Below are 125,770 nucleotides of genomic sequence, written 5' to 3' on the forward strand. Positions count from 1 at the left end.
AATGTTTTTTTTATGTCCGAGATATACCTAAGTTACTAAATAGTCGGTATCAGATTTTCCACGTTCGGTTTCCGTTTCGCCTTTTGGCAACAACCTTTAAAAAATATATATCAATATAGCTGTTTTAAAGAAAATAATTTCTCTCGCCGGTGCTGCAACTTCCCGTGTCGCTATAACAACTCTCTCTCTCTCTCTCTCTCTCTCTCTCTCTCTCTCTCTCTCTCTCTCTCTCTCTCTCTCTCTCTCTGATCATAGGCTAGTTTTTGACAAAAAGGATTGCAGCCAATTTGAAATTAAATAGAAAGAAGTTTAAATTAAATATATTTTTTAAATGATTATTATTTAAAACCACGGTTGAACTAATCTTACAGTTTGCATGACTTAAAGAGAGGGAAAAAGAAAGTGTCTGGGGTATTTTTCTTCGTTCATTAATTGACTTATTGTCACTTAACCCCCGGTTACATTTCCAAAAACGACCAACGGCCGACGGGCTTTGAAGCAAAAATGAGATTCTTTGGGTGGCAGTTCGACAGTTGTCTTGGCCGATTTTGACCTATTTTTGTCGGCCGACCAATTTTGTGTCCATCGGTCCAAGTTATAATTTTTCATGCGTCGATGCCAATTTCTTCAACTGCAGTTATCCGTCGACCAACCTTTGATCATCGTCCGACCATCAGCGGTCAGTTTATTGAGTCGGTCGTCCGTCGTTGGACAATAAGGGCGTTGAAAATTTCGGCCGATGGTTAAAATCAAACTGTAGCTCAGAGCTCGATGATAGGGCGACGATTGGCCGACTTCGGAATATTTAACCTATAAAGGATACATAGCACAAAAAAAATTTTGATACATGGATTCATATAATTTTTTTGAACGGAAAAAACATAAATAATTGATCCGTAAGATGTAACAAAATCTTCAGTATTCTTTGCTGCTTAGATATGCACCATTTGTCGTTTTTATGCAATTCCAAACAAATTTTGCACACATTTTCAACATTGGGGCACAATTTTATAAGAGACTGCAACTTTGCCTTGCAAACATTACTCACGTCACCTATATCTGAATATACATCTATTTAAAAATATTGATGATTTCTAAAGAAAAAGATTTTTTTATCCAAGTCATCGGCGTCCCTAGGGTATAATGTTACTGCTCCGTGTCGCCTGATACTGTGTCGACCGATCCTGTTCTTTCAACCGACAAGACCGGAAAAATTAGGTCGCCCGACCATCGGCTTCAATTTGACCTAGGCATAAGAAACACTCCGAATAATTTTTTTATAATGGGCTAACATATTGTCCAAGGAGGTTTTGTCAGTGTAAAGACGAATAATGACTCCCATCGAATTATAACAGGGGGTGAATTTTCAACGACAAAAATCAACCCCTAACCAAACGGTCATTATGTGGTCATATTTGAGTTCTTTAGATAATTGAACCCCGTTGAAAAATGACCCCCTTTAGAGTAATAAAAAATACACATGAAAAGGGAAAATATACTGCATACTATGATAATTGTTATTCCTTTGAAGTAACAGACGAACGGTCGTACAGACAGACGGACGGAAACCTCTATCCTCAATACCCTCCCACTTTCCTGTCAGATCAAAACGTGTAATAGGAGGTGCACAATGACATTTTGTAATAAAGCATCTGTGTCATTAGATTTTATTCAGTGCTATAGGAGGAGTTTTGATAAGAGATGGCTACTCTTTAATATTATAGAAAGAATGGCAATGTCTGTTTTGCCATGGGAAATGTAAATGTTGTGCCCGTTCAAAAAGTAAAAATAAAGATGCACAATGGCTCTAGGTATCAAAGATTCTGTGAAAGTTTCATCAAACTTCACTTAGTGGTATAAGAGGAGTTGTGGATAGGAGATGGTTACAAAAAAAGTAACAGACGGACGTACAGCTAAACAGACGGGTGGATGGACATTCCGATCACAATATACCCTCTCGCTTTTCAAACTATGGGTATTATTATATGTTATTTTGCTGCAATTTTCTGTCACTATGATGAATTTCCACCATCGGAAACCAAGGTTCAGCTGACTCTTTGGGCTTGATAAATCTTTTACTCCTTTGGATTCAGAATCATCGCATTGACAACAAAATAGATACAATTGTATAATTTAATGAGATTAACATATCATCAATTTATTTCCAATTAAGCTTCAGATGAACATTTTGGCGAAGGACCCTCTTCATTTTTTTTATTTTTAACCCCCCCCCAAAAAAAAAAATCAACTTAAATTCAAAAGGGGTACGCAAGTGAAAGCACGAAATCTCTGAATAGCAACCGTTGCGGTTGGGGAACATCACTCATTATTCCTTCGTCATAGAATAGAATCCGAAGCTTCACTTTTCTTTCTAGAAATGTTCTTATCTACAAAATTATTATATTTCTTTGTTTTTAATCTGAATAAATCAATGACCTAGTACGTGTATCGGTTTAGATAACTTAAGCCCCTCTAGGCCTTGATATGAGTAAAAATAGGGCGGGGGATATATTAATTCAGGGAAACAAAAGTCTAGTCCTTACTCTTTGTCATGTATTCTATATTTACTGGCAATATATTATCAAGGGAGCCATCCAACCACTCTCTAACCTCCCTGCAACCTGCCGAATCTTTCAACAATAGTTTTAAATAATTTAACTCTGGTTGTAACGCTGTAATTGATTGGATGAAAAATTTACTTTATATCGTATAAAATGGGTTGCCTACGTCACATTGATTTTAGTCAAAAATATATCAATCCGCCTGACGTTACATTCACATTTTGTACAAACTGAAGTCATTTTGTTAGAACAGTCATCTTTTATTATTACATCGAATGAATGAAAATTGAATTATAAGTAATGAATTTAATAGTTACCCATTTTATACGGCATAACTGTCCTAACTCAGTTGACACCATATAAAATGAGAAACAAATAAATTCATTTCTTACATCAATGTATTTATAATTCTTATAATTATTCCCATTTTAGCAATATTAATTTTAACATATTTTAATCATTATGCTTTTCAAAACTTTATCAGAGATTGTTTGTAATATTTCTTTCTACGTATTTAAATATCATATATTTGTCTGATGCAATAAGCATCCACTTTATTTTTGATAACACAGTTGTTTGTTCACGTCTTGAAACTCTTCCTTGTAATGCGTATTTTAGCACATTTTGGGGATGTCGAATTAAAGAGAAAAACTAGGTTTTTATGGAAAATGATGGTATCTCTTTCGTACATGGAAAATTTGGCAAGATATGTTTTAATTTTCTATTTGACTTTAATACATTTTTATCTTTTTCATGAGAGTCCTCAAAGGTAAGATTTGATGCTTTTGTTCATGTACAGTTTAAAGTATCTAAAGACACGTATTTCAATTTAAACTTCATTGTCTAGTTAAAAAGGCTTTATTGTACAAATGTATTTGACCATAAAAGAAGTTTAAAACATGTATTTGAGCACAAATATAATATATATATTCCTCATTTTAAGGAAAAATACAACTGTTAATGCGGCAGTTATTAAAGGTAAGTAACAAATTAAAATCTGACAATATAATGTAAAATGTCCGATTTTGTATATGATTGTACATGTAACATTTCTGGATATCATACGTTCATGTAAATTAGTTGAATCGGATTGGTCGAGAATTTTTTTTTTTAAAACTATTACCCGCTGAATAATGAAGCCATACCCTCCAGCGTAACAACAGTCAATAGTGCTTGACGATGGGTGATATTCCAAAAAAAAAAGCGATTTCGCAAAATTTATGCGCGCACAGTTCACTGGTATATGTTTTTGTATAAAACTTTCAGTATAATATAATAAATCTTGCATGTGCATGTAGTTGAGTGTAACATTGAAAATTTTCACTACTCGAAAAGCATTGTCAACCTCGGCTGTGTCTCGATTGACAATGGTTGTCAATTTCTTGATGTGAAAATTTTGAATGTTACCCTCAACTACGTGAAAGATTTATACATAATCTTCTGATTTATAAACTGCTTTCAGATTGTTTTAAAGGCAAAAAACACCAAACACTGTAATATTGACGATTCCCATATACTATAATGCCAGGTTATATTAGAAATACAAGTATTCTAGTAACTTTTACAAATATCTTGTAAGATACATTTTAAAGAAGCAATACTTCAATCACACGTTCGAAAAAAAAAACTTGGTAATATTGAGAAACTTTTCGAATGGCTTTTCTTGTAACCAGAAAAAATAATCCTCGCTCGCCAAATATCTGTGCTCGGAAGGTCGCTGCTTCGAACGATTCCCGCGACTGACCTGTTCTAAGCCCAGTGCTCATCACTATGATATGGAAGTTGTGGGTTCTTTATTTGAAACCTTAAATCGGAGGTCCCTTGTCACGTCCAATACAGTATTACCGATAAAGATCCCTTAAATGCTCGATTAGCTGCAGAACTGTAGCTCTCTGCTTGAAAAATTCGGACCGAAAAAACAGAGAGCTACAGATCCAGATCTTTGCAAAAACCTTCGATTTACGCCGTCGATTTTTTGTCACTTTCTTTTGGTATTTTTCTTGTATTTTCTATTTTCCTCAGCTTTAAAAATGGTACATAATAATTCATCATATATTTAACATCAATTCCTATAATTTATTTACCCTTCAACGCTAACAAGTGGTTGTTTCTGGTTAATTACGGACGTTTCGATGGAATTCTTTTGAAACAGACGTTACAGAACTATTCACATGACTGTTTCGGACCGTTAAAAGATAAATATAAAGTATCAAAAATAAGAGTTAGATATATGATTAGTTATAGGATACAACTCTAAAAACCACAGAAAGCTTAAACTACACGAAATAAATAGCTAAAGCAATGACAAAATATCGTAGGCGTAAATCGAAGGTTTTTACAACGCTTGGATCTCTCTGCTTTATCTGTCCGAATTTTCTCAAGCAGAGAACTACAGTTCAGCAATTACTGCTCGATAACATTGGTGCAAAACTAAAGATCAAATTTCAAGCACTCCATCGGCATGTGGTGGAATCTCTTTGCAAGATTGATTTATTTATTTATGTTGCTCTACGTGCCATTCGAGAATTTTTCACTCATGAAGCGATATCACAATATACCAGTGAAGGGCTACAATTTTTATCTTTACTCGGCACTAAGGTCCATTGAGTAGTGAGGTTTCTTAATCGTGCCAACGCCTGCCGTGACACGGGACCTCGGTTTTTAAGGTCGCATCCCAAGGACTCGCAACTTTCACCTCAAGTGGCGAGCGCATGGCGAAGGAACAGTTCCTATCTATTTTTTATCGACTTGGGCTGTTCGCGAATTCACGTCCTCCCGATCACGCAGCGAGCGCTCTACCGACTGAGCCACCGTGAATAGTTCTCTTTGTGTTAGAAAAACTCTTTAATGGAAACTAAAACAGCGAACAATTGCAATCTCTCTATCAATTACTCGTCATGCATGCCATTCTTTTAAGGCTCTCTTAACCATATTATTTTATTATTTTACATTGTGTGTAGTAATTACTATTTTTCAATTATTATTTTTTAGATTGTGGCCCTGGTTATACAGGACTAGATTGTGAACTCCCTTGTCGTTATCCAGGGTTTGGAAAAGGATGCCAGGAAACGTGTAATTGTGTGAAGGAATATTGTGATAAAGAAAACGGATGCCAAGGCATGTCTGTACAACAATACGTAATCCAAAATCATGAAATTTTGAACCTTTTTCAAAATGCTTTCTTTTTCCCACTAAAATCCATCCAAGTACAACTACAAAGCACCTATTTCAATTTTGAACATCCATGGGACCTCAATTTAAATTAAGCAGAGTAATGTAACTGTATTTCAAAAGATAAACAAATAACGCAATATATAGCTAAAAAGGATCATTATATTTTTTTTAAGTTTGGCTTGTAATTTAGAAATGAAACAGTAAAATGTTTATAGTCTCATTTTATCGATATATAGTTTATATACGTCAAACTCTGGCAAAAGGATTAAGGTAGGATTCTTCTCTGGTTTCTGACAAGATAGCATATTCAAAGTATATTTGCTTACATGGTTTATAATTATATTTAGGTGAAAGAGATTTAAAAGACCATATGTTTCCTTCCTTATCACAAGTTTACAAATTTAAATAAAAAAAGGTTATCTGCGTTTGAAAACTACCATGGCCTTTTTTTTTAGGGGAATGGTTGTGTATGAAAATATCTTCTCGGTGTCTCAAAATTGTTATAGAACAATGAATATAGTTATAATTTTTACACAATTAACGACTTGAAAGAATTTTCAAGAGTAAGATATATAAATCGATAATAAGGAACTAATGTTTCAAGATAGATCAAATAAATATGATTTTTCAAACAAATTAGAGCTATGTTAGGTTTTAAAAGCTTTCAACATAAGTATAGATTTGAGCCAAAAATTCGTAAAAAGTTTTTTCTCTCTCTTAGTAAATGATCAAAAGTTTTTGCTTTTGTATTATATTGCATCTTCTTGTTACAACTTTACCATATGTGAAAATAAGAAAAATTTAAATATAGAAAGCATAAAAAGGTAACTATTAAATACTAAAAATTTAAGAAAAGTAGAGAAAATTCGAATAAGTCAATATCCATGATTTAAGTTGAATCATTTTTGTCAATTTGGCAATATCACCTTATATGCACTGTATCGTAGTATCTTTTTATGAAAAAAGAAGAAAAAACATTTAATCTTTTGAAATATTAGTAAGGATCGCAAAATCGGTAACAATATTTTTTTATTCTTAATATTCAGGGAAAAGGCCATGCTTTTGACCTGACCTTACCTCAATTATATAAAACGGTCAACTTTAATCTCACTGATACCATCACTCAGTGACATTGTCTCTCCTTGATTCTGTGAAAATTTCGTAAATTTTTAGATACAAGAAATATGAGAAGAATCCTATCTTACAGTTAGATTTTAGTTATGATTTTGAGACTTTTGAGGGGAAAATGAGAATGGAAAGATGTTTTGGAAAGTCAAGAAAACGTTTTTAAGGCTGATATCAACACAATTATTTGTGGTCTTATTAATACTGTTGGTCATTGACGACAAACTTCACTTGAATTTTGCAACAAAGGGATCTTAAAATATAAAAAAAACGTATTAAAAATATTGAATAAATGTTTAATTTACTTTGTTGTATTTTTATCTATTAATCACTATTTTGTAGATGGTTCTCAAACTCTTTACCCGACAGCAATTACAGGCACCAGTAAGCTATATTTCAAAACAAGGAACATTTCTTAAAATATAAAACACATAAGACCTTAAGATATAAAACACGTATCAAAAATATTGAAGAAATGGTTAATTTACATGTTTTGTGAACTTTGTTCTAATTTTATTTATTGATTACTGTTTTGTAGATGGTTCTCAAACTCTTTCTCCGACATCAATATCAGGCACCAGTAAGCTGTATTTCAAAACAAGGAATATTCATTTATAAACAGTCATTCACTTTTTAAAAAAAATTGTTTCTATAAATTTCAAGTAATACTTTTTTAAACCCGATTTTAAGATATGCTTTAAAGTATTAAAAGCTTTACGATAACAAGCAATGACAAAGTTGAAAATATTACCACTTCATTTTAATCAAAAGATTATACATGTACTTAAATATTTAGAACTTGTAAACAAAATATGTCTGACATCATAACAAATGTCACTTTTTCCTCTAATAAGAAGGTCCTGGTAGAACACTAATAGTTTATGCCTGTTTTTTTTTTCAAGTATGTCAAACTGGGTTCTTTGGAATCAAATGTGAAAATAAATGTCGATACCCAAGTTATGGCCACAATTGTCAACAACATTGTATGTGTAGAGAGGACCTGTGCAATCATGTCTCTGGATGTCTAACAAATGGTAAGTACATATAATTTCACATTAGAAACACTTAAATGTTACTATCTTATGTGTACTTAAACATGAGTATTAGCAGAACATCCTCCTCCGATGCTGGTTCACGCAGCTGGTTCTTCGACTAAGCACAAGCTATCAAAATGTTACAATGAAAATCACATGAATCATATAAACAAAAACTTTGATATGCTACATGAAACGATAATGTAAATCACACAAAACTGACCTATCATAATCAACCTTTTTGTCTGAAATTCGATGTGTTTATATTTTTAAGATTTTAAATAAAATTGGAAGAATGTGGATTAGGTTATAAAATGAATTGATTCTTAAAAGTTTCATATGCTATTGCTAATGACCTGAATGATTCATGTTTATATTGCCATATCAGTAAACTTTTCTTTCACAACGTTACGTCGTTTGCTTAGTAATGTAAATGTTGGAGATAACAGTGATCGATCTTGTATAAAAATCTGTAAACAAAACAGAATTCTGTAATAATTTATACGTATATGGCTGTCCAGTAAAGCATTAGAGATGAGGTTTCAGTCAAATGATAAATATGAAGGTATACGTGTAATTACATGTACGTATATCCAAGATAATGATACTAAAGGAATGCTTTAACGTGATTTATAAAAAAAAATGCATTCAAGATTTGTTCTACTTAAGGATATGAAAAGTGGGGGTTAATTGAATTCACATAAAACGTAGATGATACCGTGTATTACCTAATAAATATACAGTTACCTCATCCAAGACGCTTCAAAATTTTAAAACAGTTACATGTCACATAATATGAGTAAAACCCAGTTTGTTGAAAACATGCAAAACATGTAGATAAAGAAAATAGATAGATCTCATTTCATACCTAAACAAATCCTTCATGTGAAGAGGTCTTAAAAACCGATCCCTGGAAATTCCGTATGTGCAATAAGGTCAATTGGACCAGAAAGTATCCCCCAATGACCGACACATCCGCCGTTAGCACTATCTTTTGATCATCTAAATGGAACTTTTCGAAACTAATTTTGTATGAAACTTTTACATAATTAATTAAAAGATATGTCAGTGTCATTTACAAACAGAAAAACTATAAAGGGGCATGTCCTTTTGACAATAGTATATGTTATCATACCTCTTTGAATTTATTCTATATAAAAATAAGACGAATAAACATGCTATCTTTTTCAAACAGTCCCTACCGTGAAATACTTTTTGTGTTATCTGCCCTTGGTAATATAGTCATCAGACTATTCACCGGGGGTATTCTGTTTCCCTCGCTTTTCATCTCTGAAAACTTCTGATATACGGATTTTGACGAATATATTATGAAGTAACAAAAGTAAAGTCAGCATCGGTATAATAAAACACCTATTTACAGACTATTCGGACAATAGCAAGTTTATCGTCCCCCTCGACAGCAAACTATTTCCCTCGGCTGCGCCTCGGGAAATAGTTTGCTGTCTTAGGGGACGATAAACTTTTGTCCTCATAGCGAGTAAATAGATAATATTTAACTTTAAGTATTACATGTACATATAAAGACAAGTATGTATATATCGATATCTCATAATTTATCGATAAAAAGAACATTCTTCATGATGTATATTTTTAAATGCACAATTAACCTTTATTTATGAATAACTTCTCCCACCTCGACCAAATATACCAAAACTTAAATTTATATTCATAAGTGGTCCCCCGGGCATAAATAATACTTTCAGTCGAAATAATATCAAAATGACTCAAAGTTCTTCATATTTTTAGAGCCATTTGAAACAACACAGAAACACACTTCGTAATCGTTGACAACTTTATCACCTCTAAAAAGTCATTTTGATATAAAGCTGAATAATAATGGATTATTGAACTTATATTGGTAAATATTTGCACGAGTTGGCTGTTTAAATGCACGAGCTTGCGAGTGAATTTGAACAGCCAGTGAGTGCCAATATTGGCCAAACCCCAGATTAATGATTTTTAGTATCGGTATTCATTATTCATTATTATCTGTCTATAAGCGTTGAATATCGCATCATTCCGATGACCCTACCGAGTGATTTGATTTGCTTATTTATGCTTTAATGGGTCTAATACGTACTTGATTTAAAGAAATAATTTTATTTCTTTTTTAGATAAACACATCTTACCTAGATGCCACTTCCTTTCTTTAATTTACTTCAAATTTTTGTTTTTGTTTTTGAGAATTTCACCAGACGACTTTTTTTTGTTTACACCGGGTGTTCGATATTATTCGGAATGTTTCGGGCATACTCATATACGTAATACAAACTCAGCGTTCAATTAAACGTTAAGATATTGAATGCTAAAATTCTCAAGATTTTTAGTAGTATTTTATTAGAGACTATATAATATCTATATGATAAAACTGATTATGTGACGTCTACTTTGTTTGAAGGATTAATAAAGAAAAATACTGTTTTAACTTAACGTTTTACTAATGCACACGCTTATCCTTATGGAGGTAAAACTACTACAGCACCTTATATCAGAAAAAGTTTGGCTTTTTTTTCTTTTCTTTTTTTTTTTTTTTTTTTTTTTTTTTTTTTGTTTTTTTTTTTTTTTTTTTTTTTTTTTTTTTTGATTTTTTTTTTTTTGAGTTTGCACAGTTTTAAAATAAATAGACTTAATGACTTTTATCTGGTTTGTAACAATACTTGCTATGTACGAAGAAAAGAAACATTGATATACACTATGTATAATTTTGTGTTTATTGATACGATATCACTAATGAACGACTCCTTTTCTTTTTTTTATTCTTAATTTACTATAATCGAGATTTCTTTACCCAGTGTTTAACTAAAAAATACATAAAAAACTTCCAATTTTATTTGTTTTAGCATTGGAGATCAGATATGACGAATCTTTAACAGCGTCTTGTACTATAATGATTTTCACATTATTCCTTACTAAATTCTCTATATATTTTAAAGCAAAGAATAGATCTGAATGGAAAATAACTCTCGCGTTTGCCTTTCAGCCTTTCACCAAAGTCTAGGAAGTAATAAAATCTTCTTTAATAATTTCTAATCCAAAATTGTACATACAAACACCATAAATTACATATATAATCCAATTAATACTTATTTATTATGTTAAGGTTTATTGGACACAAAATTGTAAAGACAGTAAGTACTTCTCTTCAAAAATGTCGCAAAAAGGTGACACTCACTTCGTTTTTTCTAGTGCAAAACTATCTAACCACGGCGTAAATGTAAGAATAAGATCAATTTCCATTCTAGTTGCAAAAAAATGACTAGGGACCATGACTTGAGATATATATATATGACATATAAAACACACTTGAATGCAAGTACATTACGTACATGTACACATTTATTTATAATAGATACAGAATCATAGATTCAAAGAACGCTTTACATTTCTATAAAAAAATCTGTGAAATTGAACCTGAAGTATAATGGGAATACATTTACTTATTCGAGGTGCTGCCCTATCCATCTCATAATGGTTCACATAGACCAACGAGTTTCTTGCAACTCAGTACAACTCAGTGACGACGTCTCTCTTTCTCTGTTTCAAAAAGCATTTTCACCGATTTCTTGTATTCAAAGTCGCAGTGGAAATGTTTGAATCTGTATCACTTATCTTACATGTACATGGAGTTTCAAACTGTGTTCCCCTCTGTGTACGTAATACCTAACAGAAATGTAAATATTCAAACAAAAGTTTCCCTTTGCATTATCGCCTAATTTCCACGGAATTTGTGTAGAAAACTACAAATATATTCCTCATAAACAGGAAAAAATAAAATCTACTAGTATTTCCAATGATTTCAATATAATTATTTTTTTTGATATATTTTTATTGTTTTATCATAAAAAAAAAATTAAGGCTTTACTTGTGATACATGTGTTGCCTTCATAAGAATCTTTATTACATTTTTACGCGTGAAATACTGTAATTTATTCATTGAAGAAAAAGGATATTCTGTCACAGCGTTAAAGGATTTCAAAATGATATCCTGTCACAGTGTGACGAATATCACAAGTGCAGGAAAACTCTCGATTTCCCTTCCCATAACGAAGATTGCTGTTAAAAAATCTTCCTTGACTTAATATAAGATAGATGGAAATAAATAAACGATTCTGACAGCGAATAAAACTGTCAAAATTACCAAAAATATGTTGCAAAAATATGTTTCAAAAATCATGTTTAAAGTGTTTTCACCTCTCTTAACTACGACGTCTCAACAGCCCATCTATGACGTAACGAGCCTATGACTGTATTACAAAAAGACAGAGGCAAAGGAAAATTTTTTAAAAATGTAATAAACAGAAAATTGAATGTTTTGTAGTTGAATATGGAATTTATTTCACTCGTGAGACAGGATTTTTTTTTATATTTTCACTCGTGCTTCGCACTCGTGAAAATATCAAAAAATCCCATCCCACTCGTGAAATAAATTCCATATTCAACCACAAAACATTGAATATCCTCTATGTATTTTTTTATGTGTAAAATGGTAACGATAATATTTAGATTAATTGTTCCTAAGTACATGTAGAAATGACACAGATTCGACAAAGATTTCTAAAACAATGCGAGCAATCGGAGCCCTGAGCTAATGACTAACTCTTCTTTACAAATATGTCATTTAAAAAAAAATAAATCTGTTTCAAGTATCAAAAGAATCAGTTTGTTTTACATTGCGTTCATTAACAATTTCATTGTACATGTAAAACGTCAAATGACGTCACAGTGCATTTTGAGTGTTTTACTCGTAACAGATATTCAACAGCAAATATATCTGTAACTGATGAATGTACCTTTTAACGTCCATCATAAAAAATGTAGGGAAATACCTAGCTATCGGATTATAGAATTTATTTTAATTTTATTTTAAGTTTCTATTAAGATTAAGCCAACAGAAAATACAATGTAGCACAAAATCAGTCATTTATGCGTAATTTTATCAACTTCCTGGTAGGATATGCAATATTCAATTCAAGTTGACGATAATTTCTTAACATCACATAGAAAAATTTTATGTAGCAAAAATGTTCAACTTCTTCTCTAGTTTAAGAAAATATCAATTGTTTTATTGTATTTTAATTATATATGTATGTACAAAACGCCAACAGTTTTAAATTTGTGATGGTGAAAGTACGTCCAAATGCGTCTCCGGGGATTAAAGATTAATGATTTAAGTCATTGAGATATTTACAATTAGAACTTTTTTCAGTTTAAATTGTACCTCACATGTTAAACACCTTCAATAAAATTGATTATGTTAATCTATAATTAATATATATATGAGATCTGCATATTATTTTTTCAATATTTAAGATGTACATGAAATTAAGTGCACTGTTGCTGCCAACTGGTATTTGAAGATGTTTATCTTTTTTTTATTTTTAGCTTCCAGTACAGTAGAGATTGTAAGCTGTGATGGCAAAACGAGATTAGGATCTGTGATCTACTTTAATTACCAGAAAATGGAAATGGACTGCAACTGTTTGATTAAACCTCAATTTTCGGGGACATTACAATTTGCATTGGATGCTATTAAATTCAACTGCCATATGAAAGTCGATATTTTCGACCACAAAAGGGCCAATCATTTGGTAAATCTCCATTGTGGAAATGGTAGAACATCAGTAACTTTCAATGTTACTGACGACGATATATTTCAGCTGATATCCAAACCTGTCAACTTGACAACTGGACCTTTTCTTCAACCTATCTACGTTTTTGAAGGTTTTTAAATTTTAAATGTCGATAATTGTTTAAAAGAACCGTAGTGAAATTTCTTTGTTTTCCGCATTCATTTCAAAATCTTTCAAATTTAAAGTAATCTTTTCATTTATTCTTTCAGAGGCCACCTTTAACGGAACTATTTCTGTGTCTTGTGGAATTCAAAAATCGTCCACAAGCATAGCAGTTTTGGAGGATGCCCCTATCAAATCTTCAACTACTATCAATTCAACAAATCATAGATGCATTTATTCCCGTACGTACATGTATATGCGGCAAAAGCAGTAACTAATACTTCCAAGAATTCATTTTTCATAATAATTAAGTAAACATTGACTGAAAAAAAATTCTCTCAACATATGTCACGCAGCTATTTAGCATTTCATCAGAATTCTTTAGGTTTCAAGTCGGTTTAAATTCCTTAATGTAGCCTTTGAACATAAATATTTCAGACAAATTGCACATAAATGTTATCTATCTTAATTCATATTCACGTATATGTTTGACACCAAAGCCCGACGGTTACGCTAAAGTCCGATAGTTTGCGCCAAACTTCGATGGTTTGACACGATGGTGCGAAAAATAATCAACGTTAATGCTGTCATGTTATTACGGCGGCAATATGCGATGCCGCGCCATGGAAAGGTCGTACTGTCCTTAATAGATAAAAACAAGAAATATTAAATGCAATACTATCCTCATCCCTTGAATAGCTGCCAGTCTAACCATAATCAGGCGAAGACATGTCTTACAAGTATCAATCGAGTGGTGTGCGAGGACCTCCTCTAATTTTTCTGATGGGTACACGATATAAACAAACTCAGTAAAATTGTATGGAAGGACAAATACTAATTAATGTCTTTTGAATGAAGGACAATGGCATCAAAGACTGACGTCGGACTATTGAGACGTTATAAACGTTGATTGTCCTTCGCCCCATCGTACCTCGGCGAATAAGAGATTCGAACCTTAGCGTAACGCTTCTCGTTGTGAACGAACCATCGGATATTGGCGTAAACCACCGGACTAAGGCGAATCGTCGGTGTTTGCTCAGGTCATATATTGCACTTTGGCAACTCCATTGCACTTTCGTCTTACGTGCTTTAATAGTTTTCTTTTGTAAAATTTTTATGACCGATTCTTTAAGAACTTCAGTACATCATAGCGTCAAAAGCATACTTTCAAGACGCAAATTAACATATCAGTTGGAAAATCATTTAAATTATCAATTATATAAAACTGTAATTAAATAATGCAACCTATAATTTCTTAATTTTATTGAATTGAATTAATTAGGTGAAAAAAGTTAATTTTAAGTAGTAGCAACGCTTCATTTTACTAAAATGCGCAAATTATTTAACAATGGAATGCCCAGTCGGCCCCTTAAATAAGTATTTTGAGAATAAATTGCGGATATTAGTCTCTCGGTTTGATATTTTGCAATCTATTTCAGGTAAAGATTTTACTTCGAGTCTATATTTAGTGATTCCATTGGCAGTTCTGGCTACGGTATCTGTTTTGTCAATAGTGCTGAATATAACTCTCATTTACAGACTACAAAAAAGGTAGGAAAATTAACCTTAACTAAAATTAATTTCAACCCAGACACATGATTTCCTCCTGTAAGTTGAAAATTGAAGTCGATATGTTATTAATCAAATTTAAAATTTAGACGATGTATGAATTAGGAGTATATAAATTATTGAAGGCAATTTAAAAAAAAAAGACATTTTAACTTTTATGATATTGTGACAAAACAAATCATTTCTCATGCATATATTTTCATGAATTTTAGTAAAAGTGACCTCAAGAGAACTACACAGATGTATTCAAACCTGAATACAAGCAGTCAGTCACAAGGGCATCACGGATACGATTCATTGCAAAATCAAAATTATCTAACTCTGTTTTGACGCAATTTTACTACCCTTTTCCTCTTTATTCCGTTTTCGTAAAATAAGTATGAAAATGAATTATTTATATATTAAGTACATATTTGACCATTTATTTCTTGTTTTATTTTTGAAAATCTTATACAAAAGAAAAAGAAAAAAGTTTATTAATGTTATTTTTTCTGTCATTGAAATAGTTTTTCACAATTTAACAATAAACATTCTGACATCAAAGTTGCAGCTCATATTACCTGAAATGGTCTCTTTTGTAATATTCAAGAACATTGTTCATTGAACTGTTTATCTTATTTCATTATATCTGCTTTTCAATAGAGACTATTTGAACTTTCGACAGCATTGTTGAAATATTAGAATCGCTTTTATTGCGTAAATGACGAATGATCTAGCCTCTTATGATTACAAAGTGAAATTGAAGACTAGTTCGATTATGGATTTAGTCTAACAGATTTTGATTCACCAGAAGTAAATTCAAACAAATTCACTGATACTGTCTCCATTGCTTGTGATAATTTCACTGAAAAAGCTGAGAACTGGACATTAACTTGCCTTTGCCCGAGAGGGAATGTATGTTTCAATGAAAAATAAAACATTTTCACAATTTATGAATTCAAATGGATTATCAGCTGCATCCTTATCCTGAAGATAAGGACATTGACATTTTCTTGCAATATCTTTGGAAGGAAAAACCCTTCTCTGAAGATGGAATTTATGAGAGAATCCATCAAATATTTGGGGGGGGGGGAATGAAAAAAACTAGGCTTAATAATGAATTAAGGGAAATCAGACAGGAGGATTTCAAAAAATCGGAGCAGGTACTTTCTCTTTGGGCTTTTCCATAATAGAGCTGAAAACTCAGATGAATGTAAATAAAGAAAAAACATGACAAGGAAACGTTGCAATTGTGCACTTTATTCAGGACCAAACAGAAACAGGGGGCTGAAAAACACAAATCCAGTACCGGTTTCTCAAATAGAGGAGGTAAATTCAAAGGACATAAAATGAGAAAATTTTTGCCTTATTAAGTGACTAAACTGTTCATTCACATTGTATTAAAATTTAAGTTTATCACTCATGCGCGACTGAACTGATGATAGTGTCCTAAAGTGACTCCATTTTCCTATTGTTATAATGTGAGTGTATCACTCTTAACACAAACAAACTAATCCCTATGGGAATAACGATACTTACTGATTACCACATATTACATTGTAATAAAGAAAAATACCGTTTTAAATCCATATAGAGGTAAAGCTACTTCAGCACCTTATATCAGAAAAGGTCCGGGTTTTTTTACTTTAATTTGCACATTTGTAAAATAAATATAGACTTAACGGATGATCATTAATTTCTTTTTATTTAATTTATGTGTTGATTATCTTTATATATATATATATATATATATATATATATATATATATATATATATATATATATATATATATATATATATATATATATATATATATATCGTTTAAAAAATTGAAGAAAATTTTTATTTTGTAGACCTTGATTGCATAAACAGAGCGTTTCGCATGAGTAGAATGACTGTCCTTTTTAAAATAACTATAGGAATGATTAGTGTTGCTTGTATGTTTTTCAGTCTTTATCTTATTTGTGACAACACATGTGTATGTGCGAAGAAAAGATACATTGATATACATCATGTATAATTTTGTGCTTACTGATACGATATCACTAATAAACGATTCCTTTTCTGTTTTCATTCTTAATTTACTAATGAATATGAAATTTTTACCCAGTGTTTTAATAAAAAAAATACATAAAAAAAATCTTTCAATTTTGTTATTTGTTTTAGTATTGAAGAAATGACGAATCTTTAACAGCGTCTTGTACTATAATGATTTTCACATTATTCATTTCTAAAATCTGTACAAGTTTTTAAAAATGCATATTGGTTATTATTTCTCGGCTTTTAAAAATACCATTTTCAAAATGAATATATATTTTATTATCTAGTCAAATTATCAAATTTTACATCAAAATGTGAACTAATTGCAACAGTTTCAAAACTTAGTTTTAATCAATCTATGATATGATCTGAATATATAACAAAAAGTTTAGAAAAATTTAAACATGGGAAAAGTGAAAAATTGAGGTGATTATTGGAACGTATTGTGTTCACTCTGATTAATAATTGTTAAACGAACAATGTAAAGTAGAAACTTCTATACTGGTTTAAAAAACGTGTAAGTAGGGAAATAAACTTAACTGAATAAACTGAATGGGAAAAATATTTCATTTTGGTTACAACAAGTGTATATGTGTTGGTTGCCATGGAAACAGTATAAATTGAGAATATCACCTACTTTTGAACAATGAACCTTTACAAACTCGAATACAGTCACTACGTTAGTTTACACGCATACTCAAAATGCATTCTTTTGCCATAAATGCTCCAAAGAAATTATTTAGAAGATTTATGTAAATAGGTAGCAACCATGAATACATTATAAATGAATTTTACATGAAAAGTTTTGGTATTCAGCAATGCTAAGTATAGCACGAATATACTCAATCACCAAAAGTTAAGAAACAATAAAAATGTTTTAATTAATATGAAAGGTAATATCCGAAAATAATTAGGAGCAGATTTAGAGGGGTCAGGGGACATCGCCCTTTAAGAATTTTTTATGAAAAAGTAGCAGAAAATGCCCCCCCCCCCCAAAAAAAAAAAAAATAAAAAAAAAAAAATAAATCACTCCTGTAACTGAAAGATTTTCCCCGTATATGAAGAAAATTGTGGGAAGATCTCATAGAACTCCATTCCTCCCCAAAATAGATTTATATGTTTTTATTCTGGATTAGGTAGGTTGTTATTTTTTTTTTGTCAAAAAATATTCTGAAATCTGATTTTTTTTACGCACAGCAAAGCTGTTCCCCATAGGTTACATTGTAGTTGTGTTATCCACCCTTCAGAAAATTTTCTTTCAACATGTGACACCCAGTTTTGAGTCCCTGCAATATGATTGGTTGGTAACTTATATAAAATGCTCAGAAATAAAAAAAAGAAATACTCTGTTTACATCAGTATCATAAAATGCTTGTAGACAATAATGAATATGATGGTTTTTGCTTGATCAGAACTTGAACCCACCCCACACCCGGGTACCCCACAGGGTATTTCTTGTCATGAGTTTATTAAAAATGCTATCTTACTCATATCAAGTGTATCAATGTATTTTTTTACCCTCCATAAAATGAAACCACGCCCTCCGGTGTGATAATGTTGCCTCATGGATGGTGATATTCCAAAAAATATTTCAAGATTTTTTTCAGTGTAACCCTCAACTACATTCAATAATATGAAGAAAAGACACATTTTAGGATAAAATCTGAAATTGTTATCCCTTGAAAATGATCATTGTTGACCAAGATGTAGCTGAATCAACAGTAATTAAATTGCATTGAGAACAAAATATCGTGAAATGTGCGCGCAAAGATTCTGCGCAGTTAATAATAATTTTATTGTTACCCTTCTTGAATCTTAATGTATTTCAAACCGTTGCTGTTATGTTACTTGAAAAGGGCGGGGGCAATTGAAAGCACACAGTAGATTATTTTATTCTTATTGATAAAAAAATCTAAAGTCAAATTAAAGCACTTACACAAATGGAATGAAGTAAAAGAGAGCAAGCCAAGTATTTGTTTCAAGGAAAATTTAATCATTAAACTCTTGGTAGATACTGGTTATCAATTTCTACTTCCTAAAATTCATATGTAAAAGTATTATTAATGTTTCTTATATTTTCCCCAAATATTTTTATCCTAACAGTTATAGAAATTATAAGACTTTGGCTTTAATCTAGGAATTCACCCGCATGGTGCAGTGATTAGAGCATCTGCTCTAGAGTTGCGAAGTAAGGAGTCGATCCTTACGTCGTGGGTTCGAATCCCACTTTGGAATGTGGAGGCAGACCGGTCGGATAAGACCGTATAAACCAAGGTCCCGTGTCGCAGTAGGCGCGAAAAAGATCCCTCACTGCTTAATGGCCCTAAGTGCTGAGTATAGAACAAAATGTGCAGCTCTCCACTGGCAAGTGGTGGCGCCTCCATATGCATGAAAAATTCTCGAGAGGGACGTTAAACAATATACAATTATACTAGAAAGATTTACGTCCTTTTACTTTTCTTTTTTCAATGTTGCTCTTATTAAGAAGTGACTTTGAAAGCTAGTGTTCCAGATTGTTCACATTCTAAAGCATGCTCATGGAAACGCCGTTATCACCAGTCCCCATAAAATGGAGCTTCTATAAGTGCCGCATCAGGCATTTTACTGTTGCAAAAATGACGATATGACCTACAAGGAGAAGTTAAGTTTTTAAAAATGGGTTTAAGATATTTTGTTAAAAAGTTACATTAAGAATTTTAAAAAAGAGCACTTAAGGATATAATTCTGTCTAAACGATTCCATTTGAATTACTGTAGAAGTACTTTTTTCCGCGTGGTATTTATTTACGCTATGTACGCGGTTACAAATTTTCCGCAGAAATTTGTCCAAGCGTTCTTGATATAAATGTAATGCATAAAGTGACAGTTCTTGAAATCCGCGTAATTTTCTACCCGCGGATTTTACAGAAATTGAGATTCCGCGGAATTATTACCCCGTGTAAAAAAAGTACGTCTACAGTATTTCCATTACTATAAACATAATGCAGCTTTTGTACATGTATAGATGCATGGTGCAGTCTTTATAGAGAAAAGGGTCAATATCAATTGGCTTTTTATATAAGGTTCGCTACTTTTTACAAAAGCAATAAGCAGTAAATTTGGAGAGCAAAAAAAAAAATGTTTGAATCACACAGTTCAAATTTAAGTTCCGGAGATGCCTGAATGGAATTAAATATTTGATTTTTTTTAACTTGGAGACCTTCAGATCAAATCTTGTACATGTGATGCCAAAAATTCTGTACTCTTTATTTCAAAATGATGAATTTCTATATATATTCTAGATATTTAATCAAAATATACTCTGTGATGATGCAATTGTAACAACTCTGATATACATTGTACATGTACTTGTCTGAGAAGCTTCCTTGCAGAATTCTTTTTAAAAAAGGCTGCTTTGACTTATTTTGTATACAAACTGTGTTCCATACATTTTCTGTCTCATGAAAACTGCTGGGGTATAAATGTCCATCAGATGTTTACAAATAAAATATAAATAAACACACTTCACATTTAGAAATTTCACATACATGTATATTGTGAATAAAAACAACGTTCCATACTTTTTTGTTTACATGAATGGTAATTGCTACCATTATATATGTTTAGATGATATTTGGCCGGTGTGGAAGTCAAAACTTCACTTATTTGAAAATCAAAACATATAATTTTTTTATTTAGTTTTGATTGCATAACAAACTACAGGCTAAAACAACAATTTTAAATGCTAATTGGCTATTGTTTACAGGCTGTCTGTCAAAGACAGCTCATATAGAAAAAGTACGGTGTGCAAAAGGGTAATTCTAAATTCATATATATCCCCAATTTTAATCTTTCGATTTCCCAACTTTCCCCTGAGTGAATTTTTCTAAACTTTTTATATGTGAGTTACTAATAGCTTATCTACAAATCTGCATTAAAATAGATACTGTTGCAATTAGTTCTCATTTTTCAGTATAATGACTAGACTATTATGGAAATAAACAGATTTGAATAGGAGAAAAACTCTCGCGTTTGCCTTCCGGCCTTCCGCTAAAGTCTAGGAAGTATAAAAAATCTTCCTTAATCATTTCTAATGCAAAATTGTGCATCCAAACACCATAAATTACATATATAATCCAATTTATTCTTATTTATTATGTTAAGGTTTATTTGACACAAAATGTAAAAATGTAAACAGAGTAAGGACATTTCTTGCACCTTTGACGTCAAAGTAATGACGGTTTAGAATAGGCAACGAATAAAATGAATTTGAAGAATTTACATTTTGAACATTTATGATCATTTTTCTTCTACCCCGTTTCAGCTACCGATGGATAGCATATTCACTGATGTACTTGTTATAAACTTTTTTTCAAATTCTCCCGGTAAATCCAGGGGTCCCTACAGCTCGCTTGTTTTAGATTACTGCGTTTGAGATAAAAAAAATTATAATAATGGTTTCTATGTCTGAGATGAACCTAGGGTTAGTGAATAACTTGATTTCAGATTTTCCTTGTTCAGTTTCCGTTCCACGTTTTAGCAAAACCCATTTTTTAAAATATCAATACATCTGTTTTCACGAAAAAAAAATTTTAACGTCTCGCCGGTGCTGCAACTTCCCGTTTCCCTATAACAACATACACGAACATACACGAACATTCTCTCTCTCTCTCTCTCTCTCTCTCTCTCTCTCTCTCATCATCGGCTAGTTCTTGACAATGTAAAGAAGTATTGCAGCCAATTTAAAATTAAACAGAAGGAAATTTAAATTAGATATCTTCTTTAAATGATTGTTATTTAAAAGCACGGTTGAACGAATCTTACAGTTTGCATGACTTAAAAAGAGGGAAAAAGAAAAACAAAATGTTTGTCTGGGGTATTTTTCTTCGTTCATTAATTGACTTCTTGTCACTAAGAGACGCTTGTGAATAAAATGGTTATAATGGGTTAACCTATTGTCCAAGGATGCTTTGACGGTGTAAAGACGAATAATGACTTCGATCGAATTATAACAGGGGGTGAATTTTCACTGACAAAAATCAACCCCAGCCCAAATGGTTATTATGTGGTCATATGTGAGTCCTTTAAATAATTGAACCCCGTTGAAAGATGACCCCCTTTAGATTAATACAAAATACACATGAAAGGGAAAAATATACTGCATATTATGATAATTGTTATTCCTTTAAAGTAACAGACGAACGGTCGAACAGACAGACGGACGGAAACCTCGATCATCAATAACCTCCCACTTTCCTGTCAGATCAAAACGTGTAATAGGAGGTGCACAATGACATTTTGTAATAAAGCATCAGTGAAAGTATCAGATTTTATATGGTATATACCGTATAAGTGGAAATTTTAGCGAGACGCAAATTTAGCGATTCCTACCTAAAAACTGGTATTTTATTTTTAGCGAGAAGTAATTCTAGCGATTTTAAAATGCTACTTAAAGAAACTTTTACAAATAATAGGCTGTTAATCTTTAGCGATATTCAATCTTAGCGATGTCAGCACCCTCGCTAATGATGCCAAAATTTAATCCTCGGTAAAAATTCTACTAATACGGTATATATATATAGGAGGAGTGGCTACTCTTCAGTATTATAGAAAGAATGTCTATGTTTTGCCCTGGGCAATGCAAATGTTGTGCCCGTTCAAAAAGGTAATTAAAAGATGCACAATCTCACTAGGTAACAAAGATTCTTTGAAAGATTCATCAAAGTACTATTTGTGAAAAGAGCCGACTTTGGCCCCCTTAAAATCAACCTTTAAGAATGATACTCAGATATGTTTATTTTGTATTTATTTTGTACATGTAGAAGAGATTGTGTTAGAAATATTTCCAATATATTTTTCACATTTATATGTGAAATATCCTTTTTAGCTCACCTGAGCCAAAGGCTCAAGTGAGCTTTTCTGATGAAAATTTGTCCGTTGTCTGTCGTCGTTGTCCTTGTCGTCGTTGGCGTCGTTGTCGTTGTCGTAAACTTTTCACATTTTCATCTTCTTCTCAAGAACCACTGGGCCAATTTCAACCAAACTTGCTACAAAGTATCCTTGGGTAAAGGGGATTTAAGTTTGTTCAAATGAAGGGCCACGCCCTTTCCAAAGGGAGATAATTATGAAATATAGAAAAATAAATGCAATTTTTAAAAAATCTTCTCAAGAAGCACTAGTCCCGGAAAGATGAAACTCATGTGGAATCATCCTCAGGTAGTGTAGATTCAAGTTTGTTCAAATCATGACCCCTGGGGGTAGGGTGGGGCCAAAATGGCCGATCAAAGTTTTACATAGGAATATATAGGAAAAATCTTTAAAGAACCACTGGTCCAGGAAAGATGAAACTCATATAGAATCATCCTCAGGTAGTGTAGATTCAAGTTTGTTCAAATCATGACCCCTGGGGGTAGGGTGGGGCCAAAATGGCCGATCAAAGTATTACATAGCAATATATAGGAAAAATCTATATAAATCTTCTTCTCAAGAACCACTGGGCCAGGCAAGATGAAACTCATGTGGAATCATCCTCAGGTAGTGTAGATTCAAGTTTGTTCAAATCATGACCCCTGGGGGTAGGGTGGGGCCAAAATGGCCGATCAAAGTTTTACATAGGAATATATAGGAAAAATCTTTATAAATCTTCTTCTCAAGAACCACTGGGCCAGGAAAGATGAAACTCATATGGAATCATCCTCAGGTAGTGTAGATTCAAGTTTGTTCATATCATGACCCCTGGGGTTAGGGTGGGGCCAAAATGGCCGATCAAAATTTTACAGAGCAATATATAGGAAAAATCTTAAAAAATCTTCTTCTCAAGAACCACTGGACCAGGAAAGATGAAACTCATATGGAATCATCCTGAGGTAGTGTAGATTCAAATTTGTTCATATCATGACCCCTGGGGTTAGGGTGGGGCCAAAATGGCCGATAAAAGTTTTACAGAGCAATAAATAGGAAAAATCTTCTTCTCAAGAACCACTGGACCAGGAAAGATGAAACTCATGTGGAATCATCCTCAGGTTAGTGTAGACTCAATTTTGTTCAAATCATGACCCCCGGGGGTAGGGTGGGGCCAAAATGGCCGATCAATGTTTTACATAGGAATATACAGGAAAAATCTTCTCAAGAACCATTGAGACAGGAAAGATGAAACTTCTGTGGAATCATCCCTAGGTAGTGTAGATTCAAGTTTGTTGAAATCATGACCTCCGGCGGTAGCGTGGGGCCATAATGGCCGATAAAAGTTTTACATAGGAATATCTAGGGAAAACTTTTAAAATCTTCTTTTCAAGTACTTTAAAGCCATGCTTAGTAATATTTATAGGGAATCATCCTCAGGTAGTGTAGATTGAAGTTTGTTCTAATCATGACCCCCCGGGGGGTTAAAATTCAAGCCCCCCCCCCCACCCTTGGTAAACTTTCAGTTCTGATCTGAAGTGTGCTTTTTCTTAGCCAATTGCTCAGGTGAGCGATGTGGCCCCTGGGCCTCTTGTTTTCTTAATGTTTTTTTTTTCTTATGGGAAAAATAGAGCGCAGTGTAGAACATACATAATTTTTCTGTCAGTGATTAGTAGTGGATGGATACATCTTTGCTTAAAATATAAAGTTTGTTCTATTCTGCGCTCAATATTTTCTAGAAAAAAACTGCTTGAAAATAAGCAGTTTTATACAAAATATGCTAAATTCGCGGGAAAATGTGAATTTTATGGTGTCATATTTTGAATTAGTGGCATTTTGATCAAATTGAAAATTGCCAATAAAAATCACACGTATTGACGTGCAAATTAACACTTTATATAAAGTAAAAGTAAGATATTCATTTTAAGGGGCCATTTGAGACGCTTATCATATATAATAGCTCTTTCAGTTAGTAGTATGAGAGGAGTTGCGGATAAGAGATGGTTACCAAAAGGTAACAGACAGACGTACAGCTAAACGGACGGATGGATGAACATCCCGATAACTATATACCCTCCCGCTTTACAAACTGGGGTATTATTATATATAATTTTGCTGCATTTGTCTGTCCTGGTGATGATTTTCCAAGGTTGAGTTGCTCCTTTGGGCTCGATAAATCTTTTACTAATTTAGATTCAGAATCATCACTTTCACATCAAAATAGATATGATTGTATAATTTCCATGAGATAAACATACATGTACATGTATAATCTATTTTTTTCTAATTTATCTCAGCAGATAATTTTGGCAAATGAGTCTTTTCATTTATTTTTATTTTTATCCCTTCACCCCCAAAAATTTAAACTTTAATTCACAAGGGGTCATTATTCTACGAGGGTCATTTTTCTTCACGTTGGCTATGCAAAGTTTTAGAATGGTGACACTTTTTCTATGAGCACAAGGGTCATTTGTCGACGTCAAATAATGCTCCCCGGTTATTATTCTATTGGGAGTAACTATTCAATTTTACAATGGCCGTTGTAAAACTTACCTGAGATTTATACACAAGTGAAAGCACAAAATCTCTGAATAGAAAACGTTGTGGTCGGGGAACAACACTCATTATTTCTTCATCATAGAATAGAATCCTAAGCTTCACTTTTCTTTCTAGAAATGGTCTTATCTACAAAAATATTATATTTCTGTGTTTTTAAACTGAATACATCAATGACCTAATACATCAGTTTAGATAACTTAAACCCCTCTATAGGCACTGTTATGAGTAAAAATAGGGAGGGGGGATATTAAGTCAGAGGAACAAACATCTGGTACTTATTCTTTGTCATGTAATCTATATTTACTGGCAAATATATCATAAAGGGAACAACGTGCACCCACCCACCTCCCGGTAACCTGCCAAATCTTTCGACAATAATTTCAAATCAATGTATTTATAATTATCATAATTATTCTCATTTTTACAATGTTAAGTTTAACATAATTAAATCATTATGCTTTTCAAAACTAATCATTTTATAAGAGATGTTTTTGTAAAATTTCCTTCTACATATCTAAATATCATATATTTGTCTGATGCACTAGGCATCCACTTTGATTTTGATAACCCACAGCTGTATGTTCACTTCTTTAAACTCTTCCTTGTAATGCGTATTTTCGCGCAATTTGAGGATGTCGAATTAAAAAGAGAAAAGAATAGGTTTTTATGGAAAATGACGATATCTCTTTCGTACATGGAAAATTTGGCAAGATATGTTTTAATTTACCATTTGACTTTGATATATTTCTATCTTTTTCATGAGATTACTCAAAGGTAAGATTTGATGCTTTTGTCCATGTACAGTTTAAAGGCCGGGGGCGACCTAGATTTTTTGCCACCTGGTAAAATAGGCGGTGCTTATCTCCATCACTGTCAGTGCTGCTGATAAGAACTGCACTGAGCTGAGTCAGCTTTGTTTACAAATAACCAACAGTGGGAATTCCATTTCATTTTGTGTGTAAATATAAATAAAGAAGTAAAATCTGCGTGTACTGCAAATCTCTAATTCAAGTTTAATTAAGTATACAACATTTACTTATTAACACATAAATGCAGTGTATAAACAGTTAAGATTTTGCAGATAATCAGGACAAAAGTTTCAAACTAATTACATGTAAATAATGGAGTTTGATTTAAAGTTCTTACAATTTGGGATATTTACACATGTCTCCTTCAAATAAAATCAATAACATCAGTTTCCTCTTTTAGCTTTGAAGACACTCTTCACATATCGTGTCCAAATATTTTTCCTAAATGAGAAAGTTAATTTTTTGTAGTTCTTTTTACCCTTAGCACTTCTTGGCATTCGGTGGTTTGGTCTCCAAACAGATGTATAATCTCTGTCCACGTTTTCATTCCAATGACATACGGCCAAATTGGATCTTGCTCTGTACATGTCATCAGAAAATGATATTCTTTTGTCCTGGTATACATTCATGACATTGTTGAAGCTTTCAACATAAAATGTATCATGACATAAAATGTAATCCTGTGGATGCTTATAAACAATAGAATTTTTTACGACTCCTAGCAACAACTTCTCGGCACACGGGTTAGAAATAACTTTCCGAGATATTTCATAGTTAGGATCCATTTTGCACCTGGAGGACGAATGACAATTTGAGTGATTGTTCTTGTAATGTTCTACTATGTTCAATAGATGTGCTTGAAGTTTTGTGGTATCTTCATCACAGTTTCTAATGGCCCAGTGAAAGTGAGTGCACACTGGCTCCACTTTGTCATCAAGTTGAGATGACCAGGTTTTTCCCTCAAGATATGCTGGCCCAGAAGATACTTTTTTCAAAGAGGACTTAACTGATTTGACTGCATGCCAGGTGTCATTTTGATTTGTAGACTCACATTCCTCACGGATATATTTATTAATCGACAGATTCCTGTCATGAGTATGAATTCCTACAGCTACATTTTGATCTTTCAAATGTTGGTATATTCTTTCCGTTCCGAGTTTTTCATGCCGTTGTGACACTTGATCATCAGATTTTGTTATGTGTTGACATGATAAAACTTTGTGCGTATTGTCCCCAATAGCCACTACACTGGAATCTTTGGCATTTTTGCGCCAGCCATGTCGTGCATCAGTCATTATATTTATACTTTCGAGATCTTCATATGATGCCACTTCCTCCAGAGTTGCTGTGTAGATGGAGTCTTCATACTCCTTTTGAATGTGTTTTTTAGATTGATTAAAAAACTTTTGCCTATCCTGTTTTGATATTTTTCCAATACCTGCTCCATCGGCAAATCTAGTGTAGTGTGATGGAAGCATCCCGCTGCATAATAAAGAATGGGTGACACGGTTATTTACCAAATATTCATTATTGGGCAAATAAGGAGATGATGACCACAGAAACGTACAGTACCGACCAGACCCAACCTGACACCCAAGCAGTCCCAGAAAGCAGTCCCCGGGACTGCTTTGGGACCGCTCTGGGACTGCTGTGGGACCGCTGTGGGACTGCTATGGGACTGCTCTGGGACTGCTCTAAAAAGCAGACCCAGCAGTCCCAGCAGTCCCAGCTGTCCCTGGGACTGCTTTCTGGGACTGCTTTGTTCACTCATGTGTGAAAAAAGGTTCTGAGTGACATGATAGCTCCGCCCCCTTGTGTATTCTGAATTTGCAGGCCCCCTGTTGTTTTGTTTACTTGCAGCAGAGATGAGTTTAATCTGTTTAAAAAGCAAGGATTTATTACAATCTTTTAATAAGTAGAGATTATTATAGTTAATTAATATTTACCTAGACTGTATATTTACACAAATGTGGTTTAGAAAATTTTTTTTTAAAAATAAAGTTGTAAAATAAGGAATTTAGGAGAATATTAATTTTTTTTCTCCTAAATATAAGATAAGGTTTAGGAGAAAAAATATCAACATGTAGGCCTTTTTATTACGGGGGTATTTAATGTAAAATTAAATACTAAAAATTTTGAATTGCTACTATTTAAAAATAATTATTACACTTAAATAAAAGATTTTTAATTGAAAAAGGAACATGTTTTTAACCCTCAAATAGAAAACCTCACAATTTATTAAATGACCATAAAATAAAATTAATAAATTAATGCTACCATTCTTCCGTAACATAAACAATGTGGATAATCACTGGGGAAATTATTTCTGAATTACTGGTAGTTTTTAATTTATAAACAAGTTATTAAAAGAGTACATTAATTTTAAAAATAAACAGTTGAAAATACCGGGAATTGTGATTTATTTCTTTTTTGTTTTGCTTCTGTTTACCTGGCCGATTAATGTGTATAAAAATGGTATCAACACTCGCGGTTTTAATCGCCTTTGGGCAGAAAATCAATTCATGTTATTTGTGTATATATATCAGTGTTTCACATCATTGAACCTGCTGGTCAACAATGACCCTAATTTCAATCTATGTAAAGCAGAAATAAAATTGAGAAATGAAATGTGTATGAATTTCTTTCAGGATTAATTAATTTTGAACATAATCTGAGGGTTCCATTCTGGTGATTTACAGATATACACTCTAACATTTACAAATAATAAAGCACTTAAAACTTAAAGCACAGTATTATAGAGATAGAGAAATTTAAAATAATTAAATTGACATGAAAGTAAAAATAATCATGACTGAAAAATAATACTGGGCAAAATTAACAAAGATTTTTTTTAAAAGCCCCAATACTTAAGAAAATTTATTAGAGTATCCCGATAGTATGGAAATCGGCCATATAACGATAAGATCTATTTAAAGCTTGTTCTGGTGGAAAATAAATAATTCACGTTTAATTTTCTGTAGAAAAAATTAATATGGGAAACAGTATCAATCAAAGAAAATAAAGAAATGGAATTATTTATATACCAGATAATTTTGATTAATTTTAATTAATAGATAATAAATTTTAATTTTAATGAATTTTAATTTGGGACTGCTCTGGTGTAATATTCATGTTCAGTTTAATTTTATACATGTAGGTGTGAAAGCCTTCTTCCTTTGATAAATATTATTTCAAATTGGTTCTCTGCGCGTACTGTTAATAAATGACCTTCGCATTCATGTAAGGATTCCTGGCATACTACCCAGAATCAATTTCAACTGCCTTTTATAATCCCATTGTTTATTGGAAATCTCATTTCTGAGTTAGCTCCGCCCATTACATTAATAAACCCCGCCCTCTGGGACTGCTTTCTGGGACTGCTGGGACTGCTCTCTGGGACCGCTGGGACTGCTGGGACCGCTCTGGGACTGCTGTGGGACTGCTGTGGGACTGCTGTGGGACTGCTTTAGCAGTCCCAGAAAGCAGTCCCCGGGACTGCTCTGGGACTGCTTTGTGTCAGGTTGGGTCTGGTCGGTACTGTATGCCTACACCCCTCTTCCTCGCATTGAAATTTGGTTGACATTACATGTCCTCTTTGTTGCACTTTCTTCATTTTTAAATTCCTTGAACAATTTTGACCATGGTATTCCGCAATTTCCACCAGTCTCCTCAAAGATTCTTCAGCACACAAGAAGAGTTTTTGATTTACATCCTTTTTCTGAACTTTTATGTAAGGACTAGGAGCTGGAGATTTTTCTTGGGCAGACTGTGCAACATCACCTTGGATGTCGTGTTCCTCATTTCTTTTCTCACTCCAAAGAGAAAAGAGATATTCAATGACTTGTAGATTTCCAACATGTTTGTTCAGTTTGCCCTCTAATTCACTCCTTAGTTTTTGCAAATTTTCCAAAACACTGGTTTTCTTACTTTCATCTCCCGATAATTCAGTTCTGAAACTTGGTGTTCTCTTTCGTTTTTTCGGTGGACTAGACATATTCACTTTCATTCGCTATCTTTGTTTTGAGGTTTTTGGTTTTTACAAATAAATGTACAAGATACTAATTCTTGGAATATACTATTATTCTTTATAAAGGGGCGTTGGTTTACAAACATGCATAATTTTTTTCTTTAACTCAACAAATGATGCTGAATTGCATATATGAACACTTTATAAAAAGCCTGTATTTTTTTTTTGAACATTTTAAAAAAAAACAACTTAATTTTTAGATATCTACATCCAAGAAGCTATGTATATGCAATCTTGACACCCCTCACATAAAAATGGTCAGACTTGACACCTAATCCTATCTGTAGTTAGCACTTCCCCGCCAAAATCCTGATCTAGCATCTGACAATGACATAATCTGACCTTTCACTGCAGAGATGCAGAGGCACATTAGGGTTTCCTAATAAAGTTCTTTTTAAAATTTATCTATCTTAAAACATTTTAATTAAAAAATAATGATAATGAAGAGTATGTTAAACATTATAATACATTTGTGCAGCTCTATGCACACATATGTGGTTTGTTTCTCTTTCTGCATGTAAGTATTAAATGTATCCCGTATGGTCCTTTTGAAATGGTTGGGCTTTCCAGTGTTACATGTGTAAATGTGTAGCCATCTTGGAATTTGCTGAGTACAACATGGAGGAAACAGAAGAGAAATCTATTTTAGCTATTGAAGTAACAGAAACTCAGGGAGAAACAATACGCCATCTATTTGCACACCATGAGTGGGAATTCAATGAGGTTCCAATTGAGGACAATGTAAACCAGGTCCAAGAGGAGCAGAACAATGATGATGTTGCTGATTTTGTTATAAATCAGAACGATGAAGAAGAGGAATGTATCCATTGTCTATGCCGTCCATGCATAACATCGGAAACCTACCGACAAATGTGGTGGTTAGAGGATCCGGAGGCACCAAACAGAAGTAATTCTCAGAGGAGAAAGGACAAATACAAAAGATTCTGGACTATGTTGTTCCATAGAAATGTATGGAAGGATCCGAGATATATTCAGAGGAAAAGAAATGCCCTACAACAGGATCCGCGGAGAAAAAATTACATTTATCACAGGAGGGACCTTATGCCAAAATGTGTTGTGACCGTTGTGAGACATTGGCTACCTAATCCCAATGATCAGCCATACATGGGACATATGTGGGAGTGATTAGGAACTCAAACCTGTGTTAAAATATTTCTTTTGACTTGTGAATATTTTATTTTCATATAATTAAGTGACTGGAATATACTTAAATATATTAGTTGAGCTATCTTATCACTTGTTCACCTAAGGTTTGTATGAAAAAATATTAATACAGTAACTGTACATGTGTGTTTATTTTTCAAAACCTGTGTATTTACTATTCATTGACAAAATAAAATGTTTTTCAGTCATTTTTTCTCTATAAATTATAAAAATCACTAGTGAAAACTATTTATAGTATAGTAATACCACGCAGAGCATGTGCTGCAGCACATGGCTACAGCCACTTCCTGTGTAAACAAAACACTGGTTATCTCCGCCTACTTTGTCAATCACTGAGAAGAAATTCAAAATTCAGTGCAGCTTCAGAACTTTATTCCTAAATTACTCAAGATATAATTTTTTTTCAACTATGAAAGATGGACACTTTATTCACAATCAAGGTGGCTGCTTCCATGCCAAAAATTAGAATTTAATATGATCAAAAAGAGCATATTTTCTCAAAAATGCTTCTCAAATCTGAAAGCTGCATAGAAAGTTGAATTTCCCCAACATTTTTCGATTGGCTGCCTTTTATATCCGGGCCCCGGCCTTTAAATTACATGTATCTAAAGACAGGTCAATTTAAACTTCATTGTCTAATTAAAAAGGCTTTATTGTATTTAACCATAAAAGCCATTTAAAATATGTATTTGAGCAAATATATATAATATTTATTCCTCATTTAAGGAAAAATACAACTGTTTATGCGGCAGTTATTAAAGGTAAGTAACAAATTAAAATCTGAAAATATTTTCAAAAAATATCCGATCTTGTATATTTTTGTACATGTATCATTAATTATTATCTTGTGATTTATAAACTGCATTAAAATTATTTTAAAGATTGCAAACACCAAACACTTTGATATTGGTGAGTCCTATATAATATCATCTCGGGTTATATTTCAAATACAAGACTTAGTACATGTATTCTAGTTTCTTTTACAAATATCTTGTAATGTGCCTAAAATTTTAAGATACGTTTCAAACTAGTAATACTTCAGTCACACGTTCGGAAAAAAGTTGGTAATATTGAGAAACGTTTCGAATGGCTTTTCTTGTAACCAGAAAAAATAATCCTCGCTCGCCAAATATCTGTGCTCAGAAGATCGTTGCTTCGAACCATTACCGCGACTGAACTACGAAACTGTTCTTAGCCCAGTGCTCATCACTATGAGATGAAAGTTGTGGGTTCTTTGGATGAAACCTTAAACCGGAGTTCCATTGTCACGTCAGGTATTACCGATAAAGATCCCTTAACTGCTCAATAAGCTGCAGAACTGTAGCTCTCTACTTGAGAAATTCGGACAGATAAAGCAGAGAGCTACAGATCTAAATGTTGTAAAATCCTTCGATTTACGCCGACGATTTTTTGTCGCTCACTTTGGGTATTTTGCTTGTATATTCTACTTTCCTCGGCTTTAGACATGAATTATTTTTAATAATTCATCATATATTTAACTTCAATTCCGGATAATTTACTTACCTTTCAACACTAACAAGTAGTTGTTTGTGGTTACGGACGTCGAAATGGAACTCTTTTAAACCGACATTACAAAACTATTCAAATGACTGTTTTGGACCGTTAAAGAATAAATATAAAGTATCAAAAATAAGAGTTAGATATTTGATAAATTATAGGATACCATTCTAAAAACAAGAGAAGGCTTAAACTACACGAAATAAATATCTAAAGCAGCAAAAAAAATATCGTCGGCGTAAATCGAAGGTTTTTACAACGCTTAGATCTGTAGCTGTCTGCTTATCTGTACGAATTTTCTCAAGCAGAGAGCTACAATTCTGCAACTACATATGTACTGCTCAATAACATTGGTGCAAAACAAAGATCTAAATTTGAAGCCCTCCACAGGCATGTGGTGGCATCTCTTTGTGAGATTGACTGATTGATTGATTAATATTGTTTTACATCCCATTCGAGAATTCTTCACTCATATAGCGACGTCACAATAAACCGGTGAAGGGCTACAAATTTTGACCTTTACTCGGCACTTAGGGCCATTGAGCAGTGAGGGTTCTTAATCGTGCCAACCTGCCATGACACGGGACCTCGGTATTTAAGGTCTCATTCGAAGGACCCGCAACTTTCACATCAAGTGCCAAGAGCATGGCGAAGGAACAATTTCTACCTTTTTTATCGACTTGGACTGGTCGCAAATTCACGACCTCTCGATCAGGCAGAAAGCGCTCTACCGACTGAGCTACAGTGAACGGTTCTCTTTGTGAGAGAAAATTTTTTAATGGGACCTAAAACAGCGAACAATCTATTTATCAATCGCTCCTCATGCATGTCATTCTGTTAAGGCATGAGGTTCTGTTAACCATTTTATTATTTTACACTGTGTGTATTGACTACTTTTTTTCAATTATTATTTGTTAGATTGCGACCCTGGTTTTACAGGACGAGATTGTGATATTCCTTGTCCTTATCCAGGGTTTGGGAAAGGATGCCAGGAAACGTGTAATTGCAGAGAGGAATACTGTGATAGGGAACATGGATGCCAAGGTAAGTTTGTACAACAATGCTTAATCCATAGTCAAGAAAAAGTTTTTAAGGCTGATATCAACACAATTAATTTTGGCTTTATTAATACTGCTGGTCATTGACGTCAAACGTCGCTTGAATTTTGAAACAATGGGACCTTAAAATATAAAACACGTATTTTAAAAATATTGAATAAATGGTTAATTTACTTGCTCTGTAAACTTTGTTGTATTTTTATTTATTGATTACTATTTTGTAGATGGTTCTCAAACTCTTTCTCCAACATCGATAACAGGCACCAGTAAGCTGTATTTCAAAACAAGGAATATTTCCAGTAAGCATTCATTTTTTAAATGCTTCTATATATTTCAAGTTATAATTTTTTTGAAACCCGCTTTTAAGATATGTTTTAAAGTTTTATAATCTTTAAGATCACAAGAAATTACAAAGTTAAAAATATAACCAATTCATTTTATTCAAAAGATTATACATGTACTTAAAAAATATTTAGAACTTGTAAAGAAAATATCTTCATAACAAATGTCACTTTTTTCTCTATTATCAAAGTCCCGGTAGAACACTTCTAATTTATGTTTGTTATTCTTTCAAGTATGTCAAACTGGGTTCTTTGGAATCAAATGTGAAGATAAATGTCGATACCCAAGTTATGGCCACAATTGTCAACAACAATGTATGTGCAGAGAGGGCCTGTGCAATCATGTCTCTGGATGTCAAACAAATGGTAAGTACATATAATTTCACATTGGAAACACTTAAATGTTAATATCTTACATGTACTTAAACATATTGTCAAATGAGTGTTAAAGCAGAACAACCATCTCCGATGTTGGATCACACAACTGTTTCTTTGACTAAGTATAAGTTAGCAAAATATTAAAATGAAAATTATATAAACAAACAACTTTAATAGGTTCTACTTTAATCGATAGTGTAAATCACACAAACCCGATCCTTCATAATAAACCTATTTGTCTGCAGTTTGATATGATTTAGAAATTGTTCAGATAATAAATCAAACTGAAAGAGAGTGAGTTTGGTTATTTAATCATTTGATGCTCAACGTTTCATATGCTGTTGCTAATAGTATATTGCTAGATATAAGTAAACTTCGTTTTCACTAAGTTAAGTTGTTTGTTTGTATGTGTAAAAATGTGGAATTAACAAACAGTGATCGATCTTTTAAAACAACATACATGTATAAACAGTAAATGTCTATGTTGAACTTACTACGGAAACTTGCACAATTTTCATCAGTTGTTTTTGATTTTTATGAAGCAGAATTTAATTTTTAGAGGTATACAAAAAAGAACTTTTTTTAAATTTCTTTTTCGTTAATTTTTTTATAAACCAAGTTAAATAAATAGAAATGTACATGTATCAGGCTGTAATGTGATTAAATTTTATTCCATGCAATTATGTTTTAAAAAATGGTTACTTTTAGCATTCTTGAGCAGAATTTCATAAAGTGACTAGTTTACGAAACAAAGAATCAAAGCAAAGTAATCTAAAATTGATGTATATTTACATACACTTTCATTGATGTATTTCAAACCCAGATGTGAGCACTGGTAAAAATGCCCTCAATACTACCTCTGGATTTATTGGATTCACTAAATTTGATACTGTTTTGACTACAGGTAAGCCTTAAAAATACTGTGAGAACAAACATAATTTACTTATTCTTTTAGCATTGTGTCGCAAAATAAAAGTATATTATACATTATTGAATTTAATTGTTTTAAAAGCCAAAACTCACTTTCAAATAGGAAAAACCAAATCTTGTAAAAATAAATTAATTAATTGTAATAATCATCATCATTCAAAAAAGATTTGTCTTTCTTTTCACTGCATAACGATTGTGCATCCCGTTGCAAAATCACATCTTAAAAAGTTTCTTTAATCATTTTCATTGAAAATGCGATGCATACAATGTACAAAAAGTGTACTTATATCAAAGAAATAATACTCATTTTGTCTTGTATATACTTGCATGTAGTTCTTGCGATACACTACATCCAGTGAACATTTTGGCGCAATATTATGAAGTAATTCATATTTATTGTTCACAATTTAAAACAATAATTCCTAAAAATACTTCGGAGGAGGGGAATATGTTCATAAGTATTATATATGCTAAAAATAAATACAATATCATCAAATAAAGGTTTTTTAAAAAAACAAAAAAATAAAGAACGTACACAGGACTGCGTATCTTTACAAATAGAAACAAAAAAATTAAACGGTTTTGCTTTTGATTGCACCCTGTTTTTATGAAATTTAATGGGATATTGAAACGCCTTTACGAAAGAAGAAGACACTTGCTGTGGCCTTCAACTCGACATTTAGATATATTGACGACGTATTGTCAAGTAAGAATTATGATAATTTTCATTCCAATGTCGATACGGTATATTCTGGTGAGTTTGAGATAAAAGATACCACAGAGTCGGACACATCTGTTTCATACTTGGATATTTTACTTGAAAAAGACGTTAATGATAATCTAACAACCAAGCTATATGATAAACGTGATGAACTTTTCTATCGTCAACTTCCCTTCCTTATACAGCGATATACATTCATCACATGCATACGGCATGTATATATCTTAGTTGATTTGATACGCATAAGCATGCTCTACGTATGAACAATTTATAAAACGAGGTAATTTCTTGACAAGCAGGTTGATGAAACAAGAATATCAGCAGTCTCGTTTTAAGTCATCATTTAGTAAGTTCTTAGTCGATACAATGACCTTGTCAGCAAATACGATTTATCATAGAGTCAAATGCTTACTGACGTTTTTCATACTAAATGTTAGTCCATTTTTATACATTTAACCCCCTTCCCCGCAGTCACGCATTTTAACGCATATACCATTTCTTATCTCTAACGCAAAATCACGCATATACCGTTTCCCCGCAATCACGCATTTTCACGCACTTTAAAAAGTTCATTTTATATTCAATTTATTGCAAAATTCCTTTTATTTTATACTTGCTTTAAACTCATAAAATAAGAAAAGTAATTTTCTTATTAAAATATTACATCATACTATTTTTACGCTAACTTTAGAAAAACTTGTACCATACTACGTGTGCTCCTTGTCAAGATGGGGAAATAACGGAAAAATCTGTTGTCAATTCAGTTTATAAATAATGGATTAACAATTGGTTTGTGTGTGACCGGTCAGTAGGGAATGCTCACTCCTCCATTTCACATGGTCCGTGTTTGCTCTGCCCCTATTTTGTATTGTTTTGTGGACTTTTAAATTGAATACTGTTCATTATCGTTTTATCCTTCTTCATCTAGCTTTATCTTCATTGTTCAATTTTTGTTCAAGACCAGAAACACTGTGACAATCATGGCTTAGGATTCAACAAAACGTTTGTTTCATAGTCGGTAGTTTTATGGTTTTCTTCTTGATCACAAGAAATCTTAAATCGACAAGCGGTCCTTTACCAGGCGATCTGCATATTAGGATTGAAAATGAATTTGTATTGAGTTCCCTTACTACTACAGACCATAGCATGCTTACAGCCTAAGTGCTGAATAAAAATTCCATATAAATTAAATGAATGTTAACAACACTATTCAATTTTTTAAAGAAACGTAATTATCTCAAATCCCTCACACTATACAATTCAAGTCAATCTTTGCTTAATCAGCTAACGCTTTTTTATTTTACTCTTTATCTTTGCTTAATAGAGCTAAAACACGAAAGCGAGAATATGGATGCTATACATGAAAACAAGAAGACGACTAGCACACATTTCTCCAGTAGTATGCGACAAAGTATACTTGTCCTTGGAATTCTTGCATCCTTTCTGTTCATTCTGTATGTCTGTACATTTGTGATGTCATCATATGGACGATTCGGTGCTCATCAAGACAGAGAGTTAATCCTTGAAATAAACCACGATCCGATAAATGACTATGAAAACCAGTAGTTGAAAATAAAATGTAATATATATCTTGGATATACTGAAAAAAGACGCATAATCATTATATAGTTTTGATATACAACTTCACCAAAATAATTCTTTTTTTATACACGTATCTTGTCTGGATATAATATTTTGAAGAATTGTAAATACTAGCAGCTATTATAATTTTTATATACATGTATTTTCTCTGTTTATGTTTTTAAAAGCAAAGTAGAACTTTCTTGTCTTAAAAAGAAGTGTGTGTTTCAGGAAAAATACTATTCCTGTATCTGCAAAATTCATCGAGAAACAATTTCTTATATTAATGTAGATATTTTTCCTTAATCGAATGATATAAAGTATAATCTATTACAAAATTTTAAGGGGGATCACCTAATTAACAATGCAGCATAAAACATGTACATAGGTCAAAGATACAAGTGTGATCCCCGTGAGACTGACTAGGAACTTTCATGCAGTGAAAATATCAGAGTACATGTACATATGCATAAAATATAAATGAGTTCATCCTTGGAGGCGACCAGACGATTTCTCCACACGCCCTCAAGCAGTGAGGAATTGACACCAAACAAGGGTAAAATTTAAAGAAAACAACATTACCAAGACAGTTAATTACAGTTATTTACAGTATTATTTTCTTGTTTAATCAATACTGAAACGTGAAGTACACACATGTGTTTAGATGTTTTTGAGACAAAATGTTCATGATAACTAACAATACTGATGCACCAAAGTCATTAAATGTCTACTGTGAGTTGTTCAAGTGTGGAATGCTTCGCCAGCAATGAAAAAAATACTGTAAATAATGTTTAGTATATTTGTAAAATTACAAAGGTATTTCATAGGGAATGTAACTATGAGATATGCAGCTATCCGCTGAACAAGCCCCTTGGTTTGAAGACGGATTTCATAATCTATGATAATATCGCAAAAGAAATAGGGCAAAACTATGTGAGCAGACTATTAAGGATGAAAATTTTCTGGTAGCCAACCGCTAAAACCAGTACAAAAAGGAAGGAGTAAAATGAACTAAACGTCAAAAAGCTTGACTCATGTATACTATACAGATAAAAAGAGCAGCCAACCGCTGAAATCGGGAAAGGAGTTTGAGAAAGAGTTATCTAGCCATCCACAGAAAGGAAAATGAGCAGCTAAAAGCTGAACTTAGTAGGATTTGGTAGGTTTGTAAGGTTATATATCAAATTGGTCGAGGTCAACGAATACATGTAAGACTAACTTGCATAGCTGTTGGCTTAAACGGCGTGTGACCGATTCCCCACTCAAAAATTGATAAAGAGGCAAAGAATTGTGAGCAAAGTGAGTAGTGTAATCATACAATGCCTTAAATTTTTGATATACTACTTCACCAAAATTATTCTTTTTTACACCTTGTTTGGATATTTTTTTAACTATTGTAAATACTAGCATCTATTATAATGTTAATATACATGTATTTTTCTCTGCTTATGTTTTTGAAAGCAAACGTTTCAAAATGTTCAGCTCAATACTGTAGAACTTTTTTTCTATTAAAAATAAGTGTGTGATTCAGAAAAAATACTATTCCTGTATCAGCAAAATTAATGCCATGGAGAAACAATTTTTAATATTTATGTACATATTTTTTTTCTTAAATAAACAGAAATCCTTTTAAATAACAACTTCGGAGTATGTATTTATGTGTACAATCAGAAACTAGGTATCACTGATTATAAATCTCAGCTTTAATTTATCGCGAGGAATAACTGAATCCCGTGTTTTAAAGTCATACACGTTGATTTTATTTATTATAGTAAGATTTTGTGATTTCTTGAAAATGTTTAGGTATCCACGTCTGATTTACAGATCTTGTCATATATATTGTTGTCAAATCGAAACATTTCCCCATACATGTATATATTTCATGCAAAAATACTCATTGAATCTGCATGCAGTATAAATATAGCATCCCTTTTGAAGAGGAAATTCTTCAAAAGCATTTATTAGTTTTAGTTTTATTTTAAGTTCCAAAAAACTTTATTGAATTTGAATAAATATAGCTATCCTAGTTACAGACAAATAAACATACATATAAACTTTTTCAGCCTTAAACGAATGCACTAGCAAGCCTCTTATTTACTCTTTCATCAAGTAATAATAATATTAGTGAAGGGGACTCTTCAGGAGATTTTAATAACATTACAAATAGTAAATAGTTCCCAGGCATAAAGGTTTTGAGATATTACATAATTTCTGTTTTTATTTAAAACATTAAGAATCTGTAACTCTGACGGCAATTTATGTTTCAAGACCGACGTCCTCTTACAAAATGCGTGCATAATAAATATTATATATTATATTATTTTACGAATATGAAGGCAAATAAACTTGTGTTGTAATTGCCGATTTCTTCGTCTTCGTCGCTGCTATTTTACAATGTTTACATGTTTTTCAGATGTCAGATTTCTTTTTTTCAAATTAACAAGGGTTGATGTTCGATTTCATACCGAAAAATTCGTAGCCTGGTCGTCCATAACCAGAAAATTTAGTTTGTATAGAATATAAAGTTTGAAACAATATGTAAACTGTGTTTGTAAGGAAAGTAATAGGCTTTTAATTTCCAATTATTTAGAAAAATGTAATATATCTTTAAAGTTTTCTCTAGTCAAATTCCAATATTGTAATATACAAAAAAAACTCTAATATTCCACGTGTCCGAGGACAAGAGGCTGTTCTACAATCGAAATAGTTATGAAAAATCAAGACATTGACAAATGAATTGATGTAACAAGTATATCATAAAAACACTTTTGTTTTCATTAAACATTTTGCAAATTTTATCGTAAATACAATGTCCTTGACAACAAACACAAACATTAAATTGGATGTGATGCTACTTAACCTTTTCAAATGAGTCCCCGTTGAATCCTCGGTGTTGCAAGTATCTACACCGTGTATTACTATGTTTTCTTGTTTATATATTTTCTATATTGATTACTGTTTGTTATCCTCATTTTTTTTTTTATCAATCTACTTTCTTTTTGAGTAATCTGCAAATTGAACAAATTTAAGTATGGCAAAACTCAGGAAAACAGTATCACAAAAATCCGCAAAACAAACCATTATTTATTTAGAATCATTTAACTAGATTTTATAAGATTGCATCTTTTAACTTTAGTTAAGGTCGTGTCACACCAAGCTGCGTTCACACGGAGTCATTATGGCGTTGTTAAATACTTTAAATCGCCGTGGAATCGCAGGGAAATTGCACAAATTTCTGTAGAATTTTCACAATGTGAAGATGTCACGGCGTCCTTAAGGCGACGGAAACGATTCTACTGCGATCTCATGGCTTTCTACTGCGTTCCCACGGAGGTCTCTCGGCGATTGACTGCGCTTTTGTGGAGTTTTCACAGCCTGTTAGGAGTTCTCACCTCGTGTTCACGGCGTTCACAATACGTTCGCAATGCATTTTATACCCATTGATATAGTGATATACATATTCAGAAGGAATGCAAAACATTTTTGTTTAACGATTCAAGTTACACGATGAAAAGACTTCTAGTCATGCCAAGAAATATTGTTAGTAATTTAAAATGTTCTATTTGAATAATTTAGTACCAAATTATTAATAGTTTCATGATTAAACTCCTTTTTTCAATATTATTGGTTTAGATATGTTGTTAAATTTTCATTGATTTCATTATGAATGTAAAAAAAAACACACACTGAAAAGTTGCTACAAAATTTTAGTGAAACAACAGAACAGGTTCTGGTGTAATTTTCTCTTCCATGTTTACTTTAATGCTCCTAGTGCAACAAATACATTAGAATTATTGCTGATCGAATATGATGCCATTGCTCTTGTTTTGGGAGCTGGCTGACAACGCCGTGAAAGCGCATTGTGATCGCCAACAGACGCTGTAGAAATGCCAAGGAAGCGCAACGATCGCAGTGACAACTCCGTGTTGTTGTGTAATCGCTGTTAAAGAGATACTAAAACGATTAATCTCATTACAGTCACCGTAAAGGCGTGAAAGAAACGCAGTGACATCTCCAAGGACTCCGCGACTTCTCTGCGATGCTACGGCGATCACACTACCTTTCTACTGCGATCTTATCAAACCGCAATCACATGACGCGTACTATGTGCATGCCCAAAGTGATCGCCGTCCCCTGGCGTTCTAGGAGTCCCTACGCGACCCTACCGCGTTCAGTGGTGATTTCGCCGCGCTGTCACGGCGCTGTAGGAGACTCTACTGCGATCACTTCTGCGTTTTGCATGTTTTTCTAGACGCCGTGCGATCGCCGTGAGGACGCAGACCCAGTGTGACAGGGGTTTTAGCAATTGTCTTAAACTTGGAGTATATGGGCAGTACGAAACAAAACTAAAATCATTAATTTATCCACGTGCACGCGTGAAAAAAAAACCCCTGTCGCACTCTTCCAGTTAATTTCATAAAAACGAATACATAAATTTTCTGTTTGTTGTATTTTCTTAAATTTTCCTTTTTTGTATTGCTAGAGCTGTCTCTTTGTATCATGGGCTGTGAATTTACAGTATAGCGGTCAATACGGTATGATGTATTTATTGGTCCGTTTGCTCCGTATATTTCATTATCCTGCTTCTTATAAATATCTTGAAATTTCATTGGGTGAGAACAATACTGTATTAAACGATGTTATGCTGTCTGCCCACATTACATTGCTAATCTCCCTCTGCATGTAAACTACCCACCATATATAGAACTTACATGAAATTTACCAGCCACGCATCATCAATATACTGTTTCCACGTGTCCCTGCATGGAGCTACATAACTGACGTCGAAATTCGCCAGACAGCAACATCAACACAATATATGCTTTCTCAGTAAAAGAGATATACTGGGACTATAAATATTTGGTCTTTGAGAGAACCATCGGCAGGATTAATTCGATATATAGACACTTAAAGGGGTGTCCTTGAAAAAAAATACGTATTGGGCTCAGTTTACGCCTCGCCCGATATGCAATTTTTCAAGGCCCCCATATATTTCCTTATTACCCCTCTGAGTATCTACATAACTACACATGTAATTTTGTTTATTTTAACTGTTTGTTATCTCTATTTTTTCTCTGCAACTTTTAATTTAAAAGATGGATTGGACAATTTAAAAAAGATTATATTTGGTGCTACAATTAAGAAGAAACATATTTAAAAATTTCTCATGCCATTGTACATGTAAAGGGTATGAGTAAAGATTAATTCAAATAATCCTATTTTGTTGAAATTCAATTCAGTTCTTCGCATACAGGTAGGTGCTTTTGATATAATTTATTAGAATTTTTTTCTTTGATTGAGAATAATTAGTCGTCAAACATTAACAATATTTCATGGAAACGCAGTGGGCATATATTTTGAGCGGTTTTAGTAAGTGTAAATATATGTGTAATGAAATAACTGAAAATAAGTAATTTTTCATGCAGAATGTATTTAAAAACTCCACATTGATGGATATTTTTTAAGAACATTTGACAATTTTTTTTTATTTGATAAACAATAAATGTATGATTTATGAATGAAAATGGAACACAGTTTTTGCATTTAGCTATATTTTACCTGGAATTAGGTAAATAAAAAAGATAAATAAAAATAAATTTAAAAAACACGTTTTAACATCTACATGTAATATAATGGATTCTATAGTCGGTGTTAGAACTTTGTTCAGAAATTTTACATTTTTGGGGTGGCTTACGTGTTTGGCCGCTGTTTATATACAAAATTTAACTACTCAATGTACCATCTCCCTGCAGCTGGTCAATACTAATGCAGGAGATGTGACCGGCTAAGAGGGAATACATATTCATCCTATACACTTCATCACTTCTCTAAATTTTCAAGGAGAGTGGTGTTTTGCACTGTATGTGTTTTTTTTTTATTTCAGTCATCATTCGTTTCCTCCATTTAGTAATAGAATTGATATTTTAAACAAAAAATTATATTTCTAAAATTTAATATGATCGTTGTATTTCTAGGAAAAAAGAAATTTAAAGTAAATTATAAAAATATTTTTTTATGTAACACGCATATAAAGGGAACTTTGGTGCCCCGCTTACAGTTTGATTGAATGAGTTATTATCTATGGAATATTGTGCCAAAAAGAAACGCCCTTTGAAGTCATCATTTCGTTAGTTTTATGGCCGATACAATGACCTTGTCAGCAAATACAATTCATCAGCCGATCACATCGAATCATCTGTTGATCATTAGTATTGACCAGCTGCAGGGAGATGGTACATTGAGTCAAATACTGACTGGCTTTTTTCATACTTATTTTCAAAACATTATTTATACCCTGAATTGACGACGGATTTTTCCATTATTTCCTAATCATGACAATGTGCACACAGCGGTGTAGCCGGTCGGCAGGGGATGCTCACTCCTCCATGGCGCTTATCCCACATCTGATGTTTTGGACATCCGCGTTTCCTCTGCTCCTATTTTGTATTGTTTTATTGACGTGATATTGAATACATACCCTTCATGTAAATAAAAATTGAAAATTAGATCAACATGAAGTTATTGTAAATGCGTCAAAATTCAATCAAAGAAATGCTTTGTCACGAGTAATACACATGCCTATTAAAGCCCTGTATCTTCTCAATCAAAAGGTATAAGAAAAAAAGGAATAGAAATTTTAAATCCAAGGTCTACGTCACACGGTAAAAAATTATAGTGTATTCTGAAAGGTGTTACAGTTAACACACATGTATAATATGAAAGACCTTTCTTTTATTATGTAAAAGTTTTGACAAATTCAAAGAAATTCTTTTTTTTAAATGGGTCAAATTTCAAGGTCATGGGGTAAATAATAAAGTATTTCTGAAAAGTCTTGCCATAGGTAATTTACATGTGCAATAGAAAGGACTTATCTCTTTTCATTCCAAATGTTATAACCAACATAAACGTTCTTGTAACAATTAACGGACAGACGGACAAACTTATCTTTCATCACTTTCGCAAATACTGGGAAGAAAAGGTGTATCCAAAGTCTAGAAATAACCTGATTGTTCAATATAAATATTTTTTATCAAATTTTATTTTATTGATTAATATTTAGTTGCTGTAATGTCTTTCTCAGAAATCATAATTATATTGAATGACTGTAGTTGTCTTCTATTGTGAATGATTTTTTTTTATTTTGACTTTTTCAAATCTTTTATGAGAAATTAAAAAAAATGAAATAAAAGGTAAAACTCATTTATATATGAAACATGTTTATTTTTTTTATCTTCAAACTAAAAACAAATTCCTCATAAGCAGACATGAAATGTATTATAGAAATTTACAATATGTAAGCTTTGAACTGTTATGCAACTGAATCACACTTCGTAGATTATATTCGAAAATTATGCATTAAAACACAGAGCAAACGTTCGCTGTCTATAGGGATATACTTATAAGTTGTCCAATAAGAGAAAAGAGCGGAAAGAATAAAAGAATAGACATTAAAATTTAAGATATATGTACTGAAGGTGTGAACCCTTTAAAAGGTAACATTTAATGAAATTATGAGATGATAGACTCCAAATGAACATGATTAAGGCCATCTTAAAAAAACATTTTTCGCCTCTCCCGGCTCAGGATATACATAATTATAAAATTAAGTCTGTATATAATAGTGGGTGAGATTTTTTAAATTTCAAAAACTATTGCGAATACGATATTAACTTATCAATTAATTTAGAACACTCAGAATTTCTTTTAATATTGCGTGACTTGAATTCGCGGCATGCTTTGTCAGTCGATCGGGACAGGGCAAACAAACAATATTGTTGGCAACACTATTCACGAGAAGCAATTACTTCATGATTTCCATATTGTATAGGATATTTTAGTTGGATGTAATGATGTTTCTTTACCTACTGATGGATGTAAAATAGTTTTAAATTCCACGTTTTTAAATTTATTAATATGATTTAACTGGCCCTTTTCTTTTATATATATTTGAATGAGTTTAGACTGCAAGTTAATATCAAACCGAAATATGAACCCAACATCTATATCCTCTACATGCTTTGTAGCTATGAGTGAAGTGTGGTGACTGCTGACTTTACCATTAAACCAAGTATATGTGTTAAAAACTAGCCTTCTACTAGGTACATCCCGATAAATATATGTTACCTGAATAAAAATAGTATCTTTTAGATTTCTCAACATTATTTTTTTCCATATCAAATTCATTGGCGCCAAACCGATTTCAAATAAATTTTTCTCTTTACCACTAGCGTACATGTATTTTGAAATATGCTTAAAATTCACTTGCGAATGATATTCTAGGACACAATTGCCGAATTCAGTGGTTGGATGGATAGCAAAATTTGCAAACGATCCTCTATATTCATTATCGATGTCATAATTAGCTAATGCCTGACCATCAGAAGAAGCATGAATTTCTTTGTGCATTTGGTTAGATACTACCACACCTCCATGGAAGGTCATAACCGACCGCCCCCAAGTTAGATATCCTAGACGAGCGATAAATTCATAATTTTCCAATTTCTCTATAGATATGTTAGCCAATGGGATACAAATGGGTTTATCTGTCTGGTAATAGATGGTAAGTCTTTTAAGTTCTAATTTGAAGGATAAAATTCCAAGTAAATATGTTTTTGCCGACAGAACCCTTATTTTCTGCTTAACCAATAGAGTTCCCTCATTTTTTACAGTAAAACATACCCCTATTCTTCTACAATATTTTGCCGAAACAAAAATGCCGTTTGAAAAAATTGGTTCATCTTCGAAATTATCCTTGTGCACAAGACCTATTTGAAATATGATATTGTCGACGTCATCATAATATCGCGTATTATTCCAAATTTCGGACGTTATCCCAATCTGAAAAGTATCCATATCTCTCAAATTCCCTTTCAGTATGGCACCTGGATAGTTTCCAAGACGAGAATTGCCAATTCTGATTGATTCCAAGTATGCTCTTTCAAATTGGAATTCCCCTGCAGAAAGGCATTAAATGAAATTATATTTCAATCATATAAGAATAATAGAGTGCTCTATGCTCAATCATTGATATCGTTGCCCTCATAAGAACATATAATGGAATGAAAATGCATAAGAATTACTTTATGGTGTAACATATATAAGGTGCTATAAAGTAAATATTCATAGAAGGGTATTCAAGCGATATAATAATATTTCTTTTACAAAAGATCTTTAAATAAGAAGTAACCGACACTACAACTATTTTGAAAAGCAAAGCTACAAGGTGTATGCATGCAAAGTGAAAGGTTTGCAAAACCAAAGGTACAAACAAACGCTGGAAAAGCGTTATAAATGCAAAAAATGTTTCCTTTTTCGTTCTCATAGAGTATATGGGGAACATGAATGTCTGTAGTAGAAATCTTCAATTTCAAATTAGATGATATTAAAGTAACTCTCAATCCACAGGAACTTCTTTCGTATACAGGGCTTACTCGTACTTATTTTTACCACAAGATAAATATCATTTGTTTAAAGTTACTTTTTCTTTTCAATTAAATCGTTTCAGGTGTGTCTGATCGAGCCTCTTTATTGTAAACCACTCATGTATTCCTCGAACATTACCTCGATACAATTTTTAATCACTTTAAATGGGATGCAACTTCCGGTTGGGGGTAAGATAAAGCAAGAAATTTCCAGGTATTCCATTCAAAGGTCTCTGGTTTTAACTTTAATTTGAATAGAATGGCAGTATCGATATTTTGCTATGGGAGAGCAAAAAAATGTGTAGTATCAAAAAGTAAAATAGGAGGTGCACAATGACAATTTTTAACTAGAGATATTGTGAGCACTCAGCTCACGAAATAATACCCCAGAGTGTGATTATAAATATCATTATATTTCATTTAATTGTGTAGGAGGAGTAGCAGATTAGGAATACACTCTTTTGTATATGAATACACAGCATAATTGGGAATTTTAGTTTAAATTAGCATTAGATGTGACCAAAATCGGATATGTGAGAAGAGGAAAAGACGTGCACTCTGTGGCCTTCAATTCGACATTACGATATAAATGTATTGACGACGTATGGTAAAGATAACAAAATAAATTTTGTGATGTAATTTTCTTATTAATTAGCTTATATTTTTAATGTTCTTACACTCAATGAAAGCAAATTTTGTAGTATTAATATTTTAATTAGACGAAATAAAATATATTATTCTTGAACTGCACCGTTATTCAGGTCCTAGTCATGATAAATGCACGAGCCAAGAATACAAAAACAAAATATTCATAAAAATTAAATCATTAAGAAGAAGGTTTCAATTAACAACTAACTTAATGATGAATCTTCATTTTCTGTCCATAGACGCGAGAATTTGAAAATTCAAAGATATTTCTTCTAAATTTTATATCATCATCTTGTTTCACAAATATTCAAAACAGCTCTCCAATTGTTAAATTACCAAAATAAAATAAACCCTCTTTTTTGCTCACCATGTAAAAAAAAAACATATTTTTAAAGTACCATTTAAGCATGCAATTTTTATAATTACCTGTAAATTTGTAATATCTATACAGAAAGAGGCATATGGCCAGAAGTGAAATAATTCCAATGGACCGTGAAATGAAACCTGAAAGATGATTTGAATTCAATGATACATATAGGTCAAACACATTAAACATGGATCCTTTCTGAAACATTAACTTTTTTGCTAGCCTATCTTGCTGTAAGTATTACACGTAATTAGGACATTTCCTTGAGAGAACTCTCAAATTACATGTTTATACTTACCTAATGATTTGAAAAATCGGTAAAGATAGGATATAATGACCATCAAAGACAAAATTCCGAAACATCCCCACAAATATTTATCTGAAATATAAAGGGATTTTAACATGATTATAAATTCTTTAAAGGTTTTTGGTAACTTAAAATTTTATTTTGCCCAAAACTGTAAACGATCACATTGAAAATGGTACCTGATGAAAAAAAAATTATTATATGTTTAAAAAAGTTCATGGTTTAACATGTGTAAGCCCGAGAGAAATTTAATATAATTTTGCTTTTATTAACTAAAAACCATGGTAAAGATTAAGTGTCCCTACGGTTTTAAGTTTTAGAAAATTTATGACAAGGCTTTTAGTGAAAAGACGAATAACTACCGTACATGTAAAAAAATAACATAATGATATATAATATAAGGCACAGATATATATACCTTCAGGTTTATAATGTGGATATAGGTAGATATAAAGCGCCAACAGAAGAGAACCTCCAAGGAATCTGGATAAAATGAAACCTAAAACACAAACGTCTATTTGTCAAATATATTTAAAAGAAAGAATATTTATTATTTACTTCCTGACTCAAACAGTATTAGTTTTTGTATAGTACTGTAGATCACTTAATTTTCGCGACACCTTCTTTTCGCGAGATTGGCATTAGTCTTTATTGGCAAGACGCAATTTGTACGATTTGCGGTAATGTTCTGTGTGATCTTTTGGAATACTGATTAATGCGCGAGAGATATTTTCGCGAGCACACTGTCTCGTGTAACTAAGCGAAAATGAAGTTTTTGAGGGTGAAAAGTGATAATACAAATACAATTAAATTAAAGAGTAAAGGAAATAAAATAGCTTATTTATAATAAGTATCCTACTTTGCCTAAAGTGCTTTTATTTTAAAGCAAATCAAACCAAAACGTACCAAATACTTAAGAAGCAAATTTGAACCATTTTCATTTGAAAATAAGTTTTAAAAAATGTAAATTTAATAAATTCCTTATTTACAAGCCTTTATCAGGCGATAGTGTAAAATTTGTATTTAATATTATGTTGAACAATTTGATACTTTTACAATATTTATCACTTATTGATACATTTTTAAAAGCAATTTATAGTGTCAATTTTGCCTTATTAGAAACAGTCAGTAATTTAATGTATATAATTTTAGTACTTTGAAATAACATATTTTCCTGGGGGTTAATTCATGTCCACCACGAAATGTAAAATTTTACATCCATAACTATACGACAATTCTTTATCCACAAATTCAAATCCCAACAAACCAAAAGTTTTTACTCAAATCGATATCACTAAAATTTGACCCGACTATAATTTGTGATTTTACAGTAAATCAATTCATGATATTTCAATTATGCTTAGTTTACATTTCACATGTCTTACATACATGTTCATCAATATGTACCTGTAGCTTGCAATATACCTGAGTTAAATTGCATCACGTTGTCGACGTCATGAGTTGTTCTTTGTAGAACGTTATGTTCCGTGTGAGATCCAGACTTAAGGCACTTTCTACAAACTGCAACATCGCATTCTTTACAAAAAACATCGCATTTTTTCTTCTGATGGACCATGCAAGGGAGCTGCTCGATTTCAAAGTATTTAAATCTAAACGTGGCAATGTTATGTACGATAGAAGTATTGACCATATGAAGATCTACACAGTTCTGACAGAAATTGACATTGCAAGCAGTACAAGTTCTTTCTGCGTAAGATTTCCTGTCTTTTCCGGGACAAATCTGACAATATTTCAAATCTTGTGCTCTGTTCAGGGGATTTATTCTACTTTGAACATTGTGATCTTTATGAATTCCAAACGTCTGACATTGTGAACAAATTGCAAAATCACAATTGAAACAAAACATGTCACAATGTAAATCCTGATGGACAATGCAATGGGGTGCACACATCTCAAAATGATAGAAACATGATGTGACAATATCATGGCTCAAGGGCGAATCGCTGATATGAGGGTCAACGCACTCAGGACAAAGATAAACATGACAAATAATACACACTTTTTCTGCTTCAGATTTCTTGTCTTTTCCAGGGCAAAGTTGACAGCGCTTCACATCTTGTGCCCTGGCAAGAGGATCTGATGATTCAGCCATTTTACCTATATTCTACAGAGATGATTATAGGTATAAATCTGTTCTGAAAAAATAGCATTTCTTCAATAATTTTTTACTGCTGAACCAGAATGAAAATTATAATGGTTAAAAGGATCGTTTAGTTATCATTTTACATACGAGGGGTGACCAAAAAGTTCGCGAACTATCTCTATATCTACAAAAACCACGATTCAGATCAGAAAAAAATTGGTATACACAAAGCCATACACAATTTCTATAAATAAATGTGCGGAATAAAAAGAAATTGCTCCTTGTTTGTGACTCCACAATGTGAAAATGACGTCACTATGCAGGTCACTTGTAACGAAAAATGGTTGTCTCGGTCGAACTCGTTCAACAAACGACTGAAAATCTTATGGTATATCTTAGAAATCCCTTTGAAATAATTTGTACACAGTTTACTGAGACAAATGACTTCCTATAGATTCAATCAATGATTGGATTGATTTTTTTGTGAAGGAAGGCAGATGGTTAAAAATGATACTTGTTACATTGCCCAGTGAAAGCAAGTTTGAAAAGAGATGTATTTTTAATTAAGCTATTTGCTATCAAAGACCTCCAATTTACACATTGAAAAATAGTTGAATATTTCAACAATAATATATTTATCAAATACCTAAGATATCGTTTACTTTAGGTTTTGAACATATTAGATGTGACAAAAAGGAGGCACCCATTCTCTATACACCTTGAATAAACGTCTCTCCCAAGGCAGAAGATTTGGGCTTTGATGGTCGCCATGCTTATTTTTGGAAAGCATAGTCTTATTCACCCATTCTATTGCCGAGATTTAACCATTTCTGACAAATTAACTGTTCTTGTTACAAAAATTAATTTACATTGAAAGAAATATAAAACTCAGAAAAATCTTTCACCTTTTGTGACGGAAGGGGTTACGTGACGGCCTATATCATTGTGCATAAGCAGAACTGTGCTAAAACCAAATATTGTTTCTTTTATGGAAGTTATTTAATTAGTTCGCGAAATTTTTTATTACCCCTCGTATAAACGATTTCTAGATTTTCCTTACCTTAATTCATTTTGTCCATTTTTTTAATCATGGCGCATGATTTGCATTTTAAAATAAGAATGAAGATCAAGTTGTTCTCTGCACCCTGGATAACAAATGATAACAAAACTCATAGTACTAGATGTACTGAAATTCGGAGGAAAGATATAGAAAAAATAGTGGTGTATCTATGTATACTGGTCTATCTGTGTATTATTTATCTTCGATATCGTGAATAAATATGACGTAGGTCAAGAACTTCAAAATATAGTTTTAAAATAATGTATCGAAAATATGCGTTTAACACCACTGTGACCCTGTGCTTGTACCTGACAGATTAGATGATAGAGTCTAAAATAAGGAGATAAAATACATTCAGTATTACACGAACGTGCATTCTTTAATCAACAAAATGATGTGTAAGTGAATCTGAGTCCTGATGTACTAGGCAAAGTCTTATCTTCTATGTTAAAAAAAATGACCTAAAAATAAGAGACGACTACATACATGTTTTGTAACATTTAATAATTCTGCATACACTTTCTTAAATTTTCGAAATGAAATATCTAGCTTATCAATTTTGTTTGAATTTAAATGAAATGGATCATGTATTTTGCAAATTGACAGAACGGTGGAAGATGTGCATTAAAATTGGAGGGCACTAGTTTAAATTACATGTTTACGGGGTCCAAAGCCTCTGCTATATAAATTTCAATAAGAAAATTTTAAAATTCTAATATTGATTTTCAGGAACAATAACATTAAGAGGCACGTGGAAAATACGTTGAAGTATGAATATAATTTCAAGTACTTATTCTTTCAGAAATGACCTTATTACAGATCATGGTATGAAGAAATTTTAGCAAAGAGAACAGTAAAAGTAATAATTTAATTTCACAGCGCAAAAAAAAAATAAAGTATGAAGTGTGTATAAAAATATTGCTAAAACCATACCTATAAAAATCATCAGATATCATCAAAAAGTGCTGCTTCCTAAGTAAGAATGTCACAATGATGTATGTGGTTGTAAGAAAAAAAATGTCTTTGACGAGAAATTATTTCTCTTCTTAATAGTTCTTCATTTGAAAAAAAAAATAATACAAATCAAACTTCTGTGTATGCTGATACATACTGATGTTAGACATTCAACTGCATCACCATTCAAGATATTCTGATCAAATTTCATGCATCCACTAATTAATACTATTTTTTTTATTTGCAATATTATTATACCTTCAGCGGAACATTCATGTTTGATACTAAATAAATAATAAAACAATTTGAAAAGAAATTGCTAAAGAAATAGAAGGTAATGTTTCCATCCTATGTTAGGTTTCAACGAATTGGATACTTAGAGGCCTCACTTAGGAAACTCTAAAAAAGAAAAATGTGAGTAGTATTCATAATTTTTACTCTGAAAGTTATCATCCCTTATGCAGAGTTAGAAAAATCGTTTCAGTCATTTTGTCACACCGAGGATCAGAACATAATGCTATGTGTTAAATAAAATATCCATATTATTTCCGTTTCTGTAGACACGTTATTCAAGATCACGACATTTTAGCATCATCTAGTGCATCGTCTAGTGCGCCGCCTGTTTAAACGCATTTGCCATTATTTTCAAAAGTTAATTTCATGAAAAACGTTTGAACATTTATATTGAATTAATGAAAACATCAACATGCATATGTTCACGAAATGTTAATGGAAAGGTAGTATTCAACAACCTTTTAAAGATAATTCATTTCCATAGTTTCGAAATTTTGAGTAGCAGTTTCTTTTATTTAAATATCACCTATCGATTTTAAATTGCAAATTTTGAAGTGCTGCACTGCCTTAGAATTCTTTCACCAGCCAATGAGGTATTTTACTTATATTTCCGATTTCAAAGGAAAATATCGTTTACCCCCCTTTTTTAAGAGATCGAGTAATGGATAATATATTTAGCGCTGGTACTAAGACAATGCATCAATATCCATTGAACTATTCTTTGTATTAATCAAAGATTGTATGGACAAATTGCCATTTATATTGAATTAAAAGGTTGCAAAATGTAGGAGGGATTTGAGATAGAGCTAGTTTGCGTATTTCTTACTGGGCCAGTGTCTGGTAAATTCAAAGGATATGATTGTTCAACATTAAATGTCAAGAAAGTGGATAATGATGTTTTTTTAACGGACAATGAGAGCTACAGCCTAGCTGACGGACTGGTCAACCAATGAAGACACGGCAACCAAAGTATGGCAAGTTCTTAATCAGCCTCTTGAATACAGGTTCTCCATATTGTTAAGCGAACTCCCAATGACGTTCCGCATTATCTCTTTAAATGTATTAACAGGTGAACAATAGCTAAGTCATTTTTTGGATACTGTATTGTCCACGGATTTTCCCGTTAATTCCTGATCATGACAAGGAGCATACTGCGGGTATTTTAATTTTTTTTCGCTTGTCGTGTTTTTATGTACGTTTGTACTGTAAAGATGATTGTTGGTTTTGTATTCATATATGTTTGTTACGTACGTGGTCGTTGGTTTTGCTTTAATGTATATTTGTTTTGCGAGAACGTCTGTTGATTATGCATTGTATGTAATTTGTTAAGTTTTTATGGTCATTGAAATTAAAATAATTGTTTGTTTTCTCATTATGGTAATTTTTGCCCTTTCCGCTGCCCATCCCTAACAAAAAAATACTATAGTTAACTATAGTTAACTATAGTTTACTATAGTTAACTATAGTAAATCAAAGTGTCAAAGTTTTCGTCAAAGTTTTTCAAAGTGTCAAAGTTTTCGCCAAAGTTTTTCAAAGTGTCAAAGTTTTCGTCAAAGTTTTTCAAAGTGTCAAAGTTTTTGCCAAAGTTTTTCAAAGTGTCAAAGTTTTTGCCAAAGTTTTTCAAAGTGTCAAAGTTTTCGCCAAAGTTTTTCAAAGTGTCAAAGTTTTCGCCAAAGTTTTTCAAAGTGTCAAAGTTTTCGTCAAAGTTTTTCAAAGTGTCAAAGTTTTTCAAAGTGTCAAAGTTTTCGCAAAAGTTTTTCAAAGTGACAAAGTTTTCGCAAAAGTTTTTCAAAGTGTCAAAGTTTTCGCCAAAGTTTTTCAAAGTGTCAAAGTTTTTGCTAAAGTCTTTCAAAGTGTCAAAGTTTTTGTCAAAGTTTTTCAAAGTGTCAAAGTTTTCGCCAAAGTTTTTCAAAGTGTTAAAGTTTTCGCCAAAGTTCTTCAAAGTATCAGAATTTTCAATAAAGTTTTTCAAAGTATCAAACTTTTGATAAAGTTTTTCAAAGCATCCCAAGTTTTTGATGAAGTTTTTTAAATTTTCAAAGTTTTCGATAAAGTTTTTTAAAGTGTCAAAGTTGGCGATTAAGTTTTTCTATGTGTTAAAGTATCCAAGTTTTCGATAAAGTTTTTTAAATTTTAAAAGTTTTCGATAAAGTTTTTCAAAGTTTTCGATAAAGTTTTTTAAGTGTCAAAGTTTTCGATAAAGTTTTTCGAAGTGTTAAAGTATCCAAGTTTTCGACAAAGTTTTTCAAAATGTTAAATTTTTTGATAAAGTTTTTCAAAGTATCCAAGTTTTCGATTAAGTTTTACAAAGTATCAGAGACTTCGATAATGTTTCTCAAAAGTGTCAAAGTTTTCGATAAAGTTTCTCGAAGAAAAAAAGTTTTTGATAAAGTTTTTTAAAGTGTCAAAGTTTCCAATAAACTTTTTCAAAGTTTTAAAGCATCCAAGTTTTCGATAAAGTTTTTCGAAGTATCCAAGTTTTCGATTAAGTTTTTCGAAGTATCCAAGTTTTAGATAAAGTTTTACAAAGTATCAAAGTTTTTGATAAAGTTTTTTAAAGTATCAAAGTTTTCGATAAAGTTTTTCAAAGTGTCAAAGTTTTCGCCAAAATTTTTCAAAGTATCAAAGTTTTCATCAAAGTTTTTCAAAGTGTCAAAGTTTTTGCCAAAGTTTTTCAAAGTGTCAAAGTTTTCGCCAAAGTTTTTCAAAGTATCAAAGTTTTCGTCAAAGTTTTTCAAAGTGTCAAAGTTTTCGCCAAAGTTTTTCAAAGTGTCAAAGTTTTCGCCAAAGTTTTTCAAAGTGTCAAAGTTTGCGTCAAAGTTTTTCAAAGTGTCAAAGTTTTTCAAAGTGTTAAAGTTTACGCCAAAGTTTTTCAAAGTGTCAAAGTTTTCACCAAAGTTTTTCAAAGTGTCAAAGTTATCACTATAGTAAATCAAAGTTTTCAAAGTGTCAAAGTTATCACTATAGTTAACTATAGTAAACTATAGTTAACTATAGTTAACCATAGTATTTTTTTGTTAGGGATACTTGAGGTCATTTTTCTCCGTGTAGAATGTAGAAAAATTGACACCATAGGTCACTGACTCTTCATCATTTTTTAAGACAATCAACTGCATTGTTTTGTAAAAATTCTTGCAAGGCAAATACATAGGGGTCAGGAAAAACACACATTCTTTGTACAAATGTAGTGTTCATTTCTTAAAGCTCTAAAGTAAAAAAAACAAAATTATATATAGGTTTTATACCCAATAATGGTAAACATAACAAGGCTATCATGTCTTTCGGATATAAAGAAGGGAACCACTTTTGACATGACCTTTCTTACCTCTCTAATACATTCAATCAAGAAATTCAAATCTGTATTTGGGTAAGTATCTCTCAGCCAATCAAATTATTTTGAATGATTTTGTATCCCATTACATAGATTGCCAATGAGGTTGGTGCAGGCTTCTACCAGTATCAATTTATATAATTCTAATTTTGAAAGGTTATATAATATATAATGGTTCCCAAAACTTCATTTAAATCTGATTGCATAGGGGTTTTTCCTCTGTTTTAGCTCTTGCACAAAAAAATTGGAGCTAGGAATACATTGATACATAAGAAACATAAGGGAATGTAATCAAAGCAGAGGAATGGTTGGGGTTTATATTCTGAGATTAATATCCGACGATGCCATCCGCCGCTCTTCATATATGCAGTACCGTCTCGTCATTTGTTTTCGTGATATATACGTTTTCTTGTTTTTTTTTAATCATTTTAATGAATTCTCACACTGTACGACATCGTAATGACATCATATTTGTAATATATTAAGGGGAATGATCTATTGATCTGCTGTCAAATAATGAACCGATTCGACACTGCTTAAGTACTATAAGTACATGTATAGTAACTAAATAGTGTACAACTCATCCATTTTTGTTAATTTGCCTGATGCCAATTTATTCGCTGGGTTTTGATCAACAATAAAAACTAATGAAGTCAAAGCAGTTACTCTGCAAACTCTGTAAAACTTACAATTCACTTGGCCACGTGATCATGTGATTATTAATGAGTGGGAAATCCCGGCTCTTGTTCTTTTTTCTACCTTGATCCAGTTTTGTCATATTTATATAATTTTTATGAAAATATAGGAATTATCGCAAACACAAATGCCTACATAGATGTGGTGGAAAATAAGATTTCAGTATACAAGGAATCAAAGAAATATTTTATTCCTAAGCAAATACTTAAAAACAGAGTTAATGGTAACGTGAAGATAAAAACAACTAAATCTGGACCAGACCCATTGTTCAGTGAAGAAGAGAAGGCTGGCTAGTGATACATATTCAACAAATTTCGATTGTTGGGAATAACACTCGTGTTGAGGAAATAAATTCTGAACACGGAGTATGCTATTGCTTAAGAAAAGTGAGACCGGGATCACCCGCTTTCCTTCCAGTGGCTGAATTCCGTCTTTGACAGATGGCCTGTTTTAAAAGTAAGGCGTCCGTAAACAATATCGGAGCAACTAGCAAAAGCTACATTACGGTAGAGCATTGAAAATTACTTCAAAGAACTTGAGAGCATCCTTGACAAATGTGATTCACGAGACAATCCAGAATATATCTACAATGGTGTGAAACGGGAATTCAACACAATCACTCTCCTCCTTATATTCTCGCTTCATCAGATATTACACAGCACCGAATCAAAAACATAGTATAAAGACGTATTTTTCGAATGAATAACGCGAAATGTTCACTATAAATTTACAAGTATGCTATACACATTGTGTTCTGACCAATTTTTCTGTGATGACGGAGAAGGGACGGAAAACATTTTTGATGCAATAACAACAAGTTTTTTGTTACAAGGATAACAATTTTTGTCACATGCTGGAAAATGTGTCTAGATTAATTAAATATCAAAACATTTTGATTATTGGATGTTTGTAACTTATGCGTGATACACACGTATTCTAGGTTGTAAACGAAAACCTTGCTCTATACCTTTATCTACTTGTAAAGTTTATGTTAAAGCATAGAGCGTGGGGAATTCCCCTGTTTACCTATGGGTCACCTATATTCTACATTGTCCGTGATGGTTTGATTTTCCTTAATTTTACTTAATTGTGAGTAGATATGGCCTGTATTAGATGTTTACTTAATTAATGTTAAATATTATATAATATCACGATCAAGGTCGTAAGAAAATCTTACGTGAAACTGCTACAGACCCTGAGACGTGCTACTACCCCTAAAAAGCGTGTGGTTTTCGTGCGCTTTCCGTTTCGTGCAAACCGTGTAGCGTTTCGTGTAAACCGTGTAGCGTTTCGTGTAAACAGTGCAGCGTTTCGTTTAAGCTCCAAAGCGTTTCGTGCAAACCGTGTAGCGAGCGTGCGAAAAGCGTGTGAGAAATGTGCGACTTTCGTGTAAGAACCGTGTGAGAAACGTGTGACTTTCGTGCCTGAATCGTGTAAGATTCATTCGGAAGTCATTTTATTTTAAATATGGCTATCGATCGGTCAGGATGTCAAATTGTATTAGTATTTCATTATTGAATTAATTATGCTTGTGATATTTTAGGAGTAAAACCCACCAAAAAAGGAATAACAAAATGAGATTACACGGTAATGTATATATAATTTATATTTGTTTGTTTTCTTTTCCTTCTATAGAAAATGTGTTCAAATTAATCAACTATGTACAAATATTTTAAGGGAGTTGAATTCAATATACTTTCAATGCGATCATGGCTTCTTAAATATTTTTTTTTCTCAAATAAAGATATCGGTTTAATTTTTTTTTTTATTTAAAGCAAAAATATTTCAGGAATCCGCTCTTGTCTTTACATTTAAAGTACGTGAAAGAAAGTTTTGAAACGATGTGTCATTTTAATACATTTTAATACATAAAACTTGTTGCTCATTATTTTAAATAAATGTATTTTATAATTTTAATTCACATGTACTGAGGACCACATGTTTAGAAACGGGGGGGGGGTGTTAATTAAACTACTAGTTCATTCTTTCATTTTTTGTTATAACTTTCAATCTAATGTAAGTCTAAGTAAATGCTTAATTTTTTCTTTTTTTTTAAATCCTTTGTTAAATATGTGCGCAGATACACCCCTTAAAAATGTATCAAGGTCATTTACAACAGCGATCACGGGCTCCGAGTGCATGGCAACTGAAAACCTGTTTTGTTATACGAGTTCACGGCTTAATGACACCTGAAAATTACGACTGGATTTTATTGTTTTTGAAATAAAATGGTTCTATCAATATTTAATGGGTACAACTTATAAATCAGCGGATTTCATCTTCGTTTTTATTTGCAAATCCGAATTTCTAGCCGTAAACAGTAAAATAAACAGAACTGATTTGGTAGGCTTTTCATGAATATCATGTAAGAAAAGCTGAGGCGTAAATCATGAATAATTGTAAATTATTTGTTTTATAAATCACGTATACTTTTTATTTCATCTATTTCAGTTCTCTTGTAATATACCTGAATGCCGATGTAAAGATCGATCTACATTGTATGCGTATGTACAAAGTGTAGTCAAATGCCGCGGTTATTATATAATTAATGTACACATATATACATACGTTAAGTCAGGTTTTGAAATGAAGGATTTTACATGCAGCATGATGGATATTCTGATGTTATTTGATAAGCTTCATGTAAAAAGAGAAAGAGAATAAAAATAGATTAAGACATCAGATTTGACCCACCCCCTCTTTGATTTGAACATATTTTATTATGTAAAATACATAAATGGATAAAACCCCCTCTTTACCGGTTTCCTTCCTATAGATAATGCTTACGTAGCTAGGATAAAAAAAAGTCTTTAAAATGTTTCAATAATCGTCAGTAAAGTATATAAGCAAATTTTATTACTTAATCAAAATCTAGAAAAATAATCTCAAACACAATATAATCAATATTATTTAAAATCAATGAGTTTATATTCCTGCAGTAAGAAATCGAATTTGTGTTTAATATATTAAAATATACTCGTAAAATTATTACATAAAAATGAATGAATGACTAATATATAAAAATGTGATTTTATTAAACAGTCATTCATGATATCGGCATTTCGTTTTTTAAAAGCTGGATAAATAAATAAATAAATACGAAATGACAATTATTTATTAATTACAACTGTCAGAGTATTAAATATTTCTATCGGTTTATGTAATACTAGTGTACTGATATTTAATTTAAACAGGTGCTAAATGTGGCTTTTTGAAAGATTTCCATTTAATTGATGATAAAACCGTAATAATGCCCGAGATATTCCGAGTAGAAAATCCAATCGGAAGCCAAAACGTGCGAGAATCGTGTACAAAGCGTTTCGTGCAGCCTTTCGTGTAAACCGTGCAGCCTTTCGTGCAAAGCGTTTCGTGTAAACCGTGAAGCGTTTCGTGCAAACCGTGTAGCGTTTCGTGTAAACCGTGCAGCGTTTCGTGCAAACCGTGTAGCGTTCGTGTACCGTTCGTGCAGCGAGCGTGTGGGGTAGTAGCACGTCTCAGGGTCTGTATCGTAAATAATTTATTGTATATTTTATGATCTGAACCAGACTGACCAAAATTATTTTTTATATTCAGAAAATTAAAAGTGAGGTTTACAATATAATATTTAGATATTACGAAAAAAGTTCATTTTTGTTAAAAATGAACTTTTTTCCCCTGTGCTTTCAGAATATATTTACTATTTTCACAAAATGGGGAAAGTTTTCATAACAAATGATTAAAAACATATATGTCAAAACCAAACTTCAACTACACAGATAAGATCTGTGTGCAACCAGATGGACAAATTGGAATCTAAGGTTAGAAGCACTGTACTGTAAAAACTTCAAAAGGGAAACGGTGATCATTTTCTTTACAAAATATTCCACCACAACATACCATTTTTTACTTAATTCTATTTTTTTTTCAGGAATTTAATTACATTTTTTACATAGTTCAATTTGCAGAATTATTGTAGAATACAAATTGATATAAAACCTGAATATAATGCAGATTTATACAAATAAATGTCCATGTAGGCAAAAAGCTGCTTAAAAGCTTAATATCGAATCTCCATAAGTATTGTATAAGTGGAAATTTTAGCGAGTCGCACATTTAGCGATTTGTTCTCAAAAAATGGTATTTTATTTTTAGCAAGATGTAATTTTAGAGATTTTAAAAGAGCTACATGAAGAACAAAAAGAAGCTGTTACGATAAAAAATAAACAATTAATTGATAGCGATATTCAATTTTAGCAATCTGCTTATAATGCCAAAATTAAATCCTCCCTAAAACTTCTGCTTAAGCGATATCATTTGTGGTTTACAGTCTCACTTTTCAACATTTAAAGCATTATGTTCAATTCAAATTTGTAACAAATTACATTAAATGTTCCAAACACTTTCATAGATAGAATACAAAACACCTTTTCGTGGCAAGATATTTAAGAAATAAGGTATAACAGACGTTATTTCAGATACTTCCTCTGTAAATATTACATAGGGGAATTTCAATCCTATAAAAAAGGCTTTGATCATTAATTGTCAAATAAGTTTCACATGGCAATGACGAGAATACATAAGGAGTTACTTTTTTTTATAGAAAGGATAGAAAAAAATCTTCTAAAATATGTTTCTGTTAAAAGACAAAATAGAATTTGTAGTTAACATGTCATTATTGAACTACATTTTAATATGGAGTATTTTTTTTAAATATCTGTCTATTTCGTATTTACAGCCACGGAATGGATGTCACAGTATTGGGTGATCATTGAAAATGAAAACCAATAAAACTTGTTTTGAAAGGTAACAGGGCTCTAACTAATCAAATTATAATTTTAATGTTTCCAAGCTAGAAATAATTCCAGATTGATCAATTTATGGTTAAGTTGCATTGCTATTATAATACATTGTACATGTAGTAAACAGCTCTTTATGTTCCTTAATTCTCCTGCATGCCAAACGACTGTGCTTGTTTGTGTTAAAAGCAGGCCAGAAGAAACAACTTCATGTAAAAATGAAATTTGTCATTTATTAAGGTAAATGATGGAGGAAGTAGAGCACAGCTAACAATATGAGGGTCTGAAAACGTGGACTCAAATAATATAGAGTATTAAAATTCCAAGAAAAAAATCACAAAGTCTGACCTCCATGGCCAGCACCATAATGGCATTGTAACATGATGTACTTAGGCATAAAAAGTGGGGTCATCCAGACTAAAATAAAATTTCAAAATCTGAAATCTTCCCCCCAAGGTACAATATACATGTGTTTCAAATTGACCCCCTTATAAACATCATAAGGTACAAAATGCTCTTAAGTGCGCAGGATAGAAATACTCTTAAAAGAACAGAAATAAAACATCGGTAGAAAACTTGACTCGTTTTATCATTGTAAGCAGTTCTGATAATTTGCATATGAAATTAAAGACAAATAAAATCGTTAAATTCATCGATGAATGCATGTGTCAACGTGTTCCTCAGCAAATGTTTTGTACGAGAGAGAGAGAGAGAGAGAGAGAGAGAGAGAGAGAGAGAGAGAGAGAGGAGTTTGTGTGGTTTCTCTATCAAACATTTAGGCCCATCATTATAACCGTCGCAGATATATGACACCAAAAGCAGTTCTTTTCATTTCTTTAATTTTATATATACATCTTTTTAGTAGTTGGTTAAAATTAAAATTCTCACTATTAAAGAAAAGAAAAATAGTGTTGTATTGATCTTTCTTTTTACAGGAGTGATAGATGATGGATTTGAAAAATGATATTAAACATTTTAACTTAAGACTATGTTGTATGAAAAAGTGCAGTGTTTGTATCAATCATCATTACTCAATCTCATAAGAAGGAAATGTAGTAAAGTAACAAATGGGTTCATCATGTGACTTGTCTACCTAGTTTAAAGCATAGGGAAGTATAGAAATAGTCGCTTTCTGCTTTAATTTTAAATTTGAATTTCTGTTTATCCTTTCTATCCTTTCCACTTGAATTTTCCCCAGGGAAAATATATCTCGTTGGAAAAATGGGTTAAATTAATGATATATGGCTTCCGCTGCTCTAGAAATTGAAGTATTTTTCTAATGAACTTGCTCTTATATTCATCATTTCGGTGTTATGCTTGTGAGATGGCTTTAAAACTTCTCTTCGTTCCTATTTGTTTTACGTATGGTTACAGTTTAGGTAAGTACTGTTAATTTTTTTTAAGATATTAACCTTGAAATTATTTCATGTAATTTAGTTTGACAATTAAATGTTGGTTCTCTACTACGTTTCTGTACATGTATTTACTTTTGGTTTCAGCATTGAAAGGTCGATATTAGCTCTTAATTATTTCAAAAGATTTTTTTTTTTTGCTTCTTTCAGAGAAAATTAAAAAAATAGTTTTATATGCATATATAAGATGCGGTAGAGTTAAAAAAAACATAATAAAAATTTTCACTAAAAATTTTATGGAAATAAAGCACATTTTTGTGAGTATTTGTCAAACCTATGGTCAAAATCTTCATGGCACTAGTTATTTCCACGGGGGAACATGTTAGACAATCATATTTTGATAAGAAATTGAATCGAAATAGCAAAGTTTTAGAGAATGTTTTTTTTTTATTTTGGCCAATCACGATCGAAGTACAACTGATCCCAACAATAACTCTTAAAGTATTGGGAAAAGATTACATTTTCAAAAGAATACTTATTTAAGTAAATGTAATATGGTTTAGAAAATAACTGAACTTGGCAATGAAGCAGATTTCCTCCTTGGTGGTAAAAGTATATACATGAGGAATGCATTAAATTATTAATTCATTCATTTTGTGTTAATTGGGATAAATTTAATTACAGTGTATGGTTGGGTAAGGTCCAAATATTAAAAGTATTAATTTTTCAAAAGTTTCCCAATTTCATTTCAATTTCATTTTAAAATATGATAAAAAAAAAATTTTCTTTAGTTTTGACTACTTTTAGGGAGATTTGAACCGTAAGTCTAAAAGGAAAAGGAAACGTAGGGTAAATTTTTGAGGTGAAATTATTTTATTTTTCCTTAAATATTTACTAGTATTCCTATCTAACGTTTAAAATCATCTTTGATAAAAATGTAACCAAAATTTCATTTGACTTTTTTTCATAATTCGTAAGTTATTGAAACTGATATGACGATACCCATCAAAAAGTGAAAATTGTAAAATATCATCTTCAATGTCTCCTTCGCGCATCTGTAACAGTCTTGATTCTGCTTTGCATGGAGTTTATCAGGGTGTTTATCCTACAAATGAGCATATTTTTATCTAGTGGGTAAATGTGATTGTTGGCAATAAAGTTTGATAAACCTAGGCTACAATGGGCTTGATGTAAACATCCCGAAAAAATTTGCGCCAGTGAGAAGAAGACCAACGTAAAGTTAACCAGCTCAAAGATCCAAATCGCGCAATTGGTTTCTTTTTTTACTTTTGTTGTAAATGAAATGATTAAGATAAACTGCTCATTAATAGCAATGTTGTGGTAGTAATGTGGCGATTTAACAGGTGATAGAACAAATAACCCGATCTTGACGTGGCTCTGTTACGCGTCAACGTCATCGTCATGGTTGATTGAAAACCATTCTAGGCCCTCTCTGACGACGGTTTAGACTTTCTGGGGGAGAAATTTATTAGCGACTGCACAGCAAGCAATTGTTGCCTTTGTTCTTATTTAGACAAACTTAAAAGCTGGACCCCAGGAAAATTCAATCAACTTTTAAAAGATTGCAAGAAATGTATTTCCTCTACAAATACTTAAATCAATGTGTATACCTCAAGGGTATCAAATGGTTCAAGAAGATCGTTGTCAAACTTGTCTCGTCAAGTTGCACGTGTTTTGGCTTTTAAGCATTTTTCTGACGTGACGTTCTGATAACTGATTTTGGTGCATAGTAACGAGGATTCTCTTCTGACCAATTTTCATAATTTTTGGTCATGCGGTCAAAAGAATTTCGCATTTTATGTTAACCTGCGTTTCTTTTTCCCTTTCAGTATATACATGTATATCTTTTTTACTTAGGAAATAAAAATGGCTATATAGCCTTTTCTAACATAATTAATCAAACATTCATATTATGCATTTATTAAGAGCAAATACTGTATTAAACCGTAATGCACTTTATTTGCATATTAAACACATTTTTGATTTTCTCTGAACAAAAATGCAAAACAAATAGTAATAATATTTAAGAGCTAATATTGGCATTTCAATGCTGAAACCATAGTTAAAAAGGGGGTGTCTCCAATATTTTTTTTCAAAAATTCTTGTCTGGCATTCTCCTGAAAATTTATATTTCAAATATAGTATATTTCTATTAATGAACAGATCAATAAGTATCTGAATACAATGATTAAAGGTCTCTCATACAGGTACAAACTGTGATGCAATCTTCAAATTATCTCATCTTATAGCATGATGTTCTAATCACTTTTTTGGCAACCTCATTTACAATTAGTTAATGTTTCTATAGTAATGTTCGGATTAAAAACTCACGACCTGACAGCTCCATGGTTAAGAATCTAAACAGCAATGTACTCATTTTACAGTATGCGGTATAGGGAAGGAATATAACACTCTTGTTGAGGTTTGCTGTGGGGATTTTGTCCACGAACGTTACAATAGCAGAGGTGAGGAGATGGCCTGTTGTGCATGTAAGAGTTATTTATAGCTGATCAGAAACGAAATTGAAGGCAAATAATACCAGTAAAAACATCATACAAAATCTGCAAAATAGTTTTACATGAAAATACGCCATGAACGAAACCTTATGAACTAACCAATGACAAAGAAATAAATAAAAACCCTTATAATAAATTATTGCATACATGATACATTTCCTTCAATGATATATTATTATATATATTCTTTTCTAGGTGTAAACTTATACAGAAAATCGTACCAAATCTGTCTGGATTCTGGGAATGTAACTGATACATTTATTCAGGAAAAAGGGGAAGAAGTTGAACAAACAAGTAAGTGGATATAATCATATGAATACAGCTGGCAAGTAGGTTTCTCAGATACCATGCACACCGCACTTCTGTGGAGTGCAAGCGTAATTGGCCAAGGTGAAAAATTGTCGTTTCTTTGTAGAAGACAAGTTAAATTCTTATAGTTTTATTGGTTAGTTCATAAGGTTTCTTTCATGGCGTGTTAATCATTGCAATATTATAGAAATATATTTTATTCGATAAACTCAAACATGTTGAATAAGTCTTATGAATTGAATTTGATGTTTTTTGACAAAACGTAAAATTTGATCAGACAATTTGTAAAAATTATGCTTTTATAATAATGCAGCGTTTAACATTCCATTTCATGTTATGCAGTTAATAATTCGTAAAATTTAAGCTATGAAAGAAATATTCAAATCGTTTTCAGCAGAAAGAATTTAACAACTATTGTTTGCTTTTCGTTTCAATTAATTGACGAACTAATTCATAAAAATGCATTTTTCAATTTCAATCGCTTTAATTTTTTGTACAATTGTATTATATTTTTATAAATCAATTTTAGTCATTTCAAATATCTCAAATTTTCATTTAGGATAAAATCGCAAGTTTGTAACATATGTAAAGTTACCGGAAAATCTTTACTCCTAACATTTGTTTTGTGTTAATTAGCTTGTGCCTACCTTTTATAGTTTAGCCAAAAGGACAGAACGGGTGACATTTGTATAATGTAATGTTTACAAACAAAGAGAGAGAGAGAGATACCATTAGCTTATTAAAATTATTTAGAAAGTTTAAACGGGGAAAAATAAAGAAAATATTAACATGTCATCCAACATGTCTGAAATTATTTCAAAGGTTTATTTTTTTCATTATAATTCAAATGTTATTTGTTTATTTTATCTCGAAAATAAAATTTCCGTCAGACAGTGCGAAACCGTAGTAAAAGGAAATCTCATTCTGCAGGTATCGGCAATTTTGTATCCTACACAATTAAAACAAAAAAAAAATATGCATCAGTATTATAACCTTTGTAGTCTTCTTATTAAATGTGGTCACTGTCACTAATGATCGGAAGGTTGTGGGTTGTACTCCAAATGCAAAAGATAGTGTCAATTGGAATCAAGCATCTTCTTAATGTAAATTATAAACTTCGGAAATCTTGCAAGTACAATCGGAATATTTAGTAACAAATTAATTTTGCAAATGATCACCTATGACAAAGTAAGTATATTTTGAGTTCCTACATGTATTGTATTTAAAAAAGACTATAATAGCTTACTCTAAAGTCTTTAATTATACCCGCACTTTCTAAAGAAAGTTCGGGTATATTGTTGTTACTCATGTCCGTCCGTCCGTCCGTCTGTCACACTTTTCTTCCCTGAACTCCTCCTACATTTTTCACAGTAGCTTAATCATCTTTTGAGAGATGGTTGGTGGTGTCATGTAGATGTGCAGTAAGGTTTCGGAATTTTGATTTTGCCCCGGGGGATCAAATGGGGGTCGAAAAATGACGTTTTTTATGCAAAAAGCCCCATCTTCCCTGAACTCCTTCTACATTTTACTCAGCAGCCTAATCATCTTTTGAGAGATGGTTGGTTGTGTCATGTAGATGTGCAGTAAGGTTTCGGAATTTTGATTTTGCCCCGGGGGATCAAATGGGTGTCGAAAAATGACGTTTTTTTTTATACAAAAAGCCCCTTCTTCCCTGAACTCCTTCTACATTTTACTCAGCAGCCAAATCATCTTTTGAGAGATGTTTGGTGGTGTCATGTAGATGTGCAGTAAGGTTTCGGAATTTTGATTTTTCCCCAGGGGATCAAATGAGGGTCGAAAAATGACGTTTTTTATGCTAAAAGCCCCATCTTCCCTGAACTCCTTCTACATTTTTCTCAGCAGCCTAATCATCTATTGGGAGATGGTTGATGGTGTCATGTAGATGTGCGGTAAGGTTTCGGAATTTTGATTTTGCCCCTGGGGGTCAAATGGGGGTAGAAAAATGACGTTTTTTTTTTTGTAAAATGCAACGTCTTCCCTGAACTCCTCTTACATTTGAATAAGTAGCCTAATCATCTTTTAAGAGATGTTTGGTGGTGTCATGTAGATGTGCAGTAAGGTTTCGGAATTTTGATTTTGCCCCGGGGGGTCAAATGAGGGTAAAAAATTGATGTTTTTTTATGCAAAAAGCCCCATCTTCCCTAAACTCCTCTTACATTTTACTCAGTAGCCTAATCATCTTTTAAGAGATGGTTGGTGGTGTCATGTAGATGTGCAGTAAGGTTTCGGAATTTTCATTTTGCCCGGGGGGTGGGGGGTGGGGATCAAATCGGGGTAGAATTTTTTTTTTTTTTTTTTTTTTTTTTACATATATTTGACATGTTTAATCACCCTGCTTTCAAGAACTTCCCTAATATCTTATGCTGCAATAGCTTTAAACCATGATCATTTAGAAAATGATTGGTTTGTTTTGTGTATGTGTAAAATGGTTTCAAAATTTGAATTTTCATATGGATGGCAAAAAGGGGCTGGAAAAATATGGCCCCTCCCTAACCCTGGGGGTCATGATTTGTACAAACTTGAATCTACACCTCTTGAGAATATTTCCATATTAATCATGCTCTTGGTGTTCTTGAAAAGAAGAATTTTAAAGATGTGTTTCCTTTTATTCCTAAATAAAACTTTGATCCCTAATTGTGGCCTGACCCTAGCCTGAGGTGATGATTTGAAAAACTAGAAATATGTCTATAGGACATGAATGTCCCGCCAGATGTGTATTACTAATGGTACATTAAACAAGAGGCCCATGGGCCACATCGCTCACCTGAGTACTGTAGCTAAGAAAAAGTAGAAATTGGTTTATTATTGAAAAGTTAAAATCCAAAAGTAATCCCATGATCAATCATGGATTTGCTTTTCTTCAAAGAATTTTCCCATATATTTCTATTTAAAACTTTGGTCGGCCATTTTGGCCCCGCCCTACCCCCTGGGGTCATGATTTGAACAAATTTGAATCTACACTACCTGAAGATGCTTCCATATAAATATGATGAATTATGGATTTGTCATTCTTGAGAAGAAGATTTTTAAAGAATTTTCCCATAAATTTCTATGTAAAACTTTGGTCGGCCATTTTGGCCCCGCCCTACCCCCGGGGGTCATGATTTGAACAAACTTGAATCTTCACTACCTGAGGATGCTTCCATATAAATTTGATGAATTATGGCTTTGTCATTCTTGAGAAGAAGATTTTTAAAGAATTTTCCTATATAAATTCTATGTAAAACTTTGGTCGGCCATTTTGGCCCTGCCCTACCCCCTGGGGGTCATGATTTGAACAAATTTGAATCTACACTATCTGAGGATGTTACCCCATAAGTTTCATCTTTCCTGGCACAGTGGTTCTTGAGAAGAAGATTTTTAAAGAATTTTCCAATACATTTCTATGTAAAACTTTGGTTGGCCATTTTGGCCCTGCCCTACCCCCTGGGGTCATGATTTGAACAAATTTAAATCTACACTACCTGAGGATTTTAACCCATAAGTTTCATCTTTCCTGGCACAGTGGTTCTTGAGAAGAAGATTTTAAAACATGCCACCAAATTTTCATTAATTCCCAATTATCTCCCCTTGAATGAGGGCGTGGCCCTTCATTTGGACAAACTTGAATCCCCTTCACCCAAGGATGCTTTGTGGCAAGTTTGGTTGAAATGGCCCAGTGGTTCTTGAGAAGAAGTCGAAAATGTGAAAAGTTTACAGACAGACAGACAGACAGACGGACGCCGGACAAAATGTGGTCAGAAAAGCTCACTTGAGCCTTCGGCTCAGGTGAGCTAAAAACTAAAAACTAAAATTTGTATTAGTGTATTAAGTTTGATGAAAATATCTTAAACAGTTTTTTTCAGAATTGAAACTAAAATATAAATAAATTGGATATAGATAATAAATTCTCATCAAATTATGTATAAGTGCATGTTAAACATAAAAATGTCTAAAATTATTTCTTAAAAACTAAGCAAAATACAAATTAAAGAGGAGGGAGGTCAAGGTCACAGGAATGTGCAAGATGAAGTTTTTGATGCAGCTGAGTAGCTCTCACTAATACATATCAGCATATTATGTTTGATAAAAATATCTTGAATGATTTAATGAAACTGAGCTTAACACTTTGTTTTAAGAAAAGAGAGGTCAAAGGAAAGGTTGTGGTCAAAATGTTGCTCTAGCTGAAAAGCTTACATCAGTGTGAATTTACTATTAGCATATGAAGTTTGATAAAAATATAATTAATGGTTTATTTAAAACTTAGATAAACACATATTTTAAAAAGTGAGGTCAAGGTCAAAAGAAAATTCAAGGTCAAAATAAGTTAATGCAATAATAGCTCTCATCAGTATGTATTAGCATATGAAGTTTGATAAATATATCTTGAACTGTTTATTCAAAACTGATCTAGTCTAAGACATTAATTTTAGAAAAGTGAGGTCAAGATCACAGGAAATGTCAAGGTAAAAAAGAGTGAAGCATTGTAAAGCTTTAACTGCTTACATCAGTACGTATCATCATGTGAAGTTTCATTACACAACTTGAATCATTATGGTTTCTTTAAAATAAAGCTAAACACTAATTTTAAGAAAAGTTAAGTGAAGGTCAAAGGAAAGTAAAGGTCAAAAAATATTGCCGCAGTTGGATAGTTTACCTCTGTATATGCAGCAACATATGAACTTTGATAAAAATATCTAGAAAGTAATTTCTTTGAGCTCGATGGAAAGACAGATGGAAGGGTGGAGGACGGACATGACAAAAACTAATACATGTATTCCTAATCATGGTGTAGCATAAAAAACTTGAATCTACATTATATGAGGATGTTTCCATATCAAGATTATACATGCAAATTCAAAGAATTGTGGTCCTCTGCTTTCTGTGTTTAAGTGAATGGGATGCCATAATTTATGGCAGATTGTGTATCAAATATGCACCCCTATCATATGTCACTTTATGAAAATTAGGTCAAAGGGGGGAAATCATCGCATGCTCAAAATATTTTGTTGCAGGTAAAGTACATGTCAAATATGAAAGACCCATCTCTTTTCAATCAAAAGTTATATAAATATATAATATAATATTTTTGAAAAGTTGGTTAAACTTCTAGGTCAAGATCAATGAGTCAAAAGTCATGATATATTTAGAAAAGTCTTTTCACATGTAATATACATGTATAATTTAAATGCCATATCTTTTCTCTTTCAAAATGATTAATTTAAAATGTTATTTTTTGGAAAGTAGGTAAAATTTTAAGGTCAAGGTCTCACTTGGGTTAAAAAATCATAGTACATTTAGAAAGTTTTGTGGTAATGTACATGTGAAATATGAAAGCCCTATCTCATATTATTCAAAAGTTATGATCAAGCTTAAATTTATTGTGACAGATGCACATACTGTCAAAGATGGCCAGACTGACAGACAAATAAGATTTAATGTTCCCTCCCTTTCCCCCAAAACGGGGGACAATAATGCCCTTGCTGTTCTTGAGAAGAAGATTTATGATGGAAAAAATCCCCTGCATATTTCTTAACGCAAATCAATATTGTGTTTTTATGTCATTAAATTGTTTGTTTGTTGTTAAACATCCCTCTCAGGAATTTTTCACTCAAATGGAGACACCACCACTTGAAAAATAATGAGGACAAGTCAGATTTGAGGTCAACATTCATTTTAGGAGTTTTCAACCATTAAGACGTAAAGAGACAGGAACTCGATCCTTCCCCTCACCCCATCCCAGACCCCTGTTTATTCATGACATGTATGCAAACTACTGCTTGTTTTACATTTTAAAAAAAATATGTTAATAGCCTATATATATACAAATACTTTAATGTGGTCCATATCTTTGAATGATTTTCATTCCTAATTCTAGGAGGATAGGTTGATGAATGAAATGTCAAGCAATCTTATCATTGATGCACTTTTATTTAATTTAATGCAGTCATATTGTGAACATTTCCAGTTAGAATCATTAGGAGAGTGGGGATGACCTTCAGGGGGTTCAAAGCCTTTATACCATTAAATTTACATAACATAATAACACAAAAAGCGCAAAATTATGCATGGTCAAATGGAAAAAGTTCCTACTATTTAGGAGTCACATGATCATTTGCCATTACTGTTTACAGGGACTGGAAGTGTATCTTGAGATCCCCCCCCCCCCGAATTTGCAGGACTACAATATAAAAAAGACTTTGGATGCCCTCCACCCTAGAAAACAGACACCACCATAACTTCTCCTTTTATTTGCTTCTCAGGAAATTCTGGTCTGAAAATCCCCCCTCCCTCCCAGAAAAAAAAAATGCTGTATCTTGTTACTGAATGTAACGTCGATAACGGGCGATAACTATTTAGAATGTGAAATTCGTCTTATTGCAGCATCGGATGACCTTTGATCCTTTAAACTTTAACCTAACCAGTTGCATTTCAGACTATTTTACCCAAATCTATACCAAAACGTGTACTTACCGACTGCCATAGCTCCAACTTCATGAAATATAATCCAATTAAAACACAAAATAATTCTTACTGACATACATGCAATGATGTGTACACAACACTAGGCCTAGTACTGCACGTGCAGTGCTATCTAAAAATGATAATGGTAAAACTAGTACTTAAGTTAGGTACGTGACGCAAGCCCAATGTGATGCAGGTCTTTAGATACATTTACAGTATAAGAACAAATTTAAAATTATTATTTACAAAAGATGTTTTATCTTAACTTTGCCATCTAGGCCTATTTCCAAAAACAGGAAAATAGGGTGTGTTTGTGTGTGTGTGTGTGTTGATGGGAGAGGGGTGGGGGTTGACTAAATTGACTGGGTATACATGGTATATGGCAGCTTTCAAGGTGTTTCTGCCTAATCAAATATAAAAAAGTTTGTACATTTTTTTAAAAAATCATCAAAAACGCTTTACACTAATTTGAATAATATTTGTTCTTGATATATATTACAAAATAGATTTAAAAAGTTCCAATTATGGGCCAAAAATTTATAACCCCCCCCCCCCCCCCCCCCTTGTTTCAAACCTAATTTACATCATTAATTGAATTCTGTTGTTTAATTTCAGACTGGTAATGAATTACGAATATGAAATACATGTACCTATAAGATCGAGGCCCATGGGTCACATGTTCACTTGAGAATATTACGTTCAATTTGATGAATACATGGAGGCCCTATTATGTAAATTATTGAATTACCGGGTATATTGACTTTCTCCTTGGTTAAGCCCAATTTTAGAGGAGTGTGCATTTAGAGGCAAACACCTTAGTGCGGGTATTACTGTCTCATGACAGCATCTAGTTAAAATATTGAAAAAGAATTGTTCAAAGCATACTATTTTATACTGTGATCCTGTATCACAGCTAAAGGTCAATTTCATCATATCATAAGTATTTTAATATGGTTGAGGACTTGTTCAAGTTATGCTGTAGAACATAATTTATATAAGCTATTATAACAGTTTCTTTAAAAATTATCGAAAGGTGTTGTCGAAAACATTATATTTGTATTACATAGTGGAATCTTCTTAACATTCTATAGTTGAAATTGAGAACTGGAGTTACAAGGTAATATAATGGAAAATATCCATAGTCACCCGCTAAAAATTTCATTCATTCCCTTGTGTCGAAATATTAGTATTATCAAAGATCCGGCTCCTGCGAGTACTACTGGAACAACGCTCCACAGTGTAAGTAAGTTTGAGTTTAAATTGATAGAATTATTTAGTAAATTTAGTTAATAATACTAGAATGTTTGTACATAATTGAGATATATAATTTTACATTCAAAATAATTCAAGCATTATTTCCTCCCTAAAAATAAAGGGAATGTATGTACAACCTATCAATCCCACAGTGGCTTGTATATTACTCTGTTCGTGAATATAAACGCCCTTTGGACATCTTAGAATCTGTTTTCAGAAGGACAAATTGAACAGTGCTGTTACAGGGTACAGTGAGGGTGCAGTGAGCAGAAGAATGTGAACAAACAGATACGAAAACCGACTGATCAAGAAAGAAAGTTGGAATGCATTGCGAAGAAAACGTTAAAGGTTAATTCAAATCATTCAAAGTGTTTTACTAAAATAATTCTCTTACAGTTTATTTCAGCCTATAACTAAAACTATCGCTAGTTATAATCATATACAGAAGGTGTATTCAAAATAAACGTATTTGTATTTCAAAGTTTTTTTCTATAGATATTACTATTTGAAGCAATTTAATGTGAGCACCACGTAAGTAGTTAAAACTTATGTTCAAATTAAACGCTTGAAGACTATGCATGTATTTTTTATCTACTTAAAAGCATTGCTAATTAAAGATTAAATTAGAGTTTATATGATTTGAAATATCAACCTTTATTTGATAAAATTGCACCAACCTTTTTGTACAGTAGGGAGTGTTTGTTTCAGACAGCACTGAAAATAATTATAAGGAGTGAAATAATTTGGCAATTATTTGGTAACATGCAATAAGTTCGTTGAAATATTAATGTTCTTCATTGCATATTTTCTTTGATATAAAAAAAAAATATTTTCAATGATGTATCGTTTGTAGATACGGAAGGTAAGCGCATTTTTTCTTGAAGTTAGATATTATTCATTCTCTATACTGTTCACTATTTGTCTGAGTACTAGTTATGAATAATTATTTCAAACTTTTTTTTCATATTCCACCAGTATATCTAGATAAGAGGATTTGTCTATTATCAATATTCATACATACAATAAAGCAACATATTTGAATTCTCCTTTCAGCTACAAATTTTTAACAGAATAACACATTTTATTTAATCGTTTACAAAAAGCATGTCTTTTAAGAGATTCCCAAGTTTCTATCTTTTTTTTTCTTGCTAGTAAATGTCAAAACAATCAAAGAAAACTTTAAAGGCGAGTACATATTTTCTCAAGTTAATAGTTTTATCAAGCGTTCTGTTTTTCAAAACCGAACATTTTACATAATTTATTTATGAAGTGTTCCTTTTACATATCAAAATTTTACATGTTTGTCTGATGCATTAATAAGCCACTTAAATTTTAAAATTTCACAGATGTGCATTATCTGTAACTCTTCCTTGTGATGCGTATTATAGTATTTATTTAAAGGATATCGGATTTAAACTGATAGAGAAAGGGTATGTTGGAAAATGATGATTTATCTTTCATGCAGATGAAAAATGGCAAAATACATTTTTATTTTTCATTTGATTTTAATGCAACATTATCTCTTCCAAGTGGGCCGTCAAAAGTAAGACTTAATGCTTATGTACATTTTAGATTTTCGTAAGAAAGTTCAATTGTAACTTCGTTAATCGTAGAATTAATATGCTGCTGTTGTACTTGATTGTAAAAGCTGTATCGTATATGATTATATATACCATAATTACTTCTTTTCTTAGGAAATATTCAACTGTTCATGCGGCAATTATTAAAGGTAAATAATTAGAAAAGCTTTCAATACTTTTTCTGATTTTGTATATTTTTTTAATAAATATTGCATGTTTTATCTTTTGATTTCTTAACCGGTTTCCAAATGTCTTAATAGATGTAAGCAACAAGAAAATGTATTATCCGTCATATATAATGAAATCATGTATGTTGGGTTATATAGAAAAATAAAAGTTATAGTGTTTTCCATCAAAATCAGGATCTGTTCCATCAATTTTTAATTCTTGTAAAAATGGGATATCTTTAATCACATATTCTTGGAAAAAGTTATATAATATTGAGTAACATCTAATCCAATTTTGAATAAAATCAAATCATTCTTGATCGTCAGGCATCTGTGTTTATTGATTCGAGCCCCTGCCGGGTCTTACCTAGGTATAATATAAGATAGTTAGCAACTATTCCTTTGCTAAGTGCTTGGTACTATTATGTGAAAGTTGTAGTGGTCTTTCGATGCAAACTAAAAAACCGAGGCCCCGTATCACGACAGGCATTTTTACGATAAACATCTCTAACTGCTCAATGGTTCTGAGTGCCATGTAAAACCCCAGTTACATTTACAAAACCATCGACCTTCGGTTCAATTATCATCCAACCATCGGCAAATAGTTTTTTTAAGTCGATCATCGGTAGGACGTCGACATAACATTTAGAAATTGGGTTTTCGTACATTTCGGTCGATGGTGAAAATCAAACTGCGGCCTAGCAAACGATGAACGATCGGCTGTTGGTCAGGTTGGAATTATTTAATTTTTGAAAATTATCGATGTTCTAAGAATTAATGTGCCGGCTCAGAGTCGCCGGATACTACAGTCGAGAAACATATTTTACAGCTGACGATACGAGATAGATTAGGTCGCCCGACCATTGGCTTAAATGTGACGCAGGCGTGAATCTCTAAATATGAAGCAGATCATCGGCATATGACGTCGTCTCTTTATAAGAGTGAAAAACTCTCGATTGTTACATAAGATAACATACAGTCCCTTTATTATATCGTCATGCATGTATTTCTTTTGATTTTATAACCCTTTTATAGTTTATGCTGAAGACTACTATATTTTTAAAATTATATTTTGTTAGATTGCAAACCTGGTTTTACAGGACGAGATTGTGAACTCCCTTGCCGTTATCCAGGGTTTGGAAAAGGATGCCAGGAAACTTGTAATTGTGTAAAGGAATATTGTGATAAAGAAAACGGATGCCAAGGCATGTCTGTACAATTAAATGCAACCCATTTTCATTAACCTTTATTCTTTTTTCCAAACTGCATTTTTCCACGAAAGAATTGATTTTAATTGAATGCATCTCTTTTAATCTGAGACATTTATCAAACCTTTACTCAAACCTAACCTAATTTGGATAGCTTTATAAAAATGCTAGTCATTCACATCAAAACGGTTGTAATACCCTTGTACAATATTCCTGAGCTGTTTATTGAGACACTTCTCTGGGTGCGTGTTGATTAAATTTGTTGGTTATATCACCCAAAGGAATTTTACGGTTTGTCTGAACCAGACTCACTAAACTCTTATCATCCTTGGGGTCGAGGTATTGCTTTGATGTTTGTTGTCCCTGCTGTCCCTCCTTTTAAATCGAACTATAACATTGGAAACTGTTCAACGACGAATGTAGTGTGTATCAGCAATATGCTGTAATGTACATGTACATCCCTTGTTCCTAATTGGGATGAAAATAGTTTTATCATCAGAGTTCAATTCTTCTTTTTTCTGTCATTATTGAAACTGTAAACAAACTATTAAAAATTCTGCAGAATTCTGGAAAATACGTAAAAAATGTGCGGGGATTCCAAAATACATGTACTAAAATAGAACAGACAACAACATTGTTTAAAGGTAAAAACAATAATTTTTATTTTTTTTTATCGCCATTTTCAATTTTTGCCGCTGACTTATGGTACGTGTACATGTAGAAGGTTCTCATACACTTTCCTTAATTGACAATAACAACAAGTACTGCTAAGCTGTCCTTCACTACACGGACGTTTCCTGTAAGCGTGTGATAAATTTATTGATAAATATATGAATCTCAAATTTTACTTGTATCTAAACTGCTTTAGGATAAGAACATTTTAAAGCTTTATGATGACCATCGTCGCAAACCACGGGTTTTGAGTCCGCAATGATATAAAGAGAGAATTGACGTGAATCACCGGTGGGTTACCGATGATGTATGATCATACGCAATCATCTTTAAATGATATACTTAAAGAAATTTCAACCTGAAATTATACATGAGATTAAATTCCAAAAAGAAATCGTTGATACTGTTTATATAATTTATTCTTAACTTAAAATTTCCAGAATTCAAAATTGGGTACATTGATGAAAATCAGCGCATTGAGTGTCCATTTCCTTCCTATGGTATAAATTGTAATTCTCAATGTTCTTGTGAAAAGAAAAATTGTCACCATGTACATGGGTGTCCCCAAAATACAGAAGGTAATATCTGTGTAAATTTTAAATTTCACGTTAAGTTCATAACAATTCTGAGAGCAGACATAGATTTACCAGAATATTCAGCATAAAATAATCCTTGTTAACACTTTATCGAATAAATCGTGTATGCTTTTATAGATTGTCTTTTTGCTTTTATAGATTGTCCACTCGGGTTTTTTGGAACATCATGTGATCAACCGTGTCGGTATCCAAATTATGGAAAAGATTGTCAGGAGAAATGTAAATGCAGCATAGAATTCTGTAATAATGAATTTGGCTGTCAAGGTAAATGATAGTTGAAGTTTCCGTAAAATGTTGAGTAGGAATAATTGCCAAAAATGGTTGTTTTGATTCGAAATTAGGGAATTAAATCCAAAAGTTTGTTATACTTTCAAACCATTTGTAGGACCACTAGACAAATTTTGCTATTCTCCTAAATTATCTTAAATAAAAAGGTTAATTGGATGTACATCATCAAGGGCACGGCAAAGTGAAACATTCTCTCGCAAGCAGCGTTTCTATAAATCAAGAATGCATTCGACTTCAATCCCGATGCAAACTACGTAACGTCAATTTGGCACAAGAACACACTAACACACATAAACTGGCACTCAAGCACATTTCTATTTCCTTTGCTAGGGGAAAAAAGTTGTTGTGCTGTACTTCAATAATTTGTCGATATTGACCATAAATTGATCTAAACAGTTACCTCATTCAAGGCGTTTCCAAAATGCCTTATGCTTTGTATTATTAATATTAATAATTTTGGTTTGTTTTAAATTTCTCGTGTAAATGGATTTTTTTAAATTATGTTTTTGTTGATGTTAAAAAATGGAATAGTAATATGGATTCCAAGGCTTTGGAAAAGATGTTAATGATTATTATATTGAGTTAATTTTGCATTGCAGAAAAAAAAAATTGATGAAAAAATGCTAACTAAGAAATGCAAGCAAAGTAAAATCGCTAAGTTATTGCAGAAGCTTGAGATTATGAGATGAATGACTCCTATTTCTTCATATTCCATTTCAGAGGCATTTGAAACTACACAGACAAGCGATGCGTTACTTTTGACATCTTTATTACATCAAACCAGTGATTATGATATTCAACCTAATACAACTGGTCATACTTTCCTGACTTCTCCATTGGTTGGTGGATTAACGAAAAAAAGTAGCAGTTTTACTCAAGGTTTTATACACACTTTTATGGACACTTAATTATCTATTTGGTTGATATAAAATAATACAGATGAAAAAAAAAACTACTCCAGCCTCCGTGACTGAGCAACGCGGTTGTAATTTATTTCTTTATCATTCAAGAAAAAAAATATGAAGTTGATAAGCATGTTTATTACATGGTCATGCAGGGTCCTATTCATTTCTATTATTTTGCAGACATGTTATTTTAGGCTGGAAGTACTTTTACTTTAGGAACAGATAAATAGATAATGATACCATATTGATATCGTTATATTAGACAAAGCATTTTCAAAATAAATCGGCACGTTTGCTTATTGAAAAATATCAACAATCGAATACTACAAGAGTTTGGTATTTGGATATGCATCTGGCTGAATAGGTCATCTTTTGTTCTAAAAAATATTTTTTTAAGGTAAGTGTATTATTTTCCTTAGTAGGGAGTGACCAATGTTCTTCCTAGATATAAAAAATGATATTATGTTAACATAAGTTAAGTAAGATAAATGAACAAATTGTACGCTTGTTTTGTTATCCAGGTTGTTTTTCGGAGAAGGCTAGGACAATATTCCTGAAACTTTCCTCAAAGGACGATCACTGGTTGTAGTTGTGTTGTGTGGTCATTCAGTTTCAAAATGGCTACCGTTGCCATGGAAACCTGCAAAATGCGACGATTTTTGACCGCGAGTGTTCTCTCTTGTCCCTTGAATATTCTTCATGAATTTTTTTTATTTTAGTGATTAGTAATTGTAGTTGTGCGATTCGCATTCAAAATTTTCAAATAATCAATTATTGCCATGGAAACCAGGGGAAGTGAAAATTCTATAACTTTGCAAAATGTGGGTTATCAACATAAATTAATATTTTCTCTAGTTTCATACTGGCTTGAAATTGGAAAATGTAAACCTAGAATAATAGAGCAACAACAATATGGATACGCGGTCGTCGCCTTTCTCTGACACAGTGAAGATGAACCAAAATATAAATCAGAGAAAAGAATATTAATATTTGAACCAGTTGGAAAACCAGGCATTGAATATATTTATCATCACAATCCAATATATTGAATACATCATCCAGCTTTGAAATACACAAACTAATTGAATGTTTTCAAACTATTGAGTCAAATTTCAAACAAATGTAACAGAAAGTCAATCTAAAAACAAAATAACTTTTAATAAATCTACTTGTAAATCCTAAAAACTTAAGTCGCAATAAAGTTATCTCCAAAAATAGTGAATACATGCAAACCATATTTACCATAGAATTCTCTTAAAATTAAGACCAAATACTTACAGATGTCTAAAAATTGTTCAAGATTAAGGTCAAATTACGAGGGGTAATCAAAAACTTTGCGAGCTATTTCTGTAATTACAAAACCACAATTCAGATCAGATTGACATTTGGCACATGTAGAGTTATACAAATGTTCTATAAATAACGTATGTAAAAAAAAAGCGATTTTCCCTATGTTTGTGACGTCACAATGTGAAAAATGACGTCAATATTTAGGTCACCTGTGACAAAAGCTGGTTCACTGGGTCGTATCCAAGAAACGGACGACTGTAAAGTTAAACACATATCTTGGAAATGCCAAGAAACTTATAAGTTGTACACTGTTTATAAAGACAAAAAAAATTTTCAGAAGTTCAGTCAATGATTGGATTGATTGTTTAATTGAAGGAAGAGAGATGTTAAAAAATATTTTGTCGCTCAGTGAAACCAAGCAGAGGAAGAGGTGTGTCCTTTGTTATTCAATGTGATATGAAATGTCGCCAAGTTTCAGTATGAAAACAAGATGTGTTTGTGAAACACTATACGCCCGGCGGCAACAAAGTTCAAAAAATCTATTTTTAGCATATTGGTCACAGTCAAGGTCACAAGGTCATTGACCTTGATGTCATTTGAAAGAACTTTATTAGAGGAGTATGCATACCAAATATGAAGTCCCTATCTCCTACGGTTCAAAAGTTATGGCAAAAAGTGTAAAAAGCTATTTTTAGCATATAGGTCACAGTCAAGGTCACAAGATCATTAACCTTGTCGTCGTTTGAAAGGATTTTACTAGTGGAGTAAGTATACCAAATATGAAGTCCCTATCTCCTATGGTTCAAAAGTCATGACAAACAGTGGAAAAAGCTATGTTTAGCATATAGGTCACAGTCAAGGTCACAATGTCATTTACCTTGGTGTCATTTGGAAGGACTTTATTAGTGGAGTATGCACACTAAATATGAAGTCTCTATCTCTTATGGTTCAAAAGTTATGGCGAAGGTTAAAGTTGACAACAGACAGACAGACAAACAATCCAACAGATAAACAGACAAACAAACAGACAGGATAAAAACAATATTCGCCCGGGATCTATCGATCCGGGTGCATAATAAATTGAATATCTTGACAATATTGCATGTATAGATATTAAATTTCTCAAACTTCGTTTACTTCAGACTTTAAACATATCAAAAATAATAAAAGGAAGGCACCCATATTTTATCCACATTGAAAAAACGACGCTCCAAAGACAGAGTACTTGGATCTTGATGAGCGCCATGCTCATTCTGGAAAAGGATATCGTTATCTACCAATACTAATGCCGAGATGTGGACATTTACAACAAATTGACTGATTTTATTATGAAAAATAACTTGCATGTTAAGAAAAATAAGAAGCGGAAAAATCTTTAAGCTTCTGTGACATAACACTGCGAAGCTTGTAGCTTGTCGCGAGGCCGTCTATATCACGTGATCCGCGCATGGGTAGAACGGTTGCAGATGCATGTCAAAATTTGAGAGGACTACTTTCGAAAAAAACACTGAATTCTGTACTGTATAATTTCTTTTGTGGAAGTTATTCAATTATTTCGCGAAATTTTTCATCACTCCTCGTAGTTTCAATAGATTGATTGATTGATTGTGTATTGTTTAACGTCGCTCTCGAGAATTTTTCACTCATATGGAGACGTCACCGTATGCCGGTGTAGGGCTTCAAATTTTGACCTTTACTCGGCACTCAGGGCCATTGAACAGTGAGGGATCCTATCGTGCCAACACCTGCTGCTGACACGGGGCCTCGGTTTTTAAGGTCTCATCCGGAAGATCCGCAACTTTAACTTCAAAGTGCCGAGCGCCTGGCGAAAGAACAGTTGCTACCAATTTTTATCGACTTAGGTCAGTCGCGGTCGAGATTCGAACTCACGACCTCCCGTTCACGAAGCGAGAGCTCTACCGACTGAGCTATCGTGAACGGTAGTTTCAATAAAATGTTGATGTATGAGTAAGGATATCTTTTAAAAAATGTAATGTTATTTATTTGGAATATAATCTACAACCTTATAATATTAAAATACGAAAAACAATAAACGTTGCTTTAAGAATATTTATGCGATATTGATTGATTGATTGATTGTATATGGTTAACGTTTTTCCTTACATTCGGATATATTTCATTCCTATAGAGACGTCAGAGGTGGATTGTGCTACTCATTAGTCAAACTTACTAAAAGAGGCAGTGCCTTATTTCCCTAGTTGAATAACATTAATATAAATAAATACTCAAAATGAGAAAACATATACACTGCAAAAAGACAAAAAAAAGTTGTTTTTATTGCAAAAACTATTAAATATGAATTAGCTAGAAACCAAAAAATACTGTTAAATATACTGCTAATTTTCATGGGGGTTAATTCTTTTATTATGTAACTGCATGTTTTTGAGCAGAGGCTGTGCTCTATTGCATTGACTATAGGGAAACTTACACAATGTTTAATAAATACATGGTCACCAACCGTCCAAGTGATACATGTAAATACTGCGTTTTCAAAATTCCGCCTCGAAGGAGATGGGATATACTGTTTTACGCTAACGGGAAAATTACTAGAAAGCATTCGGTCACAGACTCCTCGGTTTTTTTTTTTTTTTTTTTTTTTTTGATTTGTAATTGATGTAAATGTTATTTTGATTTTTTCCTATATGCTATTATTATCTGACAAGTAAGGGACATTTACGTTAATTGTATGATCCTTAATACGCAAATGCTTAAAACAAATTAAAAAACTTTATTATCTTTTTTTAGACAATCAATACCTTCGAGAAAGTTCTTAACAATTCGTGTCAATTGTAATTCTCGATGCTCTTATGATAAGAAAAATTCCCACCAATGTGCTTGGATGTTCCCAAAATCCGGGGGTTATTATCAGTACAAATTAAAATATAAAGGTTTATTTCATATGATTTGATATTTATATGATAGCAGACTTGATTTATACTAAACATAAGAAAATAAATGTTTCGAATAAATAAATGTTTCTTCATCGAAAAATTGTTTAAAAATTTTGTTTTTATAGTTTGTCCACGTGGGTTTCTTTGGGGCAACATATGAGAAGCCGTGTCGGTATCCAAATTATGGTGATGAGTGTCAGAAGGAATGCAACTGCAACATTGAATTGTGTAATACCGTATAAGTAGAATTTTTAGCGAGGATTTAATTTTGGCATTATTAGCGAAGGTGCCGAGATCGCTAAAATTGAATATCGCTAAAAATCAATTGCCCATTATTTGTAAAAGCTTCTTTAATGTGCATTTGAAAATCGCTAATATAACATCTCGCAAAAAATAAATTACCAGTTTTGAAGGACAAATCGCTAAATTTGCGTCTCGCTAAAATTTCCACTTATACGGTAATACATTTGGATGTGGAGATCAAATAAGTAAGTGAATAAAAAGATACAATTGCTAATTACGAGTTTTTTGAGTTAAATTGTCGTTTTATATCCACGAAATTCATAACAATAATATGATTCTATTCAGATCACGAAACAAAATTCATCTTCATGATATGTTTTCCTCAAGGATATTTGAAATGTAATAGGTTTATAACTGCGCATAAATACAAACCTTGATAAAAAATTGAAGTTAGATCATTTACGTATATTTCAAGATTTATATTACCAAAAATTATTTAGTTACCGCATCCAAGGCGCTTCCAAATAAAATACACTGTATATACTCAGAAGTTTCGTGCAAACATAGGTATTATGAAGAAGGTAAAAAGAATAGTGGTACAGATCTGTAAACAATACAAATATGTGACGAAGGCATAAAATACTGCCCCCTTGAAATGTCATAGGTGGAACCAGGTGCATTTAAAAAGTAAGCATCCCTTGTTTATCGGTCACAGCCACCCTTAGCTCAATCTTTTGATCAGATAAAAGGATTTTCCGTTCATGTAATCATTTTAATTCAGCAAAATCCTTATATTCGGTGTGAAACAAAACATCCAAAATAAGTTCTTATGATAGAACTAAAATCACTATACTAGATTATTGTGGATTATTACATCAGGAAAGAAAATTGATGACGTAACAGATGAAGTCATTTTGAATGTCAACCAATTTAGTTGTTAATTGACCTTTTATTTTATACAATCAATAAAACATTCTTAAATGAAACACATGTTGCCGATTCCTTGTCTTTTATTTCAAGTTTAATGGGCAATATCGAGTCGACAAACAAATGAAATTAAGAATTGTTATTTGATGAAACAATACCGTTATATTTGAACGCTTTCTTTGAATTAAAGACTACAAATTGCGTTTTCTCTTCTAAGAAAAAAAACTTCATATAAGATATGAAAACAATTCAATTATTAAATAAAATAGTGCCAATCCAAAAATATTTGCTAATCCAAATTTCCTCTACTTTTCTTAAATTTTTAGGATTTATAAGTTATTTTTATATATAGTAAAGTTGTCACATAAAGGTAGAAAATGATACGAAAACTTAAAGTTTTAATCGTTTATTAAGAGATAAATAGCACTTTTTACGGATTTTAGCTCAAATCTGTTCTTACATTTGAATCATTTAAAAGACAACATAGCACTAGTATGTATGAAAAATCTTATTTATTTATATTTTGAAACTTTTGTCCCTTATTATTAATTTAGCTTACATTTGAAAATTTCGTCTAGTCTTTGATTGTGTAAAAAATATAACTTAATTCATTGTTCTATTATAATTTTGGGAGACAGAAAAGAAGATATTTGCAAACACCACCATTCCGCCTAAAATGTAGCCCCTGCTTGTTTTCAAACGAAGTTTACCATTTCTATTTAATGTTGCATAATTGTGATGAAGAAAGAAAAATATGGTCTTTTAACTCTCTTACATTTAAGTATATAAAACATACATGTTGTAATATTATTGACAATAATATGTTTTATGCATACATATGTAATTTACCATTTTCTGTGGTTAGAATGTAGTGATTTTAGTATATTTCATGTATATATCAGGTTTCAGAGCTAGGACGTTAGGTAATGCATAGTTTCAGGTTTTGGGGCTTTGCGTTGATTAGTTGTGAGCTAACGTCGGATATATCACGTGATTGTTATCGCTGGTGGATGCTGCAAGTGTTTGTACACACCCATTTTTTGTAGAAAAACATAACGATTTCGGATTATTCATCTTGATCAATGCTTAATAATCAGTGGATTAGTAGTACATACGACTTTATGCACAGTATGTAAGTGATGATATTTCGGATTCGCTTTGTGACTGTTTTTCGACTCCATCGGAGCCTGGGTACATGCGGGGTGTTTCAAAATGGCGGACATGACGAGGATTGTGCCAATCGGCCATTCGTACATTAGAACTTAGAAGGATGGACAAGTATATGAAAGACAAGATGTAAAAAAAAAATCTTTGTTTTGACCTAAATTATAAATAGATTCTCACTGTTGATCCGTGGCCAAGGTGGGTTAAACGTTGAGGGTTTGGCGAAATCGTGAACACTATGTACTTTCTCCACAGCCCCTGACATTAGCCTTTTTCAAATCGGAGGTAACGAACTTTCCTTCGACCCCCCACAAAGATTGTAAGGTATATTTCTTTTACTTCCTGATTCATGGTACGAGTGTGAAACATGTAATTTTATGCAACTTCTCCGACGGGACCCTCACAACTTACCACCAGGATGCAACAATGTTGTTATTGAGATTAATCAGCTTAGAAACTCTGTGTCTGAATCCTTACCATACACTGTGTGTGTCATTTTGGAAACACCGGGGTTTTGGGACTAACCTACAGTACCTGAGGGAGTTCACCTACGTACAAAATCATGCATGCAGTACCAATATCCAGTACCTATGGTCAATGGTCAATCAAAGATGCTGTTGTCAACACTTGCAGGAGGCTAAGGCCAGTATAAATTAATTTGAAGTTTGATATAATGGCATACATGATATATGAGCATAAATCATGGAAATGAATAGATGCATATGTATAGGACAAGAGTCAAATATCTAGTAAGATATTTAGAAAGATGTCTATTCGAAACACTCAAGTATTATTATATCTTTCTTTAAGATATATATAACTTCATGAAAACATGCAGAACATAATGTCAAAATTTTCCATGCTAATGTCTCAAAGTTATTGTTCGCAGGGTAAACTTACAGTATACATATGTCAAAATTTTCCATGTTAATTGCTGTATTAAAGTTATTGGTTCGCAATGTGAACTAGCAGTATACATGATGTCAAAGTTTTCCATGTTGCTGCATCAAAGTTATTGGTTTGCAATGTGAACTAGCAGTATACATGATGTCAAAGTTTTCCATGTTACTGTCTCAAAGTTATTGGTTCGCAATGTGAACTAGCAGCATACATGACGTCAAAGTTTTCCATGTTGCTGTATCAAAGTTTTTAGTTCGCTATGTGAACTAGCAGTATACATGATGTCAAAGTTTTCCATGTTACTGTCTCAAAGTTATTGGTTTGCAATGTGAACTAGCAGTATACATGATGTCAAAGTTTTCCATGTTACTGTTTCAAAGTTATTGGTTCGCAATGTAAACTAGCAGCATACATGATGTCAAAGTTTTCCATGTTGCTGTATCAAAGTTTTTAGTTCGCTATGTGAACCAGCAGTATACATGATGTCAAAGTTTTCCATGTTACTGTCTCATATTGGTTCACAATGTGATCTAGCAGTATACATGATGTCAAAGTTTTCCATGTTGCTGTATCAAAGTTGGTTCTCAGTGAGTACTGGGTAAGTCATGTGGCTGTCTCAAGGTATAACTAAACTGTTATCTATTCAATACAAGATCAAAAGCAAGGCATGTTTTTTTTTCTTTTATAAAGACTTGATTTATCAGTAAAATATAACAGTTATGAAGCCACTGTTGTTGAAATCTTCATCATTTTATTATCAAAGTACATGCAATTATGAAAGGTCATTACCTAAAATGTTGGTGATACCTTTCATCATAACAGCAGAAAATTCATGAAGTAGTTCGCTTAAAATATATAGTCATAAATTATATTCTAGATAGAATTCTTTCAGCTTCAATCCTGCCAAAGAGACGCCCAGCCACAGACGAAACCTGGAGAAGAGGAAAGAGTCTAAAAAATCAGAGTGAAGTGTCAAAACTGGTGGAGCATCCATCCGTGCAGATTGATAATGAAAACAAGCAGACAAAATTCTAAAGTAACAAGGTAGTCGCGGAACCCTCTTAAGATGCTACAAGCAACATATCAGAAATACTCAATCAGTTATTAAGTTCAGGCGAGCCAGCAACCCCCAAAATAGCATATTGACATTGATGGGATTCCGCTCGATGCAACAGTAGCACAACGCATTAAACAAAAAATCTGGGAAAATCAGTATTTAGATTTGCGTGTGCTGCTGCAGCAGCGAGAGGATCCAGTATTTTGGGGGGTCTTTGACTTCCAACACCAGTCAACCCAAATAAATTAAGTGAATTTCTAGTTCATTATGATAGATCTCTTTCAACTTAATTAGTGCAGAGTTTTAAATAGGATTTTCGCCTGGGTTGTGTTTGCAGACCCCATCATATCCAATATGTTGAGTAATCATAAATCAGCAAGGGAGAACCAAAATATTATCAATGATCACATAGAAACAGGTCTGCAAAAGGGAATTGATGGACCATTACCTGCACCCCCATTAGATCACTTTGTTGTATCACCCCTACTGCGGCTTTAAACTTAGTGTCAAAAGGTAATTCAAATAATTTTGGAATAATTCATGACCTCTTTTTTCTAAAAGCCCAGTCTGTGAATGCCAACATCTGCTGTACACTGTGATTGGATTGTTAATGTTGGAAGTTTGGTTAAAAAATTTAGTCAATATATTTTAAGAGCAAAGTCTGACATCAAAGAGGCCTATAGAATAGTTCCAATTCACCCTCTAGATCACCATCTATTAGGTTTTCATTGGGAAAATTCATTTTTAATATTATGATATATGGTAACCAATGTGAGCAAGTAGCAGTTGTCAAACTTTGAAACATTAAGTTATGCACTACAGTGGACAATGGAAATAATTTTAAAGCAGCAGGGGTCTCTCATATCGTCGACGATTTTTTTGTGGGCCCACCAAATTCATCAAAGTGTAGGTATGTTCTAGCCAGTATTTTATTCTCATGTAGGCAAATTAAAAAGTGCAAAAAGGTCTCATTGAAAGAATTACAGTCAGCACATAAGTCTTCTTTACTTCGCATGTGGGGTATCTAGTAGTACCTGGTAGAGCCTTTGTAAGGCGTTTAATCATTCTCACTTGTTGTTTCGATGATTTTAAATGATATGCTAAGATAGAGGGGAAGTGAGAGCTGACTTAGCTACCTGGTCATATTTCCTGGTCATATACCATAAATCATTTTCATGGAAAATCTGTCTTCCTGAATAAAGAATTGATGTCCTCAGAATATCTAAATTTGCAAACTGATGTCGCAGGGTCACACAGTTTTACTGTAGTTTTGGGTTCAAAATGGTTTGCGGATAGATGGTCTGATGCCCTTATACAATGTCAAAAATGCATCAAAGAACTTTTTCCAATTGCTATTACATTTAGAATTATGTGGGCACAAGCTTCAAAACAAAAAAAAACAAAAAAAAACAAACAAAAAAAAAAAAGACTTTTCTTATTTGACAATAAGGCAGTAGTAGAAGGCATAAATAAACAGTCATCTGGTGAACATAACCTCATGAAATTATTATGTCGGCTTGTACTAATGGCAATACAGTGCAATAATCACTTAAAAGCTAACCATGCTTCAATAAAATCTAATGTACTTGCTGACAGACTCGGAACATTATTCACCAAGCACATTGGCATCACAAGTTTCGGCCATTTAATTTTTCAAAAAATTCTGAATTTGCAATACCCATCTAAGAATTTTTCTTTTTTTTTGGTTCAGAAATTGTTAAAAAGGGTGTCAAAAATCATGCCAAAGAACAGCCTCAAGACTCCAAATAACAAGGGAAATTCGGAGGGAAATTCCTACAAAAGTTATAGAAGCTATACGTCTTACAAGGTGTACTTGGAATAACCGAATTCTTTTAAGAGCATTAGATTGGGAGAATTATTTGTCAGGACACTGCAATCTATGAATCAAGTGTTTTTAAGGTCAAACATACATTTTGAAACTGGGAAAGGAAAATTGAAAATTGTAAGTTTAATTTTATGTCACACACAAAAACTAGCAATCTGGTCAGTCAGTTACCATCTACCTAGAGGCCCAGTCTGAAAAAGATCTCTGTCCTGTGTTTCCCCTTTTTGAGTATATGTGCCAATTTAAACTTTCAAAGGGGACCCCTTTTTCAATTAATTGATGGCACTCCAGTTTCACAGTCATTGGTTTCAAAACATTTAGGTCCAAGTATTACATTCATGGGTTTGAATAAAAAATTTACAAAGGTTATGCTTTTTGTATTGGGGTAGCTACTCATGCTGCTAGGTTGGGTTCTTCGAAAAATGCAATTCAACGTATGGGTAGATGGAAATCTGATGCAGTCAAGAGATATATAAGTACAGGATCCTTTACTCTTTCTCTCCAGTAGTTTGTTTTTTTGTGTTTTTTCTCCTCAATTCATTGAATTGATAAGGTATAGTCTACTACCCTCTCCTAATGATAACAGTACAGCACAAAACATCTGCTTGTAAAGGTCATCCTGCAATCAATTTTGTATTGGTCAAATTAATCTTGTCATCTTCATGTAGGCTGTCCCTTAATTAACTATAAATGGGTCAGATTATGCCTGTCAGGTTCATGTAGGTATACCCATTGTCCTAAGATAAGCTGTAAATGGGTCAGATTATGTTGGTTGGTTCATGTAGGTTGTCCCCAGTTAAGCTTTCAATGGGTCAGATTATGTTGGTTGTGTTCATGTAGGTTGTCCCCAGATAAGCTTTCAATGGGTCAGATTATGTTGGTTGTGGTCTTGTAGGTTTCCCCAGATAAGCTGTAAATGGGTCAGATTATGTCTGACATGTTCATGTAGGTTGCCCCCAGATAAGCTGTAAATGGGTCAGATTATGTCTGACATGTTCGTGTAGGTTGTCCCTAGCTAAGCTGTAAATGGGTCAGATTATGTCTGATATGTTCATGTAAGTTGTCCCTAGATAAGCTGTAAATGGATCAGATTATGTCTGACATGTTCATGAAGGTTGTCCTTAGGTCAGATTAAGATGGTTCAGATGAGGTCTGTCATCCCCTTCTCCCTACAATTTATTACCATAGAGTTACCTTCAGTCATCTGCAATGGATGATTAGAGAGTAAATAACAAATTGGAGCATGAAATAAAGGACTCGGCATTTGTAATGTTTACTGCAAATCATTTGTGTAGACTAATTTACTGTTTGCAATGTAATTAATTAATTGTAATTAACCATTGCCGATATGTTGTTTTATTACATCAATACAGTAGAGACTCACTATTATGGTGACGGTTTTATACGATAGAACGCTTATTACGTTGTAAATTCAAAGCACAAATCCAAAAAAAATGTACAAATATTTTAAACCTTTGTACTAGAAATATTGTTTATCATGATTTATATAAATGCAATTAAAATGTGGTAAGTTACAGGGGTTTACTGGCCATCATTTATTATTCAGAGCGAGAATCTTTTCTTAAACATATATATTAAGATTATTATGGTTTTTCTCCTATGTTGTCCATGTACGTTGGTTGTTTCCCTTGGGTGGCGGAAAATCCAATGTAGTTGGATTTTTGGTGGCCTATTGTTTGTTGCCACCTTATTTTTCAGCTTAAATGTTTGATATATTTGTGTTTTTTGAGTATTGTCATGATGTTATTTTAAAGTTTTGGGAGATCCATAACAAGGTGTAGATACAAATTGTAGAAAGTCATAGGATCTCCCAAATTTCATGTGTTTCATTTGTGTCATTAATAAATGACATATTTACAACAATACTCATTCTTGGTTTTCATTCAATCTGAAAAATAACAGAGCTGCGGGAAACTTGGTTTTAAATTTGCACCATTATCATATGGAAGGCATAATGTAATATTATTGACAATAATATGTTTTATGCATACATATGTAATTTACCATTTTCTGTGGTTAGAATGTAGTGATTTTAGTATATTTCATGTATATATCAGGTTTCAGAGCTAGGACGTTAGGTAATGCATAGTTTCAGGTTTTGGGGCTTTGCGTTGATTAGTTGTGAGCTAACGTCGGATATATCACGTGATTGTTATCGCTGGTGGATGCTGCAAGTGTTTGTACACACCATTTTTTGTAGAAAAACATACCCTCCACCTCCCCGTACAACCGTCCCTAAGGTTAAACTTTACTTTGGGATGTATTTTGATAATTTCTTTTGTTTGGTGGCCTATTGTTTGTTGCCACCTTATTTTTCAGCTTAAATGTTTGATATATTTGTGTTTTTTGAGTATTGTCATGATGTTATTTTAAAGTTTTGGGAGATCCATAACAAGGTGTAGATACAAATTGTAGAAAGTCATAGGATCTCCCAAATTTCATGTGTTTCATTTGTGTCATTAATAAATGACATATTTACAACAATACTCATTCTTGGTTTTCATTCAATCTGAAAAATAACAGAGCTGCGGGAAACTTGGTTTTAAATTTGCACCATTATCATATGGAAGGCATAAATCAACAAATGTACATGAATATTCCATCTAGTCAGAAACCAGAGAAGAATGCTACCTTAAGAAGTTTTCTAGGATATCGAAAAGTTTTCTGTAGAATAATCTTCTTTAGTGAGCATCTTTAATCGCTAAAGTTAAATCTCGCTAAATATAAAATGCTATTTTTTGCGTCTAGCTAAAATTTCCACTTCTACGATAGTAAGAATAGTTCTTTTGCTAAAACCGTGCTTGGAAGGTTGAATTCGTGGTTAATAATAAAATATACTGAAATATAAACAGTTGCTGTGTTGCTACATAACAAACAATGAAATTCATGTTAGTGCCATTTTCGTGCAAAAAGTGTAAAAAGCGACTTGTTCCTTTGTCGATAGTGTATATGATATACAACTCTGAGTAATACAGAAAAAGACATATAGATATATGTTGTGTATCTCATAACTGGCCAATAAAAGAACATTCTGCATGATGTATGATTTTTTAATCTACAATTTATAACCTTTAATTCTTAATAACTTTTCCCACCTTAAACAGATACATCAAAACTTAAACCTAAAATCATAGAGCAGTCCGATGGTCCTCCATTCTGATTTCAATTAAAATTTTAACAAAAATAATCTGAAGTTCTTTTCTATATATTTAGAGCCATTTGAAACAACACAGATCTAGATAAACTCTTCTTTATCGTTGACAACTTTGTCACATCAGAACAGTCATTATGATATGAAGTTGAATAATACTGATTATGTGACGTCTACCTTGTTTGGAGGATTAATAAAGAAAAACACCGTTTTAAATCCATATGGAGGTAAAACTACTACAGCACCTTATATCAGAAAAGGTTCGGCTTTTTTTTTTTTTTTTTTGCACATCTGTAAAATAAATATGGACTTAATGCATGATCAAATTTTTTAAATTAATTTATAACCTTAAATTTTTTTTATAGATATATTTGTTTAAAAATGTGAAGACAATTTTTATTTTGTAGATCTTGAGTGCGTAAACAGAGCGTTTGGGATGAGGAGAAGACCCGTCCTTTTCAAAATAACTATAGGAATGATTAGTGTTGCTTGTATGTTTTTCAGCCTTTATCTTCTTTGTAACAACACTTGTGTATGTAATAAGAAAAGAAATATTGATATACACCATGTCTAATTTTGTTTTCATTGATACGATATCACTAATGAAAGATTCCTTTTCTTTTTTTATTATTAATTTGCTAATAAATATAAGATGTTTTTTACCCAGTGTTTTAATATAGAAATACATAAACAAAAACTTTCAATATTGATTTTTGTTTTAGTATTTTAGAAATGACGAATCTTTAACAGGGTCTTGTACTATATAGATTTTCCCATTATTCCTTACTACATTCTGTGCAGGTTTTTAAAAATGCAAATTGGTTATTATTCCTCGGGTTTTACAAATATCATATTCAAAATGAATATATATTCTATAGAATAGAACATATCTGAACTGGGAAAAAAACTCTCGCGTTTGCTTTCCAGTGTAAAGACGAATAATGACCCCCATTGAATATGACCGGGGGTCATTTTTTGCTGTCGAAAAATGACCCCCATTCATTATTCGACGTCGAAAAATGACCCTTTTGCTCGTAGAAAAAGTGTTTCCACCCTCAAAATTTGTAGAGCCCACGTGAAGAAAATGACCCCCGTAGAAAAATGACTCCCTGTAGATTAAAGCTGAATTTTTTAGGGGGCAAAAAAAATTAGATAAAGAAGGATATTGGTCAAAATGTTCACCTGAGCTTATTGGGAATAAACTGATGATATGTTGATCTCATAACATTAAACAATTATAGCTTTATTTCAAGGTCATTGCGATGGTTCAGATTCTAAAGGAGTAAAAGATTTATCGAGCCTAAATGGTTAGATAAACATTGTTTTTCGATGGTGGAAATCATCGTACTGACAGAAAAAATCAGCAGTATTATATATTATTATATCCTCCGCTTGAAAAGCGGGAGGGCATATAGTGATAGGGATGTCCGTCTGTTACGCTTTGGGGTATCCATCTCTTATCCGCAACTCCTCTTATATATATATAAAAAAAAATGTGTTTGTGAAACCAGTATGCACCTGTATGGCAACATAACGACGATTAAACTTTTCTTAAATGCAATTTAAATATATTGGTACCCAAAGTAGGGTCTTCGCATAAGAAATACAGTTGCAAAAAATAGGAAAACCCTAGCACCACTTGTTCAAAACAAATGGCTAAGGATTAGTTTTTGAAAGGTAGGTCAAACTCAAAGATCAAAGGGTCATGGTTGATGGTTTCTTAAGAAAGGTTTAATGTAAAAAGGATTACACATGTGAAGTATGAAAACCCTAGCCCTTACCGTTCAAAAGTTATGGCCAAGGTTAAAAAAGTTTTTTTTTCATAAGAACGGAAATCTCAAAGGTCAAGGTCGAAAGGTAATAGTTTTTAGTATCCAATGAAAGGTCATGTCAAAAAATACATATATGAAGTATGAGAGTACTAGTATCTACTGTTTAAAAATGGGACAAATTCCAAGGTAAAGGTCAAATTTGGTGGTATTCAAAGTAAGGTCTTGCCCCAAGGAATACACATATAAAATATGAAAGTCATTGCTCCAATAAATGAAAAGTTATGGTCAAGATTACATTTTTTGCGGACAAACAAATCTCAAGATAGATAGACAGAAAGACATACAGACGGACACGAAAAAATTATATACCCCCCCCCCCGAATTTTCGATTACGGGGTCAGAAAAAGAAATGATCTCCAATTAACTTTTCATATTATGATACAGTATAAAGAAGACATCACAAAAATGAAAATGTTTGTTCTGATTTTCATATTTAATTCTCTCGACTGAAAAATATACTCAGAAATGAGTAAAAGGGTGGAGTAAAACAAGAATGAAGAAATGTAATGAATACTGTGTGCTATATCAAAAGGTTATGTCTACATGTATAGATTTTGCTTTGGAATGTGTATTTTACACTAGCTCATAACTTTACAGAGTAAATTTCTAGGTGTTATACCCACCCCACCCCCTTGCTTATTTAGGAGGAAGTCGATTATCAACAAAAGCAACAAAAAGCTGCCCTACCTCTATTTTTCTACAAGGAGGGACTAAAATTAAGCTTAAAATAATCTACTTTTCTACAAATGTTCAACTGTCTCTTTGTCACAATACTTTCAAGTATACCCCCAGCAACATTTAAAGTATGCTTTAATCATGGCGAAGTAAATTATGATATGATAGTACTTGTTTGAAGGCTTAACTTCATTTCAATATTTTATCTAGAGCCTCTTTCAGTATTATTGAAAGGTATAGAGTTTTATTTATATTTTTGTTTTCAGAAGAAGATTTTAAATTTAAAGAAAAATTAATTTTTTCTATTAAAAAGTATTTAAACCTGATTGTTGCATGGTTTGATTTCTAAAAACAAGTGGAATATAAAAAAAATATATTCTTTAAGCAAACATTAAAGGGAGTAATATCGAAAAGAAATTTTATTAATTTGACAATGAATCTCTTTTCAATCACAATTTTAGCATTGAAAGACTACGTGAGTCTCTTAATTTTTCATTTCTCGCTTGAAAATATTCATTGCAAGTCTGGTTATTATACCGAGGAATGGATATGAAAAGAATATGTATTTGCAAAGATATAATATCTTTAATCATATAGTGATAGTCTGCATGTATAGGATGGAGCATATAAAAAAATATACAGCATCGAGGCGTCCTGTCATCCATTTCTATTTTTATTCACTCGTCCGAATGAAACCTTAAGTTATTAATTCGAACAAATTACTTATTTGTACGCACCGATATTAATTCGTCTTCTACAAATTTCTATTTTTTCCAACTTTTTTTTTCTGAAACAACGTATCAATGGAGTCAAGTAAAGAAAAAAAATATATATTCATAAATTTTATCTCCAGCGTGCGTTTGATCCATTTTACATGTACAATCTTTGATTTTCTAGGTTTGCTCGTTTATCAGAGAAATGAAGATTAATTGATTGATTGTCAATTAATTAACACTGACTTGTCAATATTTCGACAGAGAGAAACGAGGAACTTTATTACCCCTACGTGCTAAGAAGAACAAAGATCAAATCTATTCGAACAAATGCATTCAATTACTCGAAGGAAAAACAATTATAATTCACAGCAAATTTTTCCCTTGTACCTTTAATAAATTCCGTATCACTTTAAAGGGGGTCATTTTTCAATGGATGTTAATTTTTTATAGGACTAAAATATGAAATAATGACCACTGGGACTCTTTTTCTACAAAAACTTATTTTTTTCTACGGGTAGGGGGTCATTTTTTGTCGTTGAAAAATGACCCCGGTCATCATTCGATGGGGGTCATTATTCGTCTTTACACCGGCCTACCGCCAAAGTTTAGGAAGCATAAAAAACTTCCTTAATCATATTTAAAGTACAATTTTGCATCCAAACATCATAAATTACATCTATAATCCAAATAATACTTATTTATTATGTTAAAGTTTATTTGACGCAAAAATGTAAAAACAGTAAATACATTTCTTGACCAGGTTGATGCTCATTTAACGTCAAAGCAATGACGGCTTACAATAGGCAATCGGTAAAGAAGATTTGAAGAATGTAAATTTTGACCTTGTATAAAAATATTCTTATACCCCGTTTCAGGTGCCGATGGAAAGCATGAACACTGATGTACTTATGATAAACTTTTTTTCAAATTCTCCTGGTAATTCCTGGAGTCCTTGCCTCTTTAGATCAGACATAAGAGTGGAATACTCTGTCGCTCTCTATCTCGCTTGTTTTAAATTACTGCGTTAGAGATAGAAAATTAATGGTTTCTATGTCTGAGATATGCCTAAGGTGAGTGAATAATTTGATATCAGATATTCCGTTTTCAGTTTCCCTTCCGCGTTTTAGTAACAACCATTTTTTAAAATACAAATATAGCTGTTTTCACGAAAACGTACGTCTCACTGCAACTTCCCTTTTCCTTATAATTACAAACAAGAACATTCTCTCTCTCTCTCTCTCTCTCTCTCTCTCTCTCTCTCTCTCTCTCTCTCTCTCTCTCTCTCTGATCACAGACTAGTTCAAGAAAATGTGCCGAAAATAATTTAAATAGAAGGATGTTCAACGTTTTAATCAGATGACTTTTTTGACTGATTGTTACTTAAAACACGGTTGAATGAATATAACTGGCTGCATGAATTCAAGAGAAGCCAAAAGAAGAAACGCGTGTTGGGTATTTTTCTCCGTTCATTAATTGACTAATTGTATCAAAGAATAATGAGTTAACCTATTTCACCTTTCAAAGTAGACAATTAACTAGTTCAAGGATGCTTTGACGGTGTAAAGACGAATATTGATCCCATCAAATAATAACAGGGGGTCATTTTCAACGACAAATAATGACCCCCCAACGGTCATGAGGTTATATGTGAGTATAATAAATAATTGACCTCCCTTGAAAGATGATCCATTTTGGAGTAATACAAAATACAGATGAAAAAGTAAAACTATATATACTACATACATGTACTATGACAACTGTTCTTCCTTTGAAGTAACAAACGGTGGGGCGAAGACGGACGGCGGACGGACACCCCGATCATCAATACACTCCCACTTTCCTGTTAGATCAAAAAGTAAAAGAGGAAGTGCACAAAGGCATTATGTAATAAAGAATCTATAAGAGATAAGAGATGGTTATTCTTCAATATGTAGAGCAATGGCAATTTCCATTTTTTACTATGTGAAATCCAAATTTTGTCTCCGTTCAAAAAGTTAAAATTTGGTGACCGCAAAGCGTAACAGATGGACATCCTGATCACTGTATAACCTAATGCATTTGAAACTGTGGATATTATATTTAAGTTTGCCGCGATTTTCTGTCACTATGATGATTTTCCACCATCTAAACCAAGGTCCAACTGGCCTTTGGACTCGATAAATCTTTTACTCCTTTAATTTCAGATGAATCGCATTTACATCAAAATAGATATAATTGTATTATTTCATGAGATAAACATATCATATATCTATTCCCAATTTAGCTCAGGTGAGCATTTGGCAAATGATTTATTTATATTTTTACCCCCTAAAAATTTCAACTTTAATTCACAAGGGGTCATTATTCTACGTGGGTCCCTTTACTTCACGCGGGCTATGCAAAGTTTTAGGTGTGACACTTTTTCTACTAGCAAAAGGGTCATTTGTCGACGTCAAATAATGATCCACGGTGATTATTCTATCAGGGGTAATTATTCGTCTTTACAACGCCCGTTGTAAAATTTCCCTGAGATTTATAAGCAAGTGAAAGCACGAAATCTCTGAATAGCAACCGTTGCGGTTGGGGAACATCACTAATACTTGATATCGCGATTACTTAACTTAGCGGAACTCTTTCGCGAAGGAGGTAGGAATCGTCTGTTGGATGGGGCAATGTGCTTTTCAATACAATGCAAGATCGATCATTGTAGCATTTATAAGGACAGATAAGTAAAAAATCCTGGTGGAATACCTCGCTAAACAATCGCTGAACCATCCTAATATATTTTTGAGAGGAGCCAATCCTAAATTGTCACATTTTTAACGATATTTTTAATTAAGCGGACTCTTCTCGTTAAATTTTGATTAAAAATCGTCACATTTTTAAGCAGATAAAATATTCTAAACTTTCCTTATTTGATAATCTACTATTTGGAGCTCAATATCTGGCAAAACATCGTGATTTCGGCATTAAATTGTTCGAATCATTCGATTGTCACTACTGTAAACAATGTCATTTGCCCCCAGAAATGTAGACTTTTCTCGCAAAAGAGCGGTAGTAAGTTAGATAATTGCGAGGTACTCATTGGTAGTCGTGATATAACGTATTATTCCTTCGTCATAGAATAGAATCCAAACCTTCACTTTTCTTTCTAGAAATTTTGTTATCTATAAAAATGCTATATTTCTTTGTTTTTAATCTGAATAAATCAATGACCTAGTACATGTATTGGTTTAGATAACTTAAGACCCTCTAGGCCTTAATATGAGTAAAAATAAGGAGGGGGGTATTTATTTAGGGGAATAAACATCTGGTACTTATTCCTTGTTATGTATTCTATATTTAATGGCAATATATTATCAAGGGAGCAACCCTTCAACCCACCCATCTCCAGGCAACCTACCGAATCTTTATAATTTATAAAATATATATATTATATATAATATATAACAATATGATTTCAAATCAATGTATTTATCATAATGATTTTCAGAACTAATCGTTTTATAAGAAATTTTTGTAATGTTTCCTTCTGCATATCTAAATACCATATATTTGTCTGATGCAATAAGCATCCACTTAAATTTTGATAACTCACAGTTGTATGTTTACTTCTTGAAACTCTTCCGTAATGCGTATATTCGCTCATTTTGAGGATGTCGAATTAACAAGAGAAAAACTAGGTTTTATGGAAAATGATGGTATCACTTTCGTACATGGAAAGTTTGGCAAGTTATGTTTTAATTTTCTATTTGACTTTAATATATTCTTATCTTTTTCGTGAGAGTCCTCAAAGGTAAGATTTGATGCTTTTGTCCATGTACAAGTTAAATTACATGTATCTAAGGACACGTCAATTTAAACATCATTGTCTAATTAAAAAGGCTTTATTGTATTTGACCATAAAAGTGTATTTGAGCATATATATATATATATATATATATATATATATATATATATATATATATATATATATATATATATATATATATATATATATATATTCCTCATTTTAAGAAAAAAAATACAATTGTTCATGCGGCAGTTATTAAAGATAAGTGACAAATTAAAATCTATCTGAAAATATTTCTTTTAAATGTCCGATGTTGTATTTTTGTACATTAAACATTTATTGTTATCTTGTGATTTATAAACTGCTTTTAAATTAAAGGCTGCAAACACCAAACACTGTAATATTGGTGAGTCCTATATAATATCATGTCGGGTTATATTGGAACTACAAGTATTCTAGTATCTTTTACAAATATCTTGTAATGTGCCTATTTCAGATACGTTTTAAAGTAGCGATACTTCAATCACACGTCCGAAAAAAAACTTGGTAATACTGAGAAACGTTTCGAATGGCTTTTCTTGTATACAGAAAAAAATAATCCTCGCTCGCCAAATATCTGTGTTCGGAAGGTCGTTGCTTCGAACCATTTCGGCGACAGACGTAAGAAACTGTTCTTAACACAGTGCTTATCACTATGAGATGAAAGTTTTGGGTTCTTTGGATGAAACCTTAAAACGGAGGTCCCTTGTCACGTTTGGTATTACCGATAAAGTTTCCTTAACTGATCGATTAGCTGCAGAACAGTAGCTCCCTGCTCGAAAAATTCGGACAGATAAATCAGAGAGCTACAGATCTAAGCGTTGTAAAAATCTTCGATTTACGCCGACGATTTTTTGTCGCTCACTTTGGGTGTTTTTCTTGTATTTTCTACTTTCCTCAGCTTTAAACACGGTATATAATAATTCATCATATATCTAACTTCAATTCCTGATAATTTACTTACCTTTCAACGCTAACAAATGATTGTTTGATGTTAAAATGAAAGTCTTTGAAAACGACATTACAAAACTATTCACATGACTGTTTCGGACCGTTAAAAGATAAATATGAAGTATCAAAAATAAGAGTTAGATATATGATTAGTTATCGGATGCCATTCTAAAAGCCAAAGAAAGTTAAACTACACGAAATAAATATATACATATAAATAAGCAGAGACAAAATATCTTCGGGGTAAATCAAAGGTTTTTGAAAGGAGAGTGTGTTCATAGACCTTGCCTGTTGCCCAATCCTTATTCAATAAAAAATATGTTTAAACTAAGGTTTTTTCAACGCTTTGATCTGTATCTATTTGCTCTATCCGTCCGAATTTTCTCAAGCAGACAGCTACAATTCTGTAACTACTGCTCAATAACATTGGTGTAAAACAAAGACCTAAACTTGAAGCCCTCCACCGGCATGTGGCGGCATCTCTTTGTGAGACATCACATTCGAGAATTCATGTAGCGACGTCACAATATACCGGTGAGGGGCTACAAATTCACTCGGCACTTAGGCCCATTGAGCAGTGAGGGATCTTTATCGTGTCGATTCCTGTCATGACACAGGACCTCGGTTTTTAAGGTCTCATTTTTTAAAATATTTTGTGGGTTCTTTTTTTCATTTTAAAGGTCCTGTAACTTTCACTTCAGTTTGTACCTATTTTTTATCGACTTTGGCTGGTCAGGGAATTTACGTCCTCCCTATAACGCAGTGAGCGCTCTACCGACTGAGCTACCGTGAGAGAAAAATTCTCTTATGGGACCTAAAACATCAAACATCAATCAATTGCTCGTCATGCATGACATTCTGTTAAGGCATGATGTTCTGTTGACTGTTTGATTATTTTACATTGTGTATTGACTACTTTTTTCAATTATTATTTGTTAGATTGCGACCCTGGTTTTACAGGACGATATTGTAATATTCCTTGTCCTTATCCAGGGTTTGGGAAAGGATGCCAGGAAACGTGTAATTGCGGAGAGGAATACTGTGATAGGGAAGATGGATGCCAAGGTAAGTTTGTACAACAATGCGTAATCCAAAGTCAAGAAAAAGCTTTTAAGGTAAGGTTTGCGTCTCCCTCCAATTCGTATTTTTTTAAATCTGCACACATGCTATATATCAATTTATTTAGAGAAATTAGCTTCATCATTTCATATGATTTTCAAAGAAATTGCCCGTCCTATTTTATGTATGAAAGACGCCGAAATTAACGTATTTCACAATTCACTTCGAATATTTTTTTCATTGAAAAAATTGATTTATTTTATAAATTATCAAACTTAAATTATTAAAATGACCTGAATTAGTATAACTCATGCTTATATTATTTAAACTTTTAATTTTCCGTTATTAAAAATTTGAAAATGTGGGAAAAAAGAAGATTTTTCAATTTTCCTTGATTAAGTAAATCCGTTGCCATTGTAACAAAAATATAAAAATCAACATTTTCCATATTTACCGATTCCATCAAAATCCATGAAGTTATTAATTTGATCATTTTCCTTAAATTTAACTAAAAAAAATATGAAAAACATTGATGTTGCATACGTCATTGTTTTAAAAGCCAAATCTCACTTCCAACAAGTAAAAGCAAATCTTATGAAAATAGATTATTTAGCTGTAATAACCATCACATGCAAAAAAGATTTGGTTTTTTTTCAATGCATAACGCTTGTTTATACCTTTGCAAAATCGGGATAAAAAAGTTTCTGTATAACTATTTTCGTTGAAAATTCTATGCATGTAATGTACAGAATGTACTTATAAAAAGAAAAAAAATATCCATTTTGTCTTGCATATATCAGTACATGCGATGTATCGGTATTATAGCCAGTGAACATTTTAGTGTCACATTTATTGTAATTGTAAAACAAGTCACCAAAAACTTTCGAGGAAAGGAATATCTCTCTTTATGCTAAAGATAAATACAATTTTATCAAATGGAAGCTTTTTAATGACAAATTAAAGAACATGGACAGGACTGTGAAATTTACCAGTTTTAAATTCATCATTTCTTTACAAATAGAAACCAAAAAATTGTATTGTCGATAATTGAGCAGCAATTCTTTCAATCTTTATCCTATTATGCTTCTGATTGTATCCTGTTTTATAAAATTTAACGGGATATTGAAACTCCTGTAGGTGGCCCAAAACTTCATTGTGCAATTATTGTTTAAGATCAGAACCACTGTGATTATTATGTTCCCCAAACGAAGTTGGGGAACATATTGTTTTTTACTCTGTTTCTTATTATTATTAAGGTCTTCCGACTTCCTTCGGAAGACCTTATTGTTTTCCGTCAGTTTCCTATTATTAAGGTCTTTCGACTTTCTTCGGAAGACCTTATTGTTTTCCGTCGGTTTCCTATTATTATTATTAAGGTCTTCCGACTTCCTTCGGAAGACCTTATTGTTTTCCTTCGGTTTCCTATTATTATTATTATTATTATTCTTTTTTCATTTCCATGGCGATATCTCCGCTGTGACTGTACGGATTTCAAAGATTTTTACAGGAAAGATGCACCAGGTTAATATCTCCAGACGTGTTTTTCATTTTTTCAAAATTTTCTTTCGTTTGCGATTTTTGGGGAAATTTGTTTTTTTTAAATGGATTTTTGTACACAACTTTTCTCGAAAACGGCCAAAGATATGACATTGAAACTTATGGACATGAAAGACCATCACATGTAGATGTGCCGAACGTCCTTCATTTTTTGTCGTTCCTACTTCCGGTCGCAAACGGAAGTGAATTCAAAAAGTCAAATTTTTCAACTTTTTTTGTTTTTCAATATTTTTCTTTCGGATTTACAGGGTTTATAGAGCGTCTTCAAAGATATCTATATATGTTTTTATTCTTTCATGCGTGCGTTTATTGCAAAGATATGACCGAACCATACTTTGTCTTAATGTCGGGGGTTCGAATCCCGCTCGGGGCGTTCCCCAAATTTTTTCTTTGTTTTTGTCTTTTTTCAGTTGCAAATTTCTTTTCACTCTTTTATAACATGTGTGGAAGATTTTGCCGATTTTTAAAAGCTATATTTGGAGATATTTTGTGAAATACCTGGAACAATCACGATCTGTGTTGAGAAACTGCTGTAAATGAACGTAAACGAAAAAATACATTATGAAATCTATTTCATGGGATGACGCAGGCAATATGGAAAAGAGAAGTCGATCGGAAGACCTGCTTGTTGCACAAGCAACAAGAACGCATCTAGTTATTATTATTATTCTTTTTTTCATTTTTATGGCGATATCTCAGCTGTGACTGTACGGATTTCAAAGATTTTTACAGGAAAGATGCACCAGGTTAATATCTCCAGACGTGTTTTTCATTTTTTCAAAATTTTCTTCCGCTCGCGATTTTTGGGGAAATTTGTATTTTTTAAATGGATTTTTGTACACTACTTTTCTCGAAAACGGCTAAAGATATGACATTGAAACTTAAGGATATGAAAGAACATCACATGTAGATGTGCCGAACGTCCTTCATTTTTTGTCGTTCCTACTTCCGGTCGCAAACGGAAGTGAATTCAAAATGTCCAATTTTTCAACTTTTTTGTTTTTCAATATTTTTCTTTCGGATTTACAGGGTTTATAGAGCGTCTTCAAAGATATCTATATATGTTTTCATTTTTTTCATACGTGTCTTTATTGCAAAGATATGACCGAACCAAACTTTGTCTAAATGTCGGAGGTTCGAATCCCACTCGGGGCGTTCCCCAAATTTTTTCTTTCTTTTTGTCTTTTTTCAGTTGCAAATTACTTTTCACTCTTTTATAACATGTGTGGAACATTTTGCCGATTTTTAAAAGCTATATTTGGAGATATTTTGTGAAATACCTGGAACAATCACGATCTGTGTTGAGAAACTCCTGTAAATGAACGTAATCGAAAAAATACATTCTGAAATCTATTTCATGGCATGACGCAGCATAAAACTCTAAAGAAAAGTCGGTCGGAAGACCTGCTTGTTGCACCAGCAACAAGAACGCATCTAGTTATTATTATTATTCTTTTTTTCATATTTATGGCGATATCTCAGCTGTGACTGTACAGATTTCAAAGATTTTTACAGGAAAGATGCATCAGATTAATATCTCCAGACGTATTTTTCACTTTTTCAAAATTTGCTTCCATTCGCGATTTTTGGGGAAATTTGTATTTTTTAAATGGATTTTTGTACACTAATTTTCTCGAAAACGGCTTAAGATGTGACATTGAAACTCATGGACATGAAAGACCATCACATGTAGATGTGCCGAACGTCCTTCATTTTTTGTCATTCCTACTTCCGGTCGCAAACGGAAGTGAATTCAAAAAGTCTAATTTTTCAACTTTTTTGTTTTTCAATATTTTTCTTTCGGATTTACAGGGTTTATAGAGCGTCTTCAACGATATCTATATATGTTTTCATTTTTTTCATGCGTGCGTTTATTGCAAAGATATGACCAAACCAAACTTTGTCTTACTGTCGGGGGTTCGGGGCGTTCCCCAATTTTTTTCTTTGTTTTTGTCTTTTTTCAGTTGCAAATTAATTTTCACTCTTTTATAACATGTGTGGAAGATTTTGCCGATTTTTAAAAGCTATATTCGGAGATATTTTGCGAAATACCTGGGACAATCACGATCTGTGTTGAGAAACTACTGTAAATGAACGTAAGCGAAAAAAAATACGTTAAGAAAAATCTATTCCATGGGATGACACAGCATAGATTGCAAAAGAGAAGTCGGTCGGAAGACCTGCTTGTTGCCCCAGCAACAAGAACGCATCTAGTTATTATTATTATTCCACTTTTCATAGTACAGGTCATATCTCCGCTGTGCGTGGTTCAATTTGAACGATTTTTTCAGGGATGGTGCATCTTGTTAATATCTCCAGGGGTGTCCCTCACTTTTTCGAAATTTACTTCCGTTTGCGTTTTTTGGGAAAATTTGTATTTTTTAAATGGAATTTTGTCGCAAAAAATTCTCGAGAACAGTAACAGATATAAAACTGAAACTTACGGACGTGATAGGACATCGAATGTAGATGTGTTGATCGACCTTCATTTTTCGTCGTTCTGACTTCCGGTCGCAAACGGAAGTGAATTCTAAAAGTCTAATTTTTCAACTTTTTTGTTTTTCACTATTTTTCTTTGGAAATCACAGGGTTGATAGAGTATCTTTTATGAACTCTAAATATGTTTTCAACATTTTCATGCGTGCATTTGTTGCAAAGATATGACCGATCCAAACTTTGTCTCACTGTCGGGGTTTCGAATCCCGCTGGGGGCGTTGCAAAAATTTTTTCTTTGTTTCTGTCTTTTTTCAGTTGTATATGACTTTTCTTTCTTTTTTATAATGTATGGAAGATTTTGTCGATTTTTAAAAGCTATATTTTGAGATATTTTGTGGAATAACTGTAATAATCACGATCTATGTTGAGAGACTGCTGTCAATGAAAGTAAACGATAAAAATACATTCTGAAATCTATTTCATGGCCTGACGGAGCAGAGATTTCTAACGAAAAGTCGGGCGGAAGACCTGCTTGTTGCCCAAGCAACAAGAACGCATCTAGTTATTATTATTTTTCTTCTTCCTGGGAAAATCTTTTCCGCGAATGATCTTGTAAACTACACATTTGATTAAGGTGAAACCTTTTTAGGGTCACTATAGGCATGTTATGTAGATTTGCGGAACGAAGGTCATTTTGCGCGCACGTGCTTGCAAGAGCGTGCACGTGCAACACGTGAAATGACCAATTTAATGAATATAGCCGTAACTTTTTCAATTTTTGATGAAATGCTTTGAAACTCAAAATATAAGGATATATAAGTAGAATACACAAGATGACATAGTCAAAAAAGCAAGATCTCACGCGCATGCACGTGCACTTCGCTCTGATTGGCTGAAACTAAAGTCTCAATATCTTTCTTGTTTTTTGACAAACTCCTTTGAAATTTTGAACATAGTCATGAATTAGGGAGATCTACAGCATGATATATAAGAATTATCCTGAAAGCATGTGCATTCACGTGTGCTTGCAAGAGCGCGCACGTGCAACACCAGAAATGTCCAATATAATTGATATAAACGTAACTATTTATATTTTTGATGAAATGTTTTGAAACTCATAATATAAGGATATATTAGAAGCATAGACAAGAGGACATGGTCAAATTAGCAAGATCTCACGTGCATGCACGTGAGCTTCGCTCTGATTGGCTGAAACTAAAGTCTCAATATCTTTCTTGTTTTTTGGACAAAATCCTTTGAAATTTTGAACATGGTTATACATTATAAAGATCTACAGCATGGTATATAAGAATTATCACGAAAAGCATGCGCATGCACGTGTGTTGCAATCTGATTTGCTGAAACTTTAAATGTCCATAACTTTCTTAGTTTTCAACAAAACGGGATACAATTTAGACTATAAATAGGTATAAAAGATTCCTACATAATTGTACTATCAAAATGAATGCACGAACAGGCATTCATGCAAATGCATGCGCGAAATACGCAAAATAGCCATGTTTTTAAAAAAATAGTAAAATGTATATTGTAAAGATTTTTTTTTAATTTATTCTCACGATATATAGATATATTATTGTCTAGACATCATCATCATACTATATTCATCTTGCATGTGCATGCACGCGCGTGCGCGCACTATGCGTTAAATGACATATAGTTGATGTCATTGTAGCTTTTATAATTCTTTGATGAAATCCTTCGATACTGATCATATTTTTAAAAATGTCTTACAGGAATTTGGCACAAAAAGGGATTTGGGGAGCGTTTGGGGAACATCTGTAACGGTCCCCGTTACAATTAGCACTAGTTATGTATAGGATTCAACAAAACGTGCTTTTCGTAGTCAGAAGTATAATGGTCTTCTACTTGGTCGCCGGAAAACTGAAATCGACAAGCGGTGCTTTTCCAGGCGATCTGCATACTAGTATTGAAAATAAATCTTTAATTAGTTCCCTAACTACGACAGACCTGCACGCTGATGAACCCAGTGCAGATTCCATATAAATTATATGAATGTTAACAACACTACTCAATTTTGATAGCATTACTTATTTATCCAACATCCCTCACACTATACAATTCAAGTCTTTGTTCAAACAGCAAACACTTTTCTAATGAATCACTTTATCTTTGCTTAATAGAGCTAAAACATCAAAGAAGGAATACGGATGCTATATCTGAAAAGAAGATGCCGACAAGCAAACGTTTCTCAAGTATTTTGCGACAAAGTTCTTGGAGTTTTTGCATTCTGTCTGTTCATTCTGTATGTCTGTACATTTGTGATGTCACCATATAGACGATTCAGTGCTCATCAAGAGAGAGGGTTAATCATTGAAATAAACCCTGATTCGGTAAATGACTATAAAAACTGGTAGGAGGGGCATCGAATGTAATATTCATGTACACTAACTTCATATATTTATGTTATTATTCATTAATTGCATGACAGTGAGGGAAATATGAAATCTTATTCAGCCAAGAAAAATCATATAATATTTCTTGGTTGAGCAAACCTACATGTTTCCCGAACATTCATGCAATGAATTGTTTATTTTACCGAAACAAGCAAAACCTTGGAAATAAACAAGCTTTTAAATTCAGCACCGCTCTCAAATTCACTTTCATTTTTAAGGACCCTCTCTACACCAATTAAGAAATGAATTTAATTTTTGAAGATTCATGAGGTTATGAACCACGACGCTTCACGCTGGCATATTTCATGAAGCGCGTTAGCGCTTCATGATAAATATGCCGGCGTGAAGCGTCGTAGTTCATATACCTCATGAATCTTCAAAAATTAAATTCATTTCTTATATTTACTTTATTTTTCTGATGACTTGCAATAAATTAACGCCGTTCAACTGTCATTTTGAAAACAACACAGTGTGCACTATTTTTGTCCCCCGCTTGAAAAGTGGGGGATATTAATTTGGGTTTGTCCGTCCGTCCGTCCGTCCGTCTAGCTGTCCGTCCGTCCGTCCGTCCGTCTTTCTGTCTGTCTGTAACGCTTTCGTTTCCACACGATATCTCGAGAAGCCTTTGAGCTTATGCAATGAAATTTAGCATAGCAACTCCCTATGAACTAAAGAAGACCCCTATTGATTTTGAGGTCAAAAGGTCAAAGGTCAAGGTCATAAATAAGCAAATTCTGTCTGTTTAAACACTTTCGTTTCCACACGATATCTCTAGAACCATTTGAGCTATTGCAATGAAATTTTATATAACAACTCCCTGTGGCCTAATGAAGACCCCTATTGATTTTGAGGTCAAAAGGTCAAAGTTCAAGGTCGTAAATTTATACATTCTGTCTGTGTGTAATACTATTATTTCCGGGCGATATTTCAAGAAGGTTTTGAGCTTATGCAATGCAATTTTATATCAAAACTTCCTAGGACGTCTCTCGCCTCTCTCAAAGTGCCCCGCCCCGTTTGTTTTATTAGCATTTATAGTATTACATGTCGCTATTTTTAGCGCAGGGGCATGAGGAGAGTTATTGCGTATAAAACAGGTTCTCGGCAGACTTTATGTTCTTATTACATCTATTAGAACTGTTTAATAAAGGCTACATGTAAATAAATCAAACACCATGGATTGTGTAAAATTTTGAGAATACCGAACATGAAAACATGAATATACACATATATGTGACTTCAGTTCTGCATATACTTCTCACCATCTGAAGCGATTCCGTGGTCTAGTGATATGTCTCTCGCTTCAAATGTGAGAGGTCCCGGGATCGAATCTCGGTCGAACCTTTTTTTTTTTTTTTTAATACTTTTTTTTTACTAAATGATAGTATTCAGCATGTAAAATGAAAAATTTATGAGGTTATAAAATCATCATTACAGTGTGATAAAAATTCCATGTAAAAAAATCTTCTATACACGTAATGAAGAATAAGCAATCAAATCTTTATATGCATATTGACATACATGTATTTTATTTGCTTCAGTATACATGTATACATTTAATAATTCTACAAATTCAGTCAGGGGGGGGGCGACTTTTTCCCTAAGCGGGGGACACAAATTCTCTGAATTAGCTTGTTTTTTTTACTTTTTGACGTCAAGAACGGTATATGACATAACAATGGAGATATTCATGCTTATTCGTGATACATACCTAATGTAGTTCATGAGAAAATATACTGCATTTTATTTTGTAAAGAATCATAGGGGATATTTATTGGAAATGTAAATATTGAAAAATGTTTTTTGGATATTAAGAAAAATATATTATATAAAGCTGTTAATATTGAGCTTATCTATTTAATTTTTACTATATGGTACATGACATTTACTTCCAGGAAAAATGTTCAAACACAACACAATATCACCGAGCAGAAATCACTATTGTTTACTTCCATAACGGAAAAGAAATGTAAATAACATGTTCAACTTATTAATCTTGGCCCTTTAAAATAATAAGAATACTTGAATTGATTACAAATTGTGTAATATACTAGAAATTTCTATTTTTCAGAATTAAGATCTAAGGGCAGATCACTCTAACTGCAGAAAAATGCCACAGAATCGGAACTCTTTAGTGTGCAGTGTAGAAAGGGTTCTCAACGCTAATAAGTTTCATGCAGTTAAAGTTACTAACACTCTTTTGTTAACACATTATTATCAATGTTGTGACGTAAACCAGGTGGTGACGTCTACTATTCTCGAGAGTTTTCTTTAAACGAACAATAATTATTTCGGGAAAATGCTCTAATTTAAGTATCCGAAGAGGTGGAATGAGAAAAACCCTACTTCTGATATATTTATTAAATTTGCATTAAAAAAGTTAAATCTTTGCTACAGTATGTTGCCATACAGGAGCGTAGTTGTTTCACAAACACATCTTGTTTAAAAACAGCAAATTGAGTCGGAAGTAAATATAATGGTCAGTCTATGAACAATGAACTACAAAAAAAAACTTTCTGTAAAAAGTGCACAAGAAATGGAGAAATGGGATGAAACAGTAAGAGTGTCTATTTATAATGTAACTATTTAATGATTACCAACATATTTCAGTCCGAATTTTCTCAATGTAAGTAATAAGCAAGACCCTGCAAAGAGTGTTTTGCAACAAACATTAAATTTTAAAAATAAGTACCTGAACATAACATAGTATTTATTAATAGTAATTAAAAAGAATAATTGTGATTCCCCTATTTTCAAAGTTAAACTGAATAACTGAATTATCAGAAATAATTATTTTTTATCATTATTTTATCAAGACATATTTCCAACAATACTGTAAAAGAGAATTCAGTCTGCCTTAAATGCATTTGTGTGTCTTCATGCCATTAGTTTTTTGAACATCGATCCTGATGGGGATTTTTAATAAAAGTTTTCCAATCCAGATGGTGTGTATACCGAAAAAGTCGATGTAATCTTTAAGTTACGTTTAGCATTTTCAATTGTTTAAGATTTTTTTTAATTTTCAATGTTATTTTATCCGGCAAATTTCTTTCGAATCAGTGGTGACATGGTATCATATGGAGACATGATGTGCAGTTCATTCATGTGGTTGTTCCCACATGATTTGCTTCTCATTAATATTTATATATAAGATCCTGCAAAACCTCAAAATATACCCTTTCTTTATACTTTTTGAATGAAAACATGCAAGATTAGTTTCTACAAGTCCCCGTTATAGTAATATGAATATAATTCTGCGTGTCTGTCAGTTGGTAATGATACGTCTGTTTTTTAAATTGTGTTTAAATTCAAAGGCGGTCGTAACTCTTAATAAAATGTTAAAACAATTATATATTGTAAATAAAGACATTCGTCTGCACCTATAATTTGACGGAAGAATTCCGTCATCTTACATATACACTGACATTCAAACAAATTAAAAGTAAGCAAATTATTATATAAGTGTTATTGTGGCCCCTTCGAAGAATATTGCTTTGCTGCTTTCTGTCGGTCGGTCTCTCAGTCCATTTGATTCATTTTCGTTCATTTTCTTCACAACCATTGCACATAATGAAATTAAATTTCGTATACAGATTTAACCATCGATCGAACCATTTTTTCAGAGTTATGCCCCTTGGAGTTAAAAAGAATCTAATTATTTGCGTTTGTTTTCGTTCATTTTCTTTGCAGACGTTGCACATACTGAAATGAAATTTGGTATACAGATTTATCAGCTGAATATCTAGGTCGAATTTTGTTTCAAGTACGATCGCACCATTTTTGTTAAAAAATTTTCCCTTTTGGAATCAGAAAAATTCCAATTATTTGCATTTTCTGTTCATTTCCTTTGCAGAGGTTGGACATACTAAAATGAAAGAACAAGAGCCACTTTGGGCCTTATTTTGACCAGAGAATTTCAGAAACTTCAAACTCGCTTAATGAAGGTTGCAAATGCACTATTTATCACTTGGGGTGTTGGTGACAACGTATTTATTAACTTTGATTTTCCCTCTTGTCAATGCGCATGCATTACGACGTCATAAAATGCATCATTTTCCTCATATCCTGTAAATTCCTTTGAAAATGGCCTAAAATTGTATTTTTTTCAATATTTCGTATACTTCACAACTTTTGATCAAAAATATGAAAATACATATTGATAAAGACGGGTCTGTTTCTAAAGATAAAAAAACCTGCATTTTAGGATCGCGGGATGTGCTCATATTTAATTCTTTGTTGGAGGTAGTCAAAAACGCATTTTTTCTGAAAAAATACAAGAACATTGCAAGTTTTCAAGGCCTGTTTTTTCAATAACTGGATTCTCAAAAAGAAATTTTATTATAAGAAATGAAAGCATCAAGTGTCTACTTTATTTTGTTATATGAAGGATGGATAAGAAATGAAAAAGAGGATGAAAATTGATATAAATACAGCACAGGGCCATTTTATGCATAAAGTAAACCTAGCTCTTTCTTTGGTATACAAATTTATCAGCTGAATATCCAGGTCAAATTCTGTTTTAGGTAAGATCGCGCCAATTATGCCCTTGGGGCTGGGAAAAATTACAATTTGGGGGAGGGGACATAAGTGTTTTACAAACATCTCTGCTTTACTTTACTATGTTACATACATCATTATGACAATTTTACTACATGTACATTGTAACTGTATCAACTGTACTAACACCAGTGGAAGAACTTGCTTCTGATCCATTTGTGTTTAACAATGAAATATTTTCACATCAGAGACAATCGCAAATTTCACTTTGTCATGAAAATATTTGTGTTATTTCCGGTAGAAGATATAAAGAAAATTCAAAACATCGGCAGAAGAACTTTATTCAAAATAGTTACATGTAGTAGCTACACAAAAGTTTGCAGTTTATTGTACGTTCTCTTTACAAACCTTTATGGATACCTGATATGGCGGTGCTCTGTTTGACACTAATTAAAACGCAGTGTTGCAATTTGAATGCTCATTTATTAATAAATAAATGACAAAGCAAACAACATACAACATGTGTATGTCAACACATATTATAATTGACAAAATCAATACAATTAAACACATTGAGTAATAGAAACAAACGCATATAGCAAAAAACATCATAGAATCTTAAGTTCACAATATTATACATTTATTGACTGAGATCGAGGGCAACATGCGTTTTGTCGGACCCAAGACGTTTTGGGTCCGACAAAACGCATTTTGCCCGAGAACTCGTCAATAAATGTTTTGTTATACCTTTTATTCTATTCTATTTTATTTCGTTTTTTTGACAAACATGTTTTTGTACTGTATTCCGTGATTAACACCAACGAATGAAAATGAGATTAAGCTCCGCCCATTCTGTGACGTAAGCGGTCCAACATCGATTTTCAATGCCCACTCAGCAAAACATTAAAAATGTTCGACTTTTTTTTCGTATAGGTTTGTATAGGAACAAATTCTTAAAGGTATAACAATATTTAATGAGGTACGCAAACATGTACAGTAAACAGAATGCGTATTTCACACCTAAACTGTGTCAAAGATTGGAGGAGAGGCGGGAGGCGGCATCAGAAAATTGTAAAAATGTTTACCGCGAAAAATAAATATTGAGATTGACGTTATCTTGCACGAATGTGCAATGGTGATACACCGGAATCAAGGGGCCTCCCACCGGGAGAGACTTCCAACGGAAATAATAAAATAATGATGCAAAAACTATCAGTATCTATAAATATTTTTATAGGATAAAAATGTTTTTATGGAATCTGCTGTCATTATACTTCCAATATGGCGAATATGTAAATGGATATGATGAATACACAATTTCTCCTTTACTTCTGTACATAAATGTGATACAGGTTCGAAGAACAATGTTAAATAAATGGTTATAGTCAAAATGTTGCCTCTCAATTGAAATTTGCAAAATTTTTAAAATGTCAAGATCAAGTGACACAGATGTTTTCAAAATATATAATAATATACTGTAGATACACATAGAATAGCATAAATTAAACACTTAAATATCGGCAATATGAGGGGTTTTTATGATTCTAAGGTCAAGTGCAAGGCTTACGAGATCGACAAAAATGTAATTTTACAAAAGCTATGGTGCTAATCAAAATATGTGGTAATCATCAAATACATATACATTTTTACATCTTGAGATAGACGGACAGACAAACCAATGGTAGAGTGATCCATAAGTCATGCTCTTGCTCTAAAGGAAAATATAATATAAATCTTGATATTAGATTTTTCCCGTGAAAATTATATCAGATGAAATAGATCGATAAGAATTCTACCAAAGTATTTGAATAATAAAACTATCATAATATTGATATTTTAAAGTTAGGCATGATCATTTATTTAATGTGTCCATTTACTGAACCTTCTAAAGCAGAATACTTATGAGTGTAATTTTTTTCAACACACGTTTCGTTAAGGTTTTTATGTAAATCGGGATTAAAATTGTGTTATTTTGTAATATATTCTACAAGGATAGATAGATTTTTCCTTACCCGCAAAAGGATAGGTTAGGTTCCTAAAATCAACATTTTTTAACTCGCCAAGGTACTGATAATTGGCATTAGTTCCGTACAAGTAAAAACGAATGTATTTAGACTCAGTGTCTATTTCAAACTGAAAGTCGAGCTCGGAAATTGTACTTAATCTTTCTGCAGTGTAAGAGGCAGTTATAGAAAATCCCAAATGCATTTGAACTATACCATTATGCCAAAAATAAAGATGGAAAACCCTTTTATTTACCTGTATGTGCCCCAGTTTAACCTGGATAAAAACACTCCCGATTGAATTTCTAACCATTACATAATCAGATACTAAATACACTGGAGTTAGGCCGATTTCAAATAAACTTGCTTCTTTTTCCAAATCTTTTACCCCATCATCTTCTTTAGAATTTCTTCTATGAAAAAATATATCTGCACGAAAGTGTAAAATAGATTTGTGAAATTTTGTTGTATTATGAATAGGAAAATTCACATATGAAACATAATCTGGCTCATAATCAAAATTTGCTATAGCTCTCCGATCTAAAAATGAATATATATCTTTATGAACTTTGTTTGAAATCTCCAATGTTCCATGGAATGTCACCAATGAACGCGCATACTCGGAATGACCCAAACCAACAATAAAATTATATTCGTTCAAGTTTGCTATGGGTAACCGAACCAAAGGGATACATATAGGGTTTGAACTTTGATAAAAAATGAGTAAACTCTGCTGAGTTTCAATCATAAATGTGAAAACTCCACGAAAATAGGATTTGTACTTCCTTTCACTCATAATCTTTTTTAACAAAATTTTCGTCTCGTTTTTCACAATTAAACAAATTTTATCTTTTTTACAATATTCAGCAAAAACAAGTACACCGTCTGAGACTAAATTTATATCTTTGTCTTCAAATCCCTTGCGCACAAACCCAATTTGAAATATAATGCTTGAATCCTGGCTGTGAACGGGAAATTCCCACAAATTTTCATATTCTACTCCAATCTGAAAGTTCTTCCTTTCATTGATTTCTCCATTCAGTACAACTCCTCGATATTGTGAAAGGTGGGAGGTAAAGAAACCTTGGGGCTCAAAATACCTTGGTTGAAAATTAAATTCCCCTGCAAATAAAAAAATGCATAAAACCACAAAATCTCATTAGTAAATGCATGAAAGCCTAATTAAACACCATCATTATGCTCAAGGAATTAAATACTTGTATGGCTTTTTATACGGGATACCAATGCAGTCGATCTCGGATAACTGAAGTAAAAATCAATTAGAAAAGCTATTAACGGTTAACAGGTCGTCCGCGTTGCGCAGTGGTCAGAAAGTCTAGATCTGCTCTAGAGTCGCGAAGTAAGTGGCTGATCCTTACGCCGTGAGTTCGAATCCCACTGTGGGACGTGGAGACCGGTCCATCGGAAGAGACCGTAAAAACCGAGGCCCTCTGTCGCAGTATAGGTGCTGGCATGAAAAAGACCCCTCCCTGGTCAATTGCCCTGATTGCCGAGTGTAGGACAAAATTTGCAGCTCTCCACTGGCAAATGATGACGTCTCAATCTGAGTGAAAAATTCTCATTAAACAATATACAATCAAATAATCAATTAATCGACAGTTAACATATATTTATATTCCAAAATGTCTTCAGTATTTATCAAATTTTTCACAAATCCTTGTTTTTCTTAAATAACTTATCTACTGAAATAAAAGAAACTTACAAAAGAAACCCGCCAATTCGGAAAATATAAGGGATAGGGTTTCTTGACAATCAGAATCTTGTTCAGGCATGTATGAACAAAGAAGTCCTAGCTACTCCTGGAATTGCTAGGTTTGCTTGCAAACTCAAAGAGATCCCAAGCAGGCCCTCGGGCCGCTCACTGGGACTGCTTGGATGTCAGGTTGGGTTTGGATGGGTTCGGTACTGAACAAACGGAGGGAGAAAAACAGCTTGACAGAGAGACAGAAGGACAGACAAGTCCATGGCAGATAGTAAAGTAAACAAACTGCATATAATTACTCATCGTACTGTAAGGAGAAAAGGATTTGATCAGAAATGCGAGTCCGGGATCGTTGTACACTTCTATAATATGCCACGAATACGGTGTTTTTTAAATTATAGTCACATCTTTTAAAAAATTTTATCTCAATCACAGTGCAAAAAAGTTAAAACTATTCAATTCTTCTATTCAAAATACGATCTTCACAGGAAGGGTCCATCTACAATTAATGATCAAAATGTACATTAGAATGTACTGGGAAAAGTATTCAAAATGTTTTTCTCAGGATGTAGTAGACCAGAAGAATTGATATTTTTGTAAATGCTTTATACGAATAGTGTGCATCACGTTTGTACAATCATGACTCCAAAGGGAACGACATGGCCGTAGTTTACTAGGGAGGGGATAATTTTGCTGATATATAAAATATTATAGAAAACATAATAGATCTGCTTGTGCATCCTCAATAAAAGAGGGTGTTGCAGGAACTCGCGATTATTCCCTATATTTCGAAAAGGACATTTAAAACCTGTTATGTCTCAATAAAGATACAGCTACGTTTATGACGGGTATTTCCTGCTTGATACAGCAAAACGCTTTCGTCCTTTTGCACGAGAAACATTGGAAAAACAAAATGTACAAATTTGAAAGATGCTGTAGACATCGTGCAAAAATATTTTTCATGAAAAAAAAAAAACTGCGTCAGATAATCACACTGTTGGTGCTGCATCATAGACATTTCATTTTTTTTTCAAATCAAATGTTGATTTCTAACTAAGGGACCGATATTATTCAAAAGTGCAATAACTATACAGTAGGTTAAAAAAACAAATTATTTAAACAATACAATAACAATACAAAAAGTCACATTATATTAAGGAAAACAATTTAATCCAGTATTTCTAAGTTCTTATTATTTCTTAATTAACCTTAAAATTCTCTCTATCCCCTTTCTCTCTTTCAAAATATATATAATTTCATTCCACTGCCATTTTATATTTGAAAAAAAAAATAAGAAATACAAATTATGCAAAAATTACCCATTCCAGAATCTGAATCCATTATCCGATAAAAGTTTTAGTTGGAAGTCCAACATCATATCCACTAGACCATGTCGAACACAACGGTTACCGGTGGTATTTATAATGTAGACATTTTGCATTTCGCGTGGAGAATATTTTTTATTTAATTTTTGCGTTTTACTGAAATCAGTGCTCATAGGAACTGTAGTATTAATCTTGTTTTTTTCCTCCCCTTCACGATGTTCAATGTATATTTTTAGTGAGTATAGGCGTTGAGCCTCGCGCCTCCAATATGATTATAATGGCAAAATTTATCGTTTGCTCTGTATGGCAAGTCAAACGTTGCAATATTCGATCTTTTCCAATTGTATTGTAAACTTTACAATTGGTATTCTATAATTTTCCATTTGTATAATTTTTTTCATTTGTATTGTATTAATTTTTAATTTGAATTGTATAATTTTCCATTTGTATTATATAATTTTTCATTTGCATTGTATATTTTTCATTTATATTGTAAAGGAATCATTTTTGTTGTATAATTTTTCATTGTATTCTAGATTTTCCATTTGTTTTGGATAATTTTTCATTTGCATTGTATAATCTTCATTTGCATTGTATAATTTTTCATTTGCACTATATGATTTTTCATTTGCATTGTATATATTTTTTTTTTGGCTTAATCTAATCAATATTAGGAATCCGTAATACCCGAGATGTTCCGGGAAGTTTACACGTGTTACCCAGTCTGAGCATAGACAGGCCTGCCTGTCTGATCCTCGATATACAGACAGGTGACCAGTGATGTAAAGGGCCGCGCTCGTTGGCTGATAGTCGCTGGCATGGCGCAATGGTTAGAGAATCTGCTCTAGAGTCGCTAAGTAGGGAAGCCGGTCCCTCGGGTGAGAGCGAAAAAACCGAGGTCCCGCGTCGCAGTAGGTGCTGGCAAGAAAAAGATCTCTCACTCCTCATTGGCCCTGAGTACCGACAAAAGGACAAAATTGTAGCTCTCCACCGGCAAGTGATGGCGTCTTCATATGAGTGAAAGATTGTTGAGAGGGACGTTAAACAACATACAATCAATCAATCAATCATTGGCTGATAAAAACGCACGCTGACGTAGAAATTTTTATAAAATGCCTCTGGTAAACCAAAACAGATCACATAGTGCAGAGAATTGATTTCCAATGAGCGCGGCCCTTTACATCACTGGTCACCTGTCTGTATATCGAGGATCAGACAGACAGGCAAGTCTATGCTCAGACGGGATAACATGTGTAAACCTCCAGGAACATCTCGGGTATTACCAAATCCGTTATATGATTATAATTAGATTAAATCAATAAAATCCTTGTTAACAAACCAAAATAAACAATCCCTCAGATACAATGCAAATGAAAAGTTATACATTACAAATGGAAAATATAGAATACACATAAAAAACTATACAATACAAATGATTTCTTTACAATATAAATGAAAAATATACAATGCAAATGAAAAATTATACAATGCAAATGGCAAATATATAATGCAAATGAAAAATTATACAATACAAATGAAATATTAGAGAATACAAATAAAAGTTGTACAGTACAAATGGAAAATTTTACAATACAAATAGAAAAGATCGAATATTGCAAAGTTTGACTTGCCATAGCTCTGTGAGACCCAAAATAAGTGTCAGATCAAGAAGTGTTGGTTGAGTTAGAATGAGCACATTGGGAATTGAGGTGTTATTTTTTTCATTGCCTTGATGAATTTTTAATGAAATTCTTCATTGATGACAAACAAAAAAGTAATGAATAAAAGTTTTAAAAATTCACTTGACCGTTGTTTTTAGATTTTGAAACTTTTTTTTTCTTTCTCCTCAGAAATTCGTTAATTCATGATTTTATAAAAAGTTGTTTGTATGAACTTCTCCCAAAGATGAACTTTCATAGAATATTGAATCAAAACGTATTGAGTTTCTGGATATGAAAACAGTGCTAGAGCCTTAAATAACTAATACATGTTACATGTACTTGTACATTCAAATTTTGTGTATTTTTTTTTTTTTGGAAAACATTAATTATTACCGTTTGATCAAACGGAAATTATATAAAGAATATATAGTACATATACATGCATTTTTATAAAATATAGATTCCTATGGATGTGTTATGAAAATTCTTTAAAAAGCTAAAATGAATTATTTTTTGCCGATTTGATGCTTTTCATCATCAATGTTAACTTTAAATTTTGGATAACTCTTAAGGAACTCCGGTCCTCAGCCAGGAAGGACAACTCTTTAATTAATAATTCAATTTAAAAAGTCTCAAAATGAAGCTTGAAAATTATTTTTTTTTTCTTGCAACAATTTTCATTATATACATTTCAATGTATTTCAGGGTTCTTTGAAGTTCTCAGAAAGGTCTTCATAAAAGTCGAATTTTTTTCCCTGTAAAAGCATTTTAGAATTACATATATCAAAAAATTGACGTTTAATTCAATCCAAACAGAGATACAAATGTATATTAGCATGATATGAAATGAGAAGTGATTTATGGAGCTTTGTAATGACAGGATAATCTTTATACACTTTGAATTGTAAATTGATAGAAGTTAATTAAAAAAAAGTAGAGTACATTATATGTATAAAAATTGTGGAATTTCTTCAAAAGCCTGATTTTTATTTTTGAAATGTGCTAACTGATCAAATTCTAATTGAAAAATGCATAGCAGGTGTTTTTGTTCGCAATTCCTTAAAACATATTTGAGATTTCTAATTTTCTCTATATAATATGATTAATTTGAAAGATAAAGTTTGAAGAATTATTGTGGGTAAAAACACATAACTTCGAAAATTCAGAGACTCTTTCAATTAGTCAATGCATGTTTTTCAGAACCTGAGGATTGGAGTACCTAAAAGGGGTCATTTTTTAACGGGGGTCATTTTTTAAAAGGATTCACATATAAAATAATGACTCCTAAGGCTCTTTTTCTGCGAGAATGATTTCGTTCTATGGGTGGGGGTCATTTTCTGTCTTTGGTCGATTGGGTCATTTTTCGACTGAACACCAGCAACAATACTAAAAGGATGTTCAGACAATATGTACCGTCACAATCGGGCTGCATGAAATAACGAGACACATCAGTGTGTTTTTTTTTACACATCTGTTACAGTATCTGTGCGGCGACAATATGCAGAAGTACGCACATAATGTCGTCAGCGATAATATTAACACAGTAATAATATGTGTCTTTTCAGCTGGGCACAATATGTACGGATAGAAAACAGTATATGCAGTGAGAGTACATGTAGGTAAGTATTGTCGCCAACGATAATAAGTACAGATCGAAACAAAGGCACTGTTTTCTATGAACACTCAGTACATGTACCTACCAGAGTAGAAAAACAAATGAAATACGTAGTTGCACACAGCTATCATGGCAATGAAGGCAAGGAGTTTATATATTGTACTGACATCTAAAATAAAAGAAAGTAAAGCTAGTCAACTTCTTCATCAGAAAATAAATTTAAGTTTGTTCTACATATACAGTGCTTAACTATATAAGCTTATAATAACACCATTTTTATAGTTTTGATCCTTATAAAATACTAATACATGTATATCAATTATCATTCATTCTATTATAGTTTCAATGATTCGACCCTCTCCTATTATTAACTCATTGGAGGTATACCTGTCAAATTTACACAGGAGAAATAGATATATGACTTATCATTCTGACTTCAGACATATTAATGTCTGTATGAAATATTGTTCTGCTCTTTTCGTCTTATCGGAACATTACCTAGATGATCTGTTGACTCTCACAAAACTCCCAAATCTAAACAGGCATTTTGTCTCTGGTATTTGAATGAAATAGCAGGATTTTTCAATTCAGGTTTAAAATACCGTATAAGTGGAAATTTTAGCGAGACGCAAATTTAGCGATTTATCCTTAAATAATGGTAATTTATTTTTAGCGATAGGTAATTTTAGCGATTTTAAAATGCTTACTACAGAAGCTATTACAAATAAAGTGAAATTAATTTTTACTGATATTTGATTTTAGCTATCTCAGGACCCTCGCTAACAATGCCAAAATTAAATCCTCGCTAAATTTTCTACTTATACGGTAATTCATAAATGGAAATGTATTTTGAAATGATGTTATGATAAAATGTCAGAGGAATATAATAAGCCAATGAATGAGTCATGAACTAGGTTTCTGATATAAAAATGAAACTAAATAATAAATAATATTTAAAAAATGGATAAAGCTATATTTTAAGCTCAAATTATAAGCATTTCTTTTACTATAAAGCATTAAGCATTTTTAGATTTTACAAAAATCAATAGGTTCAAAACTTACGACTATTCAACTTTTTACACTACCATGTACCTGTTTACCGCGATAAATTGAAAATGGAACTCGTAAATTTCTTTAATGGTCATTGGACATTTGCAAAATTATTTTGTTAAAACCATTCTGATTGTACACACAAGGATTCTGAAGTCGACATAAAAAGATGCTTGATTTTCTGATTGACAATATCAATGATGTTTTTGGTTATCAGGACTTCCAACAGTCTATTTGAAATTGCAATGGGTACCAATTGCGTATTATCATTAGCGGACCTATTTTTGTATTCATATGAAGGAGAATTTATGCAAAATCTAATGCCTGAATAGAAGTAAACGCTTGCTGTGGCCTTCAACTCGACATTTAGATATATCGACGACATATTTTCAATTAACAATTGTAATTTCTATTATTTTTTCGATACGATATATCCAGGTGAGTTTGAGATAAATGATACTATAGGTTTGCAACATCTGTTTTATATTTGGATATTTTACTTGAAAAAGACGTTAATGGTAATGTAATAACCAAGCTATATGATGAATCCAATGATTTTGACTTTTCCATCGTCAAATGTCCTTACTTATGCAGCAATATACCCTCATCACCTGCATACGGATTTTATGTATCTCAATTGATTCGATACGCAAGAGCATACTCTTTTTTTAAAGCGAGGTAAATTATTGACAAACAAATTGATGAACCAAGAATATCAGCAGTCTCGTTTAAAGTCATCATATTGTAAGTTCTATGGTCGAAACAGTGACCTTGTCAGCACATACAATTGATTATTTAGTCAAATGCTGACGTTTTTCATGCTTATTCTTAGTCCATTATTTATGTACTGAATTGACGACGTATTTTCGCTTTATTTCCCGATCATGACAAGAAGCAAACGGCGGGTGTGACCGGTTAGCAGGGGATGCTCATTGCTCCATAGCACCTGATCCCACCCCTGATGTTTTGGAGGTCTGTGTTTGCTCGGCTCCTATTTTGTATTGTTTATGGATGTTTGATCTTTAATATCATTCTTTATCGCCACACGTTTCATCGAAAAACTGATGAATTGATCTACTCTCAATTAGAACGAGAAGACAGATAGGTCCTTCATCTTTTCTACATAAATATATGATTTCATATGTGTTTCATTAAAATTAATTTAACGTAGAATTATTGAAAAATGTGAAATAATCTTTTTAAAGAATAAAATAGCTCGTCCTATTCACAGGCACCTGACGTTACTTATTATTATTATTTTAAAAAAAAAAAAACATAAACCCACTACATAATTATATACGAGGTACACATCGGTGCTTTTTTGATTTTTTCTAGGTCGATCACATTAAAGTGAAATTTCGTCTGAAACTCTGTGATATAAATTCCCTGCAACCATATTTTTATGTGTACTTTTTTTTTACTAGGTAGGGTATATCTTTATCAAAAGAAAACCAATTAACGCCCGGTGCCTGTTAGCCTATTGTTTTATAAAAGAAAGAGTTAGGACCCATATTGATGATCTAAGCAACAATTGCTAATGGACACAACCCTGGAAATAGAAATTTTGCAAAGTCAAATTTACATTAACGATTAAAAAATTAAGTACATATTTTTTTAATACATTTTTAAAATACAAATCCATTCAAATGCTAGTAATATGAGGAAAAAGGTCATCAACTTCTAAACATCAAAAATTAGACCATCATTTTTAATGATTTTTAAGGGACTCAATTTTATCGCATTTCTTGTACCCTTAAGTTCATTTGAGAAACGCGTCATCACCGAAAAAATATTTAACCAGGTTTAAATACTAGTAATTATTTAACCTATCTAACATATGCCAAATATTTACTAAGACGTGAATAATTTCAAATTGTGACTTTAGTGACACAATACATGTATGAAAGAACTTTCTATGCAATGAATGTGTTGTTAAAGTCATAATAAAGTTGTTTAAAAATAATGTGAAAGATTTGACATATTTTCCTAGAGTTCAACTTTACAATGGATAGTAATTTAACATCCCCAGAGATTGTGAATTTAAATTGTTTATTACAGCCCAAAAGGTTAGGGAGTATAGATTCGCGTTTATCATGGCACCAGGGGATTAAATGGGAGAGAATTTGAGATCAAAAGAATTTTAAGGTTCCTTAAAATACTTTATGTATATTGATAATGTATTTCTTTCTCGAATGCTGGAGTTATCGCTCTTGCGATACACTCGAGCTTAATTTCATTAGCATCTTCTTATATGGTAAGCTATGTGAGTGCGGATGCATAGAACCAATAGAATCGTGTCGCGGGAAACTGAAGGTGCGTCACTTAGAGATAGCGTGGGTCGCCACTTTCTTTCAGGACGCCGGACAATTAACTCATTGGAAATTTTTCTTCGAATTTTATTCGATTTTAAGCGGTAAGATCAATTTCACTTTGTATTTATTCATGGATTCAAACAAAATACTTATTTTGGGTCACTCTATTGTTCGTCGATTCCATCAATTCCTTAGAAGTGAAGCTGATGATAGATATAATGATGACCTCGGCCTCCAAGCGACACACCCACTATTTTTTAGAGGTGTTTGAGGCCGGACAATATCGGGCATTCTCCGCGAGGATGCGACTTTCATTGAACGGGTGAAACCGGATAAAATAATCCTTCTGGTACGTTGGAGGTAATGATGTCCGAGGTGTCAGTTCCCCCGAGGAAATCGCAGGGAATTTAGAATCCACTGTCTCGGTTCTCCATAATAGATTTGGAGTTTCCCAAATTCACGTGTGCAAATTACTGCCACGTTTTAATCAAGCATTTAATTACAACGGTATGGTAGACGAAGTAAATGCTCTGCTGAAGTCCTCTCTTCAAGAGTTCAAATTCGCTTCTTTCTGGGATCACAATGACCTTTTCCCATCGCCGAATCGCAAGGCATGCAGCCATAAATTTCTTCCAGACGGCGTCCACCTGAATAAGCAGGGTAATGTACATCTATATCGGAGCTTGCGTGGTCTCATTTTATCCAGAGTGCGATGAATGTGTTGGATAATGAAAATTACATTAGTTTCATAAACAGTTTGTTCAAAAGTTACAATATATTGTTATATACATGCGTATAAATTATATGATTGTGTGTAAATGCATATTTTTGATAAAGACAATTTGTTAGTTTCTTAGATGTACTTATGATTTAGGTATTGTTTAAATATTATAATTGATGTACTGGGAATTTGTAATTGAAAATTAATTGTTTTATTTGATCTTCAGAAAGAGCACTGCTGCACGTGTTTGTAATTTTTCAAACTTGACATCTCTCTCTCTCCATCCCACGGTATCGATGCTATTAGCTCATAATTGTTATCAGGTTTATGGTCAGATCTTAGACTGGTGTTTCTTTGAATTTGTTATGCT

At 32.5% G+C, this 125,770-nt stretch overlaps 2 protein-coding genes across 2 annotated transcripts; one reads left to right on the forward strand and one right to left on the reverse strand.

Moving 5' to 3' along the window:
• Window positions 1-3,224: 3,224 nt before the first annotated feature.
• LOC134263115 (cell death abnormality protein 1-like) lies at window positions 3,225-79,516 on the forward strand. Its single transcript, XM_062745425.1, has 5 exons — window positions 3,225-3,330; window positions 75,792-75,826; window positions 78,165-78,302; window positions 78,459-78,584; window positions 79,329-79,516. The coding sequence occupies exons 1-5, from the start codon at window positions 3,230-3,232 to the stop codon at window positions 79,514-79,516; spliced, it is 588 nt and encodes a 195-aa protein (XP_062601409.1). The 5' UTR covers window positions 3,225-3,229.
• Window positions 45,707-51,102, reverse strand: LOC134263105 (uncharacterized). Its single transcript, XM_062745418.1, has 5 exons — window positions 50,392-51,102; window positions 49,385-49,465; window positions 48,958-49,038; window positions 48,719-48,796; window positions 45,707-47,176 (listed from the first exon to the last, which is right to left on the reverse strand). Exons 1-5 carry the CDS (start codon window positions 51,077-51,079, stop codon window positions 46,029-46,031), a joined length of 2,076 nt encoding a protein of 691 aa, XP_062601402.1. The 5' UTR covers window positions 51,080-51,102; the 3' UTR covers window positions 45,707-46,028.
• Window positions 79,517-125,770: the final 46,254 nt, after the last annotated feature.

Source organism: Saccostrea cucullata, unplaced genomic scaffold, assembly GCF_032062105.1.
Source record: "Saccostrea cucullata isolate Sc308-1 unplaced genomic scaffold, CSIRO_AGI_Scuc_v1 ctg498, whole genome shotgun sequence".
NCBI classification, from domain to species: Eukaryota; Metazoa; Mollusca; class Bivalvia; order Ostreida; family Ostreidae; genus Saccostrea; species Saccostrea cuccullata.

Excerpts from the sequence above, each read along its gene's own strand:
- LOC134263115 (XM_062745425.1), top strand. The coding sequence starts at position 3,230 with ATGATGGTATCTCTTTCGTACATGGAAAATTTGGCAAGATATGTTTTA. Across the intron at positions 3,331-75,791 it reads TTTCATGAGAGTCCTCAAAG|GAAATATTCAACTGTTCATG; the intron begins GTAAGATTTGAT and ends TTCTTTTCTTAG. Across the intron at positions 75,827-78,164 it reads TCATGCGGCAATTATTAAAG|AATTCAAAATTGGGTACATT; the intron begins GTAAATAATTAG and ends TAAAATTTCCAG.
- LOC134263105 (XM_062745418.1), bottom strand. The coding sequence starts at position 51,079 with ATGGCTGAATCATCAGATCCTCTTGCCAGGGCACAAGATGTGAAGCGC. Across the intron at positions 49,466-50,391 it reads CGTGATGCAATTTAACTCAG|GTTTCATTTTATCCAGATTC; the intron begins GTATATTGCAAG and ends TTTGTGTTTTAG. Across the intron at positions 47,177-48,718 it reads TAGATATTACAAATTTACAG|GGGAATTCCAATTTGAAAGA; the intron begins GTAATTATAAAA and ends GCCTTTCTGCAG.